The sequence below is a fragment of the Anastrepha ludens genome, chromosome 3 (genome assembly GCF_028408465.1).
Source record: "Anastrepha ludens isolate Willacy chromosome 3, idAnaLude1.1, whole genome shotgun sequence".
Taxonomy (NCBI): domain Eukaryota; kingdom Metazoa; phylum Arthropoda; class Insecta; order Diptera; family Tephritidae; genus Anastrepha; species Anastrepha ludens.
Genome location: NC_071499.1, coordinates 112653517 through 112797695, shown reverse-complemented (window position 1 = coordinate 112797695; position 144179 = coordinate 112653517). Strand labels below are relative to the sequence as shown.

At 37.1% G+C, this 144179-nt stretch overlaps 4 protein-coding genes across 7 annotated transcripts; 2 read left to right on the top strand and 2 right to left on the bottom strand.

Moving 5' to 3' along the window:
- The first annotated feature begins 4001 nt into the window (after positions 1–4001).
- LOC128858819 (solute carrier family 12 member 8) lies at positions 4002–11357 on the top strand. 2 transcript variants are annotated; one of them, XM_054095342.1, is made up of 8 exons: positions 4002–4190; positions 4337–4571; positions 4652–5199; positions 5259–5460; positions 5535–5769; positions 5853–6488; positions 6555–6733; positions 9799–11357. In XM_054095342.1, exons 2-8 carry the CDS (start codon positions 4339–4341, stop codon positions 9956–9958), a joined length of 2193 nt encoding a protein of 730 aa, XP_053951317.1. In that variant the 5' UTR covers positions 4002–4190; positions 4337–4338; the 3' UTR covers positions 9959–11357. The 2 variants fall into 2 exon arrangements, with proteins under 2 accessions (XP_053951317.1, XP_053951316.1); XM_054095341.1 differs by having other exon boundaries at positions 4002–4571.
- A 50185-nt stretch (positions 11358–61542) lies between these two features.
- LOC128858817 (mucin-5AC) lies at positions 61543–117200 on the top strand. Of its 2 annotated transcripts, none has more exons than XM_054095338.1 (5): positions 61543–61667; positions 66169–66380; positions 109395–109617; positions 109977–110127; positions 110196–117200. In XM_054095338.1, exons 3-5 carry the CDS (start codon positions 109400–109402, stop codon positions 114495–114497), a joined length of 4671 nt encoding a protein of 1556 aa, XP_053951313.1. In that variant the 5' UTR covers positions 61543–61667; positions 66169–66380; positions 109395–109399; the 3' UTR covers positions 114498–117200. The 2 variants fall into 2 exon arrangements, with proteins under 2 accessions (XP_053951313.1, XP_053951314.1); XM_054095339.1 differs by having other exon boundaries at positions 61543–61823.
- On the bottom strand, positions 91475–92703 carry LOC128858818 (uncharacterized). The gene has a single exon (XM_054095340.1). It carries the CDS (start codon positions 92579–92581, stop codon positions 91703–91705), a length of 879 nt encoding a protein of 292 aa, XP_053951315.1. The 5' UTR covers positions 92582–92703; the 3' UTR covers positions 91475–91702.
- A 1615-nt stretch (positions 117201–118815) lies between the features above and the next one.
- On the bottom strand, positions 118816–143939 carry LOC128858816 (uncharacterized). 2 transcript variants are annotated; one of them, XM_054095336.1, is made up of 7 exons: positions 143805–143939; positions 143339–143458; positions 128909–131071; positions 128456–128716; positions 126637–128395; positions 123545–123759; positions 118816–121204 (listed from the first exon to the last, which is right to left on the bottom strand). In XM_054095336.1, the coding sequence occupies exons 1-7, from the start codon at positions 143910–143912 to the stop codon at positions 118889–118891; spliced, it is 6942 nt and encodes a 2313-aa protein (XP_053951311.1). In that variant the 5' UTR covers positions 143913–143939; the 3' UTR covers positions 118816–118888. The 2 variants fall into 2 exon arrangements, with proteins under 2 accessions (XP_053951311.1, XP_053951312.1); XM_054095337.1 differs by lacking the exon at positions 143805–143939 and adding an exon at positions 143558–143798.
- Between the last annotated feature and the right edge of the window lie 240 nt (positions 143940–144179).

The window sequence follows — 144179 nt, the reverse complement described above, 5'->3', positions numbered from 1 at the left end:
ATTTACAGCGTCCTAATATCTTTTGAGGACACGTGTTGAATTTGTAAAATCTTTAGAAAAGAAATAATAATAAATTTTAAGCTCTCACAAAAGTGGTATCGAACAAGCCATCATTGGGTATTTTTATTTGAAAATTTAAATAAAAATCCAGAATAAACAGGATCGATATATATGTATATATCGATATATATTATATGTAATATATATATATATATATATTGTAGCGACTTCAGCAATCTTCCTGAACTACTGCGGGCGACTTCCAGTTTTTCACTCCAAGTTTTTCAGATCCTCGGTCGTACTGCTCTGGACATTGAATCATTCTCGACGTTTTATATAGATTTATTAAGGCCGGCGGGCCAATTAGATGTCCTAAATTCAGTAGTTTTCGCGAAGCGTTGTAGGATGAGAAAAAAAACAATTAGCCAAATGAAGTTTTGGGGATAGTTTAATATATATTTCAACTAAAAAAAAAAAATTTGTACAATCTCCATCAATATATTGTAAGCCGAGTTATCAATAGATTCCCAGAGCGCCTTGCCACTGAAGTATCCAACTTCTGTACAAGATACAACTTGCAATTTCCATCTGAAAACAAAAAAAAAAGATTATTAATTTTGATGTAATTATCTTCGATGTGAACTAAGAAACACGTAAAATTCGAATTTTTGGGGAAGGTAGAAAAAAAAGTGGGTTTTCAAGGAAAAAAAAAACTCTTCAACTGGGTAAAAAAGTCGCTTAAAAAAGTTTTTGGATGTTTTTTTTAATTCACATAGAAGATAATTACATCAAAATTAATAATCTTTTTTTTTTTTTGTTTTCAGATGAAAATTGCAAGTTGTATCTTGTACAGAAGTTGGATACAGGCGCTCTGGGAATCTATTGATAACTCGGCTTGCAATATATTGTTGGAGATTGTACAAATTTTTTTTTTTAGTTCAAATATATATTAAACTATCCCCAAAACTTCATTTGGCTAATTGTTTTTTTTCTCATCCTACAACGCTTCGCGAAAACTACTGAATTTAGGACATCTAATTGGCCCGCCGGCCTTAAGCAAAATTGATTTCTCAACAATTTTTGTTAAGACATTTTCCTTTAATTTATTATAGTATTTCCTTTACACTAATTAAAGAAACGCTTCTTTGTTAATTACTTATTATTAATAAAAACGGTTTATAGCATAAAAATGTATTACACATGAGCATTTTTCTATCAATTCAAGTCTCTTTCCGAAGGCACAAGAGCCTTACAGTAGTCTTATAAATAGTAGCCTATTGAATAGCCTTTGTGGTCAATGAATATTATGCGCTTATGGGGTTACATACGTCCAGCAGCGCCAAAAATAGCAATAGAAATAAAATTAAAAAAATGTATGCATTGCTTATTATTATGCTTAAACTTTATAAAAAACTTGTTTTTGAAGTGAAAACTTCTTTAGAATCGTTGGGACTGATTTGAGACTCGATGAAACGAAAAAGCGACACTAAAAAGAGACATATGTTGATATACGTATATGTGTGTGGCTGCGTACTGCTGAGCCACGCTAGTATAGTGACTATTCTAGTATGTATACTACACTGCCTATTACTTGCTTTGGTGTTTAGTTCAAGCGTCATACGTATGTATGTTTGTATGTATGCTAGTACGTATGTGTGCGCGCCTGCGTATTACGGAGCCACGGCGAGCGAGAAGGCATTATGTATACCTGTACTACACTACCTAATACTTGCTTAGACCAAGCGTCCTACGAATGTTTGTGTGTATGTTAGTACGTCTGTGTAATATACGCGTTACGATGCTCATAATAGCAACCGCGTGTGCTGTATTGCGTCCGTATTTTTATATTCGTAAATATTTTCATTTTTAAATATTTACCGCAATTATGCCGAAAAATAATGCAGAAAAGTGTCGTATCATTTGTGGAAATTGAAAACATTGAGGATGAATAAAAATAAAATGAAGAAAATAAAATATCAACTTTATAGCAATATTATAATGAACCTATAATTATCCCGCTCCTAATGCTGCTTTCGGCTCATTCTCTCTCAGTTTGTTTTACGGAAGGTTTCACTTCTATCGCGTCTAACCGTTAGACTGGTATTTATTTTTTTAATTTTTCTTTACAAAAATTCTTCTTCTTCTTAATTGGCGCGATAACCGCTTACGCGATTTTGGCCGAGTTTAATAAAGCGCACCAGTCGTTTCTTTCGGGTGCTATACGGCGCCAATTGGATACACCAAGTGAAGCCAAGTCCTTCTCCACCTGATCTTTCCAACGCAGAGGAGGCCTTCCTCTTCCTCTACTACCCCCAGCTGGTACCGCATCGAATACTTTCAGAGCCGGAGCGTTTCTATCCATTCGGACGACATTACCCAGCCAACGTAGCCGCTGGATATTTATTCGCTGCGCTATGTCTATGCCGTCGTAAAGCTCATACAGTTCATCGTTCCATCGCCTGCGATATTCGTCGTTGCCAACGTGCAAAGGTCCAAAAAAATCATGTGACCCAAACTACCATGAAAAAAAGTTGCTCCACGGTCTGCATCATTTTTCCTTGGAATGTTGATGGATCTGTAAAAAGTAAAAAATGCTTGTAAAATAAAGTTGTTGTTATAGTCTGTCGATCCACATTTTTGATTTCGAAAAATTTTGCACTTTACGGCATTTAAAAAAAAACCTCAAACTCTCGTCGGGCAGTTACATTTACTACCATAACTTTGTATCTATGAGAATTTTTTACAGTCGACTTCCACAGAAATACGCAAAAAACTATAAAGAATAATAGTCTATGAAATGTTTTTCCTTTGACTCCGAAATACTTCAATTTTTTCTTTAATTTAAAGATCCACTAAAATCAGTACATTCGTTAAAGAGCTCCTGGAGGTAGCTATCAGGATACGCGAAAGGCTGGGCATTAAATTTACACGCGAAATTATGTAGGAACGCGAAATTATGTAGGCAAAAAAGAGATGGCAAAGTAAAGAAAAAGGACAAATATTTCCGCTTGCTCGTCCGTACACCTGGTAGATCACAATGCAAAAGTATGCAATATATTAACAGCGAAGCTTCGGTACTGTCTGACCTAAGCAATTGGAAGACAAGGCTTACACGAAAATAATTAAAGGCCCAAGGAACTTCAACCATCGGTTTCATCCTCAAATATTTGTTTTCCTTTCCCAAATTTCTACATGTGGATTTGCTTTGCTATCCCATATCTTTGGGTGGTTCCGGTAATCTAGAATCGATTGCTGGGAGACAGATTTAATCTTAATCCTAAGGTAGGGTTTATATCTAAAATCGAATGAGATTTTGAGGACTGAGTTGCATTGATTCTATTGGTCCGAACCCTCCGAAACAGCTCATTTTTTTGGCTTACTATTAGATGGCAATTCATCGAAAACCTGATTAAGGCAAGGTTTGGTAAACTGCAACAACAACACCAATATATACATAAAACAAAATTAAATTCAAGACTTACATATATGCAAGTTCAAAATTGCTTATTAAATTTTTTTCCAACGGAGAATCTCTCTTGGCAACAAGTGCTGCCGTGAACTAAGTAGGCAATTGAGTAGTAAAGTCCTCTTTCGTCGAATAAAACTAACACTTTATAAGACTCGATTTTTTCTCTTTAATCAGAGCGAAATAACTTAAATTTGTTGATTTTGAAAAAATTTAAGCCGTCACATATCCTTAAATTTAAAGTTTATTACTATTTCTTCCGTTATATTTCACATTTTTTTTATTATTAGTATTTTCATTGCAACTAGTATAACGTTATATATATATACTAACGAGCAATTTTTATGGAGTTTTGTTACAACAAATAATTTATTTTATATTTCACATAAACTTGAAATCATAATATTTTTATCACCGCTTGTAATATCGCTCCACTTGTTCCACTGTGCAAAGCAACAGGAATTCCTCAATCCACTGAAATTTGTTCTCAAAGGCCACCTGCCGCCATCTGGTAGCGCTGAAGATGACATCAGTTTGACAACTGGCTGACACACACACACAACAAATAAATAAAAAAGTCGTAAATGCACTTCTTGGTAAAACCAACTTTTCTTGGCAACGAAAATCGGTACAAAACCACGCCTACGAAACGCTAACATATGGAATTATTGAATAAACAGCAATTCGTCCAAAGGCAAAGGCAGTAAACATTGAAAAAAGTGCGGTAAGCGATCAGCTGGCACGCAGGCTGTTTGTGGTATATTGAAGTCCAATTGCCTGCGTGGAGCACCAAAAATAGTGATAAACAAAAGCCAACAAATATAGAAAGTTAACTGGTTACATTCCGTTAATACGTATCATCAAAAATAGCGATGAGTAATAACGGCGGTGGTCGCGCTAATGGCGTTGGACGTCGCCAAGTTGATTGGAATCGCTTCGGACTGGATGATGATGGACCAGGCGATGTTGTAGTCGCTAACTTTCGACAACGGGGAAATTCTGGTGGTTTTGTGGATTTGGGTAATGAGTACACTTATGCAGCGGGTGGACATCAAGCGTCTGGACGTAATGAGATATTCGCTGACGAACAGGGCGATAAGCCATGGTAACCGGACAGCAATAAAACAAAACAAAAAAAAAGACGTAAAAATGATAACACGAATATTGCAAATTAATTTATTACAGGTGGCGTTCGAATTTCTTTATCTCACAACCAGTGCTTTTCGGTACTTGGGATGGCGTATTTACCTCCTGCCTTATTAATGTATTCGGTGTGATTGTCTTTTTGCGTTCTGGTTGGATTGTAGCGCAAGCGGGCATAATCAATGCAGTGCTAATTATTTTCTGCACTGTAGTGATTGCTTTAGTCTCAGTGCTTTCGGCCGTGGGCATTTGTGAGCGGTGTCGTGTGGAGAGTGGCGGTGTTTATTTCCTCATAGCTCATACATTGGGCTCACGCTTTGGCGGTTCATTGGGCTTGCTGTACTGTTTCGGACAGGCGGTTGGTTGCGCTTTAAATGTCATGGGTTTTGGCGAGAGTATGGCCGGCCTTGTCGGACTGGAGGACAACAAGTGGGCGATACGTGGATTTGCTACAGCAGCGGTGCTGCTGCTTGGCTGCATAAATGTGGCTGGTGTTAAATGGGTCATTAAGCTACAGTTCATATTGCTGATGATACTCTTGGTATCAGCTTTGGACTTTATGGTGGGCAGCTTCATAGGCGGTGATTCAGGTAAATTTTGTGGGGAAAATTACTGCATTGAATATAAAATGTTTTATGCTCACTTACAGATAACGGGTTTGATGGTTGGGACAGCAGCAATTTCTGGGACAATTTAATGCCAAAGTATGAGGATGGGTATTCCTGGTTTAGGGTGTTCGGCGTATTCTTTCCAACTGTCACCGGCGTGCTGTCTGGCATCAATATGAGCGGTGACTTGCGCGCGCCTTCCACCGATATACCTAATGGCACATTGGCGGCATTCGGCACGTCGTAAGTGCGGGGACTATTTTTTTTGTTTTGTAGGTCAACATGAAATTTACTTTGTGTGCGTTTTTTGGTTTCAGCACTTTCCTTTACATGGTATTCGTGCTATTTTTGGGGGCGACCTGTACGCGCCCTACGCTGCTTACCGATTTCATGATAGCTGTGAAGGTCTCGGCAGTGCCGTTTCTACTACTCGCTGGAATTTATGTGTCCAGCATGTCTTCGTGCTTGGGCGCTATGTACGGCACACCGCGCGTATTGCAAAGTATAGCCAATGAAAGCGTTATACCCGGCATAGATGTGCTAGGCAAGGGTGTAAGTGAAAAACATTGTTTAGTTTAATTGACGCCATTATTTACAAAAATGTCTTGTTTTTATTTTTAATTTCAAATTAATAGCGCGGCCCCAATAAAGTGCCACTATACGCTATGGGTGTTGTAGCTGTTGTTACCGTCACATTCATCATAGTGGGTGATATAAACTTCCTGGCGCCCATTGTGACCATGCCTTTCCTGCTAACATATGCCTGCATTGATTACTCCTACTTTGCTTTGGCACAAACTTTCGACATACAAGAGCAACGCGAAGAACGCTTCCGCATACAAGCGTCCAGCCCATCGTATGAGACGCGACGTTACGGTGCGACACAATCGCCTGGACAGGATAGCAACGATTTGGATTTACTATTTCCAGATCGTATACGTCATAAAAACTTACAACAAACACCACAAAATTCACCACATCATGTGCCTTCAAACACCACGTCATCTACTGCTGCTGCTCCTGCTGCTGCAGCGGCGGCGGCGAGCAATCATGAGACTGAAAGCAATCATATCCAACAGCAACAGTATGGCAACGATCCAAATGTTGTTGGTTTCCGTGACGGTTATAATAGCACAAACGCGCCGGATAGCGGATCTGCAGAGCAGACTGCTGAGGATGAGGAGCCTATAGCGCCCATACGTTTGCCCATTCACTCCAAGACGAAGAATTGGTATTCACCATTCTGCAATCGTTGGGCGTCGCTGATGGGCGTAAGTTAGCGGGCAATCGTGAAATGAACTATTTAAAGTGAAATGTATTAAAATATTTTATTACAGACATTTCTGAAGCTGCTCGTAATGATGCTCGTTAACTGGTATTATGCGCTCACTTGCTTTGTGGTTGTGTTCATTGTTTGGTTCTATGTGGGAACAGCTAATCCAGCTGTAAAGCCAGGCTTGACAGCGGAATTCAACTTCTTTGTGTGGCTTAAGAGCGTCATATTCAGATGCTTTGGGTGAGTGTGAACCGCATGAATTTCATTTAATTTACGCTAATTTCATTCAACCCGTATTGGGCCAAGGCAATAAATTTTAAAATAATTCTTGTTTTCGTTATATATGTATATAATATCAAAAAAGTAGCGCTTAAATTAGATAAAAATATGCGTTATATTTTTATTGAATTTTTCCAAAACTGAATTTCAAGACCTATTCCCACTGCCCTTTAAATGGGTCGTTCAATATAACCTTACAAAAGTCACATATAAAAATGAAATATCACCTTTTTCATAATATTACCCCATAATATAACTAATAATTCACTAAGATTATAAATAATGAATGTAAAAGTTCTTCTTCTGGAATTCATGTTAGTTGAAATTCATCACAAAACTCGAAGATTTATAAAAAAATTGCAAATGAGCAAATCACTGTCAACCACTGCTAGATTAACTGTAAGGACAGCACGTCTAGTAAAGGGTGATCAGATTGTAGGTTATTTTCCCAATAGGCTTTTTTTGACAGATCACGCGAGATTACTGTCAAATTAAATACATAATTTTTTCAGTATTCATTGAAATTTTATCATGGAAAGACTTACGCCTCAACAGCGTTTATAAATCGTACAATTGTATTACGTAAATCGACGCTCCGTGAAAAGTGTTCATCGCGCGCTAAGTCCAACTTATACATCATAAGTGATCACTGATCAGCGATCAGGTCCATTTTTGACTTAATGAATACGTCAATAAGCAAAATTGCCGTATTTGGGCTGAAGAGTAATCCGAAGCCATTCAAAGACAGCCTTTACATCCATTGAAAAAAACCATTTGGTGCAGTCTATGGGCTGGTGAAATCATCGGTTCATATTTCTTCAAAGACTAGGCTGGCGCCAATGTAGCAGTGAATGGTGAACGTTATAGCGCCATGATAAACGATTTTTCGATGCCGGAAATTGAGGTCAATGATCTTCTCAACATTTAGTTCCAAAAAGACGGCGCTACATGCCATACAGCCCGTGAAATAATGGATATACTGCGTCGCTGTTTCGGTGAGCAATTTATCTCTCGTCTCGGACCAGGGTATTGGCCACCAAATAGTTTGATACCGCACCTTTGGACTTTTATTTGTGAGGGTATGTAAATCTAAATACTTTGTGGATAAACCAGCTTCGATTCAGGCATTGAAAGCCACCATTATTAAAGTTATTCATGAGATACCAACCGAGGTTCTCCAGCGAGTCATTCAAAATTGGTGTTCACGGGACCCCGGCGCAGTTGTGGCCACCATTTGAAAGAGATTATCTTTAAAGAATAAATCCCATGAATGGTTCTACACAAAAATCATAAAGATTGCCCAGTCAATTTGAATTTAGGTTGCTTTATTTCAGTTTAAAATCCGATACCTCGAAATTGATCACCCTTTATTAGACAAAATTCTGGGATCTACTTGCACTTGTTAACATTTACTTTGTTACATAAACTGTAAGTGTCCCTTAAATAGGGCAGCCGGGAAATATGGGTTAAATTTTTTTTTTTTTTAATAAAATTTTTTTTAAATTGAATATTTTGTTTTTAATTTAAATTTTGTTTTTAATGTAAAATTGTTTTTTAAACTTACAAATACAGACTTTATATTTTTTAATTTTTTTTGTTTAATTGTTTGTTTTTGTTCTTTAAGGCTTAAATTTTTTCATATATGTATTTTTATTGTTTGACTTTTATTTTTGTTTAGCGACTTTTTAATGTTTTTATTTTATTTTTTTAGTATTTATTTATTTATTTTTACAAACTTGTTTTTTTTGGAATTTTTTAATTTTTAGTTTATTTATTGTTTTTTTTTGTTTCTTGAGAGTTTTTAATTTTATTATTTAGTTTTTTCGTTTTTTAAGGCTAAATAAAATTTATAATTTATTTGTTTTTTTGAGACTTACATTTTTTAATATATTTATTTTTATTGTTTTTGTTTTCAAACTTTTTATTTTCTTTATTTATTTATTTTTTTATTCATTTATTTTTACGAACAGGTTGTTATTAGAGACTTCAAATTTTTATTTATTTTTTGTGTTGTTACTGTTTAAGACTTTTTAATTAATTTATTTATTTTTTTGTTTTGGTGTTTTTGAGACTTTAATTATTTTATTTTATTTTTGTGTTTGCTTTTTGAGACTTTTTAAGTTTTTTATTTATCTATTTTTTTGTTTGTTTGTTTGAGACTTACATGGTTTAATTTATTGCTTTTTAGACTAATTTTTTTATTTATTTATTATTTTTTTTTTTTTTAACCTTTAATTTTTTTTATTAGTTTTTGTTTTTTTTGAGGCTTTTTAATTTTTTAATATATGTTTGTTTTTGTTTTAGGCACTTTAATTTTTTTATTTATTTATTTTTAGTTTTGGTTTTTGTGAAACTGTTTAATTTTTTAATAATTGTATTGTTTTTTGTTTTTTTTTATTTATGTTTTTTTTTGATTTTTAAATTTTTTAATCTATTTATTTTTTTTTGTTTAGGTTTTTTTTGAGACTTTTTAATTTTTAAATTTATTTTTGTTTTTTTTTTAGACTTTTAAATCTTTATTTCTTTGTTTCTTTTTTGAGACTTTATTTTTTTTTTTTTTGTTTTTTTTTTAACTTTTTAAATGTTTATTTATTATTTTGTTTTTGGTTTTTAACTTGTAATTTTTGTATTTATATTTTTTTTTGTTTCATTCGAGTCTTTTTAATTCTTTTATTTTTATTTTTATTTTTATTTTTTTTTTGAGACTTTATAAATACTTTATTGTTTTATTTTTTGAGACTTCAATTTTTTTTATTTATTTTTTTACTTTTTAATTTTGTTTTGTTTTTGTTTTAAACTTTTTAATTTTTCTATTCGAGTTTTTGAGGCTTTAATTTCATTTTTTTGTTTTTGGTTTTTGAGACTTAAATTTTTTTATTTTATTTTTTTTATTTTTTTTCAACTTGTTTTTTATTTATTTAATTGTTCGTTGTTGTGATTTTTTGAGACTTTAATATTTTTATTTTATTATTTTTTTTTGTTTTTTTTGTGAATTGTTGAATTAATTTTTTATTCATTATTTTCAGCAAGCGCATGCACCAGTACGAACAGGTTGTAGTGACACCCACCTGTCCAGGAGTCGATTTCTCGCCCACACAATTGAATGAAGAAAATGCCGATTTCTCGCAACGCAGTCGTTATCATCACTCTGCGGTGGTGGAGGGTCATCTTATTGATGACGTTTGAAGTGAATATTAAAAGCAATGGAGCGTACAATAATATTTATTATAAAAACACTAAGAAAAACAATAACACGCACTTATATACCCTCCAAAATGACAACAACAATTGGACTTAGAAACCGAAAATGTATTTTTGAAGCAATATTTTCCATACCACAAAAATCAAAAAAGGAAAAATGAATAATAATAATAAAATAATAAAAAGAAATTAAAGCGACAGTAGCAACATTCCTGCTGAACCAACTTTAAAATCTCACTATGCCTGCTCTCCTCCACGGCTATAATCAAACGGATTCAGTATGCAAACCAGAAAACTAAATCAACGCGCACTAACCCCACCATACCTGGAGGCTGAAGCCGGCTTATCGCATTTAAAAGCTATGCACAAATTTGCTAAACAAGCTCCACTGACACACTTGCACTGTAATAATAATTAGAAATAGAGACAAATTTGATTGATTTGTAATCAAGCCCTTTTTGTTTTAAAATGCCATCCTTTTGAGTGGACTGTGTTATTGCTAGTGTAGCGCTTTTATTTTGTTTACTTAAATTTCCAATTAATTTAATTTTTAAAATTCTTGGAATTTTTTGTTTTTTGGAATTCTTAGAAAAAATTAAATTTCTATATTTTTTCCTTCCAAGTTAAGTGCAAATAGCACAGCAGCTTTTTATCTTATTGTACATTAAATGGAAATTATTTAAATTTTATAAATAGCGTCTGTAAAAATTGTATTAATAAGTTATGTATGTGTGATTAGAAGTATGACGGTGGAAATTCATATGTATGTTTCCTTGCGTTGCATTTAGAAGCCTAAGCGAAACTTAATGCGTTCGAAGGGAAGCATATGTGATATTGAGATAATAAGTAAAGCAACAAAAAGTTAAACAAATGCAAAGTTAAAATAGAAAACTAAAAATTCAAAGAAAAAAAAAAACAATGTTGCGCAATGAATGTTAAAGGAAAAAGTTAAAAAGCTCAGTGTAAATCAAAAGCAGGAATTAAACTAAAAAAGTAAAGAATACGTAAAACAAAAAAAAAAAAAAATACTACCATGATTTAGAAAAGTGTTCTCTGTATTTTCCTATTTATTTATTTTAAGTACATTTTGCACTTATTTTCAAACACTTGACTTATAAATACAATATTTCATCGATATGTTAAAAAAAAACGTAGTTACTCATGTACCATTTTGCATTTTGGATATGTATGCGTAGTACATATAAGACATTGCAAAAAAAAAAAAACAACAACAAAAACACAAAAATACTTTCCAAATGCCTTAATAACTATATTTAGATATTATGTAACTTCTTTTATGTTCCAAAAAGAGAAAAAAAAAACTAAAACTTTGCTAGCTTAAACTTCTGCTGAAAGTATAACTCCACAAAAAAAAAAAATCTAATTTGTATGTTATGTGTATCTATTGAATTTTTATATATATACAACACATACAAAAAATACCAATATATACACATATACAATATTATAACATAATATACACGTTTACCAATGAGAAGAAAAATTGTGTATCAAAAACAAACAAAAAAAAAAAATTAAAAATTCTTAATTAATAAATCATTTAAGCGTAATGTAAAAATATACAAAAAATTCAAATGAAATTAAAAATGAAGCCTATAAGAAATTAATTTAACAAACTATTAGTAAATAATGTGCATATACTGTAAAGTGTAGTTAAACTAATTGTGAGGCATATAATGTAACTTGAATTTGTAATAAATAAAAAAAATATATATATATGTACATACTATTATCGAAGGGGGCTACTAATAAAGGGGCTAATTCTAAATAAAACTAATATTATGAAGTCGTTGTTGTTGTTGTAGCAGCAAAAACATTCCCCATACATCTACGGTGAATGCTGCTGGAGTGGCAGTCCTTGGCCGGATATCAAAATCCAGTTCGTTCCGGTAACGTAGAACCGACTGTCGTGGGAACGAATTAAACTATTGTATATCATGAAGTCATAGAGATCGATTAAGGTTCATTTTTTCAAACAAACCAAATATTATAAAAAAAATTACATTTTCGTGAAAAAATCACTTATCTACAAGTTGGCTGATTTTTTGTTATTGTTGCCATAATAAACTTTTGATCGGATATGTTATGCCGATAACTTAGAGACGAGCGTCGTGCAAATGGCAGTGGTGGTGGTTGTTGTAGCAGTATCTTCGCCCTGTCAGTGTAGTGTAATTACCGGTCGTCTTCGTCTAGCTCATCTAACGGTAGGCCCAGGAAACTGGCTGTTTCGACGGGTTGGGTCCAGAGGGAGAGAGGTGTCAGATGAGTGGGTTTGATGGGGCATGTGAAGAGGTGGTTAGTGTCGTGCGGGGTACCTTCACATGCTGGACATATATTTAGTATGTCGGGGTCGATTCTGGATAGGTAGGAGTTTAACCTGCTACAGTATCCAGAAAGTAATTGTGCCAAGATTACGCGGGACTCTCGGGGAAGCTGGAGCTCTTCGTCTGCGATAGGTGGTGGTTGGACTCCGATAACGCCATTTGGGGGTCGGGAGCATAAGAAGGTGGTAAGGGTCTCCCGATGAATGTCGTTAATGGCCTGTCTGTACACTGTCTGTTCCTGGAGTGGTCTGTCTGTTTTGTCCTGGATCTCGTCCACGTAGTTGAGGAAGTGTCTCCTGATGTGCCTGGGAGGTGGCTCAGGCTCGAGCAGGTGTCTGCATGGGTGAGGCCTACGATGACACCCAAGCAGAAACTGCTTGCCGAGCATTTTGTTGTGCTCCTTAACCGGGAGCATGTGCGCCTCGTCATGCAAATGTTGGATAGGGGACATCAGGAGACATCCTGTCGCGGTCCTGATGGCAGTATTCTGGCAGGTCTGGAGCTTCGTCCACTGCGTATCACTGGTTCCAGGCGACCAGACAGGCGCAGCATAGTTCAGAACCGGTCGGCCTATTGCTTTGAAAGTCGACAGCAACATTTCTTTGTCTTTGCCCCAAGTGCTGCTGGCGAGCGACTTGAGGACCTTGTTGCGATTCTGTACTCTCGTTGCAATAGCGGTTGTGTGCGCTGAAAAGGAGAGCAAGCTGTCAAAGGTGACTCCCAAAATTCTGGGGTTATTAACCGTCGGTATTGGGGTATCATCGACGTGCACCTGAAGTGGCAGCTTGACCTCCTTTGTCCAGGTGGTAAAAAGGGTCGCCGTGGATTTAGTGGGAGAAAGTTTTAAGTTTCTCGCAGTGAAGAAGCGAGAAAGGCGGGCGAGGTAGTAGTTTACTTTAGAGCATAGGCCATGAATGTCATTGCCCGACGCCATTATCGTGCAGTCGTCGGCATATGAGACCAGTGAGACTCCCCTCTGGTGGCTGGGGGAGTTTCGAAATATAGAAATTAAAAAGCAAGGATGAAAGGACACCACCCTGCGGTACTCCTTGCTTTATTTTTCTCTGTTTTGAGGTTTGGTCTCGAAATATTACCGACGAGTGACGACCACTCAGGTAGTTCGCGGTCCACCTCTTCAACCCTGGCGGGCGTGTCGACTGTAAAATGTCATCTAGTAGCGTGGCGTGGCTGACTGTATCGAAAGCCTTTTGTAGGTCCAACGCTACTAGGACAGTCCTCTCGCAGGGGCGGTTTTGGTTTAGTCCGCGGTTTACCTGGGTGTTTATGACGGTGAGTGCCGTGGTGGTACTGTGCACTCTACGGAAACCACGCTGGTGTGGGGCTGGAGTCAGGTGTTCGGTGAGGAGTGGGAGTAGAAGGACTTCAAGCGTCTTCACTACTGGGGAAAGGAGAGTTATCGGACAATAAGACTCCCCTTGGTTGGCGGGTTTCCCAGACTTCAGCAGTGGGACCACTCTCCCTAATTTCCACTTATCAGGAATGACGAGAGTGGCCATGGACAGGTTGAAGATCTTTGTGAGGTATTCTACTCCCAATGGACCCAGCTTTTTCAACATCAGCATGTTTAGTCCGTCGGGACCAATGGCTTTTGATGGTTTCATGTGCTGGATGGCCCCCTGAACCTCGTCGCTGGTGAAAGCAAGCGGTGCACTGTTGTTTGGCAGTTTGTGCAACCGTCTGATGGCACAACGTTTAGATCTGTCGACCGGAGGATGCAGTATAAATTGCCGGCTAAAATAGCTCGCGCATCTCTTCGGGTCCGACGAATTACGACCGTTGAAGGTGATATCCACCTTGTCGTTGTGCTTCGTCGAGTTCGACAGGGACCTTACGGTGGACCAGAGCTTGCTCCCACCAGAGGTGAAGTTACAGGACTTCAGATGCTCTACCCATTTGGTCCGCTTATGTTGGGTGACCAGTTGCCGGATCTCCGAATTGAGATCCTTTATACGAGGATCCCCGGGATCGGCCTGGCGTAGGCGGTCACGCTCGTTTGCCATAACGGCTGCTTCGGCTGGGAAATTGGGACGTAATTCCCGGATCCGTCCAGCAGTTATGAAGCGAGCCGCGGCGGCTGTAATCGCCTTGCGGAATACGCGTTCGCCTGCGCGCTCATCGGTGGGAGTGGGTAGGGCTGCGAAGATGTCCTCAGTAAATTCCGCGAATCTGGTCCAATCAGCTTTGTTGAAGTTGATGTATGACCGGTGATCCGCGGAAACAAAGTCGGCAGGTCTCTCGATCGAGATGATAATGGGCAAGTGGTCTGATGCAAGCGATATCATAGGTCGCCAGGTTATGCTATTTATCAGGCCAGCGCTAGCAATTGTTATATCAGGCGAGCTGCTATAATTGCCCACTACCCTAGGGGGGGCGTCGTCGTTTACAGTGCTGAACGTCGAATCGTCTATCTGCTCTGCCAATAGCTGTCCCCTATGATCATTTGGCAGGCTTGAATGCCAAAGATCCTGATGCGCGTTAAAGTCGCCTACTACCAATCGGTTTTCTCCCCTGATGAGCGCACCAATATCAGGGAGATATCCTGCCGGGCAGCAGGTGACAGGGGGTATGTAAATATTATATATTTCGAGCTCGGCATCGCCTGACCGGACAGCTATACCTTGACGTTCTAAGGTGCCTTCATCAATAAGACGATACTGCACTGAATGGTGTACTATGAACGCTAGGCCACCACCGTTGTCTCGCTCGCGGTCCTTTCGGTGCACATTGTAGCCGTCCCTGGTAATAAGGGGGGAGCTAGCGTGCAGTTTTGTCTCCTGGACCGCAGCTATCTTGATTCCGAACCGACTCATGAAGTCGACTATCTCGTCAATCTTGCTCGTGAGTCCGTTGCAGTTCAGTTGCAGAAGCTTGAATCTTCGCGGGAGTGTCGTCGTAATTCGGGGGGTGAGGGAGGCGTGATGTTGTCTGCGTTGGTCCTGCTGTGCGTTCCGCAAAATGGGTAATGGCCTGATGTTGTCTGATGGCCCCGCCACCGGGGGCGGTTGCGGGTGCAGAGCTCTGCAGCAGGGGGCAACGTAGTCGCGTGTCCACTCACGGGTGGTGTGCAGGCCGGAGCACCTCCGAAAATGACACCAGCCACTGCAAGAATTGCATTGAACAGTTGTCAAGTTCCGAGGAACTACGGTCTGACACACGGAGCAGACTGTGCGGGGGACCAAGAGCTGCTGGTTTGTCCCCGTACTGGGGTAGGAGCAGGAGGGTTGTGGGTTAGAGAGGGAGTTGTGTTGCTCTTGGGGGCTCCTGACCGTTGAGGTGTTGTTCGTGGCGGCAGTGTGATGTGCCGGCACTGAGGGCAGTGTAGCCGTGGAGGCGGAGGCCGCCTATGAGCGGGAGCAACACGTGGCCACATACCTTGTGGACCACTCCCTGTGTGTCTTAAGGCCTGAGCAGGTCTTAAGATGGCACCACCCGTTGCACTGGTTACACCTAACCGAGGTGGAGTTCGGGTGGAGCCGTTTGTGGCAAATGCAGCAGTAAAATACTTCAGGTCCGGGGTTGGGTTCGACGCCAGCCCGGAAGAGAAGTATTTGGAGCAAACTGACTGCAATGAGTTGCTCCTGTGACGAAAGATTTAGGGTAAAATACGGTACACTAGACAGGGCTAGTATAATGGGGCGGCAGCCCTTGGTCGGGAATAAAAACCCGAGTCATTCCGGTAACGTAGAACCGGCTGCCATGGGAATGGGCAGTGGTGGTCATTCATTCTTGTTGTTGTAACAGCATTTCTTCAACTGTGGTTTGGTGAAAACAGCTAAGTGCTATCATCTAGGTTAGTTAACGATTTTGATCTAGAATATTATATATGCTACTCAGGCAAGACTACCTAAGCTACCCAGAGATGATATCACTAAAGTCATCAAATTCGAAAAAAGTTCAGAATTGAACTGGACGATAAGTTAAACTGGAGTAGACCTGCATTTGAAAGGAAACTCCAGAAGGGTACTCTGCACTGATACGCAGATGAATTGAAGACGCCATAAGGCACAGGCGCTGGAATATATGGCCCTGTGCCGATGGATAATTTTAAAAGCATCTTCCAAGCGGAAATGTATGCCAGCTGTCTATGAGCAGAGGTACACTTAGACAGAAATTTCCGGAATGAACGAATTGCTATTCTGAGCGATGACCAGGCGGCACTCACGGCTCTATCATCCTGCGAGATTAAGTCCTCACTGGTCCTTAAGTGTATCGAGAATCTGAATCTGGACGCAAAATTACATCCGGTTAATTTCGGGTCCCAGGACATAGGGGTATAACTGGGAACGAATTAGCGGACGCATTGGTAAGAGAGGTTGCGGGCTCGCCATTATTAGGACCCGAGCTCTCCTTTACAATGGGAGAACACACCATCAAGGAGAATCTTAGGAGTGAACGGCTAGGACTAAGAGAGGCTTGATAGCATCAAACTATGGGGCTACGCCAGGCAAAATCCTTATTGGGAGGGTACAACCAAAATAGATTTGAAAGGGCACGGACATTCTCACAGACCACTGCAGACTGCGTATTCATCTGCACATGATCGGGATATGGTCCACTAGCTCATCGTTTCTGAGGCCAATCCCAGGAGACTCCAATGCCCCTTCTCCCTGAATGCAGCGCTATAGCGTAGAGAAAGGTGAGACATTTTGACCAACTGCAGCCAGATGAAAGGCACATCGTTCAATCCAACCCAGCTCTATTCAGAGTTTAATAAGGGAACTGGGTCTGGATGAGGTACTGTGAAAAGACCATGACGTCGAAGAGCAAACCTCGAAGTAATCTAGACAAGACTGGATCATAGAAGACCGGCTTTAGAAGCATTGGTTTAACTGGATTTACCAGTATCAGTCAAAATTACTGGTGCAAGTTTCTATATGATGAAAATGCATTGGGGCAGCTTCAAAATTAATAGTATTGAAAGATTTTTTCAGGACAAAATATATGAATGCGGGAAAACTATGATTCTGTGCAGGACTTTTGGCAGTCCTTTGTTTCAACTTTTTTTATAGTTATCACCAGGCTTTGAAAATGGCAAACGCTTCTGTGTATTTGGAAAACCTAATGGAAAACCTACCTATGGGATGTATTATTATTATTATTAATTGTTAATATCCATAAATCCATTTCTGTATTACAATGAATATTATCCTGCTTATTTTGTCACTTTAAAAATAAATAGAGGCTGGAAACCTCGTTAAGCACTGCATTTGATGACTATTTTGAATGTTGATATACTGATATACACCGGAGCTAACACATCGACAGCGCGGACTCACATCACCACTTTAAGGCTACAGGTGGAAAGCCGTAGTGACCTTACTTTCACCTCCCAGTGGGCCCCGTTGATTACCGGCCATGCCTTTTATATAAATAGTCCATTTAATATGGTGAACAGACACTGACCCACATATCGCCCAATATGGGAACCGACATATGCTAGATTTTGTCACCTAACTTTCTAGCGTCGTTGAGAGAGGGATATCTTGACTAGGATTCGCGGGACCGTCGCATCCGTCACCTCCTTTAGGAAAGTGTCCTTGCGGGTAGTTAAAGTCATAGGTCTTGTGATTGTGCAATTAGTAGCGGTAGTTGTTGTGGTAGTTGTAGCAGCATATATATTTCCTGTACGGGAAATGCTGCTGGAGTGACACCTCTTTATCGGGTGTAAGCTCGTGTTATGCTCATAGCCTAGAGACGACCGTCGCGGAAATCGCAGCGGTAGTTGTACAACGGTAGTTGTAACAGCATCTCAACTGTCAATTCGTTAAAACAGCCAAGTGTTGTCATCACGGTCATTTAACGATTTTGATCTGAATAAGATTTTGATCTTGACAAGAGGTGATTGTGACTCCCACGACAGTCGGTTGTACATTAACGGAACAAGTCAGATTTTTATGCAGATAAACACTGTCATTTGGAATGATGCATTCTCTGGAAACTCATAGTATAATCACTACATATTATAAAACAAAGCTTAAATCTTTAAAACTACGCAACGGATTTTGATCCGGTTTATTTAAAGATAGATTGATTGAAGAGGAAGGTTTATATCAATATAATGTGAAGAAATATATAAAGGGGCGTGGCAAAAAACATAATTTTTTTGTTTTCACGGCCATAAATCATAAATGAATCAACCAAATAAAATGAAACTTTCTTGAAGTTTAACTTTGAAATATTTACTTTCGTCCTGCATCAAAAAAATAATTGATTTATTTGTTATTTAACCAAAATTGTTTAAACAAAAGCAGCTCCTTTTCCAAAAAAAGCTGTTTGTGTGTTTGTTCGCTGTCAACCGAATGAAGCAACAGGCGTTAAGCGATAATCTCACCACACCTCATTAATGTTGAATTACATCGTATGGTGACGTATGTACGTATTTACGAATCGCTCGATTGTGATTCATCCCAACAACAGCGAATGCTTTTATCTGAGAATGTTACTTCATATTGTAAAAAGCCCGACATTCTTTGCTCACCTAAGCACTAGGGGTGGGACTATTCGAATAATTTTTATTCAGCTACATTATTCGAATAAAAATTATTCGAATAATAAAATCTTTTATTCGAGAGGTATTCGTAATTCGAATAATATTTATTCGAATTTTTTATTCGTTTATTCGAATAATGCTATTCGAATACCTCACTATTCGAATACCTTACTATTCGAATACCTTACTATTCGAATACCTTACTATTCGAATACCTTACTATTCGAATGCATCACTATTCGAATACTTCACTATTCGAATATTTTTGGTAAATATTTACTTAGATTAGCGGACTACTCTTGCTTGAGGCGTGAAATTATTTTCTTTTAGGTTTTTTGCTTTTGAAAAGTGCGATGCGGGCCACCCTAATATTAATATTAAGGCGTCTAAACACAGGAATTGTTACGAGGGAAAACCAAATATTTTTTTAGAAACGCTCTGATGTTTTTATGCACATTTAGTTATGCACATACATATAAGTATGTATACCTGTCGATGTTTTATCAAGAACAATACCAAAGAAATTTTATCATATTAGCTAATTGAAACATGAAGCGGTCAAATCAAAAAATCACAATGTTCAAAAATCGAGAAAAACTGATTAGCACCATGAGAAGGGCCAATGTAATTTTTATATTTTTAAAAGCATTTTCTCCCTGATATAAATGAATATATAGTGAGGTATTCGAATAGTAAGGTATTCGACTAGTGAGGTATTCGAATAGTAAAGTATTCGAATAGTGAGGTATTCGAATAGTAAGGTATTCGAATAATGAACTATTCGAATTATTTGAAACGAATAGTATTATTCGTTTTATTCGAATAATGTTTATTCGAATATTATTCGAAAATAATCCCACCCCTACTAAGCACTTTACAAGGTAATGTTTACAATACTTATCAAGCAGCATGCAAAGCTATGGGGCTCTTGGAAGGCGATTCTCACTGGGAAAATACATTGTCAGAAGCAGCTGTTTGTAGTTCAGCTACATTATTAAGATATTTATTTGCCGTCATAGTAGTGTTTTGTCAAGTAACTGATTCTGTTAGTCTATGGAATAAATTTCAAGAAAATATGGACAATGATATTCTGATTCGGCGACGGCAAGAGTTAAACTCTGATGATGTACAAAATGACCAAAACATATTTGACGAAGAATTATTTGAATTAAACAAAATAGTGCAATTACTTTCGGGTAAAACGATCAAGGATTTTGGGCTGCCGATGCCAGCTTATACTACTAACTCTGATTTAACTAACAGTGCCGAATACACAAGAGAAACATCATACGATCAAACGAGACTTTTACAAAATATAATATAGCTCAAGATGAGCCACGATTAAACATCGATCAGAAAAAAGCATTCACTGCATTACTATCAACAATTGATAACAATGAAGGGAAATTATTTTTCCTTGATGCCCCAGGAGGCACAGGAAAAACATTTTTAATCAATCTGCTTTTAAAAAAAGTGAGATCTACCGGAAAAATTGCGTTAGCTGTTGCATCATCCGGCATTGCCGCTACTCTTTTGGAAGGAGGCCGAACCGCACACTCTACATTCAAGCTACCGCTGAAAATTGCCACCGATGATGATAACAGCGCCTGTAGTGTTTCTAAACAAAGCAATACAAGAAAATTGATGCGTGACTGCTCATTAATAGTCTGGGACGAAGCTACCATGTCAAACAAGACGTCTGGGGAAGCACTGGATAGGACAATGCGCGATTTGCGCAACAAAAATTCACCTATGGGTGGATGTACAATTCTGTTCTCAGGAGATTTCCGTCAAATCCTACCAGTTGTGACTCGAGGAACACGTGCTGACGAAATAAATGCTTCGCTAAAAAGATCCCACCTTTGGTCGCATGTCAATAAATTAGAGCTAACAACTAATATGAGGGTTTCGTCATATTCACGTGAGAACAGGCTATTTCCAGAGAAGCTGCTAAAAGTTGGCAATGGAGAATTAACACAAAGTGAGGGAAGGATTAACCTAGAAAACCTTTGTGTTTTGATAGACAACATCCAAGAGTTAGTCAACAATGTCTATCCTGACATTGATAACATAAGTTATAAGACTATATCTTGGTTTAAAGAAAGAGCTATTCTGTCACCAACTAACGAACAAGTAGATAAAGTAAATAACTTGATTATTTCAAAGATTGATGCGCCGACGAAAATATACTACTCGGTCGATACTGTTCTCGATTTGGAAGAAGCTGTTCATTTTCCTACAGAATTCCTAAATTCTTTGAACCCGTCTGGACTCCCTCCTCACAAAATGGAGCTGAAAATAGGTTGTCCTGTTATTTTATTAAGAAACCTAAATCCACCTAAACTTTGCAATGGCACGCGTTTGCTGGTAAAATCACTGAAAACTTTCATAATAGAGTGCACAATACCCACAGAATGTGGTACCGGAGAAGATGTATTGATTCCCCGAATCCCTCTGATACCATCGGATCTACCATTCCAATTTAAACGCTTACAATTTCCGGTAAAGGCATCTTTTGCAATGACCATTAATAAATCTCAGGGTCAAACCTTCAACGTTGCAGGCTTAGATTTGAGCGTTGACTGTTTTTCACATGGCCAACTGTATGTCGCTCTTTCAAGAGTAACCTCTAGAGAAAACATGTTTGTATTGTCTAATGACAAGAAGGCTATGAACGTTGTATATAAAGACATTCTGTAATATAGTAATTGTTGTAAAAATAAAATAAATACATATGTAAAAATGCAAAAAGTTAATATGCAAAAATGTAGGGTATGAATTTAGATATCCCAAAGACAGCAGGAAATCTTCATGCTATAAAGAAAGGGGAATTGTTTTACTCCAAATTTAACGCGTGCGGGCCACGGGCAGTAATGAATGAGCCAAAACTACTGGATCGATTTTAATCATTTTTTCAGTGAGTGACATAGGGTATATTTTTTATACCCGCGCAAAGCCGGGCGGGTTGCTAGTTCAGTATATATTGAATAGGATATGGATAGCAGTATACGAGGGGTGCCTTTTATATGTCGGGATTAGAGAACAAAAACAAATTGTATTCATCGAAAATCACTTTATTGTTTTTCAAAATATTCTCCATGAAGATCTATACACTTTTGCATGCATTTGAACCAATTGTCGAAGCACTTTTGCCACTCTGAATGAGGTAACTCCAAAACATGCATTCTGAATGCCGCAACCGCTTCTTCAGGTGTCGAAAAACGTTGACCTCTCAGTTTGTTTTTTACGTACGGGAATAAAAAGAAGTCATTCGGTGCCAAGTCAGGACTATACGGCGGATGACCCATTAATTCGATGTTTTGGGTGCTCAAAAATGCAGTTGTTTGAGCCGATGTGTGAGAGCTCGCATTGTCCTGGTGAAGAGTGATCCGTCTTTGGCGATTGGTTTTCCTAATTTCTTGGAAGACAACTGGCAAACAAATGGTTGTGTACCACTCAGAATTTACTGTTCTGCGTTGTTCTAGTGGTACGGTTGCGACATGTCCAGTTTTTCCGAAAAAACAGGCGACCATTTGTTGGGAAGTGCTTCGCGCGTGAACAACTTTTGTTGGATTTGGCTCATCTTGAAACACCCATACAGTCGACTGCAGTTTACTTTCGGGTTCATACGCGTAAATCCATGATTCATCACCTGTCACGATGTCATAGACGTGTTTCGAAGCCCCGCGATCGTATTTTTTGAGCATTTCCTTCGACCAATCGACACGAGCCTTTTTTTGAGCGATTGACAAATTGTGTGGGATCCAACGCGAACAAATTTTTTTGACAGTCAAATGTTTATGCAATATTGAATGTATGCTGGCCCCACTAATGCCTAAGATTGTCTCAATCTCACGATAGGTCACATGACGATCTTGCAATATCAGTTCGCGCACAGCATCAATGGTTTTCGGAACAACAACTGATTTTGGATGACCTTTACGAAATTCGTCTTGGAGTGAACTACGACCACGATTGAATTCAAAATGAATTAAGTTCATCCATGCAATGTTGCTGAGTTAATCCACGTCGAAAGTTGTAAAAAATAATCGCACGAAAATGTTCACGATTTAATTCCATTTTTGGACCGAGATGAATCTTTTAAGTTACTCTAAACAACACAAATAGCGCTGGTATTTCAAAACGTTCTGAGTACGTAAAAGCCAAAAAATGTCAAACTTTGCGATACAGCTGTCAGTTGCCAGATTGCAACACCAGGGTTGCCAAATCCCGACATATAAAAGGCACCCCTCGTATTCTACTATAATATCCAATAAAATTATGCCAGCTTTCATGACAGAATTCGAGCTCTTTATCTGCAGTAGGCGATGATTGGTTTGAAAATTCTTAATGGATTCCGGTTTAATGTTGTACAAGGCCCTTTTGGTACTTCGTCAGTGAGCTCATAGGGGTGCTCGCCAATTATAGCCACGATAGCGGCCAGGTAGAAATTATTTGCAGAGCAAAGTGATTTTGCTTTTGTTAGGCTTTATGGAGTTGAGTACACAGATGAAATTGGGGGTTCCATTCATCGTTAAACGGCTGTATATAAATTACTGAGATATCCTTTAAAACAATATTTGTTCAGGCTTTGTTGTCGTTGCATATCAGCATTGTGTTCGGGTCGATGAAACTATAAAGTGTTGTCATCAAGGCCATCTAATGAGTGAACTCTCTTGACATAAGAGCCTACCAGCAGCATACCTCAAAAATCGAGGCCCTATTCTAGGAATGCTTTATGCTTTTACAGCAACAATAAAGTACCATGATGTTTCAAAGGCGCCAGATAAAAGGGAGAGGTACTTCGATGAGTTGGCTTGAGTTGGGTTGGGTCATGAGTGCTTTCTGCACAGAATATATATCTTCTTCTTCTTGATTGAGGCCATATATATCTATATATAATTTATATATAATTGGTACTTACACTCTTTATTAGGAGCTCCTCTTGCTGCTTGGACCTACAGTTTTAAGCCCACTCCGAACAGCAGATATTTTTTATGAGGAGCTTTTTCATGACACAAATACACTCGAAAGTTTGTCATGGCCTGCCGAGGGAGACCGTTATCAGAAAAAACTTTCTATTTCTAGCCTCAAAACTCGAACCCGGGCACTTCCGAATGGCAGTCACGCACCAAACTATTCGGCTACAGCGGCTATCCATGTGCATTTTTAAGCCTCATCAATGAACTCAGAGTTGATCTCTTTGTCATTTTCCATACTGAAATTGCTTGAAGAGAATTTAATTTTGTTGCCTAATAAAACTCATGTGTGGCTTTTTCTAATATCTTTTACTGGTGACATTAGGAGGTCTTCTAAGGTCCTTGCAATGAAAAAATGACAACGTTTGGCTTTTTACTTCTGAAATCGATGATTGTTGCTATCGAGTATTTATAAATATACTTCTATGATATCAAGGGAAATTCTACTGGTACAAGGTGGCGCAAAATTAATCATCTAATTTTGTTTTGTATAACTTTTTTACTAAATTAAATCTATTTACTAATGGAAATCATCATTTTAATCGTCATGCGCTTGCTTGTCTCTTTGTATTCAGTAACTGGCTACTTTACAAGTCTCAAATATGATTGGCGTAAAACGATATTTCAAAAAATTAGAAATTTTCCGATGGGATGATTAATTTTGAGCTACCTCGTGGCTGGGAGTATTACATCGCCCTGTGTCATCCTTTTATACAATAATTCTCCCAGAGTTTGAGTTTCGGAAATATGTCTTGCTGTTAGTTTTAGTTGCGTTATGCATTTCGACTTAATATTCGTCTTCACCCACGCTTCTCCATCGCATGTCGTTTTTAAGTATTTTTCCATGTTTTTGGTTTGTCTGCTTAGTCCTCTTTTTAGCTCTGCCATCTGCAACACTTGCTTCACTACGTGGTACTCTGGTCTTCTCATAATATGGCCGTACTAGCGAGAGGCGAGTCTCTTGAAGTTTTGTCCTATTTGAAGCTATTTTGCTGCTACCAAAAAAAAAAAAATTCTTCTGTATCTCGCTGAACAGTGCTATGTCGTTGGGCCACCTAAGCACTCGCATTTTTGCCACGTGTAGGGTATCGGTTTGGGCTCAGTCTGTTCTTATTTTCGGGGTATAGCCCAGCGTTCGGAAACGTATACCAATGTTGATCATGCTTTTGTTAACTTCGTGCGCTTTACTTAAGGAGATACAATAAATTTACGGAAAAGTGCATTTATCCCATGAGAACTCAAAGCATTGTCGGCGCTGGTTAACAATAAATAAGAAAGTATTAATGGGTTAGGAGTGGTCTAAATTTTAAAAAAATTGGATTTTTGTTTTGCATTTTCTTAGAGTAACATCTTAAAAATATTGTCTGAAAATTTGAAGTGAATCCGACAGATACTTTTCGAGTTATTCAATAATTAACAAAGGGCGCTCGGGTGCTCCGGAGCCGATAGCAAAACTTTAAATGCGTTTTTTTCAAAACTATGTTTTTTGAACTGATGATCTTCTTCTTCTTAATTGGCGCGATAACCGCTTACGCGATTTTGGCTGAGTTTAACAAAGCGCGCCAGTCGTTTCTTTCTCATGCTAACCGGTGCCAATTGGACACACCAAATGAAGCCAAGTTCTTCTCCACCTCATCTTTCCAACGCAGAGGAGGCCTTCCTCTTCCTCTACTACCACCAGCTGGTACCGCATCGAATACTTTCAGAGCCGGAGCGTTTGTATACATGCGTACGACATGACCCAGCCAACGTAGCCGCTGGTATAAAAATCTTACGCAGAATCTTTCTCTCGAACACTTCAAGCGTCGCTTCATCGGATGTTGTCATCGTCCAAGCTTCTGCGCCATACGTTAGGACGGGCATGATGAGAGTCTTGTAGAGTGTTAGTTTTGTTCGTCGGGAGAGGACTTTACTGCTCAGTTGCCTACTTAGTCCAAAGTAGAACTTGTTGGCAAGAGAGATTCTACGTTGGATTTCAAGGCTGACATTGTTATCGGTGTTAATGCTGGTTCCTACAGTCTTTTACAACTTCGAAATTATAACTGTCAACAGTGACGTGGGTGCCGTTAAGCGAGTGCGCCGACTGTTTGTTTGATGACAGGAGGTACTTCGTTCACCACCAGACCTATTCGCTTTGCCTCTTTATCCAGTTTGGAGAAGGCAGAACTAACAGCGCGGTTGTTAAGGCCGATGATGTCAATATCATCGGCATACGTCAGCAATTGTACGCTCTTATAAAATATTGTGCCTAAGCGATTAAGTCCTGCGGCTCGTACGATCCTCTCCAACATAAGGTTAAAGAAGTCACACGGCAGCGAGTCACCCTGTCTGAAACCTCGTTTGGCATCAAACGGCTCTTAGAAGTCCTTCCCAATTGTGACAGCGCTGCTGGTGTTGAGCAACGCCATCTTACATAGCCGTATTAGTTTTGTGGGAATACCAAATTCAGACATCGCGGCATACAAGTAACTCCTTTCCGTACTGTCGAATGCAGCTTTGATGTCGACGAAAAGATGGTGTGTGTCGATTCTACTTTTCCAAGATTTGGCGTATTGTGAATATTTGGTCGATGGTAGACTTTCCAGGTCTAAAGCCACACTGATAAGGTCCAATCAGCTGGTTGACGGTGGGATTCAGCCTTTCACACAATACGCTCGCTAAAAACTCATAGGCGATATTTAGAAGACTAATCCCGCGGTAATTGGCACAAATTGCAGGATCGCCGTTATTATGGATTGGGCAGAGCACACTTAAATTCCAACCGGCAGGCATGTTTTCATTCGACCATACTTTGCATAGGAGCTGATGCATGCACCTTATCAGCTCCTCGCCGCCATGTTTGAATAGCTCAGCCGGCAGTCCGTTGGCGCCCGCGGATTTATTGTTCTTTAGCCGCGTTATCGCTATTCTCACCTCGTCACGGTCGTCAACGTCAATTCCGTCGTCAACGATTGGGGTATCGGGATCTTCACATTCTCTGTGACATGCGCAGCTATCACTTAAACTTTAAAACCGCTTGGTAGATTCCAATAAAATTTATACTGCTCTTGGAAAACATAAAAAACTCGTGCCTTATGGAAGGACTTTTTTTTCAAAAATTTCAATTTATTTTAATTATTTCCTGGGGCTGCCACATTGTTAATTTTGAAAAACTGGCTTCAATCAGGCACAAGATTATTTGCTATTAATCTAATTTCTCTTGTCCGATTGATTTTGGATGAATCTTCAAGGACTTGTGATGATCACCGCAAGGTACTTTTGGAGAAAAGGGCTCCACAAAAACAGCGATAACTTTTACAATTATAAATTTTTATTTGTTGAAATTTTGCTAAAGTCAAGTCGAAACATGATATTTTAATGCTATGTTTTTATTTTTTTTCAAATGAAGCAATTGACTAGCAAACAAAATGATTGAAAACCATAATTTTTTCGGGCCTCTAACTACCCCTAACCCTTCAGAAAATAGGCGTATATTTTTTTGGCCATGTGAAACATTTAGGGACCAGCATTGTTTTTTTTTTTTTGAAGCCATATTAAGATACAACCTCTCTATTCAATCAGCCATTTCAAAAGAATTCTAGAAGAAGAAGAATCTAAAATGCGCATCTTTAAAGAAAAAAAATCGTAAAATTGAAATTTACTTCCATGTTGTTGCAAATTTTGTTTAGCCTAAATCAAAAATTAATACGCGCTGAGCTCGCATATCGTTAAATCTTCCAATTATCACCTCCGAATGCCAAGTCTTGTCATTGAAAATATATTTTAGCACTTCTATCATATTAAAACAAAAAAACAAAAAACAGTTAGCATCTTGATTTATTTACAAAGATAGTTTGATATGTGTTTGAGGAAATTTAAATTAGAATTAAAATGCTTAATATAATCTAACGGTCTCAAACAATCAAAAGTTGGTTCCACACACACGCACCCAACAGCCTTAGCACAGTTAATGAAGCCAACAAAGAGTGCTCAAAGCATTGCTGAGACATATTTAATTTTTATAGTTGAAATGTGCTGAGAAAAACAAAAAACAAAAATAAAATAAAAAAGATATATAAAAAATAAGCTACGCATAACAAAAAACAAAAAACTACACCAATTTGCTACCCGCCAACCAGTTGACCAGTTGACTGCTGTTAGGCCGCTTGGCGGCTATCGGCGAATGCTTTCAAGTGTGTGGAGGCTGTGCTGGGAAAAGTTGAGCGGCTGTGGCACGCAATAGATGTTGGCACTAAATCACTGCACTTTACAATTCAATGGGTGTTCGATGCGGAAGTCATATGCGCGTATAAAATTACTAATTGTTGCAACAACAACACGAGTATCAGCTGGAGGGATTCCAATAAGAAACAACACAATGGAATGAACTGAGAAGCTAATGACTAAAAAATTAATCGTTCAGTTTAATTAGAAAAAATATATAAAATATTTATATGTACAAAGAAGCCAATATCTATACACTACTGGAACAGTTACCTACACTTATGCAACAGCAGTTGCCCCAGCAGCGGAATGCTGAGTTTGTGAAACAAATTTCTGGTTCAGTGCTGGTATTAAATTTGCTGTTTATGCCTGCGAACCTATACTTGCATGAAAAAGCTCCTCATAAAAAGTAACTGCTGTTCGGAGTCGGATTAAAACTATAGGGCCTTCCATTTATGGAAAAATATCAAGACGCATACCCAAAAAAGAGTGTAAGCATCAAGCGGTTGCTTGGAAGAAGATGGAGTCTACAACCTAAGTATATGCGACCAATTTTATCGTATGGATCGGCAATTGGGTGGAAAGCTCTAGGGAGAGTTTACAATACCAGACTACTCGGCAGAGTACAAAGATCAGCCTATGCAATAAGGCTCGGTGCAATCAGATCATGTCCTCCCTAGGACTTAATACACTGACTGACGTTATTCCGATAGCTCCGCATATCAAGAAGATGTCAACCATGAGTGTATGAGTATTTAAATTAAATGAAGCGGGTCGCTGGAAGGAAAAAACTTATGGTCATGCCAGTCTATTGCGACAAACTTAGTACACCGGAGAGGACTGATTACATCTTCTCGACGGTAACATTCAATAGAAATTTTGCCACTCTCTTTCCATCTCACGAGGAATAGAGAAGCGAGCCTCACTAAATAATTTCGATACTACAGTCTATACAGATGGCTCTAAAATGGATTGTGGTGTCGGAGCGGGAGCATAAGAAAATCATGGACTTAGAGTTGAAAAATCTGTACGTCCCCTCAATATTTGCAGTGTCTTGGAGAAATTGGGGATGCAGAATGAGCCGTGGGATCACGAATTGAGCGTTGGAATTAGCAAATTTTTGGCCCAGCGGCTTTGTCAACAAGCAAAATTGTCATTATCGTTCGGCCGAGCATCAATGCGTCCACAAAAACTTACAGTTTGGCGCGATTTATGGCATGGGGCATCATTGAGCGTTATTTCTGTCGAAATGTGGAAGGGGACACAATTACCGTCAGTGGTGCTCGGTGTAGAACGATGTTAGCCAGCAAGCTAGCAAACATTGATATATGCGAGCTGGGAGTCCAAAAAAAGCCATTCTAGTGATGCAATGATCGAAGGTGTAATAAGCAATTTTACGGCTGGACCATCCCACGGCGAGCGTTCATAAATTGGCCGCCGCATTCTTGGGAATTGGTACCCTTCTGTTATTTTCTCTTATGCAACGACAAGTTCTTAGTCTAAGCGCAGAAGCAAATCATTTTTGACGTGCTCGAGACGATAACATCCGGGATAATGCCAAACATATTCGAACAAGTCATCAGAAATTGGATCATCTGATTGAAGCATTCCCAGCGAAGCGAAGACGAGCATTTGGTGATGTGTAATTCCATATATTATGGCATGAATGTGGATGCAAAATGCGGTCAGAATCAATTTTAACTGTTGGTAAAAAAACACCCACAGATCTTGCCCGTACTGTGATATAAAATAAAATATAATAATATAAAATTATAGAAAACTATGTATTAGTAAAATTGTAACTAAATACCACCAAAGACAATAATGTTCTCTTTCAAAGGGAAGGGACATTTTAATTCCAAACCCTAACACCAATTACTTATTGTTAATATTAACAGATCGTAATTTATAATGGAAATAAACAAAAAAAAAAAAAAAAATAAAAAAAAAAACTGTTGGTAGCAAAGGAAGAGAAAAGCCTCCTCTGCGTTGGAAAGATCAGGTGGAAAAGGACTAGGCTTCACTTGGTGTGTTCAACTGGCGCCGGTTAGCACGAGAACGAAATGACTGGCGCGCTTTGTTAAACTCAGCCAAAATCGCGTAAACGGTTATCGCGCCAATTAAGAAGAGAAGAAGACTATCAAAAATTCATCTATTCGTCTCTATAAAAAATATTTAAAAAAGTTTTTTTTTAATAAAGCATTTGTGAGCAGAAATTAAAAGCGCAGTTTAAATAATATCGATCTGATCTGTGAACATTTGCTAGCAAATTTACGGAAAACTGCATTTTTCCCACAAGAATTAGATGGTATTTTGCAATGCGTTGGCGGCACGGGTTAATATAATATTAAATAAAAAATAGAATAGATTTAAGGGCGTAGCATCAAGAAAAAATTTTATTTTTTTTTTTCGGCCACCTTTAACTAGACGAACACTTTTCCTCTAGATTTACAATTCTGCGATAACTTGAAGGGTCTTTGGCACATTGAAACTAGGATCTTCCGAAGTTTCTATTCGACTCAAATTTGGTTCGAGGGAGATTGTTTGCTTAGAGCACATATTTTTCCCATCTACTGCAGATTGAAAACCGGAATGAACGCGTACTAGTCAAGGTTCTAAATTCACCAAAGGTGCACCGGTTCGGTACGAGTAAGTCTAAAATATTCACAGAGTAAGTATGAAATACCTTTTATATAACATAAGCTCACACATACACACATATATACTTGCACATATACATATATAACCTCTCATCTATATGCAAATGCATATTTCAACGTTTCTTTTGTAATCTGCTCCCGCGGCAAAGATTTTGACTGATTGCATTTTGCAAAAAAAAAAAATGATTTATGGCAGGCGATGACTTGAACAGGACACTCGTTTCGCTTTCAAATAAAACTGGTCATCTATGCAAAGCGAAGCTATCGGTTAAATGTGTGAAATAACTAAATTTGTACCAGTTCCAGGTTGTCGTGAATATATATATATGTATACGTGTGTGTATGCGTTGCTGATGATCTTGTTTGCAGTCGTCGTAAACGCCTTTCACTTGCACTTTGCTTTGGAAAAATATGAAAAATATCAAAACGCCTGCAGAGCCGGGAGCACTCGAGTGTGCAAGCGATGGAAGTGGGATAAAAAGTGACGAAGGAAGTGATTTAACTTTTATCACTCAAGCTGAAAAAGCATTCAATAGTTCATGAACTTGTAAACAGAAATTAAGAAGCTGTAGATTGGTTGCTTACTTCAGTAATCACTGTAAGGAAGGTACAATAAATATATGTAATATTATATCTACTCTGACAGCCAGGCGGCAATCAGGGGTCTGGGCTCGTTTTTTGTGCTTTCGAAATTAGTCGGGGAACGCTTGATTTCTCTCTCGATTGCAACCGAATATTTAGATATTAGGCTCATTTTTATTCTTGGTGACAGTAGCTTAGCTGAAAACAGCTAGACTGATGAGCTGGCTAGACAGCGTACCCTCGAGACGGTTTCACCGCGAGGATTGCAAAGGCAGAGACGGATTTGTATATTTTGTGCCAGGTCTGTTCTAGGTGGCTAGGGTGGCCCAAAACCAAAAAGAAAAGGGAGAAAAAATTCTTGCTACATCTATTCAGCGTCTCTATAAAAAATATTTTAAATATTTGTTTTAATAAAACATTTGTGAACAAGAATTAAAAACGAAGCTTAAATTATTTCGATCTGTGAAGGGCTTTGCGGGCAAAATCGCGGGATCCTTCTGACCTGACTCGAGGGACTTCTAAGGCTAATAAAGCCGCAGCTCTCGAATTCAGTGGGCATTCTTACCGGGAATCATCCATTAAGTATCCATGTTCTGAGTTTTGAGATTGCTTCAAGTCATTTCTGCAGAAGACGCCTGGAGGATAAGGAATCATCTCAGCACCTTTTCATGCTCGTGGAGCTAAGATTCAGACATCTGGGTTTTCATTTTTTTGCTGCAATGCGAATATAGCAGGCTTAAATATCATACACTTGGTGAATTTCAGCAGCAGCTTGAAGCAATAAAAAAATATAATTAGCCACAGTTTGTTCGATATGCTCCATTCCGAAGCACTTTCTTCCTTTTACTGCCTGTTTGGTTCTTCTTCCTCTGATTTTTCTCCGCATAGCTTTACAATATACGAATTTGATTCGTTGCCCAAGTGGGCCTTTCGTTTGGGCAGCCATTTATTCTAACGTAACCTAAACAGCAATTTGGGTCGGGTCTTCGCCTGCTGTAAGAGTGACTTCCAAAATGTTCTAACTGGAGATTGGAACGTCCTTGTTCTTAAGCTAAGAGCTTTAGCAACCTTCTTGCCTTCGCCAATCCGCCGCGGTTTCGATTCCTGGGTATTAACACAGGGCCGTAGTTGAACCTTACATTTACAAACTCAAAAATTCTCCTAAGAATTTTTCTGTCGAAAATAAGGAAATATCTAGTAGCAGCTAACCTACCTTGCTTCGCGATCAAATTATTATAATAATCCGAAATTCGGATAGAAATTTTTCCCAGCTATCGGTTTATAGACCAAATGGTCTACTATCAGCACTTCTAATCGACTATCGCTATATATAATTGGCGCGTACACCCTTTTTGTGTGTTTGGCCGAAGCTCCTCCTCCTATTTGTGGTGTGCGTCTTGATGTTGTTCCACAAATGGATGGGCCTACAGTCTCAAGCCGACTCCGAACGGCAGATATTTTTTTATGAGGAGCCTTTTCATCTGCAGAAATACACTCGGAGGTTTGCCATTGCCTGACGAGGGGTGACCGTTATTAGAAAACACTTTTTATTCCTTTTGGTGTTTCACCGAGATTCGAACCTATGTTCTCTCTGAATTCCGAATGGTAGTCATGCACCAAACCAAACAGTTTCTTTCATCAAAAACAGCAGTTGAATATGAATTTTTTCCGAGGCTCACATCGGTGGAACTTTTGAAATCGGAGCGAGTAGCTCAAAAAGCTCCAGATGAGGTACTCACAACGGCCATCCGCCTGCGTTTATCACGAGTTGCAGCTGCAAACAGTTCTTGCTTTAGTCCAGAAGTTCAGGAGAGTGGGTAAAGGTTTGCTAGCAATTATTTTCAATTCGCTTAAAATAGCTTAAGAAATCTTGATTAAGAAGGATAAGATACGTCACAAAATAATTCCAAGCAAAGTAGGTAAAAGTCTTAAATGATGACCGCTCTAAACCATGACGAGGTCTGCAAGTAATACAGGAGTCTCGATTTACGCAAACTCCTCTAAAATGGGTCAGTAGTTACCTTGAAAATATAAAGCCGGAATTACTACGCAGATATTGGTGTGTACGAAATGCGGATTGAGTTCGCTGCATATGACTTCTTTTAGTGCTGGAGCCGGAAAGCGCACAAGTTTAGCGTAGGATTCATCGTTGTGAGGAGATACCGACATCGTATCTTCAGTGCCATTTGAAAAGCCAAATATATTATAAATGGGGTTTCAATAAGGGTGGATCGATATTAAAATGGGAAGATCAATGCAAATGCCATTATGTGTGGAGTAGGTTGTCGTTCAATCGGTCGCCGTAGCTGCGCATGGTTTCACAGTTTCGAGAATTTTAGTTCTCAAAGATTTTGTTGCATTTTAAGGGCATCAACCGATTAAAGCTTATTGATACAGACCTACGATGAAAGAAAACCCAATAAGAAAAAAACTATTGTGGGTTATATTGTAGTCTTGTTGGTACCCCATGCCCCAAATTCACATTGTTCAACTTTGCTCAAAAATAAATTGGTGACCAACGACTGTAGCGCTCGTCTCTCACGTTGATGGTCTCTCTAAAATCGTTTACGAACAAATAAATGTGATTTTTTGGCTAAAATTTCGAAAAGCTCATACAGCTCATCGTTCCATCGCCTGCGATATCCGCCGTTGCCAACGTGCAAAGATCCAAAAATCTTGCGCAGAATCTTTCTCTCAAATACGCCAAGCGTCGCTTCATCGGATGTTGTCATCCTCCACGCTTCTGCGCCATACGTTAGCATGGCCATGATGAGAGCCTTGTAGAGTATTAGTTTTGTTGGTGGAGAGAGGACTTTACTACTCAATTACCTACTTAGCCCAAAGTAGCAGCTCTGAGGCCTAGTCACCGAAAAACTGATGTTCTGTATGATCGGCAACTTTGAATTCCTGGTGCATTCGGATTTTGGACGGGCGTAGGCTAAATCATCGACACAGTTCTCAATTGACTTATAAAATGCCTTAATAAACAGTATTTGAACCGCGTACTGAGTGCTTGCTTTGATCTCTGAAATTCTTATCAGACTTAAAATAGAAATATGGGTAGCCGTAATTTTCTAAGCACACAGACGATCGCTCTTAAGGTCTAGAGAAAATATTTAATGGGTAGGAAAATGTAGGAACTAGGATAGGGAACCCATTGCTGCTTTGCAAAATCCAAGAATATTGGATGAATCTTAGCAGTTTGTCGAGTGACATAAAAGATAGCTCGTCCAATCTCAATATATCCAACCCAAAAATGTACTTTATATGTAAGTTTGGCGAAAGTCAGACAGTGGGAGTGAAAAGGTACACAGTACATAGATCGATGATCCTATGGTGACCATATGCCATCCCATGGGTTGACATTATTTTTCAGGAAACGTTTGGGTATTTTGTACTGCACCTAAAGCTCTCATGAGACTTATTACTGAGAGCCTTGATGAACCCGACTGTTCTCGGTATACTTGGTCCTAAAATTTGCTCTGATCCAGATCGACACTATAAAGAACCACAGTTTGCGTACTTATCAGCCAGTTCGTTGCCTTGAACGCACTCATATAAGTTCAAGCTCATTACGCCTTGCATCAGAGTTGAGCCTTAACCTACATTTCTGAATAGTTTTTAAAGATGTGCGTGCGGCTTCTAAGACTTTAGAGCACCACGGCTGTGGCTATATACCTTAGGTTTCTGATCAGATTTATGGCTAACTTGATGTGCGCTTACCCATATGGGCTCGTTCACCTCCGAAGTCGATATAAATGAAGACAAGGGTAAGCAAAAATAAACCTGTAATTACTTAATACTCATACCACTTAATTCCCGATTTGTTTTCTTTTTCTATAGCCGAACCCCCTCACTCTATTTCAGTTAAACAAACACTGCATATCGGAAGAGGAGTTTCTTGCCGACGTCACTATCAACATTGATTACTTTGATTCATTTACACTGCTGATATGCAGCTATGCAACGGAAAATCAGCGGAAGGCTCTTGCTATCGTTGCTGTTGGCGTTCAAGCAGGTATACAAACATGTGTGTGTGTGCAATCACGACACTATCACTTTTGAGCTGACAGCATCATAATAAACTTGTTTCTAAAAAAGATGCAGGTTACTTTGTGTTGGCTCATCACACTTTCGTTTAAAACTTTCATATTTTTATAAAGGGAAGTGAAAGATGAAAACTAAATTTAAAATGATTTTTGCTACGGCGACCTCATTGCTATTTTTACTAGCAAAAACTGAAAAACTTTAATCTCTAAAATTATTAACGTTGCCAATTTCTAGGAAACGCCTTTGTATATCCAGCAATTCTTTCACCCAATTACAGGTTGCAGAGTTTTGCAAGCATTTAGAGTTGATTTCTTTTCTTGCCTTTTATTTGCAATTTCCGCAGGGAGTTTTGCATTTTTTAAACATTCATTATAGGTATTATTATCGGCAACAGAGTTTATGGCATTAAAATGGGTTTATAAGTTTTTAGTGGAGCAGCTGCGGGCAGTTATACAAAATGCAGATGATTTCTTCGAAAGAACATCACCAAAAGTCACCTATAAAGTGTACCTGTAAACATTCCTTTAAAAGAGTGTTGCCACCTGTATGTAATTGAAAAAATGTCAGGAAAAACATTTTTTTGGTTAGCGTTACTACACAGTTTTTATTACAAATATAGAAACGTGTGACACAATCGAATTAAATATTAACCGAAGGTATAAAAAAACAATTCTTGGAGTAGCATTAAGTTAAATTACAAATTTTTATGAAAGCGTTGATACGTAATTTCTACTGGGGATAAAGAAACTTGTGGCTCAGTCGAATATATAAACTTATAACACTACCTTACAATTAAGATAAAGTTAAAGAAAGCTTTAATTAAAAAATAATTTTGTATGGTGTTGCCACTTAATTGTTTTTTTGGGAATATAGAAATTTATAGCACTGCCTAACAATTTAAATATAGGAAAGCTGATTGAATTCAAAAAATTATTTTACGATGCGTTGCCACCTTATTTTTAATCGAAAAACATGCATTAAATATAAAGGTGAATTAAGTATTAAAGCATGTGCTTCAATTAAAAACTGTTTAAGAAAGTTTTCATTAAAAAATATTTTTGGGTTACGTTGCCACCTTATTTTGCTCTTATCTTAATCTTCACTAATTATTCGCACAAAACTGAATTAAATATTTAAATATGTGAATGAAATGAATCATTCTTAAGGAAGCTTTAATTAAAAACTATTTTTGTATGGCGTTGCCACTTAATTTTTAGTATGAATATAGAAGCTTGTGGCACAGTCGAACGCTTAAGAAAGTTTAAAAAGAAATGAAATAAATTCTTATGGAAGCTTTGAGGAAACAAATTTTTTAATGGCGTTGCCACATAATTTTCATTGCGAATATAGAAACTTATAGCACAGTCGAATGCTTAAGGAAGTTTAAATGTTTGAGAAAGCTTTCATTGAAAAATATTTTTATATGGCGTTGCCACCTAATTTTTATCGGGTATACAGAAACTTATTACGCTGCCTAACAATTAAAACATAGGAATTACTGGAAAGTCATTTAAGAAACTTAAGTGAATCAAATTTTATCGGGTTGCGTTGCCACCTTATTCCTAATCGAAAAACATGCATTAATTTTAGAAGTACATTAGGTTAGGTTAGGTTAGTCTTAAAATATTTGTATAAAATGAAAAATGCGTAAAAAAACTTTCGTCAACAAATATTTTGGAGTTGCGCTGCCACTTTTTCTCAATTGAGAAAAACATATTAATTACAAAACTGAATTAAATTAAACTGAATAGAATATGGATATGAAAAAACCTCCATTCAGGAATATTTTTATATAGCGTTGCCACTTAAATTTTATTGGGAATATAGAAACTTACCAGTCTACTGTTTAAATAAGTTCAAAAGTTTAAAAAAGCTTTGATTGATAATTTTTATTTTGAGCATTTTTTTGTATGGCGTAACCGTTTAGTTTTTTCGTATGGCGTTGCCACATACTTTTTTTAATAAAAATTATCCGTAAATAGCTTTTAAAAGTCTTCTACTCGCCGTTGAAAGTTCCATCACAATCGGTTCAGCCGTTTCAGGGGCTTAGCTCGTACAAACAGAATTTGACTCAAAAATTCAATTTTAAGCAAAAAATTAAGACAAGTTTGTAATTTAAAGAATATAAATCAAAATATATTGAAAAATACATACAAAGTCGTTTGGTTTTTATATTTTATTATAATAACATCAAATAAGCGCAAGAGATTAAAAAACCTGCTTCTTTCAATTCCCAGTCATAAACTTCAATTTTATTGACATGCATTCACTTAGGAAAAAAATTATGTTTGGTTCATCCTTTATGCAAAAGCTATAGGCCACTATTTCTAGGCGACTTCATTTATTCAGTAGTGGCTCACTACTTTGTTCATATTCACGAGTACTTATACATACTTACACATATGTATATATGTTCATATCTGTACCACACCCTCCCTAATCCCTCAGTCAGTGGCTGAAATTATTTTGTTTCAAATCATTCAACTCATTCCACTTCATTGTTGCTGCCTTTTGTTGGCTCTGCATTGTTTGTACTCAAATATTTTACCTTGCACTTGAATTGTGCCAGTTGTTTAGCGCAGGCAGCACATAAACATAAAACAACATAAAAGCCATTATTGCTTACAAACTAACACCATTTCCGCCATTATTGCTTGTATTTGTCATTATCATTTTCTTAATGAGTTATTTTTATCGTTGGGCGCCTTTTGTGTTAGCCATCGATTTAATTGAGCTGTGAATTGATGCCCTTTACTTTTACGTCTTTAACTTTATTTTTTGGCAAGGTCTTCTTTTTACAACATTTCTCCATTTTTTCGTTTTTAATTAATTGATACTCATTTATGTGATTTCTAGTTTTATTTGAGGCATGCTTTCGGTCATCTAAGTCTCCGAACGTCTAAGAAATATTAGAAGTTATTTCAACACTAAAAAACGATGACTGAGTTACTGCAGAAATGCTCAAAACTTGTCCCACAACAACAGTTAGCATGCTGCACCAATATTTCAGAGAATCTGAGAGGAGGAAAAGTTACCGGATGATTGGCTTCAAGGCGTTTTAGTTGTGGCGCCGAAGCCATCGAAAATTTTAACAAAAATATTTCTAAACCGTATTAACAAAGACTTGACATGACATGACTTTCCCCAGGCAACAAGATGGGCTCAGCTCACACCGCTCCTGCATTGATCAAATTATTACACTTAGAATTATCGTGAAATAAACAGTAGAATGAAGAGCGGCACTACGTCTTATGTTCGTCGATTATAGCACCAAAACAATCTCGAACGCAGATCTTTAGGATCGGGGGAAGCTACTACCTGTCCTGTCTGACATAAAACTTAGAAAGCGGAAATGGATCGGGCGTAACTTACGAATTGACCGAACTGAATTTTACAGACAGAATTGCAGTTAGAATTAAATCCGCAAGATAGCAGACGGCAAGGTCGGCCTAGGTGCACATGGAAGAGACCGCTTGAGAAAGAGAGCTTAAGGTAGATTAAATGCAAAAAAGATAGCTTAAATGCTACCGGAAAGTCATGTAAGAAAATTAAAGTCATTGCGAAGTACTTTACGCGATGGAAACGTTTTGGACCTATGTTCCATTTGGGACAAAATGAATTGATGATAATGATTTGTGGCGTAACTTAATGGGTTTCCTTGAGTATGAATGTATTTGCATGCAGAGATATGCGAGTAATCTCATTTCTCTCTTTCGAGAGTCGATCATTTAGCACTTTTGTATGTGTTAAGGCAGGTTGAATTGTTGGTAGAAGAGTTACCATTACATTTCTTAAGAAATTCAGTTCGTTAGCCAGCGTCTTTTTCTAAGCACCACAGTATCCAAGAACACCCTTAAGTTCTGGCTTATTACATGCCCGCCTTTTATCAGAGACGCATGCATTTTCTAATGCCTTTAAATGCTCTTGGCTATCTGAAATTGGGTAAAAACTTACGCTGTAACAAGCCCAAGATGTTCGGAGGGCTTATGTGAGTGAGCTCCTTACCAAAGTATGTCAAGTAGGGTGCATCACTCTCCACAGAAATGAAACTAAAACAAAACGCTATTGGTTTTCCATGGGAGATATACAATTTATTCTATTCTAAGACCTCTGTCCCGATTTGAAAGCACCTACAAAAATCAAATAATATTATTTTGAATTATTTTCATACATTTTTCAAACACTTTTATGCAGAACTTCTAAAATTAAACTCTTTTAAAATTTGAGGTAATTTTTTGGAAAACATATTTTTAACAACTAATTTTATTTATGCAAAACTTGGTTATATATATTTTCAAAGCAGTTCAGATCAGGTAAACTTAATATTTTTCTGAAATATTTTGGCGGAAGCCTTCAAAGAAACAGCAACTTTGGTGGAGCAGCCTAATACCAAGAATAGTCAAGTGTGCAGAAAATGGCTCCTGCTTTTATATAAGAAAATTACCCCGCTGTCTTATAGCAAAAGAAAGAAAAAGACTTCGAATTGTTGCCATCTCTAAGAAAAATAGTTATTAAGATTCGGGTATTGGTAATGTTTTAGCAAATTTTTCAGTATTTACGCGTTTTTTATTTTTGTTTTACGAGTATATAGAAGTACTTACGAGTACTGGTGGGTTAAAAATTATAATACTCCTGAAATATAAATATGGAAAATTCTTTAAAAAATGCTTTAATATATTTGGACAAACATTTAAAGACTGATTTTTACTAAAAAAAAAAACAATAATAATAATAGTAAATCAATAAAATAAAATAAAATAAAATAAATTAAAAAAAGTGCAAATCACACTCAATTCGGTAATCCACAAATAAGTGAAAGCGACAACCTGGCATCATGGCACTAACAAATTACCATGGCAACGCAACCAGAAAGTTTATATATTTGCCACCATAATTTACAAATGTCATGATGCCAGGCTAATTGCACTTAGGTCTCAATTATGTTTTTCTCTTTTTTATTTAATTTTTTTCTCTGAAAATAAATGGGATAAAATTTGTAGCACTTCGTTCATTTGGTTTGCGAACTAATATTCAAAAACTCATAACTCTGCTGATATTAGAGCAACAAAAGTAGCTTCTAATTTTAAAGCTAAAAGAATGGAAATTTTAATAATTTTTTTTAGTAAAATCTTTATTATTTTTTTTAGTAAATTCCTATTGTTATAAAAAATTTAATATTTATGACGATTTTTTTAAATTTCCTTCCCAAATTTAGAGAGCTTTTTAGTGTAGCTATTGAGTGCCTTGCATAATCTTCTAATAAAAACTTATTTTAAACAAATAATGGAAACAATTTTATTTACTTAGTTACGAAATACCTGCAAATACCCGGCATATGCTGCTCTGTCTTTAAAGCAAAAGAGCAGCAAAAACCGAAAGAGTGAAGAGCAACGCAATAACAAATAAGTAGATATAGTAATCAGAGAGCTTACATTATTTAGGTTAGTTTTGCTTGCCTGTTCCCACTTATCCCGCGTGGCGGAATTCGGCACCCAGCGAAAGCAGTAATTTTGGGCAAAATCTTCCATTTGTTTTTAAAATTTTAATAGGAAAAGGAAATAATTGGTAAATTAGCTCAATGCAGAGTGATAGTAAACACTTCAAGGTTTTCTAGTAAGAACACAGCGCTCAAATCGGCTGAGTCATTTTAAATTTTTTCCAGTTTGAAAATTAATTTTATGATTTTTTAACAAATGTTTGCTTATATATACGTCTCTTTTGCAAGCTTGTGTAATTTTAATGAAAAAGACCTTCCAGGAATGACTATGGAACTTTATTTGACGCGCTCCATTGCTTTCTGCTTCTATACTGCAGCTGTCTAGTTTAAAAAAGTCAAATATAATTGATATACGACGCTAATCGTGCCAATAGCGCCACTCTGTGCTATTAGAAAACAAATTTAATTAATTTTTTTAAATTTGTATTTTATTTACAAAAAAAGTTTGTCCACGCAATTTCGTTTGTTTAAATAATATCATTTATTAGGAAATGAGGCTTTATAGAATATTAAGCAGAATTACGAATTTTGGAAAATTACTCAGCAAGGCAAATATGCGAATTTCTAAAAATTTTGAGGCCCTGTTTTCCACAAAAAAAATCCACTATAAGAATTTTACCTCCAATAGAAGAGCCAGCAAGGAAAATATCAGCGAATTTACAAAATTTTGAAGTCTTTTTTGTGCAAAAAAAAAGACCAATATAACGAACCTTTTAAAATTTTAGGTCCTATTTTTTACAAAAAAGAAAAAACAAAACAAAAAAAATTAACTCCAATAGAATCAGAATTAAAGTTGTTAAAAAAATGAGTCAACAAGGCAAATATCACGATATTCTCAAAATCTTTAAAACTAATTTTCCAAAACAAAAAAAAACTTTATAATGAAATTAAAAAAAAAACGCTAAAAAAAAATTCCTTTAATAAAATTTAACTCGAATAAAGCTACGAGTTTTTGAAAATTATCCTGTAAGACCAATATAACAAACTTCTCAAAATTTTAGGTCCTATTTGGAAAAAAGTTAAAGATATTGAAAATGAAGCAGTAAGATAAATATCACGAAATTTGGAAAACCTGTAGATCCTAAAAAGTGTTCAGATGGAGTGGGAGCGGGTATTTACTGCTCAAAACTAGGGATAAGGCAGCCTATCAAGCTGCCAGACCACAGCGGTATATCCAAGGTAGGCCATAGAAAAGCTAGCCGCAAACAGTAGGCTGCATATCTATTGGGTGCCTGGTCACAAAGGCATTATGGGGAACGAAATAGTAGATGAGATAGCAAAAAGTGCTGCTAGACTACCTTTTGAACAAGAGAACGACATACCAAAACCGCTAAATACAATATACAATGAAATGGACGACTACATGAAAAGGCGAATAGAAGCTAGGTGTACTAATCTAACCACATGCAAAACAGCAAAAGCCATGTGTAGAACTAACGACAAAAAACTGACTCAATTCGTACTTACGCTCTCGCGAAAGGAATGCAGAGCTATCATAGGTATGCTAACGGCTCATAATCTATTGGCTGCACATGCGTACAAGATAGGGATTGCTAACACGGTCAAATACAGGAAATACAGAGAGGATATTGAGGAAGCTTTAGAAACACTTCTGTGCGTTTGTCCGGCATTATCAAAAACGCGTGTAAAATGTCTGGGAGCCCCATTGTTTGAGGGTCTGGAGGACGTCTCAAAACCGGATCTCTCAGCGCTGCTTAGATTCGCCAAAAGCGCTGACGTCCTACATGATGTCTACTTTAGGTATTCATAGAGGTCGGTCTCCATCTGGTCCTACATTTTTAGGTCCTACAAAATAAAAAACGAAATATCTGTAAAAAAGTTAATTCCAATAAAATGTTAAAGTTGTTGAAAATGAGTCAACAAGACAAATATCAAGAAATTCTCTACATTTTTAAGTCTAACTTTAAAAAAAAAACACAATTCTCTATAAAAAAAATTAGCTCCAAATGAAGTTGCTTAAAATGAGTCAGCAAGTTTGCGAAACTTTGAGAATTTTTAAGTCCAACTTACCTAAAGAAAAAGAAATAATTCTTTGTAAAAAAATTAACTGCAATAGAATCAGAGTTATTCAAAAAAGCCGGCAAAAATCACGAAATTTTAAAAATTTTTAATTAAAAAAAAAAAACACAGAAAAACGCGACCGATATCCAATTTTTCCATATAAAGCCCAACCTGTGAAAAAATTTTCAGTAAAAAAAAAGTTGTGTCGTTCAGAAAAACGTGCGGTTTTTAAAAGAGACAAAACTAATATTTCTCTTACTTTTGTGAGATAATAAAAAGGCGAGAAAAGTTTATCAATTTCATAAGCCACACTGCATTTACTAACTTCAATTACTAATTACTTAATTCCTTTAAAAATAAGTTGTTTTTTGGCGACTTAAAATTACGTACTTTTGTTTTCAACATGCGACTGTGACAAGCGCTCTTATATAATACCCACTTAACATATGGTAATAGTTATCAAACGAATTTTTGTTTACACAAATGAATGAATCAAATGATTATATTAATTTCAAGCTTTTGGTTTTATTTCTACAATAAAAGTTTGGCGCATGCAAATCGAGAAAGGAGAAAGAGTAGTTTTAAGTTGCTAAAAGTAATCAAGCGAAAACTGACGCAAATGCCAGTTAAAGAAAAGAAAAAAAGTAACAGACATACATACCAAAAAGTATCGTAACAATAAACAACTCTTAATATGTTTGTATGCATGCATATAAGTGTTTTCAGCAGTAGTCGAGGCAGCTTGCCGCTCGACGCATCGTCAACAAGAGAAAGTAGAAATGGTGCAAATTTTTGGTTTGCTTTATTTACTTTTTTCCTTTTTGTGTTTTTTTTTTATTTTACTTTATTTTTTGTTAATTCAATTTTATTTATTTTGCTGCTTCGTTTCGCCAGTTCGATTGGCTTCGATTGTACGCCGCTTTTACTGCTATTACTTTAAGTGGCGCGCACGCAGCAGAGCAACTGAACAACCACAACAGCCGCTGGACATACCCAACCATAAAAAGTCAAGTTAATGACTGGCAATAAAATGAATAGAGACTGAGCCAATTGAGGAAACATTTTGTACGCTTGTAGCTAATAAACCAATAAAATCTACACTCCACATATTTTGAGTAGCAAAAAATTAAATACAAATTTTGGAAATTATGCAAGGGAAGATGTGCACACCTGAAAAAGAGCATTTAAGATACCTTATCAGCGGGTTTACTAGCGCAAAAATCTTATGCAATAATTTTTAATAATTATAATATTTGTTTTTTCTTCTAACAACTGTCATCTCGAAATGTTTTGCGCATACACGCATGACAATTTGTTGTATCTTTAGCTCTTCGCAATGCTTTTTAATATTAAGTGCGCGTAAGTTTTTATCTTTTCATACGTAGAAATGCAGTGAAGTGCCTGATTTGGATTTTGTTCATTTTACATATCCACTCACACACAGATGTGCGCTGTTGAGTGCACTGGGTCTTTGTGTCATCAGACGAGTTCGTTGCTTAAGTCTTTTGTTAGGTGGCTGCTGCTGTAGTTGAAGGTCGTTTGGGGTAAGTGAATGTGTACACAGAGATAAATTTGTGCACTAAAATGGAAAAGTTTAACTTCAAGCCAAGTTTCTAGACCAAGTAGTGGAGCAGAAGGTAAGATATGGAGCCATAAAATATTTTTTTTCATATTAAATGTAACAAAAAGTGGAGATTTTGAGGCACATGGACTTCGATTTCGCTCGAATTTTGCACAGGGGCTAAATTCATGTCGAAAATTATGAAAATGGGTTTAAAAACATTTTGATAATTTTTCACAAAAGTTGTGGAATTGGAAAAAATCAAAAACAGGTCTCTAACCAGGGGTGCTAAAATCTTATATTATATAAGTAAAAATTTGATTTGATTTGCATAAATGAGGTATCTTTAAGTCTAACCAACCGTAGTCCAACCGCATTTCAGTTTAATTATCTTCATGATTTTCTCCACAAAATAATTTTTTAAGAGACTCTTCTTGTTAGTTTTCAAAATTTCTTCCATAATCCTAAAACTTTTTCGATTAAGTAATCAATAAAAATATTGAAATATTACCTTCTAAGAAAGATATTTTCCGAGATGTAGTATCTAAAACTCCAGAAGTTTTAACTGTTTGAAAATACATTATTAAACCAAAAAAAAAATATTTTGGATTAAAATTAATTGCTTCTAAATTTCACATGAAGGTTTGGAAAGGATTGTGAAATATTTTAGTATAAACTAATTTCAATTTGAATCATTTTATTTTTGCCACCTGCATAATTTCTATAGGAAAAATGTCAAATCTTTAAGTCCATTTCTGTCAATTTGCAAAAAGTGAAGTCGAAGGCCATTTTGCAGAAGTGTTTTACGTTTATTTTCAAATGGCTGTATGTGAAAATTCTTTTTAATTTTATATAAAAGTATTTCATATAAAAGTATGTATATAACTTTTTCTTTATTATTGTGGAATGCTTTATTTTTGAAATTCCCTAACAAGTCTTCTGGTTTTTGTGACAAACTATTAACAAAAATCTTATAAAAACTGTGGGAGACTGTCCGAAAGCTCTATGGGATAGAATAATAAATTTTTGTTTTGCATCAACGCTATTTCATGACATACTTAAAGGATTAAGAAGGGAACTAAGGGGTGTAAATACTTCTATTTTGAAGTTTGACGCAGCTTTTCTCAGTTTGGCTGGTGCGGCGCATATTGGAATGTTAAATTAAATTACAAATTTTTGTTTTTGCTTTTGCTCCGATGCAGATTGTACTGAAATCGGAAACGCGTTTTCCCTATATTATATTTTATATACACTAAATATTTTTTTGAGTTTTGAACGTTTTTTTTTTTTTTTTTTTTTTTTTTGTTATAACTTACTTTATTTGCAATCTATCTACTATAAGACATTCAGCAAATTAGATCTTATAAGATAATGGCAGCGGTAGTTTTGCTTTTGTGCAAATCTACATAGAAATTACAACAGCTTATTAACTTGTACAGTTCGTTCTTAAATTATTAAAATTCATTAGTACTTCAAGATTGCTTAAATTCATTGTTTGTTAATATTATCACTTAAGATTAACTTACTTAATTTTTGAACGTTAAAAAAAATTTTGTAATATCATAGAATATCTTTAAATTTTATAAAATTAACATTTTTTTTTGGCAGTCTGATACGCACCGTACTGAAATTATATTTATTGTATTTTGTATACACAGCATTTTTTTTTTTAATTTTCAGAGAATTTTTTTTTTCAATTTTTAACGTTATGAAACAATTTCTATGATTTTATAAAATTTAATTTTTTTATTTTATAATATTATATTTAATTTTTTTGATTTTTTAATTTTATAAACTTTAATGTTTTCAAGTTCGATGCGCATTGTATTGAAATTTTAAATATATTTTTTTCGAAGTTATATTTTATATACACAATTTTTTTCCATTTTCGGGTACTATTTATTTTTAATTTTATAAACTTTTTGTTTTTTTTAGTATTGCTATAATATTTCTTTTTAATTTTATAAAATTAAAAAAAAGTGTTGTCAGTTGGATACGCACCGTACTGAAATTTTAACAGCATTTTCCAGAAAATATATTTTATATATCTTTCAGGTCTTAATTTAAATTTGAAATACTTTTTTTTTAATTTTTAACGTTTGGAAACAATTTTATAAAATTAAAAATACAAAAAAAAATAATTAAAAATAAAATTAAAAATGTGTTTTTTGATCCGACACGCACCGTGCTGAAATTTTGAACGCGTTTTTTTCGAAATTATTGTATATTTTGTATAACCTTCACGTTTTTTTTAATTTTTGTAAAACTAATTTTTTTTAACTTTATAAACTTTTCATTTTCAGTCCGAATGCACTCTAATAAAATTTTAAATGCGTTTTCTTTCAAAAATATACTTTATATACACTCCATATTTTTTTTAATTTTCAGATAATATTTGTTTTTTCAATTTTAACCATTTAGAAAAAAAAATTCTAATTTTAATAGATTAAAAAAAAAGTCAGTCCGATATGCACCGTCTGAAAATTTAGGCGGGTCTTCTTCGATATTATATTTTATTTATATTATTTACTCCACATATTTTTTTCAATTTTCAGATAATATTTTTTTTTTTCAATTTGGAACGTTTAAAAAAATTTCTTTAATTTTATAAAATTTATTGTAATTTTGAAAAATTTTTTATGTCATAACATTTAATTTTTTTAACTTTTTAATTTTATAAAATTTAAGTTCGATAAGTATTGTACTGAAAGTTAAAAAATATTTTTCTTGAAATTATTTTTTATAAACTCCACTTTTTGTTTTAATTTTCGGATAATATTTTAGTTTAATTTTGAACATTTCAAAATATTTTAATTTTTAAAATTTTGAAAAGCTGATTTTAATAACTTCCCATTTTTGCAAAAATTAAGGGTTCGTTTATTTATAGCTTACACCAAATTAAAAATTGTAGTCCACCTGTCTTTAACAAAAGGCTTCATCGGTGAAGTTCTGTACCGCAGCCATTTTCTTATTTTTTTTATTACTTTGAAGAAACGAATGTATACTTTTCATGACATATTAATACCGCAGATTTTTCAGAATTTTGATTTATTTACTCTTCCCCATACAGAATCTCCAAAATATGTTTATTTTTTCCACCGCTACGATGGCGTAGTACGATTTTGATCTGAATTCAAAATATACTGTAACCTCAAGCTTAGCTCATCACTTAGGTGATAGTAGACTTAAGGAAAAACTTAGTTATATGTATATGTAAGTAACGATACTCTGCTAATAAAACTCAATATTTACGTTAAATATCTACCTTCCTTATAAAAAGTTATTGATAAAAGCGTATTAGGTTAACGTGACAGCTTCTCTCTTAGATGCAAGCAAAAAAGAAAAGGAACACGATTTCGGACGATTGCTGCTTTTAGAGATAATTTAGTTTAAAAAGAACTCATTAAATGATGGAAGAATCGAAATTAGCCAAAAAATAGTATTTACAGCCTAATTAGAAAATGAAAGGAATCCCACGAATACAACTGAAGAACTAGGCGGAGAAAGAGTGCATTCAATTACAGACAGATTTAATTTGGGAAGTTTTTTGATGATGGCGCAAGTTGAAAATTGGTTGTGGTGTCAAATAAAACGAATGTAAGGATCTTTTATCAACTTAAATTAAGGTTTTAAGGTCTAAGCTTTATTTATTTATTGCGTCAAAAACACAAGAATAAGAGCTAATTAAACTTACTCGAATTAATTAATAAATTAGCTAATAATACGTTCAAATATGCATTAATCACCTATAAATTCACCAAATTAATCTACCCGTTTAAATATGGTAGATTACCTGCAAAATTGACAATCAGCTGTCGATACTGCCTTGAGAGGTTTTTCCTCATTGTAATTATTTTGGTGGAATATTCAGTGTTTTTGGTTTGTTTAATTATTATTAACGATATAAAGAATATACAAGGAGAAGGAGTTGCTAATTGCTAATGGCGCAATTGGCTGCTAATAATAAAGAGTTGGAGGAAATCCGTATGCGACGTTTACTGGGGATGCGCATGGGATATTCTATATCACATTTTATAATAAGAGCTGTGATAGTCATGCAAAATAAAAGGCCAAAATATGCATGCAAAAATGCATGAAAAACTCTGGAATATGCACGAAAATATGTATGAAAACATGGAAAAAAGCCCAAAATAATATTCGAAAATCTTTCAAAAAATACCGAAAATGCAAAGAAGGTAGTTTTTTCTCCTGGGCTAGTAAACATTTTTATTTTAGTTAGCCAAATATTTATAGTAATTCATTGTTGCAAGTCAAAACAAGATGTTGTTTCAGACTATCGAACGAGAAACACCGCCGTTTTTCAGTTAAAATTGACTTGTAGGTTGAGAAGGAACGTTCTACATCCACCGATGTAGCAACAGCAAATTTAAAAAATTTTATTTCACATGGTGTCAAGGCTGTTATACATATATTCATTTGAAGCGCTAGCTCGAAATATCATTAATTTCAAGCAAAGAACTATATCCAATATTCCGAGATAACACTTCTTCGAACTTCTTAAAAAAACGGTCGTCGGTCATTGTGCCTAAGATAGAATGAACTTCTTCATACAGCTCTATACACTTTTTCAATTCAAGTCCTTTCGATTCTAATATTTTGATCTTGTCTGCGATGAACATGAAGTTAGCTTTTATGAATGCCAAATCTTGTTGAGTATTGGACGCTCTAAACGTTTTTTTTTTGCTTCTCGAATACATTCCGAATCTGCATCATTCAAATAATCAACAACTGATTTTACAGCGTCAAACTTGTCAGCATAGTAATCACATGCTTGTAGCCAAGTTCCTCATCTAGTGACAATTCGTTCGGGTGGCAGTGGAATGTTCGGATTTGCTTGCTTAAACAGCTGTCGTCGAGCTGCTGACTGTGAAGGAATTTAATGGTTTTTTCAATATAAGAATTTGAACTAAAGATAAAAATAGCAAGGTAGCCTAAACTTTAACGAAGGTAGCCTAAACTTTTGATATCAACAAATTTACTTCATGGAACTTTGACCGAATAAATTCTACCAATCGATGCAATCCATGGGCAAAACATGTAACGTGTAGCATTTTTGGGAATAAAACTTGAAGAGACTTCATTGCCGAAATTATATATGCAACAGCATCGGTAGTAACGAGTATAACATTGTAATATTGAATTCCTCCAATACAAAAGAAACGCAAAGAAAAAATTAAAAATTGAGTCGTTTTTCGAGTGTTTCGGTAAAGACTTACCTTTAGGCCATAAAAGTAATAATGATTCAGTAAAAAATTTTGCGACCGTGTTAGCGTTGCATTTGTCTAATTCTTTAACGTTCAACAAATAAGATTTTCCGCGCTCGTTTTCATCGTCCAATATACCAAAAACCAAATTCGGAACTGATCTTTTTTCGATATCCGTTGTTTCATCCAGAGTAACCCAAATATGTTTTCCATCAGCTTTTAAACGCAATTTTTCAATCGATTTTTCATACAAATGTGGCACATAATTACGGCGAAGGGTACTTTGATCTGGAACTGATTCTGAAGTGTATTTTTCTATGAATTGTACTACACTCGGATGATTCACATTATTTAATGGAATGTTGGCTTCGACTAAAGTTTTACATAAATCCATAATGAATTCCGAAAGATTTGGCCCATGTTTCTGTTGATGATTTGATATTAACAATTGGCTCACTTCACATTCAGAATTCTGTTTTTTTCCTTGTTGAGCATACTTGTGTTTCACTGAATCAATGTGCTGTTTGATTTTAAATATTTTTTTCGCAGAAACCAAACAATTGCAATATGAGCAAAATAAAACTGATTTGTCCGACCGAAAAACATTGGGAAATTGGTTTTTAATACGCACAATAAGATCACCCGGCGTTTCTTTTTTATCTTTTGGCATCTTAAACCAATTTTCAATCAACCGATTACTTCAAATACTATGCAATAACTGAGAAGAATGTGATGTAACTTACTGCGTTTACTATGCATTTCATACTAACACAAGTGACGCATAGCACTTGTCGTTGTGCTTTCTTCACAAATTATAGTAACCAATAATTGCGCCAAACTCATTTCGTGGAAATTTTCGAGTCTCATTTTTATAAAGAAATTTGTCACCTCATTGGAGAAAGCAAATAAAAAAATTTTGACATAGATGGGGCATAAAATGTTATAGATCTGTTCTTTAAACGAAAGTTTATCTTCGAATTGTTTTTATTTATGTTTTGGTTAGAAGAATGATTTAAATTTCTTAAAATTACTCAAAAAATATGCAAACATATATTTTAAATCGAAATATGCTTTTATGGACGAAACATGCAAAATATGCATGCAACATGCATTTGCATGACTATCACAGCTCTAATAATAAGTAATAAGAGAACATAATTAATAATATTTAGCAAACATTTTATTATAATTATGTTTACAGACATATTTTCTTTGCCGGCATCCATTTCATTTTATTTTGATGTTTCTCCTTACATTCGTAATAATAATTATCGATAACACAGAAATCACAGAGTTGTGTGTCAAAACCTATCGTAATTATTATTATATAATCTCAGTTTTTGGGAGAGAACTTTTGTATGGGATATCGCGCTTTTTAATTACGTATTTTGAGTTAAACGCGAAAAAGTAGAACATTTACTTATATATGAACGTATTATTAGACTAAAATAAAGCTTGTTGAATAAATTCAAAAACGTATTGGAGACTAAAAGGATGCATTCAACACTTATTTCCGACATTTTCTACCTAATACGTAAGCACAAAATTATGCTAGTTGACGAAATGCTTTTACGGTTTGTTTCATCATCTTGATTTCATGCGCTTATCTTCGGTAACAGGCAACATAAAAACACGTAATCTTAAGATCCAATTACGGACGAATATGTTAAAATACATTGTGTATCGTATTTATGTTGTGCTGCATATCGCATGAAAGCAAGATTCACTTATTTACTTCTTTGTTCAGATTTTAATGCGGCATTTATGGTTGTACATTCACTTTAAGTAAATACATTAAATACTTTGTTTAGCTATAATTTGATTAGCGCTGCCATTATTCATATGTGCATGTGTGAAAGTGAATATTATGTAAACAACATCAATTCATCTATTTTTTTTTTTATCAATTCACTTCAAGAAAACCCATTCCTTCAAAGGATGATCTGATAAGTGGCTTCATTCGTCAGAGATAATATCATTGCATGTAAAAATTAATCTCTCTTATGCAACTAAGCCGCCTTGTATGATGAGGTAGATGCTGGTTGAAATTTATTCAAAGCAAAACTAAAATAATGTGAATTTATAGATGAAATTAGTTCATTGAAGTGAAAACTTCCTTAGGCATTTAAAATTGTAGCATGGAGTAAAGTGAAGTGTTCGTTGAAAGTACATATGTTGTTTTTCTTAACAGAGAATGTAGCAGTAACAGTTGTAGTAGCAGTAGATGCTCTGTTCGGCAACAACAAATATAACGAACAGAACCGACAAGTGTAGTGCGTTTCTATTCAGAGAACTTTTAAAACTGTATTTGTTGGTTGGTTAACCAAAGAGTGAGTGCTTGGGAGAGCCAAATATGTAAACAGCGCATGTAGACAACGCGACTGCATTTAGTTTTTGTAGGAAGATAAGTAAGCAACATGTTTCATGTGATGAGATAGTTTTCTTCATAAATTTGTTTGATTACTAAAAATATTTTATTTTTTGCCGATAGCCTCAGTGTTATGATAATGATGATATGTGAATTAATTTATAATAAATACAAATTAATAATAAAATAATTTCATTTTCGTAAGCTCATATACGTACATACATACTTATCCTCTGCTAATTGTCAGGCCCGTGCACGTGTTGTGTTAAATACATACCTAGTGTTTAGTTAATAGAATTAAAACTGTTAAGTGTACATATATTGTTAAATGTAACGCTAAAATAAGTATAAAAGTGAGGACATAGAAAACAAGAAATATGTTTGTATGGTTTATATGTTTATTATGTTAGAAATAAAGTTAATTCTTGAAGTAACATAACAAGATGTATGTTTCAATTTTGATATGTAAATATATGAGAAGGTTTAGAGAAAGTAGTCTAGTCAAATACTCATAGATTATTTTTAAGATTTTTTCTTAAGAAAATAAAATGCGATCGTTTTGATGTTATAGTATGTTATTAGAGTCTTAAAAAAGGTTAGGTGGCTTGTCAACAGGATTTTGGCACTTCAGTACATCTGAAACGAACAAGTTTAACTGAATTTGTAGGCTTGTCATTGGCGGACTTTTGAAAGAAAGGAATGTTTTTCATGTGGAAATCAGACGGTAGTATGAAAAGTTAGGGCTGAAAAGAAACGAAAGTAGCACCTGCCAGAACTACTGATGTGCGAAATAACTGATGAACATTTCAGATCAATCGGTTAAATAGTATTCGCTGTAGGTCCTTCTCAGATCAGAAAAATGTTGTTTTGAGAAAAAAACGTTTACAGTTTTCGCAGTGATGTCGGCATATTTTACTTTTAAAATATGTAAAAAAATAAATATTTTTTTCAATTTTTAACCAGAAATTTAATTTGACAAAAATAGCTGTTCAAGAAAATTGCACATTTTTAAACTACGATTTTCACTCTATTAAAAAATTATTTTATATTTTAGAACACATTTCTTATTAAAAGTAATAGTTGTCTCATAAAAATTAGAATGCATGAAATTTTTTATTCTTCTTATTTTATCTGTTTTTCTTTTTACAGCTGTAAAAATACTGTAATCATTAAGTAGTTAGAAAACGATTTTAACGTTTAATATTATGTTTTATAATAAGCGCCATTTTAACTCTGTAATATTCAACTTAAAATAGATTTTTATAAGAAAATAGTGTTTTACCTTCAAAATGAGGAGCTCGTGATTTTAACTCGTGAACTAAAAAACTCGTTCATATTTCTTTACATTGGCGAGTAAGTTTTTCCTTTTCATATTTACTCGTATGAAAAGCTCTGTTCTCCCTCATTTTAGCTAGAAACTAAATTTTACATATCTCTGATTGACCAACTTTTTAAAAACCGATTTTAAGTTTGAATTTGGTTTTACTGAAAATATGTTTTAATGTTGGACTATAACTACGAACCTTTAAATATAAAAGTTTCTAAGTTTTCTAAGACATTTAACTTAATATTACAATATATATCACTGCTATTTGGTAGCTCCCATTTTTATTTCAGTCACAAGTTCATATAACAGTATACTTTTTTCTTTATATATGTTCTCTCAAATTACATAGGTACACTTACTCCAATGACACTCCAATATACATATGTATACCATCTTTGTAACAATATTACGGAGGATCTGCAGAGTACTGTTCATAAAATTTTAATTTTTCTCAGACATTTAATTTGATATATCACTGCATTTGATAGTTCATATTTTTACTTCGGTCACCAGTTCATATAACAGGACAATTTTTTCTTTATATATAATCTCTAAATTTATATACATACTTATTCCAATGCCACTCCAACACACTTATACTATCTCTGTAATCATTTGACAGCGGCTCTGCAGAGTACTGTTCATAAAATTTTAATTTATCCGTTTCATATAACATCCTACTTTTTTCCAATATTATCACTCTCAATTTATATGCCCTTACTCCAATGATACTAGAACTACACTAATACCATAGCTGTAATGATTTCACAGAAGCTCTGCAGAGCACTGTTCATAACATTTTTTTGCTAAGACAATTAATTTGATAAATCATTGCTATTTGGTAGTTCAAATTTTTATTTCAGTAACCATTTCATATGCAAGCCCTTTTTTAAATTTAATCCCTCCCAATTTCCATACACTTACTCTAATGATGCTCCAATACGCTTATACCATCTCTGTAATGGTTTTACAGAAGCTCTGCAGCATGCTGTTCCGCTCCATCGTTGCACAGTTGGAAATTAGGTAGCAGTTTTCTTAGGTGCTTTCATTATTTTTTACGAAGTTTTGCTGTTGATAAATCTTTTAAAATAAAAAATTTTATGATCGTGCATTCATTCTCGTTTAGACTCGTACGGTTCATTTATTGAGAAAATTTTTTGTGTGCTCAAATGAACGATTAAATATTAATATGACGTATAAATTTGTATTCCTCTGCTGGTTAATGGGTGTCGCTTTAAATACTTTTTAACTAACCTGTAATTGTCGCTTTAAATACTTTTTAACTAACCTGTAATTAGGTGGCATGATAGCTTCAGTTGTCACTGCATTTTTTTCAAAAATTTAGTACTTTGGAGCTTTAAAGTATGCAGCTTTACTCTATGTATATACAATTTATAGTTTTATTAGCATATGACATTTTTCCTGGATAGCCAAATAAGTTTGTTTTCGTCGCATCGTGTAATGCATCATGTAATCAATCATGTGTTACGAAGAAAATTGAATTTCTGTCAAAAAGGCAACATTTTTAGTTGCAATATTCATCTGATTCACTTGATTTGGCACTCTGCGACTATTATTTATTTCCGAAATTGTATTTGGCGATTGAAGTTATTCAGGCTGTCGCTACCATTGTAAACAATATTACTAAAAAGGACATACTTAGATGGCTGGTTTGATAAGTGGAAGGTGAATATGTTAGTTTGCCTAGTAAAAAATATTTGTCACATAGTTGAAAGTTTGGTTTTATTGGAAAAAGCGTAAGGTTATACAATTGCTACACTTTACTCTAAGTGTGTGTTTCCGCAGTGCCATTCAAAGGTTGAAAAATGCATAAGTTTAAATCATTCCTATTAGATCTGTTACAAAATTTTCAAAACGGGTGGATTTTACATTTAAAGTTAATTTGTTGTGCAAGAATCTTTAATACTAAAATAAATCCAGTTCAAAAAATTCTTAAATTGAACAATTTTTTAATAAATCAAATGACGAAGTCTATGCAAGAATATCGCAAGAAGCGAAAACTCCTGCATAAAGGGTTCGGAGAGCTCACTGTACAGTATATGGCCTGGATTGATGGCGAGTGTCCTTTAAAGAATAAAATAGTAAAAAAAAAACTGGAGCAAAAGCGTACCAAGAAGATGGCTTGAATGGCGCGATGAAAATGTAAAAGGCAGGATAGATAACTTCTAGATAACTAATACATTAATTGTTACTCGCTAATGGCGACCCTGTTGAGTGCTAATAATTCTCATTTCTAAGTTGAATTGAAATACTTGTATTAATGAGCCGCCGGCATTGATAAGTTGCCCTCCCAGGTGGCTGCTCTTGTAAGCGCATTGCCCTTATGTTTTCGCGTTTTTTTGTATTTAATCTTTTTTCAAACCTTTTCTTAATTTCTTTTAATGAATGCACAATATTTTAAGAATGTTATGTGATAAAAGCGGTTTATGGCCACCAAGTGCTATGAAAAATCTATAAAATGCTCTCAGGCGTACCCCCAGAGAAATACCATATCTCCTTTATTTTTATTTTTTTTGTTTCAGATGATTCTATTGCGATCATCACTCGTGCAGCAAAATACAACTGTTTTTCGAGATAACTCTGGAGACTCATTATCACTTATTCTATTTGCAAAATTATGCAATGAAAATTATGAAAATGTTTGCGAGGGAGCCAAATCTGGACAATATGAGGGTTGTGAAACTAGTTGCAAACTTATTTTTATAAATTTTTCGACAACAACTGCTGAGGTGAGGGCTGGTGCGTTGTCGTTATGAAAAAGGAAAATCACTCAACTTCCTCGATTCAAACGAATACCACACACAAAGAAATATACCGACTACGCTGAAACTTGGCGTGCGCTCTTCCAAGAGACGCTACTAACTAAAGATAACTCGATGCCTGCCAGTAGTGCCATATTTCTGACTTTGCACGGACTTTTCAAACGACCCTCGCATTAAAAAAAAACATATTTCAAAGAAATTTAAAAATTCCTTAAATTTTTACACTACTTTGAAGTTGTAGTTTATTGTTGTGCCACTTGTTATTACGAATCAATTTATTGAATTCCATTTTATTTACAATTTCTTTGTTTGCTCCACATAACAATGCTTCAATTAAATTTTACTTTCTTTACATCTTTTTTTCAATGCCATTTATATCACTTTCCAATGAGTTTTCCATTTTCAGTTGCATCAAAGTTGCCATTTCATTATTGAAATACAACTGAGCCGTAACTCGTATGAAACTTGAAATAAAATTCAGTAAATAGGTCAGCAGTAAAATTGTTAGTCGAATGCACACACATTGAAGTTCGTGCCTTAAGTCTTTCGGTTCGTTTGACTCTCACTATCGAATACATAGTAACCAAACTGAGTTTGCGTTTGCAAAAAAACAAAAACAAAACCGCACGAAAAATAATGCAACAATAAGTAGAAACACTCAGCCGACTGAGATAAGTTAGCAACTTTGCTGCGTTGATAGGGTAATTAAAAAGGGGATAGCTGCGAAGCAAAGATTTAGAAACAACAAACAAGGAAATGCAGTTTGATGAACAAAGGAAGAAGTCAGACATTAAGTATTTTATTTGAGTGTATAGACAAAACACACACATGCGCAAAGTGCGTACGAAATGCAATCAGTGGCATTAATGCGCATTACTTAACGCGAAGTAATGCTTTTTAGGCGTTTTAGTTAAATGTTATGTAAACGGCGCTGCTGATACGACCAAGTGATTTTTCAAATGTGAGAAACCATAAAATAAATACATATTAAAAAGACAAGCAAACCATACGGTATAGCAATAAATAAATTTAATTTTTTATTTCAGTCAAATGCTGTTAAAAGCTAAGCGAAGTGCTGGGAAACAAACGAAAGGCTGTGTGCCCATCTAATATTTAGACGCCAGTATTTTCGAAGTAAATACAAAGAAAGTGTTGCAAACTGAATTTGTTTGTAAACAAACGAGGAGATATAAATCAGAAATGTAACACTAACAAAAAAAAAAAAAACGCAAAAATCCCAACATTAGTAATTCACGTCTTTAATATCTGCCTGCTCATATTTAATATAATTCAGCCCAGCAGGTGTCTGTCTGCCTATGACTTCCAACCATTGATTGATTTGTCTGCGCATGCGTTGCCGCTCGTAAATTATTTATGCCGAAATTGAGTGCAAGCGGCTGCGAAGTACTTTCTCTCATACGCATGTGCTTCCACTCTCTCTCTCTCTCTCTCTCTCTTCTAGATAACTAATACATTAATTGTTACTCGCTAATGGTGACTCCGTTGAGTGCTAATAATTCTCATTTCTGAGTTGAATTGAACTACTTGTACTATTGAGCCGCCGGCATTGATCAGCCGCCCTCCCAGGTGGCTGCTCTTGTAAGTGCATTGCACTTATGCTTTCGCGTTTTTTTGTATGGTAAATAGAGAGATTGTATGTTGGAGGGTGCGGCAGACAGGTGCGATGTTTGTCAAGTATGTGGCCAAGGTGAGTTGCTATACCGATTTAGCATAGAATTGTTGTAAAAAAGTGATGAACAAATTAATTTAAATAAAAATAAAGTTATCGATTTAAATGTAAAAAAATATGTACTTGCTTGCACATAAAGTATATGCAAAAGCATAATAATCACTTTTGTTTACGGCGCAATCGGTGTACGGCATATCAGCTCAGTAGGTCCAAAGGTTTCTCGATATCAACTGTTTGGACTTGAAATATTAAATATGGCACAAAAAGCTCTTTCGTATGCGGGCCAGGAGCAACTCGCCACTAATAATATTGAAATAATAATATATTTTTTTACAAAAAAAGTTTTAGGAATTTTGGTAAGGTTTTTCGTACTAGAAACTTTGATAGAAATCGAAGTAGAAAATTCCATTGGCAGCGAGAATTTAAAAAAGTGGAAATTTGTTCTTTTATCCACATTTAAAGGCTTTGGGCCTATCTTAAGTGACTGTACTCGTATTAAGTGCTTGAAAAAATTATGTAGACTAATAGATTGAAATCTGATAGAACACATTTTTTATTATGCTGGTCATTATTAACGGTAGCAACTTTGAAAGAAGTATTTTTGGGTTTTGACCAAAAAGCTTTAATTGAATTTTTTCCAAAGAGTTTTTTGCACTTAAATGTTGACACGAATCGGAACATAAAATTTTGCTTCGGGTAATCACTACCAAAATTTCATTTTTTTCTTGCTTTCATGGTTAACCACGCCTTAACGCTTTGGGATCAGTGCTGAGCGATTATGCTAAGTTACGTACAAAATATCGAGGAAGCGTAGACTTGAATTATTTTTTAAACATCAAAAATACATTTTCAAACGAAAAACAGAGTATGGACCGCTTTTTCCAACTAAAAGCATTTTTCTCCGTCAAGCGTTTATTAATTTTTTTTTGCTAGATTCAAATAAGTTGCTCGTGTGTTAACGTAGTTTTGTAGTTAATTTTCGTTTGACAGTTTGGTGAGAAAAAGAAAAAAAAATCAAAGGTCACTTTAAAGTGAGTAACAATTTAATGGCCCCGGTTATTAAAATTTCATAAGTTCTCTCCAAGTTATGGGTAGCATGTTTTGTAGTAAGTTGCGTAATCGTAGGTACTAAAAATAAGTTTGCCCCTCAAAGGGTTCATATTTGCACGATATTGAATTTTTTATTTTATAGTATTATATATATATTTTTTTTAATTACATTATATTTTATATTAATGTGTTTATATGTATATACCGCATATAGGCCTATATATGATATTGTAATTTTGATTCAATTATATTTCCGAATTAAGTATTATAAAATAGTAATAGTAAAGTAGTAAAAAAGTAATATAAAATAGTTTTTATTTAATCCAACAAATATATATTTAGCCATAACACAACGCCAAAAAAATTGGCTATGATTTTATCACATTCCGAAATAACCTCACTTTTTGCAGATAGGAAAAAAGCAGAATTGAAGTTCGAGTGATTCATTTTCAAAAAACGTTTACAGGGTAAAACGTAAGTACTTTTTGACAAAAAACCAACACATTTTCATGGAGTCGATATACTTACCTTTCTCGCCGAATAATACTTTCTCCAATTTTCAACTGTTTTCTATACTAGTTATCTAGTGTTTATATATGATTCCGTAAGAAAAAAAGCAAAATATAATAAAACTTTTTCTTTTTTTTCATTTTTTTCTTTTGATATTTCTTATTGATAATTAAATAAAGGTATTTCCAGAGTGAAATTTTTTTTTTTCAACGCTGTATTAATACATACAGTAAAGGGTTAAAACACTAACTAAGTATTTACTACCACTATTTACATTAAGAATTGATTGGCAACCCTATAACACATATATTTTTTTAAGGTTGCCAGGAGCATTTAATCTCTTTTTTTACCAATATTGTACAATTTGAGACATATATATTGTTTTAATTACTTTGATTTAAAATAGGTGGCAACTCTGTTCAAAACTATATTGCATTCTGTTAGACCTAATTTTTAAGTTGTTCATATTAATATTAAAAAAAAAGTTAATAAATATATTCATTTTTTATATGCAAGTAAAGTAACAATGTTTATAAAAAATATTTTTCTGAACTAAAATAATAAACTTTAAAGTATCTAATGTGAACTGGAAATTTACTTACGATGAAACCTTTCTTAAACTTTTTATATGTATGCATTAGACCGGGTCGATTTGTGGGGAGACAAAAAAATCGCCCATTGCTCTGTGAAAATCATATTCTAGTGATCAAAATAAGAAACTTTGCCGAAGGAACCATACCTCGAAAACGAACTCTGATGTCCATGACCAATGTGATCGGCAAGATGCTTGAACGCGAGGATAACTGGAATGCGGTTAAAAGATACGTTGAAGGCGTATTAAGGAGAAAAACGATAGATCTCGATGCAATACAAGAAAGCGAACCATCACAGACAGAGACATAAGAAGACGAGCCTATAGTAGCATGAAGCTAGCTATAAACAGGGTTCACCCAGACATGGGTGAATAGAATTGGTCTATTTTATGGACGTCGTTCTGGGCCCTCCAGAAGTAATGCAGAAAGTAGTCTCGTGAAGGGAGTTTTCCCAGAAGAGGAAGAGGGATTGTTTTAGTGGCCACACCACTCGACGCAGTAAACGACGGTTGCTGCAAGTGCGAAGTCATTTGAAACCCCTTCCTCACACACCAAAAATAAAAAACCTATGAAACCTGATTTTCTATTTTTTTTCAGTATTTGTTTGTTTTCATTGAAAAAGTTGCAAGACCCACAAATTGAATAATTCTCCCAGTTACAATCCCACAAATTGTATAATTCTCTAATGGAGCAATAAGGTTTCTTACAATTTTGTTACCTTTAAATAAACTTAAACATATTTTTTATTTCGTTTTTTTTACTATTGAATGAAAAGAAAATTTTGTAGTACATATATTTTTACTTATATTTATTATACCTATGTAACCGGAATTCTAATTTTGTCAAATTTTATTGAGGGTGGATTATCTGTTCGCGGATGTCGCCACCTTCTATATTCTCACCACCGCGCCAAAAACTTCAGTAGGGACCATTAATCAAGCCCAGGAAAATATTCGTATAAAGAGAATGAGCCCTCAGAATTTATTTGGCCGTTTACAAGTCTCTTCGGCGTACCTTGGGTGTACTAATCCCTACGAAAAACTTCCCGATTATTGCCAGCGCGCCCAGTATATGAAGGAGTATGTCTGAGCAGCTAAATATATAATAAGATTTCTTTGTGATTTATAGTGCCAATTTCCCGTGAAGTTATCAGCAGACGCACTTTTTGTTTTAAGTCCGTCAAATTCGCGTAAACGGTTAAATCACGAAGCAAAAGAAGATTTCGTGACCGTTTATAGTTAGTTTTCTGACTCTATTTGAAATAATCGAATAAGAAAAATTAATTTAGAAACGGCCTTGTTCTGTATAAGGAGTTGAAAAAAAACTTCGTCACTTAATCCATATATTTTTCTATTCATCAACTTATGAGTCAGAACGCAGATGTGCTTTTGATTGCATTTTAATAATGGATACGCCATTTAATTATTGGTTGCATTGGTTGCAAAGTATTTTTAGTGTTTGTTACATAAAGTAACTCAAACTCCTTTTTAAAATCCATGCTGCTTTCCACTCAAGTCAGCGCCACTCAATGCAGCTCAAGAATTCAAAACCAACTCGTTTTCAGCCCAGCAAAGCGCTTTGCTACACCAACAGAAAACAGTTGAGCATTTGACGGCAACGTGAACGGTTTAAACGAAAACGAATAGCGGTTAAACGTTCGGCTACGCATCGAAATAAAGCAGCCAGTGGAGTAATATTGCTTTAGCCAAGTGCTGATGTATTGGTGAAGTGAGACAAAGTAAGACGGCCAAGACCCAGAAAGTGCACGAAAGCGAGTCAATAAAGTCAATAGTGCTTGCGATAGTAACAACAGTTATAAGTTGCAGCAACAGCAAGAAGCAATCGAGTTTCAATAAAATGAGCATTGCACAAAAGCAATAAAACCGTTAATAAAGTGCGTATGGGCTTGTGTGTGTGTTCATTTGTTAGTGTGCGTGCGAACGTCCGTTAAATTGACATTAGAAAATGAAATGGCTAATATATTTTTTTTATTACTTTGAGCAAATTGTGCCTGATCTATAGTACGCGCATATGCCAATCGGAGCGATGTAATGAAAGCGGCCTTTACAAATATTTTATGTAGTGATTGCTTAAGTTGTTTCTGTTTTTGTAGTCGTTTTTTTTTTGTGCTTTTGTTTTTGATCTACTAAAAAGGCATAACTGAATTGGTTGAGTGATGATGGCTGGCGGTGCGGCTTGTCGATTCAATTGATGGTCGATTGCACTGTTCGCAACGGTTGAATTGTTAGGTCTCGAATCGGCCTGAAATGCTTGACTTGGCCAACAGTTCAGTGGGTAAATGAAATAAATGAATAACAATTAATATAACAGTGGCGGCAGACGAGTGCAAAAAAGAGGCAAAAAAAAAACAAAAATGCAAGGAGAAAAACTATTAGCATGAAATCAACATTTTTAGCGATGAATTCGATGCGATGTTGTTTTTAAAGAAATAGCAATTTGAAATAAAATACCGTTAAATGAATTTAGGGGACTTAATTTTTATTAGCTGCTTAATTCGCTAAAAGTGAAAGCCCATGACTAAGACATGCGAGATATTCCACTTTAGAAATCACTTACAAATATAAAATTAAAAGAACAAAATAAAAGCAAATGTAAAAAAATAAATAAAAAATAACAAAAAGAAAATAAATTGAAATAAAATCAGTCTAATTAAAATAAAACAAAATTAAATAATTACGTTTCAATTAAATGTATTTCTTACTATAAGTATTGATAATATTTTATAATGTTTTTTGCGGATGAGGATGTTTCAAATGCCTGACGCATCATTAAAATTGTCGTCGCATCAATGGTATATCCGGAGACTAAAAAAATTGCTGTGCTCCGAAAGCATTTGGGTTGCGTAAATATTGATTTCACAAAAGTTCCATTAGTACCATTGAGTGACTTTTCCTATTAGCCTTATCTTTTCGTCCTTTATTTCGCGCGCTGCAAGTTTGCTAACTCCTTCTTCCATCCTCTCGTTCTTTAATGCCCACAACTTTTTCCTCTGAAGCTAGCCCTTCAGAATCTTCAAATCTTCTTCAAATCTATCGACACTGAACCACTTATCACTAACAGCTGGCTCAGCTGCCGTTGGTTGTACCGATACTAGGAGGTTGCACCGGTGATTTGCCTTTAGCACATTTGCACACAGTTCCGCTTTGTATAAGAGAATGGAAAGCGTGTTAGCCATCATTATCTCCCGTTTACTTTGGGTTGGCCCCCCTATATTTGCCATCAGTCTACTGAGTAGGGATGCCATCTTGAATCCAGAAAGTCGTGTGCCTAGGTAGTTTACGATATTTTTTTCTTGGTTAGAAGTATTAGCTCCTTTTTCTCTGTGGCTTATTTGAGGATCTGTGAATTTAGCCACGTTTGTGCTCATATCACGACTTGGTTAAGTTTCCTGCGAGGTTCTTCAAAGTTTCGTGCTGTGATAACTGCGGCGATATCGATAACGATATCGATATCCACAAGCTGGGGTCAAGAATTGATCCTTGTACCGCTCCAGATGTGACGTTTATACAACCATGCGTTGGAATATTGCAGAAATTTTGAACTTTTGCTCTAAGGCGGCTAATATATGCACTAGGCCGGGTCGATTTGTGGGGAGGCAAAAAAATCGCCCATTGCTCTGTGAAAATCATATTCTAGGGATCAGAATAAGAAACTTTACCGAAGGAACCATACCTCGAAAGCGAATTCTGATGTCCCCCAATTTGGATCGAACTTTTTAGTTTCTTTTCTATAACTCACTTAAATTAATTTTTTCGTTTACATATGTTCTGACTAAATAAATTTCTTAAGAGAAAAAATAGATATTATTATAAATATTTTTATAAATAAATAAAAATAAAGAAAAAACTTAGCCATTTAGCTGATTTTTTCATGTAAAGGCCAAAAATGGTGATGTTTTGAAATTGGGAGACATCAGAATTCGTTTTCGAGGTATGGTTCCTTCGGCAAAGTTTCTTATTTTGATCCCTAGAATACGATTTTCACAGAGCAAGGAGCGATTTTTAAATCGACCCGCCCTAATGTGCACCCATCTCGTGCTTAAGGTGGCAAGGAGACTATGCTTTTGGATTGAATACTGCTCTGTTGCGCTGCTCCTACGCTGTTTATGACAGTTTCGATTGCCTCTATTGTAGACCTTTCGCATCTTAAGCTGTCTTGCTGATAGTCCTCCGGCATTATCTGTGGCTGCGGCCAGTCAAGGCTTGATCAGTCTCTCAACAAGCTTCCATGCTATCTCGAGCAAACATAATGGCCGATATGCTGATGGAAGTTTCGGGTTGCCTTTCCCTTTGCTTAATGGCACGATCTGCTGCTATTTTCAGATTTCTGGGAAAATTCCATCTATTCGACAGCTTTGTACATGTCTGGTAAGATTTGTGGTCACATTCTTGCAATCTCCTTGAGAGCTTCTGCGGGAACTCCATCTGGCTTAGGTGACTTGTTGTTTTCGAGGTTGCTCGCAGCTGACTGGAGCTCCTCACTGGTGAATAGTGGATACTCTGTTGTCACATTTACTTGGCACTCAATGCGTTCTCTGAGTTTATGACTTGGAAAGAGTTCTTTTACGGTGTAATCCATCGTGCTTGAGTTCAGTTCTGGTAGAGGTAATCCCAGGCGCTCCCAGTTTCTTCATCACAATCTTGGGCACAAGTCCCCAAGGGGCCCTATTTAGATTTGCCCGAAGTTCCTCCAATTTTACTTTCTTGCTTCTGGAATAGCGGCCCTAGCTGCCTTTTATCATTCCTATGCCTCTGCGCCCCAGTCGCGCAAGTACAAATAAAATACAATAAAATAAAATAAAATTAATTAAAAATAAACAATGAAATAAAACAAAAAGAATTTATAAAAAATAATCAAATAAAATTAAAAAAAAAAAAAATAAAGTGAAGCAAAATAAAACAATCTAAGAATATTTACATTAAAAAAAGTTAAATAAGTTTTGAAACAAAATGAAGTCCAACAAAATTAAATAACTAAATAAAAAGAGTAATACTAAAAAAACTATTTAAAATAATTATATTGAAAAATTAATTAACAAAAACTAATAAAAACCAATCAAACTCCGATGCTTAACTCTGGAGTAAAAGGAAAAAAATGCATATGTATATATTATATTCAAATAAAATACGCAACAGAAAAATATGAAATTAACGCATTTAACGTATACAAAAACTGCCAAGAATCGACTGTTTAACGAGCGTGCCCCAAATTCAGCCGAAATAACCTCTCGCGCATTAGCGCCAAATTACTCATACGCCACCGGTTATACAACGTCATTTGGCAATATTAAAGTTTGTTGGTTAAACCGCGAAAAATTGAAAGGCCAGGCAAAATTTCATATGCAAAGCTATAGGCAAAAAAGCGATAAAAAAAATTATAAAATTAAATAGAAAATTCGAAAGGAGTGTTGGGTCCAGTCACTAGCACCAAACACAAATGGCCATTACAAAATAACAATAACAGTTCGGCTGCAGTTGCGGTTGCGATTGCGATTGGAACCCAAAGTGACAGTGTAAGCGCTATAAACAAGTGAAAAATAAAAGCAAAGCTTTGCAAACTTTGTAGTGCAAGCGTTTATTGTTTTGTGCAACTTTGCAACCGTATGAGGTACTAGTGACTAATGCAAAGCAACAATTGCAGTTAGAGGTGTAGTTAGTAGCAATAAAATCTGTTTAGCTTTTCAACTATCATATGGAGTTTGTAGCTGCTGCCGCCGGTCGACCAATGCAGACTTAGTTGCAACGAATAGCAACAGTGTTTATATATACATACATGTGTGTGTATGTGTGTGTGAGTGTTGAGTCGCTTTGCTCACAGCAGGAATTTCTAGTGGTTTACGCACGTTTAGCTACTACTTGCATATTGACGACTGTGAATTTATACAACAAATACAAATATGCAAACATACACATATGCGTATGAGTATATGTGTGTGTGCTTTGATCTCATATGTGTGCAATTTAATTATCTCTCGTAACTTTTTTCTACCCATAAATACTCGCATATATTTATCAATTTGTTTTCTGGTTCGTTCGCGCTCGATAAGGAAATCCGCATGTTCGCCATAAATTGACTAACTACGCGGGACAAGTATTACGAGATTGCCAACATTTCCAACTTTTGCGGCAGCAACAAGCGAAAAAAGCCGCATTGTTGCAGAGTTGTTGTGCAGTTAGTGGTTTGCTTGTTTGTTTGATCGGTTTTCTTATTTTCCACAGCATCCCATAGTTTGGTGGTGTTGTAGTAGATTTATAATTGCAAAAGTGACAGCAAACCACAAGAAATCGATACGATAGCAGCTAACAAATACCGTTAATTATAATCTATGCATTTGAGTTTAATGCAGCAAGTAACGTAAGACGACGCCAACAACAACGTACATACATACAACGAAGGCAATAAAAGGAAACTGGGCTAATTTTCCCAAGCGGTAAGTTGCTAGTTATCAGCAGCAGTTGCTCTTAAATGCTTACATTTATATTCCAGTATAGCTTACGCCAATAAGGAAGGCAATATATTTGAAATGCTTGAATGTGTAAAAAATAAATGGCATACAAAGTTACAAGAAAATATTAAATCAAACACAAATCTTAGTCTACAAATTTCATGCGAATGACGCTGTAATGAAATGCATGAAATTACGTATAAATGAGAGTATAATAAGAGAAATGGGAATGAATTGGAGTGGCTAATAAATATGCATACAAAAAATAAAACAAACTGAGTCGTGCCTCAAACCGATGCTTATGTAATAATTGTGGGCATGGACTAGGTTGCGGTAAAAAATTAAGGAGGCGGAGAGGTGGAAAGGCATGTGTTAAACTGTCTAGCGTGGCACTATGCATTTTTAAATGTTTACGATTACGGGATTTTCGCGATCCCGTTATTACAACATTAATCTCGGTTTTTCGCCTGATTTAGATATTCATTATTTTGCGTAGAGATGTAAAAAAAAGAAAATTTTGATTCCGGGATTATTGGGATCTCGTTATTACAAGACTAATCCCGGAAATCTTATGATGAAGATACGAGTATTTTTTGTCTGGCATAGGGATGTAAATTTAAAATTTCGGGATCTCGTTATTGCAATCCCGGAGTTTCGGGATTCGGGACTTAGATATTCATTATTTTAGAAGAGCTTAATTTTAAAAAATTGCATCAGTATTGTTTGAGAGGTTCCCTTATTCTATAAAAAAAAATTAAAAAAATGGACTATGAACACCTTCTGGCTGGTTGCAAAACGGGGAGACTTAATGTGCTGTAGAAGCTATAATATTGGTTAGGTTGGTTAGGTTAGGTAGTGATGGTTACCCAGAGAGTGGGCTCACTTGGACGAAAGAGTTTGGCTCATCCTTTGTGTTAACATTGCAAGAGGGGGAAAAGAGGTGAAGGAAAAGGACGATAGGACGAAGGGAAAGGGTTGGGGAGGGTTGAGTGTTTGTGGACTATGAACGGTGACTGGTCTGCGGTTGTGTTAACCTCTCTATGCTGCTGATGAAGTTCATCAGTTTTTTGTTATCAAGACCCGCTATATCAGCAGGCGCAGAAAAGAACTGAGAACCGAGATGCTTGAATTTTAGTGCCGCGAGAGCTGGCAGCTGAGGAGCAGGTGGTGAGATGATTCTACCTCATCCTCCATACAGCTGGCGCAAAAAGGGCTCGAAGTGATTCCGAGTCTCACGGCATGTGTACCCCGCGGGCGGTGACCCGTGAGGATGACCACGAAATTTCAGACATGAGATTTCGTCATCGTCAGAATATCCCTCGAACGCCTCCTATCCAAACGTGGCCAGAAGGACTTCGCGAACCTACACGTTCGTGTACTTACCCAGCGCTCGCTGAGTTGGTGCAGAGCCCATCCTTCCAGAAGTAGAGTGCAGGTTGTCAAGGGGATCCCGATCCTCTCCTTTCGCGGACACACCGCCTCACAGGTCCCTTGTCTGGCCAGCTCGTCGGCTTCGCAGTTTCCAGCAATGTCACTATGGCCAGGTACCCAAACTATCTTTATATCGAAGAACTCTGATGCCATCGAGAGAGAGAGACTAGGCATTCTCTGACCAGTTTCGAGTGCACCATAATAGAGCCTAGGGCCCTAATTTCCGCTTGGCTATCGAAGTAAATATTTACCTTCTTAATAGTTATTCCGCTAGTAAGTAGCCAGTCAGCTGCTTCTTTAATTGCGGCCACCTCTACTTGGAACACATCGCAGTGATCCGATAGCCTGAATTTTTTGTTTGGTGGGGAGCTCTTTACAGAAAACTCCTCCTCCAACTCTGACGTCCAACTTCGAGCCATCCGTGAACAGGTTAACCAGGCCCTGTCCCCAAGTGCTGCCCCCGGTCCACTCCTCCCTTGATGGAATATGGGTGGAGAAAGTTCCGCTTGGACTAAGCGAAGGCACGCACTGATCCGTCGACGAGGGGGTGAACTTAAAGTTTCTGAGGATGATTGAGTGCCCATATGTGAGATTGAGCTTATAGCCCAAGTCCTTCAGTCTAATTGCGGTACGTGCAGCGGCAATTCTGCCTGCGATGTCTATAGGTACCACATTTACATTACATTAAGCGCTAGAGTGGGAGTAGTTCGAAGCGCCCCACTGATTCCAATGAGTGCAGACCTTTGAACTCTCTCTAGCTTTTTAACTGATGTCGTCCTCTCTAGTGAATTCCACCAGACAACGACTCCATGTAATAAGATTGGCTTTATTATGGTATTCTAGAGCCAAAATACAACTCTAGGCGAGAGTCCCCATCTTTTGCCAATTGCATCCTTGCATCTATACAAGACGATTGTTGCCTTCCTTACTCTTTCGTCAATAATATTGGGAATTTCCGCATGAAAATTTCACAGTACATTCTTTAGAAAAAGATATTCATAAAAGGAGTTTTTTCAGAGCTTAAAGAATAACCGTTAAAAGATAATAAAGGGTTTTTAATAAGAGGTGTTATTTTGATATTCACAGAAAAATGCTATTTTTTAATATAAATGATAGGATGTTCATTTGATTATAAAGAGGAAGGTATGCCATAATCAAATTGCAAATTGGCTGCCCTATGACCTCGATAGCCTCACAAATTCCATCTTTGAGGTCTTGAATCGACCTTGGGCTGTTGGCGTAGACCTTCTCTTTCACGTGGAATCAAAGAAAAAAGTTTCAAGGTGTTTAATCATAAGATCTCGGTGGCCAATTGTGAGAGATAACACGGTCCGGAAACTTTTCCCGTAAAATATCAATGATTTCGTTGCTTGTGTGGCACGTAGCGCCGTCTTGTTGAAAATAAACGTTGTCCAGATCAATACCATCCAATTCCGGCCATAAAAAATCGTTAATCATCTCATCGATAGGGCAATCCATTCACAAATAACACCTGTTATTGGAAAAACCTTTATAAAAAAGAAATATTGTTGGAATACACATTTTTTTATTATAATCTGGTAGATAATTTCATGGAATATATTTTTTGAATTTGTTATACGGGATATGTTCGCCGCGGATACGAGTTACATGGTCCATTCGATCAGTCAAATTTTTGACTACTTTTCTCAATAAATCTAAGTAATAAATCGAAATGAGACGATAGCCAACGAGTAGGATAGCCATTTGGCTTTAATTCTTGCACGAGCTCTTTTCAACTCCTTTCAAATCCCCCCTTTTCTCATGACTTAGCACCTTCGGTTCCCTTGGACTACTTTTTGTTCCCCAATTAGGAGAAATGGCTGGCGGAAAAAATATTTTACTTAAACGAAGAGGTGACTGACTTGCACTAATCCTATTATTCGGAAGGGATCATCAGACTAGGACAGCGTTTGACCAAGTGTATAAGCTTACAAAGAGCTATTTTTGCACGGACTTTTCAAAAGATCCTCGAATATTTCAATCAGGAACCATAGTTATGCCTGAGTCTAAACGGCAACGCGATTACAGAAATTTTATTATATCTAAATTTTGTGAATTTCAAATCAGTTGGCGCGAAAGTTATTAAGTCGAAAGTCTACCGAAATTCTTTTTGGTGTAGACATGGCGTACTGTAATACTTCCCATAGTAATGAACACGTGAGTAATGCCAAGAGTCACTTAGCCTATGTTTCATGATGGAAAGGCCAGCACTATTTTGAGCCAGTAGAAGGATTTATGGTTTTTCCAAAGGCGTATAGAAGCCACAGTTGAACAAAAGAAGAAGTGAAGGCAATATTTCCTTTCGTCATTGCCCAGTAATTTACAAAACTAAATAAAAATATATTAGAGAAAAGTTTCTGAAAAATTGCATCACAGATAACAAGTGATTCAAATAGGTTTACGTGTACCCTAGTATTTTAGTGTAGCAACTTAAAAAAGTGTCGCAGTATGCACTTACTTATCTACAGTCCTATTTAGCTACTTATTTGCTAACTTACCTTCCTACAAATTTGTACATCAGATTTCCAGATTGGCCTACAAATAAAATAATAAAAATGGTATAGAGGATTGTTTTCGCATATAAAATATTCTACATTCTGCCCAATAAATGGCAATCTTCTAGGAATTTGGTGAGAAAACTGCAACATCTAAACCCTACCTTTTAGTACTAAAAAATTATTACTTCTTATTCTACTGTTTGTTATACCATATTTAAATAGTTGAAACTATGTCTAGTTCTTCGAATAAGTCAGAAAATAATTTGTAGTTTTTCCATTCAGTATTAAATACCTGAATTGTTTATTTATAAATTTTCTTTGGTTTCCATACAATTTTAGCATTCACAGCGCATAACAAAGGTTGAGCGCCATCTTCATTGTCTGATCGAGTGTTCTACGTAAAGAGAGTTCCAATTTTTTGGCATAACAGATTACGAAAAGAATAGTACTAAGTGAAATGTAAAATCAGGTCTTGCATCAATAAGCTCCCGCATATCTCTTTACCCCAACAAAGGAATAATAAATCAACTGCATGCAGCGTAAACAGGGCCGTGGAGAGAGTATTCGGACCCCGGGGGAAACTTGAGATGCGGGCCCCTTCAAATTTTTTTTATTTATCAAAATGCATGTTATGTTATAGTGAAATAACATTTAAACATTGAAAAACTCATTGATAAAATTTTTGATAGAATTAATTATGAAATATTGATTAAAATTAACTTTAGAAAACTCTTCAGCAGATCTGAAATAAAAAACGCAGCTGAAAAAAGTTTAAATTTTTTATTCATTTTGTGAGCCTTACAAATATTTGAAAATGGCTGCCACTATGCTTAGAATTTTCCTTTTCTTGCTTTAGCTGAGGCAAAAGCTTTTATAATATCATCGAAGTCGAGTTTCCTTGCTAACTCAGATTCCAAATACAAAGTTGCCAATCCTGTTACTCGACTCTGAGTTGAACAAGAACGATGGTAGTCTTTGATCCTTGATAAAGCGCTGAACGATCTTTCGGTGCCGGCAACCGATACTGGCAGGGTGCAGAATATTCGCAAAGCAATGCAGATGTTCGGGAACAGAGTATCTAAGTTTTTAGCTGTGATGGCATTCAACAAGTCGAACGGAGGCATACAACATTCCGAATTTCCAGTAAAATTCGCCTTGTACACACTCTTCAAGTGACACATCTCATCACTGAGATTTCTTCCGACACATCAGAAGAATATTTTTTAGCAAAATTTAGAGCTGCTGTCTTAAGTTCTGCTTTTTCAATTTTAGGAAATAGCCACAGGAATGAGAAAATGTTGTTTATGTTTTTAATTGCACTAAACCGATTTTCAAATCTTGAAATCAATTTCTTCGGCTGTCATATTTTCCGCTGAATTCTCAGGTTCTTCATCATTACGTTTTTTCTCTCGGCTTGCTGGTAATGTTGACGAAGAGTTTGGCAAACCTTTTGCAACAGTTTGACATTCTTTTAAAATCGATCCCCATTGGCTGCGTAACAATTGTAGATCTGCTACTAGGCATTCGAGATTCTTTACCTCAACGTCAATCGTTGCTTCTTTTCTTTGTAAAATCAAACTGACGTAGTTTATTGCTGTGCGAATCTTGAACCATATGGAAGACATTAAGACACATTCAAATTTACTTATGTACTTAATAATTCCATGTACACTGGATTGTCATAAATATTCAAAATAACTTGTTTTATGAAGTATCTAAAATGCGAAAAGTGTTCACTGGTTCAGAACGTATATGTTTTAAACTCAAAATAATTGACAAGATTACCAGAATGTAACGTTATTTCACATAGCAAACTTTTCTTGAAAGGGGCCACGCATTAGTTGCCGAAACATAAAAAAATAAAATAGAAGTGTGAAATTGACTGGGGAAACGAATTTAAAAAATTATTTATATAATAACATACCCAGTGAAAAATCAAAAATTTCTAGTCTATAAAAAGTATTATTGCTATCTCTACATTTAATTTTTTATCAACGTAAGGACAAATTGCTTTAAAGAATAACTACGTTTCAAAATTGGTCTTCATTTAAAATACAACTATCTAAATTTAATCTAATCATCACTATAATTATTAATTACCTTATAAATCAGTAGCATAAAATGTACCATTTTAATAAGAGCTCAATAATATACACTTTTGTATCACCATATTATATTAATTCTTTGTAATCGTGATCATAACATTCGATATGGTGACACCAAAAAAAGTCTGTTACGGAACTCTGGTAGAAGTATTATTTACTACAATATATTTTTAAAGCAGGAAATTTCTTGGAATTACCCTCGAGTCCGGGCCCCTCTGAAAACTTGGGGCCCGGGGGAAAAAGTACCCGATCCCCCCCCCTCTCGTCGGGCCTGAGCGTAAAGATTCTGCTTTCCTGAATCCATATTGAACCGCAAGCTTATTTATGCCGGAACTCACACATTTGCCATTTTAACTATGCGATAAACTCATTTGTGATTTTAGCCAATCATAATGGCTATGACTTTTGAAATTATGAAACAATTAAATCTTGATTTCACAATTTGCTTCAGTAAATGCAAAAAAATCCTTTGAATATATATCGAAATTGACATTTCCTCTATTTTATATCTTCCATTTTCCATTTATCGTTTCTTATATATTACATTTTCCGCACGGATTTTAATAACATCCGCGCAAAAACCACAGCATAGCTATTGAATATGAAAAATCAGGTATGTTGCTTGAGTCTTTTGTTTTCAAGACACGTTTTTTCTCGTTTTGGCAATATGTTGCCTTTTTTGCTTAAAAATATTGCTGTTACTTATAACCAACATATCCATTTCCTTTAAGTAAATGTAATAAGCTGAAAAATGAATAAGTACTTGTTATGGTTACCACATTTTCACAGTTTTTTAGTAGTTTAGAGTAATAATAGAAATTATGAATATTAATTTACTGAAGGAAGTAGGTAATTTGTGGTAATATTTTAGAGTGTGTAAGAAAAGGAGTTAATAGGATCGGTAATAAAAAAAAACTGATTAAACGTAGGAATTATTTAATTATAATTTTATTGTATTTGGGAGCATAACCAGGTTCTACGCCTCCATATATGCAAGTAAATAAAACGATAGCAGTTTTCATTGTTAGTAGATGGTTCAATTCATGGTTTATTTGTTTAATAATCTAAAAATGCTGTATTTCTTAGAGACTACGAAAAACAGATTATTGCTAAGCTATTAGACTTATAATTTAGTTACTTATTTAATTTTAATGAAGAAAATGGGAGAGGTACTAAATTCTGCTTTTCAAAATTCTTTTGGATGAAAATTCTGTAAAAATAAAAAAAATAAAAATTCTGTCCAGCCTAAATTCTTTTGGTTCAATATTCTGTATATTATTTAAAATTCTGTATGATCAAAATGATGGAGAACTGAAATTCTGTATATTAAAATTCTGGAATCAAAATTATTTTCGATCAAAATGCTGTAAAAATATAACCAAATGAGCAGATAACCTGATAAGCACATTTATTTTATGAATAATGGAATTCTGATTTTATAGAAACAATGGTATATATATTGTACATACGTCAATTAAAGAAAAATTCAAAAATTCATTCAAAACAAAAGTTATTACACTATAATGGCGAAACAATTATTATATTATTAAATTTTTAGCAATTCGCTTTAGAAAAGAAACATGCCTAAATATAAGCCTTTTTTTTTGTTATTCTTTTAATTCTGTTGTTTGCTTTTACAACCGTCTTCGTTTGACTAATTTTGTGACCATTTTGAATTTTAGCTAGTTGTGCTTTCGCACAAATCAGCTCGCCTTTTAGATCATTAATTAGTTTGTACAACCCTGAGTTTCGCTTCCCAACAATAACTTTTAACCGACGATGCCAAGCCTCAATACTGTTTTGCGTTCTGGGGAAAGCGATATTGGACTCATCGTGCACTGACCAAAATTTTGGTGGTATTTTGGCTGGGAGTTGTCTCGAGCTATGTAATTTCTTTCAAACCAAGAGCAAAACTGTTTTGTATCTTCGTCTTCAAGAGTACTATAAAGTTGATTATAGTACTCAGAGACTTCGTCGTGAGACAAAAAAAGCCAGAGCTTTTAACATTCTAATATGTAAGGAAAAATATGAATCATTTCGATATTTCCGAACCAATCTGCAAACAAAAAAAATTAAATATTCAGTACTTTATGGTAGTTGGGATGGAATTGTTCAGTATATCAATGTATTACACAATATACCTTTCTTTTTCTATTTTACGCCAAATTATTTGACTAAAATGAAAGAAGCATCCTTGCAATCTCGTATCGGGAAAATATTTTTTGGCAGCCGATATAATACCTATCTCAAAGTCACTAAGAACTCGTTTTGTATTTAATTGTATGCCATATCCTCGAGTAAATTCAATGAGCTCAATGAAAAACGTCTCATAGCTGGTAAGTGATTTCCTGCTCATAATGCAGAATACGAGAGGTATTATTTGCCCTTCAACCGGACCATGTATGGAAAAGAGTTGTCGCATAAAGATAGGCACCACATCGAAAGTGCCATCCATGATCCAACAGTCGCTTTCATCAAGCAATTGCAATGATGATTTAGTACCACATATAATCATACATTCATTGTGGAAATATTTTTCTGACAAAATAAAAAGTTCATTTTCCAAAACATACAAACTTAATGGAATATCTATTTCTTCTATCGAATTTGGTTCACGAAGTCCTACTTTCGCTCTTTTTATCCTGTTAATTTTTTGCTTTTGAACACTTTTCGTGGGTAAATAGTCACGGCTGACGGAAATGGTCTCAACAACAGATTTCTGGATTATTTGGCTAGTAGCCAGCAAGCTTGATTTCGCCAACTTTTTCACCAAATTATTAGCTTTTACGACATTGACCTCATCTGGAAACGGTTCATGGGAGTGATCCTTTGAATACTTTGTAATCGTATGCACATTTTCAATAAGTGTTGTAACACGACGCGAACGACATTTCTTTTGTATTCTTTTAGAACAGGCCCAATTATATGTTTTTTTTGTAGATTGCGCCAAATAAAAAAAATATCCGTCAACACAGAGCATATCTTTACTTTTATTAGACTTAACAAGAGAGAATTTCACCATATTAAACACAGTCAATATTTATTTATACAAAAACTTTTATTATTTCTTTAAATTTGTAATTTTCCCAAACTTGATTCATGCACGTTGGCCAGCCACTATCAATAGAACTAATCGAAACTCTCTTTGTAAACTTATTTGACCTGCTGTAAACGAGAAGCAAAAACAAGACCGCTGGGTTTGATTCTGTCGTTGTCGTATTGTGTTTCTATAAATTTTACAACAAAAAAACGTACAATGAAAGAATGGGAATTGATTAAAACAGTTAGGTATTTGAACGAAGTATACAGAAAATATTGCAATTATTCTACAATACTTTTCAGCACGGTTGCTCGAATTTCATTCACATTGTTTCTGAAGCTATAAATACATACAAACATATGTACATTTGCTTTATGTAAATCTGTTTTGATAATATAGGAAACCATGGGTCAAGACAAGTCATGTATTGACAGTATTTAGTTTTGCAAAACTCTATATTGAAAAATCGGAAGAGCATATGGAAAAATAAAAAAAACGCGCACTTTTTTCATTGACTACTTATTTTTATTTTTGTCTAAAAATAGCCATTACTGTCTGTAGGGCACAAAAAACATGAGGTCGAAGTGTAAACCTCTTATAAAAATATATTGTTCGTAATTTTCGGTTTTCACTGAAAAAAAATTATATTTTTAAAAGGAAAAATTTTAACAATTCAAAGAAAAAAAATAAATTTCCAATACCGTTGTCTCGAAAACTTAAGCCAGTTTAGCAAACAGAAGGCCCCGGTTTATTCAATGAACTATCAACACCTTTGTTCAAATTTTGAGTTTGTAGAGTGTTATCAGTGCATTATCACAAAAAAGAAACATTTCCAGAGGATTTGAAGAGGACCAAAGCAAAATTTTCCACTCCGTTATGTTCCCTACTTTTGCTTTTACTTGCTGCCACGTCAGGGTTTTGTTCACAGATTTTATTTCACTTTCGATGCAACGGCAGACGGGCTCATGGTCTAGGGCTACCAGAGATAGCAGCAAAGGGGGTAGATGAAATACCAGCAATTGTTAAATCAATGAAGACTCTATGAGAAACTTTGTCGAAGGCTTTCGAAAAGTCAATGTAAATATGATCGACTTGGACACCAGTCGAGAAAGAATCAATGCTGTATTCACTAAAAGCAGCCAGATTAGATAGACCAATGTTGATTTGGGCAAATTAAAGAGTTAGCCGCAACGCTCAGTTTTCCATTGATTGGGTGCTAAAAAATTTGGAAATAGTCGATAGCTTTGAAATAGGCCTGTAAATGTCTATTGTAATTAAATTTGTATTGCTACTCTTAAAGGAGGACGTAATCGATGAGAGCTTCCAGGCGTCAATGAAACTCCCGACGATAAATATTTTTTTCTTATTTTTTGCCGATGAGGAGGTTTAAATGGCCTAACGAATCATCGAAGTTACCGACGCGGCGATGGTATGTCCACAGACTAAAAAATTTCCCCTCATTAGAAACTGTCGCCCACACTGGAACCGCTTTCGCATTACTTCAAATAGGCGTTCCATCTTTCTCATTACAAAGTCTATGCTTTTTTGCACTCAGGTCCCGCTTTTTCATGTGATAAATATTTGTTGAATATGATTTATGTTCCAATACTTCAAAATTATCAAATGTTCGGGCTAAATAGAAGAAAAGTAAGAGTCGTAAGTTGCAAAGAAGCAGCAACGCACCATTAAGGGTTAACAACACTTTTAAAAATATGGGCCCGCGTAGTAGGCATGATATGACGCCAACCGCATGATAGTCACGCACCATAATCATCTGTCACTTTTCGTGTCAAACATTTAAAAACAACATAAATGCATGGCAGCAAACAAACACAATAATAAATAAGAGTAAGAAAATTGTAATAAAACCGCTGAATCTATAAAATATAAATATTACGGAAAATACAACTTTGCCGGGTACAAAAATTTAATAAAACAATTAACGGCCAATTTACGCGCTGTGTGGAAAAGCCATGAATGGATATATGAAAGTGAATTTGTGTGTGTGCGTGGATTGCGTGTTTGCGTTAAGTGCACTTACGTGACGTCAGATATTTATTGTTGTACAATTAAATTACGTCGCCACTTTACATAATCACAATAAAAACCAATTTGAAGCAAAAATGGAAAAAAATGAAAAAAAGTAATTAAAAAATAAAAATAAAAATGCAATATCACAGCCAAACTAACAATACTAAATAGTTAAAATATATATCTACATGCACACATATGCACACACACGCATACATATAAAGCAACAAAGAAATAAACGCTCGTCAACATTTTAATTTCCATTAAAATGGGCGTACCAAACACTTACAAGCATACACACACACATACATACATACATACATATGCACACATAACATTTATTAGTATGTGAAAGAGTGCTTTCCAGCTGAATTCACACATGCAAAGCAGAAAGTCTTAAACCCAAAAAAAAGTAGCATGAAAGCGCAACAACAAAGGCACATAAAGCGGTGGAAAAAGTGTGTTGCTATATACTCGTACAAATAAATATATGCATGTGTGTAGGCGAATGAAAATAAAAGTGACAACTGCGAAAGTCAACATTGCTTTAGAAAAAGTGTACGCATGCGCCGGCATCGCTCCCAGTCACTTGTCTGCCCTCAGCCAACTCCTTCTACCAATGCTTTTTCCACTTGCCACTGCCCGCCTAAGCAATTCAAATTTCATACATTTTATTTGTTTTACAATTATGTGAGTTGTGGTAATGTTTTTTATTTTATTTTACTTTTTTTTTAAGACACCTGTTTATTTACTCTCTTATTACTCACTCCCCTTTTTCGCTGCTGTCTTGCTTTTGTTATTGTTTCAACGATCGTTATAACATTTAGCCTGAAAAAATTTATGGCATGTCAAGCTGCTCTCGTCTTCCCTTCGATTTACCAGTCAAGTGTTAAGTGGACGTGAGCGCTTTTTCATTCAGCTGTTAATCGCCGAGCGGTGTATTTTATTTGGAATTATTAATTTTTTTTTTGGCTTTACCTTTTATCGTCGTTGGTAAAATTTTATGACAGAAAGCGAAATTCTTAAAACTTTCGCTTTCGTTTTTAATGGAATGCGTTATGAGGTTGTTAATTTTAGTGCTGAGTTAGCTACAAGTGGTTGGAAGATTGAATGCCTGCTCAAAAGTACCAGAAATCTCTCATCTAAGAGACATAGTTATTATTTTGGGACACTTTTGAAAAAACGAGTTTTTTTGTTGGATTTTTCGTTAGTTCAGGTTCAAAAATTTATAATAAAGGAATAAAGGTCGCCCCTTAAATTGACTGAAAAAATGTCATCTTATTTTTTATGATAATAAAATAACTATATATATAAAAGAAAGTCATGTTAGTTACACTATTAATAGCTCGAGAACGGCTGAACCGATTTGGCTGAAAATTGGTGGAGAGGTAGCCTAGAACCAGGAGACGGACACAGCATACTTTTTATCCCATTCGAACGCGTTTCCGTGAAGTCACTATAAAATGTGGCATAATAAAAACGCATCTGATATGGAATAACAAAACGCAAATGACAGCTAAACGTAGTTTGTCTATGGTTAAGTAGAAAATTTGATAATATAAATTTTGTCAGAAATAAATAATCACAGTAATTTGTATTCTATTTGAATCATCATTATCAATGCCGCGACCAAGACAAAATAGACAAATCTTTCCCAACAAAGCCGTAATGCAAGAAGGATACGAAACATTGCGAATGAAACGACTGGAGAAGCACAAGGAATTGCCCGTGAAGAGCGCCGCGTTAGTATGGCTCGACTTCGTGCTTCTCAATCACAAGAGCAAAGCGAGGCAGCCCGTGAAACGGCTCGGTTGGCAATGCGAAATCGTCGAGCGAATAACAGAGATCAACAAGTAGATAATTTTCGACGCACAAGCAGAGAATTATCAAGTGCTGATTTGAATCGAGCAGCGTTTCGATATGATTGCAACACTGATTACTGCTTGCATCTTAGCGTTTGCCAATGAACCTTATTTGCGAATATTGTGGTGCATTGAAGTTTTCCGGAGAAACGCCCGAATCGTGCTGCCTTAGTGGAAGAGTGAAATTGCCATTATTGACTCCGCCACCTGAGACATTGCATTCATTGCTTTGTGGCGAAACACCAGAATTACGTCATTTTCTTGCAAACACTCAAAAATACAATGGTTGTTTCCAAATTACTTCATTTGGGGCGGACATTATCGAAGAACGAGAGTTATTTCGACATTCAAGGTATTTATTGATTTGTTTTTGAACTTACTATAATTATTCATACGTATTATGTTTGCGGAGTATAAAAAAAGTGTTTATAAATAAAAAATACTGACTTTGATTTTTATATATTAGATTCAAGGACAGATTCACTATCGAATTGGATAATTGCAACCTTTTGAAGATGCACAGCATAAATTTTTACAAAAATACTTCATGGGCAACATGGAAGAACAACTTGATCGACGTTAAGGGATCAATGCAGCAATGAAAATTGCAATTCTGCAGCAACTAATTCATGAACATCATGCGTTGTTCAGCCTGTTCAAGAGTGCTTTGGGACGCATGCCAAATGATGACTACAAAGTCGTAATCAGAGCAGACCATCTGGAACACACGAACACACATTTAACGCTCCAACAATAGATGAAGTTGCCATCCTGATTGTTGGTGAAAACTTGGAAAAACGCGATATCGGGCTTACACGTCGTCATACTGGGCAAATGCAACAAATATCTGAAACACATCGTTCATATGACACGTTGCATGTTCACGGGTCGGAAAACCATCTGCGTTGTTTGTTCTTGCACCTGATAATAAAACAAAAAATGTCGTGTATCACAAGGTGCTTAACTAAAGAGTGCAATCTATTAAAGCTTCATTGAAATACTTGATTAATAAAAAAATTAACTTAATAAAATCAAAAATCTGCTTTTTTATTGCCTCTAGGGCGGATCAAAGTCAGCCGGGCCAGCTAGTTTATATATAAAGAGCGACAAATTTAGAGGTATAGGATTTTAAATTGAAATAAAATAACGAAAATTCGAATTTATTTTTGTGTAGAATCTTCTTCTTAGCTTCATAGTCCTTGGTGAACCATTGCTTCCTTCACAGCTTCTTGCCATCGATCTCGATTTACAGCCACTTCCATCCAACATTGCACGCACATTTTCCTAAGATCAGCTTCCACATCTTCTAGCCACCTTTTCCTCGGGCGTCCCCTTTTTTTCCTCCAATTCAGCAAAGATCTAGTGCCTTTCTCATTGATCGCTCTCTTGGCTTTCTAGCCACATGTCCAAGTCATCTAAGTGGTTGAGACTTAATAAATCTTATAGTTTCTTTTTTAACTATGTCTTCCGGTACGGCATTGTGCCTAATGCGATAAGTGCCATCTGCCAGTTTAAGGGGACCATAGATCTTTCGGAGCTTTCTCCTTACAAAGCACATTAGCTGTTTTGTCTCGTTAGCTCTCAACGTCCATAGTTCACAGCCATATGTAAGCACATGTCGAATCAGTGCTTTATACATTCTTAATTTTTGCTCACACGATAATATTTTAGATCTGAGCAATTTCAGATTAACATTATATGATTTGTTGGCTGCTCTTATTCTGTCATTGATTGCTACCGACATGCCTTGGTTGGCTGATAATGTAAAGCCCAGGTAGGTGAATTCATTTACATATGGGAATGTGTATGCCTCACACTCCAGATCATAGGATACAATGTTTGGTCTTGATTGGACCATATAACACTGTGGGCAAAAAGTAAAGTGAATTTGGTTGTAAAATGAAAAATCTTTATTTATTCTTTTAAATCAATTTCATCCCCTTCAAAATAATCCCCTCTCGATGAAATACACTCATGCAAAAATTTTTCCAATCCCCGAAACATGCCAAATAGTCCATTTCCGGTATAGCCATCAGCACCTTCTTCGATTCAGCTTTTTTCTCCTCAATCGACTCGAAACGCGTTCCCCGGAGTGGTCTCTTGAGTTTTGGGAATAGCCAGAAGTCACATGGACCCAAATCAGGCGAATACGGTGGTTGCCGAGCGATATGCGTGGAATTTTTGGAGAAATGGTCACGAAGAACGAGTGCAGTGTGAGACGGTGCATTATCGTGATGCAAAAACCAAGAGTTGTTGGCCCATAATTCTGGTCTTTTTAGACGAATTGCTTCACGTAAACGACGCATAACGCTCAAATAATACTCCTTATTAACAGTTTGGCCAGGTGGAAGGAATTCATAGTGCACCACACCACGAAAATCGAAAAAAACTGTCATCATGACCTTTATTTTTGAACGACTTTGACGTGCTCTTTTCGGTCTGGCCTCGTCTTTAGCACGATATTCGCTTGATTGGTCGGTTGTTTCAGGGTCGTAAGCATAAATCCAAGCCTCATCTCCCGTAATGATGCATTTGAGCTTGTCCTGATAGTCTGAAAGCATTGTTTCACACACAACAACGCGACAACTTTTTTCCAAGAAATTGAGAGTTTTCGGTACCAAACGAGATTTGACTTTTCGTAGGCCCAAATGGTCTTTCAAAATGGTTTTCACAGATCCTTCTGATATTCCGATCATATCAGTAAGGTCTTTAACAGTCAACCGACGATTTTTGAGCACTAAATCCTTCACTTTATTGACGTGTTGGTCATCTGTTGACGTCGATGGTCGTCCGGAGCGCTCCAAGTCATCAACACGTTCTCGACCCTCTTTGAAGTCTTTGAACCACTTATAAACATTTTTCTGTATCTCTTATCGTGTGCCAGACTTGTTCAACTTCTGTTTCACCATGCGTACTACTGGTGAGCCTATTATACATTGCTCTAATTCGAGTCTCTTCATTTTCAATTATTTTTGCTACATTCCACTTATGCATTTTGGTATTGCTATTGTTATTGTTTGTTAAGGTGATTCTTTGTCGTCATTTGCCTATGACTAGATAATGGTTAGAGTCACAGCATGCTCCCCTTTGTGGTCTTACGCCTATAAGCTAGGTGGCGTGTCTCTTGTCCACTAAAATATGGTCAATTTGGTTTGCTCTTCTTTGGCCGGGGATTTTCCATATCTGTTGGTGTATTCTCTCATGGTCAAATGCTGTTCTTCCTATCCACATATTATTCGACGCTGCAAAGCTGCACAGTCGTACACCGTTGTCGTTTGATATTTCATAGATAGAGAATTTTCCTGCAACACATTCTGTTTTTTTTGGTGTAAAAACAGAGCGTCGTAATAAAATTGAACGATTTCTAAACGTTGTTTTGGTGCAAGTCTTTCCATCATAACATTTTAATGAATACTGAAAAAAAGTATGTATCTAGTTTGACAACAGCTACGCGTAATCTGCCAAATAAACCTTATTGGAAAATATATCTTCAATCTGATTACCCTTTATATAGCAGAAAACGGTGTGATCACATCTCTCTGTGGGCTCTCAAGATAGCATCGATATCACTCGGTGATATATTGAAATTCAAGTGCCTTGTAATACTTCACAAAATCGACGCCTCTCAAGAGCATCCGCATCTCAAAAATCGTCTTCAAATTAGGCAATCGTCACGATTACAACAGCTTTTGCACTTAAAATTCACTTCTGTAATATCTGAACGTCAGTTTTTCGCCTGTACTGTCCGCCTATGGAACAGACTGCCCCTTAAGCTCAGGGCAACTAAAGATGCATTGCACTTTAAGTGGCTAGGGGTAGTCAGAGGCCCGAAAAATTATGATTTTTAAAATTGCTGCTTTAGAGGCTTCAAAAATCGATTTTTTCGTGGATTTTTTTTGGGAAGGAAAGAAATATTCGATTGAAACGAAACTTTCAGGTTTTATTGCTATATATTTCAACAGTCTTCTCAAATTTTTTCATTAAAATATATGTCATATTATGCCTGGTAAAAGCATTTTGCCGAGGCGCCTCGAGTGTGCATGTGTCGTGCGGCGGGAAAGATGCAGGTCGCAGTTTTCTTCTGAAATCAAAAACCCAAAATAATTTTTATTTAGGTATAGTGTAGCTTCTAGTTAAACCAAGAAAATTAAACAAAAAGTGAGAAATTCAACAATTTTTCGCAAATTAAAAAAAAAATTTTTTTGAAAAAACAGATCCACTTCAGACTGTTTAAAAAGTGGGTAAATCATAACTTCCTTAAGGTTTTTAGGTTCAACTAGAAGAGAATTTAGTTCCGAATACAATCAATGTTATCTCGTTTCGATTGGACGTTTAACTTCTTCCCTATCTTTCCTGCCAATTAGAAAAAATCGTAAAAATAAAAAACCGAGAAATTGCACTTTGAGCGATCCGGCCGCTCGTATGCCTGCTCGATGCTTGCTCACAATTTCTTCTGTAACTCCGAAAATATTTTGAATTTGCTTCTGAAATTTTGAGGACACATTCTTGGATAGTTTGGGAAGACATTTATGCAAAAAAAAACTCGATTTTTTGAAGCCTCTAAAGCAGGCTCCCCCCTTAATTGCTTTATTTTACAATCATGTTTCGACTTGACTTTAGATGCTTTCCATTTCAATTCAACCGGGCTATTCGGGTCATGTTCATCGATTTCGATGTAACTCAAATATGTTGCTCTCTAGTCAAAATAATGAGACACGTATTTTTTTGTTCGCCCGAAAAAAAATTTTTTCAAGAGTTATCGGCAATTTTGTTGTTCGGCTCAAAATCGATTTTTTTCAATATATAAGAATTTTTTTTTTTTAAATGCCCATAACTTAGTCAAAAATGAACCGATTTTAATAATTCTGGGTTCAAAATGATCGTCATTATAGGAGCGACTTAATGTAGAAACAATTGCAAAAAAGTAGTTGAAAATTTTTTATTTAGCAAAAAAGAAAAAAATTGAGATTTTTTCGAAACTCAATATTTCAAAAAGCGTATTTTTGTTTTTTTTTATAACTTTTTCCAAATCAAGAGGACACCTCAAACTTCAATTGAGCTGAATGCCCAGTAGCTAAAACGAGTTATTTTTGAGTAATGAATTTTTGAGTAAAAACCCTGTTTCGCACTTTTTGTTTTTTGGAAAATAAAAAATGTTCAACTACTTTTTTGCAATTGTTTCTACATGAAGTCATTCGTGTAAGTAATGACGATTATTTTGAAGCCAGAATCATTCAAATCGGTTCATTTTTGACTAAGTTTGGGTGGAGCCCATTTCTCCAAAAGTCCCATGCGGTGATGCTCACAAGCCCTTGGGGATTCATCTAAATCAATCAATCGGGCAAGAGAAATTAGTTTTATTAAAATAGCATTACTTAAATACTATGCACAGTAAGGGATAATTTGTACTATTTCATTATTAGTATCTACTCTACTTCGCTAAATGCTTGTATTACTCTCCCTTTTTCTTCAAATCTTACCCCTCATGAATAATATAATTTAGTTTTAGTTTAATACATTTTAGATGTTAAGTTCAAATTGTATCAATTTTTAACTTTTTATGCATTATTTTGCATTACCATTAGTGTCTTATACTGAAATATAACCTATGGTTGTTGGGTTAGACCAACTAAATAAATAAATAAATAAGTAAATATTTGCTTTTCTATCCATCATATTTACCCTACGGCCAACCTTATGTAAGTTTGTACTAAATAGTGCGACTTACGTAATCCCGTAGAAAGTATAAATATGAATAATAACTTATTGCACTTGCCAGTACATGCGCATAAAAAAATTCCAAATTAGGTGCGACATCGCAAAGCATGCATATGTAGGTATGTAGCCATATGTACTACAGCAAGTTTGTCGCTTAAGTCTTTAGTGTAGTGCATGGCCGAGACCTCGGTGATAATTGTAGTTGACTTTTGAACATTTTATTATATGTATTTAAATACATGCGTACATATACCTGAATATGAGTAGGTATTTTTTCGAATGCTGGATATGTGCGTTTGTGTGTGTGATCTTACATACTCACTTAAATAAGTGAGGGGAGATTCACATTAATTTTTTTTGTCGCTACTCATATGCTCCCAAATAATTGCGTGTGTGCGCACAAAAATTCGCTTATAACTTTTATGCAATTGTCGCAAAGCACGCAGTCGTAAACACTTCAGCGCAATTTAAGTTATTTAATACAGTTTTGAAGTGCACAAAAAGCAAAAAAGGCAAAAATGCGCACCGGCAGCAGTAGCATAACTAAGAAAAAAATTCAAATGAAAATTAAATAATTTTCGAAAATTACATCAACAAACGAGCGCAAGTAGCAGAGGTACAAAAACAACAATAGCAATAACAACAAGAAAAACATCCACAAATCAGCCAACAACACCACGGCTGCTGTTGCGTTGATTCCTGGCGAGGCATTCAAACGTTGCTGCAAGCATTAAATGAGGCACAATGCATACGTGCATGCACACACACACACCCATAGAAATGACTACTATGTAAAATGCATGAATAAAAGCGATAAATGTTAGTTTGTATTCATCGCTGCTTGTTGCATGTGCGAATGCTTACACTTTGTATGAATTTTCGTTATGCCAGTGCGCTGTTTCCCAAGCTCGGCGCACGTTTTATTGCCTGCAACTGAATTTTTGCCTTTTTCTTGTTGTGGTTAACGGTGTTGCAGCTTTGCCACTACTTGGACGTGCATTGTGCAGCATTGCCACGTGTAGGTAGTCACGAATAGCCTCTATGCAATGGCACGTGCCTTGCGCCTTTAAAGTTTTTGCAGACCTACTATATCAGCTCGGCATCTATGCGATGCAGTATTTGAATGCCTGACTCTTGTTTTTTGTATATTTTTTCTGTCTTCTTTTTGTCTGCCCTCATAATAGTAGTACCATAGTTTTTGGTCAAGTTGCATGACATGTGAGCAGCCATTTGTGTGTTTTCTTCAGCAGTTAATTTTATTGCTTCTTTGAAGGCTTTCAGTAAAGAGTTTTACTTCAATTTTTTTTTAATCAATTGACTTTTATGTAGTAAGGTTAGGTTGGCTTGGGTTAAAATGGGCTAGGTTAAGTTATATTATATGAGGTTAGTTTAGTTCAGATTAGTTTAGTATAGAAATGTAATACCGGATCCTAGTACTCCCGGACCGTCCACTGATTGCGCTTTAAATCACATTTTATTGTCACATTGTCAACTCTTTCGCCTTCAAAATCGAGGTAAAAACCATGTTAAGGGATAATAAATAAAAATTATAAAATACTTTCTTACAGACTTATAAGTTTTGCAGGCTTGGGTTAGGTTAGGTAGTGCTGGTTTATCTGTAAAAAGATCTCACTTAGACCCCTAGTGTCCATTATGTTGCAAGCATACACCAATTTTGTGTTGTCCCTGAAGATCTGGGCTTAGATATGAAAACCTAAGTTTTCATAGCCTGAAGAATTTACAAGGCTTGCTTGCTAGGGAGTTACAGTCCTTAGCCGGATATTAAGCAGGGTCGTTCCGGTAGCGCAAATGGTAATGGTGGGAACGTTTTAAAATGTTGGAAACTAGTATTTCTATGTGATATAGCTCCCTTGTATCTTCTTTTTTCCTCTTTCCCTCTCTTTTTTTCTTTAATTGTATCAATATGAACGCATTCTCAATTACCCGTCCAAGTGATTCTACTTTTTTGAGGGCAACTATATAAGCCTATGCCTCAATACTCTTGGCATTGGACACCTTGACGTGTTTCAAGATAAATTTTATATGCATACATACACACATATCTAACTAATTATCCAATTAGTCCCACCTCTCGCTCGCTCCTCTCTTGAGCGCATTTTCTGACCAAAATTGCCAGTTGTTTTACCAATTTCGTCCACTGGCATTGAATGCATTCTCATTTGGCACTCATTTCTGATATTTGCTTGTTTTTCTATATTTTTTCCAAACAGTTGTTTTACTTCAGTGGCTAGCATTTCATTTTGATTTAGCTACTGTTAAAGGTCAACGAAATACTTAGCAAACTAAACTGATTCGAAAAACGGCTGATTGTTTTGTTAGCGTCACAAAAACCCGCATGACAACAATTTAAGTGCAAACAGAGTGTTTTGTTAGTATTTGTTGCTATTGTTTTTAGCTACATTTTTCTTAGTTATAAATTTTTAATTACATTTATGCAGATATTTTTCGATTTTGCATGAATTTTTAATCAGTTTTTTCGCATCCGTCGCTTTTTTTTGATGCAAGGCGCTATAAACAAAAAATAATTAATATTTTGAAATACGAAATGTAAGCAATTCCGCAATTTTCTGCAATAAATTAATATTAAATATTGTTGTTGCTTGTGTTTTTTTTCAAATGACGAAATATTTAAAATGTTTATTTTGTGCTTGAAATTTCTTTTCCTTACCCTAGTCACATATCGATTGCAAAGCCCATACAAGGTGCCGTAGTATAGGAGTAGCCAGCAAAGTATTGTGGAGATTCAATGGATATCACTTGCATAGAAAGTTTCAGAAGCACTGTATTCATACACTGCGTTAAATAACTGAGACTAACGAGGACTTATTGACAATTCGCGACAATTTATTATTTTTCATTTTTTTAATAACTCTTTTATGATAATATAGTTCATTGTGGTCGCCGTAGCCGAATGCGTTGGTGCGTGACTATCATTCAATAGGGTGCGAAAGTTAGTAGGAGCATGAAACACCAAATAAAAGAAATGGTCATTTTTAACAACGGTCGCTCCCCGGCAGGCAATGACAAACCTCCGGTTGTATTTTTGCTATAAAACAGCCCCTCATAAAAACATTTGCCGTTCCGAGTTAGCATAAAACTGTAGGCTCCCAAGGCGCAAGACGCAAATCATAAATTGGAGGGTATAACTAGCCGAAACCATTATTTTTCTTTTCGCTCTTTTTCATATTAGACACGGAGGACTACAACTTAACTCAAGAAATAAAAAGACATGCAGTCATCGTCGTTATATGTCAAACCCACACAAATTTAGAAATCTCTAATTTTCTTAAGTGCGCCCTTTCATAAGGTTCGCTGTGAATTGGAAATCATCAGGCGGCGATGCAGAGCCTCTTTCAAAACGCAAAACATATTCTGCCACTGACAGATCTGCAGGACTTATTCAACAAGTGCAAGCGATCATTGACGAGGACCCTTCGAAATCAATGAGGGACTTTGCGAGAGAGCTTAATGCTTCTAGGGGTCTTATCAGTTGAGTTGTCATGGAAGATCTTCTACGTTATGCGCAGAATATAGTTCATGTCGGAGCGAGAACAGTGAGTTATCCGATCAAACCACCTTCTAAACAAAATTAAACACTCTAAACCGCCTGAGAAGTTATGATTTTTTTCTGAGGAAAAAATTTTGACGACGACTAAAACCCACCGCAGAAATTACCAGAATGATAGATAACTACATATGTTCCAATCTTACAAAGGCTCCTGTTGTCATGCACACTAAGTTTCCAGCCACTGTTATGATTTTAGGTGATTTTACCAACAAAGGACATGCCATGCCACCAACCTTCTTTACTCAAGGATGAACCGAGTGCTGCTACACATATCGAGGTTCTAAAGGCAGTAACCCTGGATTGATAGTGTACACGGTGGCAGTCCACAAATCTATTAGGAAGCCTCTGCTCCTTAACTCAAAGCGATGGCGACACAAGATTGGATGGCTGAAAGTTTCCATGACCTGATAACACCGAACTGATAGCCGCCAAGTGGGGGTCCCAGATGAGCGTGAAACCAGTAAGCATCCTTATAACATCATTTCTTCTCTGAAGGTTACAATTAATTCTGTTATGATCAATATGAATAAGGAGCATTTGATACGTGAATGCAATTGTTTTCGGGCACGGATCGTGAAGGCTATTGCAGCTACTGGAAGTTTTATTGTATAATTTTATAGATATAAAATGTGTTAATGTTGTGTAATAAACTCGTGAATCCACGCGATTTTTGAGCGACTTAAGATTACACTTTATTATAAAAAATTACAAATGACTATAGAACCATGAACGTGAACAATCGAATAAGCGGTCACTATTTGTATAGGCGCATATTTGGACTTTTTTTAATTTTTCCTCACGAAAATTGGCTTTCTGAGAGTCGAGACCTTGAGGTTATTTAGTGTAAAGTTTTCAATTAATATAGTCCCACCGGAAGAAGTCCAGAACTGCCAAATCAGGCGAGCGAGGAGGTCAGTCGAAATCGCTGTTTTTGGAAATGGATCGCCGAAGGATCATTGCCTTGAGAAAATTCATAATCAGTCGCACCGTGTGGCATGTTGTGTCATTGTGCTGGCACTAATAATACTACAACTGATTTTCCTCCGTGAATTGCTACAAAGAGTCGGTGATTAAAACCGATATCGGTGATCATAAACCGATATCAGTCACTATTGACAGTTATTGCACGGCACCTCGTTACCGGATAATGGTCAGAAAATGTTCATAGTGGACACCCCACTCCTAAATGTATATTAAAATTCGTGGACTAGATGTAAGGCTATAGTTGTAAAACATTTTGAGTTTCCTACTCTACCGTATTTACGGGTAAAGAGGATGGGGGGTTTAAAATAAGTGCTCAAAAATTTCTATGGGAAAAATACAGCAGATGGCTTTCAGCTCTAATCGCAAAGGCAGAAGAATAGGGGCAGGAAGATATGATAAGGTTTAGGAAAAGGCCAATCTCTCAATATCCATCTGAAGTAAGTCCTACTGTTCTGGAAGCTTAGAAGGAGGTTTACGTCTGACGTGCTTAGAGGTGGTGCATCACTTCATCTCCACTAATTAAGTTGAGAGCTTACCTAGTAATATGGACTTGTCCGCGGAAAAATTGCTATGATTAGGGCTCTGTAAGGTATAGCCTCCATTTTGTTGATATCTATATGATCAGTAGCATGGAAGCGATATATCACAGACCACTGATCTCAATTATATTTTTAGTACACTTTGCTTTAATGTTTGGGTATAGCGCCCATGATTTTAGCTGCCTAAATGAAAGAGTTATGTTGCAAAACCTTGTAAATGAGAAACTATGTAATTTTCTTTTGCAAATTTCTGGGGCTCAAAACTCGAATCGGATTTTGAGATGGCGTTTTTTTGGTGTCCTTGTCTAGCCACATGGCAAGCTTATTTTAAAAATTGGAAATAATGAACACAAATACAATTTTTGTTTTGTATTTTTTGCTTTGTGCGAAAGAGTAACCACCCTCTGACTGGCTTCACAGTCGCGCATCCTCTTAACCCAGTTTTCTTGGACCTTGGTTATGGTTTCTCACATTATTATTCGTAAGATAATTTGCTCGATATTCGCCTTAAGAGCCTAAATCGTTAATGAATTATTCGCACCTCGCAAGAAAGCGTCTAACGGCGTCAAATCGAAGCTCCAAGGGGGTAAATTGACATCGCCGAGCTGGCTGATAACACGGTTACCGAACTTTGCGCGCAAAAGATCGATTGTGGCGTGGGCTGTATGGATTGACAAACCATTCCTTTGAAAGTAAAGATCGTCCGAATCCATGTTTTCAACTTTCGGGCACAAAACATTGTTTATAATTCGTCTTTAGCCCTCACTTCCCAGCAGAATTTTTAAAGAAAAATGGGCCAATGACGCTACTGCTCCAAAATCCGCAAGAAACTATTCACCTTCTATTGGATTGACATGATAACTGCTTAAACGATTTTGGCCGATTTTCATAAATCGTGCCAGTCGTTTCTTTCTCGTGATAACCGGCGCACAAACTGTTACTTCCTGATGATACATTGGCTTCTCAACGAGCATTTGTGGGTTTCCGATCCCTAAATGTGACAGTTCTGCTTGTTGTGAAGAAAATTTCTCCACGTTGCTCAAGCGTAAGGCGGTTCACTTCCTTCCACGAAAATGAGATATTGACCTTTTGTCGAGGCTTCCAGCGGAAAAGGTTATCGCTGTCAAAATAACATATAATTAAATCAATATACTATATGGACCACCATGTCCAAACAATTCCGCAAAATAGTACTGTCTTAAATATATTATAAATATATTCAATTATAAGTTCAGCTTAAAAATATCTAAAATAATTTACGATGAATTTAGTTTAGAAATATCTAAACTAGAATCATAAGTTTAATATCGGAAAAGTGGCAACATTTCGTTTTTGTCCATAGATACGGTTTATCGTTTATTTATACGCCTTGTTTACAATTCTATACTTTGGAAATTTGTTAAGGAAATTTTCAAAAATGACACTTTATTTTCACAGATTTTCTTTCCTCTATCGATCAGCTGTGTGGGCCCAAAACGACATTACGAATTTACTTTACTGCTAGGTTAGTAGCAGACTGCCTTTTGTTATCCATGTCCAGTCTTTTACTACTGGTATCCGCCTCCTCTTCTATCTCTGAACGTTTCTCGTGCTTCAGCCGATCCTCTTCGTCGTATACATGCGGTGGCGGCAAGCGGTAGAAGGGCGTTATCGGCTCTATTTCACGCTCGTACAACACCATATACATTTCGTCAATATCGCGCAACGACTGAAATGCGCGCACACCCTGATTCTCCAACAGCGAATATATGAGGTGAGAGAGCGCATGAAAACCGGCTGCCTCCGCTTGTAGCTGCTCCTCCAATGTAGTGCCAACAAAGGTGACATGCGGCATCAACAAATGGCGTGCCACTTCAAAAATGGCATTGAAAAATTTCCGCATGAAGACAGCATCCGCTTTTAGCTCGGATCGCATATAATACTCGAATAGATGCAGGCTATTGCAATCGCGATCTGGATGTTCCTCATAGAACTTGAGCAAGTGCATGCGGCGCAGCAGCATAAATTCGCTGAAGAGTGTGGACGTGTCGAGCACCTGCAGCCATATGGTCCAGGAACGCCATTCTTTCGTCATCAATTTGACGAGCGCCACGCCGAATATCTCGTTGGTCTTTTCGTCGATCACCATAATGCTGCATTCATCGCGCAGCACATGCATCACGTAACGCCGATAATACTCCTCCACATTGGGTAGTTCGTGAAGTTTTAGCTGTGCATAGAGACGGTTGGGCTTAAAGGAATGCTCCACCATATAATCACAAATGCGTGACAATGACTTTTGCGGTATATCACGAATTAAAACATTGCGTTGCTCATCGTCGAGCGTCACGTCTTTGTGTCTGTCCCAATAGATTTGCAGAGACATCATTTTGAAAAAGGAATTTAGATATTGTGAGCGGCTTGATTTTGTAGTTCAAATATTTGCAATTTTTACTTGAATTTTCCGATATGAAAATTATAAATAACGAAAGAGTACAAATTGTCAAATTTTAAAAGCGAGTTGCTTGTCAGAAAAAGTCAAATAAAATTATCTGGAATTTTTTTGAAACAAAATCAAAATAAAGATAACTTGTCAGTTGTGCAATGAGTTCCTAATTCCTAAAACACATTGGAAAATGGACAAATAAAAATCATACTGAATTCCATAGAAGCCGTAGAAACTTTCTTAAAACATATCTCTTCCTAGCAGGGGTGTAATATTTAGAACCATTCTCGAGGAAATCTATTCGTAGATGGCTACATATATGAGGGAAAAAATAATTTAAGTTATATTTTATAATAGGTGGCCCCCGTAGCCGGATGGGTTAATAGGGGACACCATTCGGAATTCTGAGAGAACGTAGGTTCGAATCTCGTTGAAAAACCAAAATGAAGAAACAGTTTTTCCTAATAGCGGTCCCTCCTCGGCAGTCGATGACAAACCTCCGAATGTTTTTCTGCCTTGAAAAAACTCCTCATAAAAAAAATCTGCCGATCGGATTCGGCTTGAAACTGCAGGTCCTTCCATTTGTGGAACAACATCAAGACGCACACCACAAATAGAAGGAGGAGCTCGGCCAAACACCCAAAAAGGGTGTATGGGCCCATTTTATATATAATATATACAAATAACAACAACACTTTTATTTTTTTTGGAAAAGTCTGCTGATTTCTTGTTAGCAAGGAATTTTTTTAGCGCCGGTTAGCACGAGAAAGAAACGACTGGCGTGTTTTGTTAACCTCGGCCAAAATCGCGTAAGCGGTTATCGCGCCAAACAAGAAGAAGAAGAAGGAAACTTTTTGTGGCGTCAATAAAGGAGTTACTTGTTTTTCAACATCACTAAGATTAGAGGGAAACTATAAAATAGTATCTTAATTAATATTTAGATCTACAATCTATGACTCAATTTTTGGCACGGTCCACACCAAATGGTATAATTTAATTTTTCTTTGAACCAACTAAACCTCTCAATAATGGACAACGTCCGAGTGAAATTCTGTCAAGGAAAATTTACTTATAAAACAATTTTTTATGCAAGATACAAACCTAGAAGCCTCCCTTGTAGAACAAAAATAGAGAATAAAAGCTTGACTTAAGATAGAGGAGAAGTTCCGCTAAGCACATTGCAAAGCGTGTACAGTCAGCGTTAAAAGAAAATGTATCGATAAGTTTTGACTTTATATTTGCTAATTTTGCACGATATAAATCAAAGTTGCAAACTTTGTGTAAAATCAAAATTAAAAATTCGAAATTTAAAATTTTTTCCTAAGAAGAAAGAAAAATTCCGGATATGCAATTTTATATATACATATATATATAATTGGCGCGTACACTTCTGTTAGGTGTTTGGCCGAGCTCCTCCTCCTATTTGTGGTGTGCGTCTTGATGTTGTTCCACAAATGGAGGGACCTACAGTTTCAAGCCGACTCCGAACGGCAGATATTTTTATGAGGAGTTTTTTCAAGGCAGAAATACACTCGGACGTTTGCCATTACCTGCCGCGGGGCGACCGCTATTAGAAAAATGTTTTTCTTAATTTTGGTGTTTCACCGAGACTCGAACCAATGTTCTCTCTGTGAATTCCGAATGGTAGTCACGCACCAACCCATTCGGCTACGGCGGCTGCATTGCAATTTTATAGATCATTTTATTTTTGCATAATAATGTAAAAGTTTCAAGTAAGTAAAAACTCACATTGATTTTTGACAATTATTTCTTCGGACGGTGTTGGATGTTTTCATCCATATAGAAAAATGTGGAGTAGGCGTTAAATGTAGGAGATGAAAAAGACGGCCACAGACAAGATTTTTAAAAATCAGTATGATTGTTGACTTAATTGAAACTTGCTTTTTACTATACCAAAATTTAATGGGCTATTAAATTGCATATTTGAAATTTTTTGAGAAATTCTAAGTAAAAAGTTAGAAATTTTATGAAAATTTACCGCATTCTTACAAATTTGGTACAAAGTTTGAAGGTTTGATTTATATATTGTAGTTTTTATAGTATAAACCGTGCTTTTATAAAAAATAATTGACACTAAAAAGTAAATAAATAAATAATGAAAACTTGTCAATGTATGGTGTACACTTTCCTTTGACGTTCGCTGTATTTTCGCGCCAGTTATATCTTTATGAGCCATATTCTCTAACCCTAATGCAGACATTTAGGTTTGCGTCTCTCAAAAAAAGACCGTCACAATAGACGCTAAAGTCGAAGTGCAAACCTCGATTTTATTCTAGTCCTCCTGAACTATTTAATTTAGAATTTTTTTGAGTTACGCGCATGACATCATTATTCACATGTAGAGATTAGCAGATACCAGTAAATACATACAATAAGTTTTCGATGCGGTACGAGGTGGTGGTAGCAGAGGAAAGTCTCTTCTGCGTTGCAAAGATCAGGTGGAGAAGAAATTGGCTTCACTTGGTGTGTCCAACTGGCGCCGGTTAGCACGAGAAAAAACGACTGGCGTGCTTTGTTAAACTGGGTCAAAATCACGTAAGCGGTTATCGCGACAATCAAGAAAAAGGAGATGGAAATGTATAGTATAGTATGTAGGAGACTGCTATGCGCCACTTCATTTCTTGGATCAATCTTTCACTGCCACTGATTATCTTTTAGAAAAACATTTCATAGATTATCCAATACGCTGGTTCATTCCGTATTGTTGAGGTCGAAAGATCAAGAGGTTTCGGTCAAGTACCCAGTAGTCGCCCTTTCCTTTGTCGTGCTGTGAAGATTCTCTATTTCATGTCTCTCTAATTTAAGCTAATGTCAAACAAAATAACTGGAAGAATTTGGAGTAGTTATTCTGGACTTGCTATTGGACTGAGGATAACTGGAAAATTCTCACAAAGACTTTTTGGTCACAGTAATATACTGGATATAAACGTACAATTTCTTTGCAGATGGATCCAATATCGGGGAAGGGTAAGGGTGGCTGTCTTCTGCTCGCAGTTTGATAAGCAAAAGTCTTTGGGGCTTCCTAATTTCTGTGGCATATTTCAAGCTGAGATCTATGCTGTAACCAAAGCAGCTGAGTTAGCGTTGGAATTTACTCCCCTCGACACTCGTTTAAACATCTTAATCGGTAGTCAAGCTACTAAAGCGTTTTTCTGTAAGAGCGCTTCAACTTTTGAACTGGTTTGAATAAAATACAAACGGTTTGACTTTTTTAACTAATTTTTTTTTTTATTATTGAGTTTGAACATATACATTTAAGTTTGAAATTCGATTTCTTTTGCATGACCACCGCGTACACGTTTTACGAAGTCCAATCGTTGAATGCAATTTTCGACCACTCTTTTGCATAAATCGGCCGAAATTCCAGCAATTTCGCGATTTGCAATCGTTGCTCAAGTATGTAGCGTTCCATGATGAAATGAATACTAATGAAGTTTACAAATGACAAGCGAAAAATAAAAAATATTGCGTCGTTCGTCCTCCCTATCGGGAAAAAGTTGAAGCGCACCTATTGAAAAACGCCTTATTAAAGCAATAATCGCTGTAATGACTAATATAGCTCGGAATGTGTGCAACACTCTAAGTCCAAAATGTATGAGCTCTGCACTGCAAATCTATGCTTGGCAAAAAATTGGGACTCAAGCCACAGGTCGTTCTTTGGATGTACAACGCAATGATTCGGCCAATTTTAACACCTAGTTTGGTGGGAAGCTCTTGGGGAGGGTGCAAAGGGCTGCTGTATTAGCATCACCGGAGTATGTAAAACTTGTTCCAGTGTTGCCTTTAATGTCGTTTTGCACATACTTCCCATTGACTTTTACATTAATTCCATCGCTGATCAAAGTGCAATGAAGTTAAAGGAGGTTGGCATCTGGAGGCAATCTTTGAAGCGTCTTGGTAGAATTTTTAGGCAGTTAAGACGGCATTTCTCTGAACTTCGTTCAGACCTCTGTATCCGCAAATTTGAGTTTCATGATAATGCCAGCGCAATCTTACGAAGTAGGCAGAATTGGAGGGGAAAATCTGTACCGATGCTGGTATCTCTGTTTTCACTGACGGCTCCAGATTGAATCGCTTCGCCAATTTATTTACTTCCTTAAAACTGCCGAATACTGTTTTTCAGGCACAATTCTGTACGATCCTGCAGGCACACAAAATGCTTAGGGAATGTGGGAGCGAGTTAGATATTAATATTTTTTCCGATAGTCAAGCCGCAGTCATGGTTCTGATGACGCCATGGTGCAGCTGCAAACTGGTCGACTCCTATAAAGAGGAGATCAAATCTGTTGGGTGTGCAGGTAACATTTCTCTGATCTGTGTTCTACGACATAGGAACATGAAAACCGAAATGAAATTGCTGATGAGCTTGCCAGGAAGGGATCGACTGAATTGGTTTCAGAGGCCTCCTATTTGGTCATCGGCATTCCATTGACTGTTGTGAAAGTGGAATTGCACAACTTATTTCTCAGGAAAGCGCGGAAGAGGTAGAGCTCCATTTCATCATGGAGATTACTGGGTGCTCCTTTCTTCGACAGCCTCAGTCAGTGCTCCAATGGAATGAAAAAGAGTACATAAAATTTTTAAAATATAAGATTTTAGAACCTCTTAGAACTGAAGTATATTTTAAAAACCATAAATATAGAATGTAAGCGAGCCCATGAATATCTCACCCACTTACTAGGCCCGTCCACAGTAGGCTCTTCCTTTCAAACTCAATCTAACTACCTTTGTTAGGCTATTGGAAGCATGCAAAGTTAACGTAAGCTGAGTGTTCACACAAAAACCAAAGCGAAAATTCTTTAAAGCAATCTGACACGCTTGGCAGCATGCGCAAATGGTTAGGTTGTTGCGCATGCGCAAGCGCGCCGTCAACTCTTATCGTAGATAATGGCACGTATAACAAATACCCAACAACAATTGTACGCATAATATCAAATAATACATATTCAAATGCAAGTAAGTTGCACAGAAAAGTAGTTACATGTGTCGCCTATGTGGTTTTCAGTTGTTTATTTATTTTGCATTTCATACAAGTACTTATGTAAATATATGAATATGTAACTGTGCAATAGTTGTTGTTTACTTTTAATTGTAAAACCTATTAACTATTTCCTCTCATATATGTTTGTAAGCATTTTTCTTAAAAGGCCACAATTAGGGTGTGGATTTACAAAACTTTGTTTTTCAACGCCTCGATGAGTTTTAACCTTTTTGTTTATTTCTCGTTTCACACTTTATTGTTGCTGTGTCCCATATGTAATATTTTATCTTTTCTGCGATCTATGGTTTGTTTTTATTTAGTACTCAGAAAAAAAGTTAAATAATTTTAGGTAATCAAATGCATTTTGTTCGACATTTAAGAGGCGCAATTTGTTTTTAGAAAATAGTGTCTTAGTACAGGGTGTTACAAATACCCGTTTAATAAAAAAAAATTTAGCAAAATTCAATTCCGTTGGATATGTTATGGTATTAAGAGCAGAGGCGTAGCGAGGGCGAGGCGAGTGAGGCGGCCGCCTCAGGCGCCAGACCAAGAGGGCGCCGAAATCGTACGGATATAATATAGAACTTTTTTTTCGTGGTGCGGATCAAATCCACTTATGGTCATCATGGCCCATCCTGATAATGAGTGGCTGGTGAATATCGGGTTAATACACGCAATTGGTTTATACTCAAAACCACATCGACGCCCATATTTGGTGCTAGTTACTTAAAGACACTTTTCTATCGATTATAGTAAAATTAAAAAAGAAATAATTGATTTAAAGAATTTTTCCTGCACGTACAGGTTGACGTGTCTCTTTTTCAGTCACTGGCACAAAATGCAGGCGCCAGTGTGGTTTTTAGTATGCACTTATTGCGTGTATTCGCCCGATATTTCACAGTACCTGCTACTCAATATCTTGAAATGCCATAGGTGAATTTTGTTTTGCACTACGAATGAAAACAGGAGAGTTATATTATATCAATCTAATTTTGGCGCCCTCCTGGTCTGTTCAATTTTTTAATAGTCGCTAGTAATTGAACAAAAACAAAAAATAATAATAAAACAAATTCATAGATGCACATAAAAAACATATGGGTGACCCGGCAAATATTTAAGTACAAAAATCCAAATCAATGACGCTGTCAAATATCAAGTCTGCTATATGTTTACTTGATTAATGAATCCAAATTAATCGATCCGTACAGCAATAATAATGTATACAATTAAATGTAAAAAACTTGAGTATCACGGACCACAATTAAAAAAATCCTGCAACTTCACACCAATGCACAGTGGTCCGGCGGCCGGACAAAATTCAATTTTTCAACATTTTTGAAATAAAAATTTGATAATGCAGATGTTTTCTTAAATATTCAAGGCAGATTTCCTGAAAATATTATTTAATTTAAAAAATTGTTCATTGTAGTTTTTTGACTTTAAACATGAAATTGTATGCAAATCGTACTTCATACAAGAGTTTCATTTTCATGTCTGCAAATAAATATTACCATTTGATTGTTAACCAAATATTGAACAAAGAAAAGATAATTGAATATTTTAACGGAAACAGTAATAATTCTCTTAAGTTGTGGTACAAAATCCAATTTTTTTTTTTGAAATTTCAAAATTTTTCGAAAATTTTTTTTTTAAAGATCATTTTTTCGAGTGGTCCACACCGGTCCACTTGGAATCAACCTGAGTGATGTAGCCACATATTTCAGCTATGATCTCAAACTGAAACCTGTTGCGCAAAGTTGCGCAAATTAAAAATAATGTAGCTTTTGTGCATTTACTCACAGGCAAAACGTTACATATGGCTTATGCAATTTTGTGTAAAAGACAGAAAAAGACATCACAGACCCCATCAGCATTAAGAGACAACTAAAAAAAAATTATTAAAAAAACAAAATTTTTTTTTAATATTATTACAATATTAATACGATATATGTAGAATATTAACGAACATCTGACAACAACTAAATATCCAAAAAAAAAAATTAAAAGCCAAAACAAAAATTTAAAAATTAAAAATAAAAAAAAAATTAAAAAAAAAAAATAAAAAAATAAAAAAAAAATAAAAAAAAATCTAAAAACAAAAAAAAAATGAGGAGAGAATAACCTTACCGTAAACCTCCACGTGGTACTCTCTGGGGTCGTGAAAAATGTAAAAATGAACTCACCAGCTAATTACGGAAGTAAAAATGTATTTATAGTATTCAATGAATTTAAAATTTGCTAAAACTAAGGTCAGATTCGTCATCACTGATCCTTAAAGCCCCTAAATATATATTTTCAGCTTAATTAAATGAGTTTTTGAATTTTGTCCGCCAACGCCTTCTGGTCGGACCACTGTGCAATGGTAAAGAGTTGTAAGTGACCGGTGTTGATTTTCGGTGTGATTTCGTATAAGAGAGTGCAATTCGCACTGAAACGGGGCGACACTCGCACCGGTTCGGTGTAAATCTGTGCTGCACATGCGCAAAGTCACATACTACTCGCACCAAATAGCTGTTAGCATCACACTCGATCGGTGTGGCTTACAAAAATCGCACCGATTTAATGTGATAGTCCGTAATATTTTTGTCAAGAAAGTCAATTATTTCATATTTTGAAAGTTATTTTAAGCGTCATATTATTCTGCGCAAAAAATAACCTACCACTGCGAGGTTCAAGTACCTCATCACCAACTAAGCAATGCAGTGAAGCAGGAATATTTCTTAACCTTATCGAGCTTATTAGTCAATATGACATCATCATAAAACAACATACTACTGTGGGCAAAAAGTAAGGTGAATTTGGTTGTAAAATGAAAAATCTTTATATATTTTTGTAAATCAATTTCATCCCCTTCAAAATAATCCCTTCTCGATGAAATACACTTATGCCAACGATTTTTCCAATCCCCGAAAAATGTCAAATAGTCCATTTCCGGTATAGCCAGCAGCACCTTCTTCGATTCAGCTTTTATCTCCTCAATCGACTTGAATCGCGCTCCCAGAAGTGGTCTTTTGAGTTTTGGGAATAGCCAGAAGTCACACGGAGCCAAATCAGGCGAATACGGTGGTTGCGGAACAATATGCGTGGAACTTTTGGCGAAATGGTCACGAAGACCGAGTGCAGTGTGAGACGGTGTATTATCGTGATGCAAAAACCAAGAGTTGTGGGCCCATAATTCTGGTCGTTTTAGACGAATTGCTTCACGTAAACGAAGCATAACGCTCAAATAATATTCCTTATTAACAATTTGGCCAGGTGGAAGGAATTCATAGTGCACCACACCACGAAAATCGATTAAAACTGTCATCATGACCTTTATTTTTGAACGACTTTGACGTGCTCTTTTCGGTCTGACCTCGCCTTTAGCACGATATTCGCTTGATTGGTCGGTTGTTTCAGGGTCGTACGTATAAATCCAAGTCTCATCTCCCGTAATGATGCATTTGAGCTTGTCCTGATAGTCTGAAAGCATTGTTTCACACACAACAACGCGACAACTTTTTCCAAGAAATTGAGAGTTTTCGGTACCAAACGAGATTTGACTTTTCGTAGGCCCAAATGGTCTTTCAAAATGGTTTTCACAGATCCTTCTGATATTCCGATCATATCAGTAAGGTCTTTAACAGTCAACCGACGATTTTTGAGCACTAACTCCTTCACTTTATTGACGTGTTGGTCATCTGTTGACGTCGATGGTCGTCCGGAGCGCTCCAAGTCATCAACACGTTCTCGACCCTCTTTGAAGTCTTTGAACCACTTATAAACATTTTTCTGTGACATGGTCGAATCACCAAATGCCTTCTGCAACATGCTAAACGTTTCCGCAGCCGAAATTTCATTCCGCAAACAAAATTTGATGGCACTTCTCTGCTCAATCAAATCAGACATCGAAAATCGAAAAATGCACTCTTGGTCGTTTGGTAAACACAAGCGTAAATATATTACTGATAATGACATTCACATGAAAGTTGGCCCAAATGTTATTAACAGTGCTGCCAACTCATGAAAAAAATAACAAGAGCGAAATTTTAATCCCGCGAACTTTGACAAATAAATTCACCTTACTTTTTGCCCACAGTAGTATATTCGATCACAAAAAGAAGCTGTCCATTATCTTTCACCTAGTACGCAAAATAAGTTCATTAACTTACTAGGGTAAAAAATTCGAAAGGAAATTTTTTCAAGAATCAAAAAGTCTAAATACTATGCTTTCATGTTTGATTGTACACCTGACGTATCTCATCATGAACAGATGGCTCAAATTATTCGTTATATGAATATTGAAAACGGGAAAGTGAGTATTGAAGAGAGCTTTATAGATTTTATAAGTACTGAGGAAAAAACTGGAGCAGGTATAGCTGATGAAATACTTGCGAAGTTAAAAGTAGACGGAATCGATATTAAAAATGCGAGAGGGCAATCTTACGACAATGGCGCCAATATGGCTGGGGAATACAATGGTGTTCAGGCTCGGATTTTAAACAGGAATGAGCAAGCCTTTTTTATTCCATGCGCAGCGCATTGCTTAAACCTAGCTGGGTACCATGCTGCTTCTACCAATTCTGTAATGTCAAAATTTTTCGGTACAGTACAGAAAATTTATAACTTTTTCGTACACTCTACTACAAGATGGTCACTATTGATGAAGACTCTTAAAGTTTCACTTAAGGCGCATTCAGATACGAGGTGGGCTTCTAAAGCCAAAGCTGTAAATGCCTTGAACTCACAAATTAAAGGTGTTCAAAAAGTATTAAATGAGATCAGTTCTTCATCACTTAACTCTGAGACAAAAACAAATGCTAAGACTTTGCTCGCTTGTATTGATTACGAGTTTTTATGTTTTTGGAGGTTTGGGATCAGATTTTAAGTAAAATCAATCGAGTTAATCAAGCACTGCAATCGAAAACTTTGTCATTAGAGAAAGCGACTAAACTCATTGATGGGCTGATCAATTCGATCAATGAACTTCGTGACTCTGATTTGGAAGATGCTTTCGATTATACCAGAGAGATGGCTGTAAAAATGGGTATCCCTGGGAACGTGAAAGAATCAAGAACAAGAAAGAAAAGACGATTAGAACTCGACGAGGCCGAAGATGATGGTCCAAATTTAACAAAGATTCAAAAACTTCGAACACCGATTTTCGAATCTATTGATGTCCTTCTCTCACAACTCACTTGGCGATACAAAGAATTTAGGCGCATTTCTGACGATTTCGGATTTCTCTCTGGTGATCGTCTTAGTACCATGGAACCTGAAGATCTGAAAAAAATGCTGCATATTTAGCTCTCAAATATAAAGACGATCTCAATACTCTTGAACTCTGCAGTGAAATAGTCGATTTTAAACAAACTGCATTGGAAACTGTAGAAGATCTAGAAAATGCATCTCTGCTGGATTTACTTCAAATGATTTATGATTTCGAACTTCAAGAATCATATCCTAATTTAGCTATAGCTATTCGTATATAGCTATAGCTATTCTACCAGTTTGAATTGCTTCATGTCAGCGAAGTTTTAGCAAACTGAAACTCATCAAAAACTACCTTCACTCGACGATGAGTCAAGAACGATTATCTATTATGGCGACTCTTTCCATCGAAAAAGGACTTACAAGCATGTTAAATTTTGACGATGTTATTGACGAATTTGCCGCTATCAAAGCAAGAAAAATAACTTTTTGAGATTATAATCTATGCAATATATCATTTCATTTTATGTATCTATGTATTGAGTATTGAGGATTTCATGTATTTTGTAATTTTCCGAGAGTAGTGTGTGAATAATGTCCTTTTGTGGGAATATAAATACACATGAAATCTTTACTATGTGCTTAAACTCAACATCTTGGTACTGTTCATGATAAAAAACAAGTTATCGATATTATTCTATTTTTCAAAAAATAATGTAATAAAATACCATGAAAAATTCGATTTTTATGAAATGCAGAGATTTTTTATTCACCTAATACTACGTCATATATTGAGCCCTACTAGGGGTTTACGCTACTTGAGATATACAAAAGGCGCTAAATTGTCACCTTGCCTCAGGCGCTGAAAAAGCTCGCTACGCCTCTGATTAAGAGTACTTCTTCTTTTTCTTGATTGGCGCGATAACCGCTTGAGTGATTTGGCCGAGTTTAGCAAAGCGCCACAGTCGTTTCTTTCTCGTGTTAACCGGCGCCAGTTGAAAACTCCAAGTGAAGCCACCTGATCTTTGCAACGCAGAGAAGGCCTTCCTCTTACTCTTCTACCACCTGGTACCGCATCGAATATTTTCAGAGCTGGAGCGTTTCTATCCATTCGGACGACATGACCCAGCCAACGTAGCCGCTGGATCTTTATTCGCTGCGTTATGTCTATGTCGTAGTAAAGCTCATACAGCTCATCGATCCATCGTCTGCGATATTCGCAGTTACCAACGTGCAAAGGTCTAAAAATCTTACGCAGAATCTTTCTCTCAAACACTCCAAGCGTCGCTTCATCGTATTTTGTCATCATCTAAGCTTCTGCGCAATACGATAGAACGGGCATGATGAGAGCTTTGTAGAGTATTAGTTTTGTTCGTCGAGAGATGACTTTACTACTTCATGACCTACTTATTCCAAAGAAATGCTTTGTTAAACTTGGCAAAAATCGCTTAAGCGGTTATTGCGTCAATTAAGTAGAAGAGGTCTGTCTATCGAGGCGATACTGGGCAAATGGTCTTATTCAGGGCATGGAGGTCGCCAAGTTATGCTAATAATCATACCAGTCCCCGCAGCTGTTAGGTTAGGCCAGATACTTCAGATGCCCACTATCTTGGAGAGGGCGTCATCATTTACGGTGCTGAATGGCGAATCGTCCATCTAAACTCCCAAAAGTTGTACCTTACAATCATTTGCCGGTGTGAACGACAAAGATCCTATTGCCCATTAAAATTACCAACTAGCAATCGAGTTTCATTGTTAATAAGCGCACCCATCTCAAAGTGATATCCTATCGGGCAGCTGGTGATAAGGGATATATAGAAGTTAAATATTTCGAGTTCGACATCGGAAAGCTAGACCTTGACATTCTAACGTATTGTCCCTACCAGCGATGTCTTCTTTGATAAGACGATATTTCAAAGTATGATGAACTCAAACCACCACCACTGTCTCGCTTCCAACCTTTGCCGGGCACATTGTAGCCCGTATTGATAATCAGTGAGGTACAGTTTCATATTTTGGACTGCAGTTACCAATATTCTGTATGGTATCATGAAATCAGCTATCTCGACAATTACCTCGGGAGTCTGTTGCAGTTAAATATTAAGAGTGTGCGGGTGTGAAGGACGCATGAAGTTGTTTGCGTTGGTCCGGCTGTGTATGCCGCTGTTATTGATGCGACCTGATGGTGGGCCGCGCCAAACATGGTGATTGCGGGTGCAGAGCTCTACAGTAGGAGGGCAACGTGGTCACTTGTCCAATCTCTAGCGGTGCGCAGGCCAAAACATTTTCGAAGATGACACCAGCCACTGCAAGAATTGCATTTGACTGCTGTCAGGTTTCGAGGTATTTTAGTCTGACACACGAAATTGACGGTACAGAATATCTCTGAAGGTGAACTACGAAAAGCCTTAGGGGTTCCGATTGGGGTGCTTAGTTGAGGCACAGGCGTATTGTGAGAAGTAGAAGGCATAGAGGTTAGAGGTGGCTGATGCTGAGAGCAACATGTGGCTACAAACTTTGTGGTCCACGCAGAATCGTAGAGGCTGAGTTTAAGATGGCACCATCCGATGCATTGATTACATCTAACGGAAGCTTAGTTCGAATGGAGCCATCTTTGGTAAAATCAGTAGAAATATACTTCTGGACCAGAGTTAGGCTTAATGCCAGACCTAAGAAGAAGTATTTGGGGCAGCCGAGCTGCATCAAGTTGCCCCAGTGGCACTCAAAGATGGGTGAGATTCAGCGCACTAGTCAGGGCCAGCATTCTGGGTTGACAGCCCTGGGTAGAGAAAAACCCGAGTTCTCGCTATGTAGAACTAGCTGTCATGTGAATGACTTTTCTGGTCCCACTGTTTGGTTTATCTCTTTGGATACACAATTAGCTCTATAGATTAGCGGCTATGGATTACAACTGGCGCCAACAGTTCCACTAGGCGAACTTTATTAATGCTTGTTACTAGAACAACAACAACTTTAACACAAACTTATAAGTAAATCTTAACATAAATCCTCATATCTGCTTCACCGAATGCTATCAGAAACATAGAAGCGGCTTTAGATATTATTGCTTGGGGCTATAATGGAAACTGTTTTGGCAAAGCGATTAACTTTAATTCAAAGTGCAATTATCTAACAATTAATTTAAAAGCTTACTGAAATCTCAAACTATTGTAAATCATACTTTGCCTCTCTGCTAAAGCGGCTAAAGTGAATTTGTGCCTTGATTACTAAAAAACAAAACTTCACACCAAGTCCAAATGACGTTGAATAAAGTCCAATAGTTGGTTCTGCCTACAAGCATAAAACATAAATACATAAATAAAGGCGTCCACATACATATGCCTATGTCTAAACTATGATTTGCGCAAACTATAATTAAATGTCGTTAAAGGTGATTAAGAATTGCGGGCTGAGTTTTTGACTGCTTATGAAATACCAACGTGAATGTGACTGTAGTTGTTTGGAGTAACGTGAGGAGTTGTGAGTGAATTATTTCTTGTTGAAAGCATAAGCAAAGAGTGGTACAGTGATGCCGCGTTAATTGAAATTTTATTCATTTGAAGTGATTGAAAATTGTGGAGAAAAAAAGAGTGCCCAGTTTTTCAGTGTTTTAACTATCCACTTATTGATTAATGCAATGATAGTGCACTATGCCCAGCCCTGTTTCAAATATATTAGGTTGGAGAAAAGGTTCGTACCGTTTTACCGAAGACTTTTATTTAAACTGAATCAAATACTTTTATAAATAAGTTAATCAATTATCTTTTCGCCGTTTGCTGTTTACAACGTCTTCCCACCTCTCGACCAATTTATTGATGCCGTTCCGCCAAAAATCGCGTGGTCTGGTGTCAAAGGAGTTGTTGAGCTAATTTTTAAGGACCTCTTTGTCATCGAAGGTAACGCCTTTCATATGGTTTGACAGGGAACAGAAAAGTGAATACGGCGGAAGCTAAAGGACCACCCATTCGAGCTTTTGAATTGTGGCTTTGACGACTTGTGCAACATGGGGCCTGGCGTTGCCGTGAAGGAGTATGGTTTGACCCTGTCGATCAGGTATTTTCAGTCGAATAGCGTCATTCACGCGATGTAGCTGGGCAAGGTAGAGCTCCTTGTTGGCCGTGGTATTCTTTTCAAGAATTTTCCAGTGCACCATGCCCTCGCAGTTCCACCAAACACATATCAATCTTCTTTGGATGAAGATCCGACTGGACTCTCTTGGATGAAGATCCGGCTTTGACGAATCTCCTGAAGCCGCCATCTCCTTTCTTTGCTTCATACTGATGTATAGGCATCATTTCTCATCTTCCGTGACGATTCGGTACAAAAAGCAATGATTACAACCGCGTGCTGCTCAATGGTGCGCAAGATGCTGAGAAGCAATTTGAAGGCGACTTTCTTGGTGTTTTTAGTTGAGCCTGGGATGCTTTCGGAAAACCCCATTGAATGAAGGTTATCATTTTATGATCACAGTTAATTTTTTTCGCTTATCTTGCTTCGTTGCTGTCTCAACAACGACTGATTGGATAAGAGACAACTGATTGACAGCCGAAGTTGCTCACACAAGTTTGGTTTTTCACCATAGCAGATTCGCCAAACCTGGTAATCTGTCATCCTAGATATTTTGAAAGATTTCGAGCGAGAACCAACAAAAATCCACCGCTGATTCACCATGAGTCTCTGCACTGTTCGAAGTGAATTTTGGCTCAGCGGTATCATGAGCCCTTATTTAATCTCTTAGTGTGCTTATATTGGAGCAGTACTGTGGACGATGACTAACGTTGAGAGTGAAGAAAATCCAGGATTGAGTTGAGAAAATCGAGGATTGAGTTTTCTTCGCTGTAGTTGCTCTGGTCGACATGAACACTGAAGCCTTTATCTCTTAATTCTCTTGATGGGACATAGGGCCTCTACGAAACGCTGCAAACAGTCACGATTCTTCGCATTGACTTTGACTTCTTTGAAAGCTTTCCCTGCAGCCTTAAGTTCTTTTTCGAGAATTCTTTTCCAAGTGCACCTTTTTTTCTACTGCGTTGCGGGTTCCAATCGAGTGCTTGCTTGCATATTTCTTTGCGGTCCTTTCGCAGAGTATGGCCAATCCACCTCCACCTCCTCTGCTTTATTTCAGTCTGGACGGGTAACTACATACAATTCGCCATCTCTCTGTTGTTGATTCTTCTAGGCCACAAAATCTACAATAAACAACTTAAACATTTTTTGACAAAAACGTGCAGCTTATTTTCGAGCAAGTCTGTCAGAAGCCAGACCTCATAGCTATACAAATGGATTTATTTTACATTTGAGTTGAAAATACGCAGCTTCGTATGTGTCGAAATCGATATAGAATTCCATATCTTGTTCGGCTAAGCAAACGCGCTACGAGCTTTTCCGATTCGGGTGAGGTCTTTATAAGCGACATTCCTATGTAAGGAATCTATTAAAAATCGACAATATTTTCTTCTGTTACATTTTTTTCAATTTATTCCACCTTGAAACTAAAATAGTACTATATCTCAGCTTTTATAACAGCTCCAGCATCAACAACACACAGACGTACGACGTACCGTTGCTCGGCTATTTTGCATAGTGCACGCGAAATCTCTGGTCTATGCTCGCAAATCATAAATGATTACTGCTCCAAAGGGTAACATAACTCGCGATCTTCATGATGCAAAGACTTCATTCAAAGGTTGTCTGCTACCAGGATGTGGTATCTAAATCGAAGCCGCGGCAGCCGTTTGGCCGAAATTATATTCACACAGAATGCCGCTGAATGCTCATGGAAAGAAAAGAGCTCCTGTGACGATAGCAAACACTGTTTATCTTATTTTATTTCAAAGTTTGACCGCTCTTAATGAAATACCCTTCACATAGGCACACTTTTGAAGTGTATTCGAGGGTTTTCCAAATGTTATTAATTATGCTGAAATTCATCTTATACCTTCTAAAAATTATGAAAAGTTCTAGTGCACAAAATACATCGGCACTAAGTGTTCGAAAATTCAGAAAAATCGGAAAAAGAATTGTCAAAAGAGACCTTTAAGCTCAGTGCTTTTTTATGCCATTAGTTTCCAGCCAACCAAGGCTTCCCCTCCTCTTGTTATTAGAACCTTTTATAATAATAGTAATAATAATATTGTATTAATTCTCGTTTACGCCCTTTGTTGGGTACTTCGTCGAGCTCCTAATTCTCTTTGTGGTGCGCGTCTTGATGCTTTTCCACACATGGAGGGAAGTCCCTCTTTTAAGCCGCCTCCAAAACCTGATATTGATATTTAAACATATTGTTAATAGAGGCTTCTAAATTTAAGTCTTAACCGCAGTGCTCTCTCTTACCTAATTGAATTACACAAATTTCCATCCCTTAAAAAAAAATGAAGTCTGCAACATTTTATCAAAATTTAAATAGAGTTCTTTAAATGAGGTTTTGACCCAAAGAAAGAAAAATTAATTATCAGTTATTATAAGCACAAATTGCTTCCCAATTTTCCTCTGGTATATAAAAAATGCTCTTTTTTTAATAAAAACACGCCCTAATCTTTGATCCTTTATCTTCTCTTTTTCCAGCCACAATGTACCATCGACCAAAAATATTTCTATTCTGCTTGATTCTGCTCCAAATCCGACCTTTCTGCACCTATCCCACTATCGATAAACCATTTCCCGATTCACGAAACTATTTGAGCCGAAATGAGAAGCAATCACTTTTCAAGCCACCCGAATTGGAGGAAACCATCGAGGAAGTGCAAAGAATTTTGGCACAGGATCCCTCTTTGCCCCGCTTGACAAGGTAAGTTGAGAGTGAGAGTAAGTAAGATTAGGCGAGGCGGGCTGCTCTTTTAGTTAGAGTCGGCTGAGACCTGTCCTTACATCCTTCTAAAATGTGTCTCAACTTGTGAGAGCACGAATTTTAGAGGAACACCACCGCACTGCGGAACAATGTGCCGACAATAACTGTGTGCTCTCAAAGATATTGTTGTGATCTTCGACAATCTCTAACGAATATCGAGTAAGTCGTTGCCGGTCCTTAGATCGCAGCGTAGTAGCGTAAAACACGGATGACATCTCACCTCGGGATGTACTTTCTTTTCATAGACCATTTTCATGTATCTCAATTACTAGAAACCTTTTTAATTTTCCTTTTTTCAGAGGTGAAATCGAGGAACTCTATGAGAAGGTGACTCGCGAAGAGTACCAAAAAAGCATTGCAGCTGGCGATATGGGGCGCGCAGATAGCATGCGTGCACTCATGTTGGTGTTACCCTTCAATACGGACAATAATACGGAGGAAAACATACAGGTAAAGACAGTACCGCTCTCTATTTTGCTAAACCTCTTAGTAATATATCACTTTATCTTTACATTTAGGAGCTCTACACACGTCCGCCTGTCACGAAAGTTATTGGCGCCTACACATCACACCCACCCATCAAATTCCTTACGCCCGATCCAAGCGCGCCAGTGAAAATAGAAACTGCGCCCATTGGCAATTTTGCAGCAACCACTTACAAACCTTTTTATTCACTGAAAACACAAAAGGCGTTTGCACCCAGCCCAACCACATATCACCCACCACCGCCAGCGCCAGTCATATTTAAGATGACTTCGCCCACCCAGCACGCACCGATGGGTTTTCAGCCCGTCACTAATAGCGCGGCCTACGAAACGCACGTAGAGCGCAATCCAACCTCGAAACCAGTGCACCGTTATAGCAGTCATTACAGCGCTAAGAACGCAGATTTTCTCAAGCAGCGTAAGCCAATGCCCCAAACAACAACGGTGCGCCCTGTCGCGGATGTTTTGGAAAGTTTGGGTATAGTTGGACAAACACAATCACGCAATCGTTTTACGATCGATGATTACTATGCGGCGGAGAGTGCGCCGCAGCCAGTAATATCCACTTATGTGCCACAAACTGTAAGCATTTCCAATCTTAAGGAATTGCAAGGTTATAGTCTCTCCCCAAAGATCAGGCCCGACGCCTATGCGAGCTTTAAGCCGCTAAATATTGGCGAAGAGATACGCGTAAAGCCGGAGGTGGAGGGTTATCTCACACGTTTTGGCATAGTGGGTGGCCGAAAACGGAAGGACTTGAAGAAGGGCAATAATTTAAAGGGACACGTTGAGCTTGCGGCTGGTGGAAGTGAGATATCGACAGCTAAGTTGCCAAGACTCGGCACAGTAGCTGGTTCGAATAAAGCAGCCAGCAGTGAACTAGAGAAGTTACTCCAGAATTTGCAAGAACTTGAGCGTTTAAATGTCAATCCAAAAGTATTAGCTCCTACCACAACTATTCGACCGACAACCAGTACCACCACCACCACCACCACGACAACTACGCCAGCACCCACAACTCCGAATTTGATAACGAACGGGGAGCCTCTGCTAATTGAACCGAAGAAGCCGCGAAGACGCATTGATCCGAATATTGATATTAATTTCGGCAGTTTGGGTAATCACCAGACAGAGGCGCCAAATACTGACCAACTGAGTAAGCTGCTCGAGAATCTGCAAGAGCTGGAAAAATTGCGCAAAAATCCTAGTAATGTGCAGAAAACTATTCCACCGACGACTACGGCTGCCAGTGCCGCACGTGCGGGAGTATTTCAATTCGCCGCGCCAACGCCCCCACCACGTACGCCAAGTTTAGTGAATCGTTTCAACGAACTCGCGCTACAGTCCACACCGGCTACGCGTAGTTCGGCACAAGCGGATGCTGCACAACTGCAACAGGTGTTGCGCCAACTGCAGACGTTGGAGCAGGCCAATGCGCGTACTACGAAGAAACCACAGACTCAGCCTGTGCGGGCTGGAGGAGGTTTTTTGGCTGGGCTTGGTGGGCTTGGTGGCCTCGGTGGTGTTGGTGGATTGGGTGGTGCACTGGCACCCACAGATGTTTTCAATTTGCAAAAACTGCTTACCGACGATCGAGAGCTTGAGCGTTTGTACGAGCAAGCGCGCGCTAAGCAAACTGGCAGAAAGCTCGCGACGACTACAACACCAAAGCCAACAACTACGACTACGCAACGCACTTTAATATTGGGCGATTTGGATGATGCTGACTTGCAGCGTCTTTTTGAGCAGGCACGGGCGCGCACTAGTACAACGGTTGCTCCTACAACAACAACCACTACAACAACACCACGAACACCGGCGCCGAGTTATCGTGAATTGGCACAGTTGCAGAAATACTTTGCGGAGTTGGACCGCCCACGCACCAGCACCACAACGTCTACGACTACCACAACAACACCTGCACCTACTACTACGATGAGCACTAACCCACCAACAACTACTACTTCGACCACCACAAGCACGTTTACAACAACCACGCCAACACCCGCTCTAAGTTCAACCGATTTGGCACATCGCATCACTAACAGTCTTAGTGGACTGAAGCCCAAAAAATCGGATGCTGATAACGATCAGTTGCAGGAACTCATCAGCCGCGTGCAACAGCTGGAACGTTTGAACTCAGCCAAGATCGAAAATAGTATACGCGCAACGACAACGGATACGCCAATTCCGTTTGTAGGTTTCACCACACGAAAGGTGAATGCGCCCAACTCCAAGTACGACGACAACCGTGCGCTTTCCAATGATTTCGCGCATTTACAGGAACTCTATCAGCAGGTGGCAAGTGCAGAACAAGGCGCCTTCGGACGCATTGAAATCTCCACAGCTGCCACTGCTGCGAAACCATCCGCCAAGCGCACGCAGAACTTTGCACAGAAGATCATTGACATCACAAACGATACCGGCTCTGGTAGCAGTCTACAAGAGGTCGATCCAAGTGACTTTGTACAGCTACAGAAGCTGTTAAGCAAAGTACAGGAGCTGGAACGTGTAAAGATCCATGGCGTGCAGGGTGTTTTAGAACCGGCCGCGCCCACACCAACTGTTAGTAGTTACACACGTGACTTTTCTTCCTTGTCTAATCTGGTAACTTCCGCATCCGTGCACACCCCCACCGTTCATAATTCTAATGGCGCACAAATCATTTACCCCGAAAAGGCAGATAAGGCACTTGAGTACAAACCATTCGAGAATATACTTAAGACAGACTCTCAGCAACCGAACACCGCTACTACGGCAAGGTCGCATGTTGCGAAAAAAGGCAATGCTGTGGAAGAACCCACATCCAGCGAGGAGTTGCGTGAGTTGGCCATGGCGGCACCAGCGAACCCAACGAGCTCGACATATGACAAGGATTTCGAACATTACCAAGAGTTCTTCAAGAAGCTTGAGGATGATGAGCGGAATTCGTACAAGAATATGAAGCCACCAATGATATATAAGACGGTGACAAAGGAACCGCCACGATTCATCGAAACACACAAACCGCATGAGGTGTCCAAGCAAAAGAGTAGTAATGTGCAGCAAAAAGCCGATCTCGAGGAACTCCAGAAGCTTTTGAGCAATGCGCAGCAACTAGAAAAATTAGGCGTCACCTTGCCCACAGAGTTATCGCAACAAATTGAATCCAAACTAATTAAACCAACCCCCAACGGACAACTAGAGAACCAGTTGGAAACATCCACATCGAAATCAGTGCATATAGTCATGGCAGCACATCCAAAATCAGATAGAGAATTTAACGATCTAATGAGTAATTCAGGGTTACTCCAAAACGACGTCGAACATAAGTCTACAAGCACTACGTTCCCGACAATTAAGCAGGATGTAACAATTGCCGAGGATGTTGTGGAAGAATCTAGCGAAAAAGAAGCGTTCTTTTCACTAACCACGCCAAAATCGCTCACACCAAGAGAACCCAAGCCCACCACTTCGAGTGCTTTGGATCTGCCTATTTTCAGTGCAACAAAAATTATTGAGGCCGCCATCAAACGTGCAGCCAATAAAATAGGTGTATCCACAGAACAGCCACTGGGTTTCCAAAGGCGTAGTGATACGGATGTTTATGCCGACATGGACCCAGGCAGTATGGACGATCTGATGGGTGAGTTCAGCGAGATGAATTATCAATTGGCTTCGCCGGATGTAACCGTAAGTACGCCACAAAGCGATCCAACAGCAGCAAATTCGGAAACTGAAGCCAGCCAACAAACTGCAGCTGCGGACGAATCGGTAGATATAACGAAGGATCTACTAGAACTGCAGCGCTTGATCGGCAACTTGCAAGAACTGCAAAGTCTAAACCTCACCGTCAATTCAGCTTTGCTGCGTCAAGCAGACGCTAAGTATCTGGAAACGTTGAAGAAACAGCAAACAATGGCAGATGATACTATAAAAAGTCGTCGACAAAGTGTAACTCCCGTTGTACTGGCGACAAGTGAAAGCTCAACGGCGAGCATAGATACAAACACCGACGATTCGGATATTTCACCAGATCCAGTAGATACTAAGACTGCGGCAAGCGGTTCAAGTGACACCAACAGCGCACCAGAAGACACTACAACTAGCAGTAGCAGCAGCACGTCGACTACGGAGGAGTCGCGCAATGGTTCACTTGCTGATCTGGAAGACTCTTTTGGTGGCACCGATACGAATAAGGAAGAACCAAAGCCGCCAAAACGTAAGAATGGTTTCTACTTTCTGGCCGATTGGAACTCTTTCCTAGAAGTGGGTGATGGCGATGATCAAGTGATAGTACGTCTGAGTCCGAAAATAGGCGATCCACGATTATTTATACCAGTCAAAGTACCATAAAGAGGATTCAAGGGGCTGCTGTAGAGTTTAAGTGAAAGTGCAAAAAAGACAACTTTTGTAAATATTTATTATAATTAATTTTATTCTTAAGAGTTTCTCAAAAGGTGGCTGCAAACTGATTGGAGTCGAGTACAACTAGAAGTGGTGGGTAGGAGAAGACGTGAATGAGAGAAAAATACTAGCATTTTAAGACAGAAAAAAATTAGCATTTTAAGTTGTGGCCTGAGGATTGGCTTTTTTAAGATTAAGAAAATTGCGATAATGCGCCTGAGTTCTCGGTGCATCAAAAAAAAAAATTGAGCTTTGATAAGCGAGACAATTTAAAGCAGTGGGCGTTTTGAGTCATGCATTAATTTGAGTCAAACATTTTTAGCTTTCCACTAGAGATAACACTCTGTTGATCGAGGCGAAGTACTCAAAATCTTACAAGATACAACATGAGCAACAAATTTGCTTATGGTGAATGGCGCACCCAGGCGGAGTTTGGTTTTTCAGTTCAATTCGTTCACACTAAATAATCTTCAACGGAATGAAATGCGAAGACATGTCTTCATTTTAGTAAGATTTTTAGCTGAACAATTTCCGTTAGAAAGAAATTATTGTATAAGTCCCATAGAGGAAATTTTAGAATAATGAATCCACAATTCAATAGCCAGCATACAAAAGTTGGCTGGCAAGGGCAGCTATTTCAATTACTTTCCAACGATTAGAGGGCTTCGTTTGATAAGCCTGGAGCAGAGGTACCTTGATTTTTACTCATTTAGCGTGGACCCTCCAAGTCTTCGGAGGACTTTGACCAACATTTTGTAAAAGCTTAACTTAGTAGAATTTAGAAAGTGAGTTTTAAAAAGTTGTCAAGCTGCAACAGAAATAGAGTCGATTCAGCTCCTTTTAGATCGATGACCTGGAACGCAGTCGAAGCAACACATCTAATTGGTTTCGTAACTAACCGGGTAGAGATAATGGTGGCGATAGTGATAGTAGGCGAGATATCTCTAAACGGGGAGATATTTTGATAAATTACAGGCTCTTTGATACAGGCTCTTTGGATAGTTTGAAGCACGGCCTCTTGGCGTGCACGTAAGGCACTTTGGATATTATTGCAACTGAGATTGGGAATGGGTTTCTTAAAGACTCCCTTTTAACATTTGCTAACCTAAGTCAGCGAGCGGATGTGAGCTGAAAATAGCCTGAGCAAATCAGATGTTCGAGATATTGTGGCTTAAAATTGCAAAGAAATTTGTTTGTGCTATAATCGAGGTCATGTCATTATCATCATTGTTTCCTTGAATTCCTAGCGACATATAGGGCACCAAAAACCCCTATGCGCCATCTCCACCGATTACTGGACAAGGCCTGCATTTCTTTTCAGCTTAACCCGAGTTGAGCTGTCTCGCGATCCACAGTTCTTTTATAAGTTTCTCTTGTTCTACAAGGCGGTCTGCCTCTCGCTGTGAGTTCAATTCCATAGCCTTCTTCGCTATGTTACCGTCTTTTTTGCGTGAAGTGTGACCAGTCTACTTCCATTTCTGCCTTCTAATCCAAAGGCCTAACGGCTCCATGTTTACTTTTTCGAGTAATTACTTATTTGGTATTATTTTTGGCCATAAAACTCAGGATATAAAATTTAGATAGCGGTTGACAACAACTTGTAAGCGACTGGTTATAATGGTGGTAATTTTCCAGGTAGAGCTATTATAAAGCAGTACCGACAGCCTTTGACTTCATGAGTCTAACCTTTAAACTAGAACTCAGGTTGTTGTTTCGCCATACAGGGTACAACATCCCGAATGTCCCTCTGGTTTTTTCCATTCGGGAACGTACAGCCGTGCCATTGCTCGTGGCATTGTTTCGATAGGGTTACCTGCAATATCCACACACCCACCCATCTTATTTGGCAGACTCATCATCTTCATCTTGTCAAAATTGATTTTAAGGCCAGCAACCTAGTTTCTCTACGAAGCGCGGAACCCATTTCGTTAAGCCCGGTTAGGCGATGTGCTAGGAGGCATATGTCGTCAGCGTAAGCTGTGTGTTGTAGCGTGTCGTCCATTTTAGACCGCAGTTTTGAAGAGAGCTAAAGGCTGCTGCGAAGACGTCTCCTATTACTAAGAGGAATAACACGAGCGATAGAGTACATCCCTTGTGAACTCCGTTTCGAACTTCGAATGGCTCCGACAGCTTACCCTTGTATCGCACACGGCATCTAGCGCCATCATAATTGAGGTTATGTAATATGAAATATTTTCCTTTGAGGTCAAAGTACAACCATTTCCCTTTTAAACCTATTTCGATGAGTAAAAAAGGTTTTTATTTAAATCTGGGACATTTTCTATTAATCTTACAGGGATTTGTAAAATTCGTCGATAAGCGGATAAAGAGAAGAATACAAAACTGGCATGAGCTACTCTAAGGCCAACTGGCACGCTTTCATTTAAGCATACTTAAAAAAAATTTAAAAAGGTTGAAATTCAAAAACAAAAAAAAATACTAAACATTTTAATTGAAAAAAAATTTTTAAATATATAAAATGGTCGAAATTTAAAAAAAAATTTATAATTTTAATTCAAAAAAAAATTTATAAAAATCAAAAAAACTCTAAAAAGTTTATAAAATAGTCGAAATTTAAAAAAAAAATTTAAAAAATTTTAATTGAAAAAAAAAAGTTTAATTGAAAAAAAATTATTAAAAATATTATTATAATAGCGCATATACAAATCTAATAAATATAGGTATATGTAAAGTGGTCGAAATTTAAAAAAAAACTAAAAATCTAAATTTTCTTCAAATTAAAATTTTTTTTTCTTCCCATTAAACAATTAAAACCAAAATTTTTTTTTCAGTTAAAATTTTCAATTTTGTTTTACATTTCGACCTTTTTATATAATATATATTTTTTTAAATTTCTAACCAAACAATGGTTCTATTTTTTTCGAAAAAAAACTAAAAACATCCAATATAAAACAAACTAATATATATAAAATGGTCGGAATTAAAAAAAAAGAAAAAAATTTTAAATATTTTTTTTATAAATATGTTTTTTAAATTTTTTTTTTTCAATTAAAAAAAATATATATATAAAAATTTTAATTGAGCAAAAAAAGATCTAAAAGATATATAGAATGGTCGAAATTTAATATAAAAAAAATTTAAAAATTTTATTTGGAAAACAATCTAAAAAATCGAAATTTTTGTTTTTCAATACAAATTTTAAAATCTTTTTTAATTTCGATTTTTTTATATATTGCATATTTTTGTAACTTTCTAATCTAAAAATGGTTATAGTTTTTTTTTTCGAAAGAAAACTAAAAAAATCCAATATAAAACATATCTTTTTTTTCCTAGCCCGACCATAATTTTACTTACAATTTAAAGAAAACAAAACTTGCTCAAAAAAATTAAAAATCGTGCACCTCTTTCAACCCTTTTCTTGCCAACCTGTCAATATTTCCGCCTCGACATTTCTTCGGAGTTTGATACGAATCGAAGCTACGATGTTTGTTGACTTTGAAATTAGTTGATGAAATACCAGCTAGTAGCAGTAGAGAAAGCGCAAAGCCTCCTCTGCGTTGGAAAGATCAGGTGGAGAAGGACTTGATTTCATTTGGCGTCGGTTGGCACGAGAAAAACCGGCTGGCGCACTTTGATAAACTCATCCAAAATCGCGTAAGTGGTTATCGCGCTCAACAAGAAGAATACGATTTTTGTGCGCGGATACATTTTAAATGTTTTGCTCTACATGGTTCAGAAATAGTTTTGCCGTTACAAAGAGATTCGACAACTGTTTCTCATCTCGGTATAGCTGCGGCTATTCGCGGCTATGCCAACCAAAGCTCCAACCGCTCAGCTTGTTCGTAGCGGTACTGAAGAATGCATCGAAATTTCTCTTTTTTTGCCTCCAACAGAATGATCAGACATCTTTATTGCATCTAATGTTAATCTTTGCAAGCTAAACTCGTTAGAGAGTACCAACAAGTGATACTTACAATGCTTATACAATATGCTCTTCATTAGAAACTTGCCTGGGAAAGACTCCATTCTACTTCTGCATATATTTTTTATCTACCCACAAGACCCCAACACTATGCCATCTCTATCAATTAGCGGCTGTCTCTGCCCTCAGCCTGCATATCAACCCTATGGCTTGCATAATTTATTTTTAAACTTCGCAGGAAAAGGTATCCAATTATTGCTGTATACCCTTAGGCTTATCTCAGACACTACTTAATATATATTTTAGCTCTATTAGCGTGTAAGTTAAGTCAAATTTTTATGAGTCTTAATATTTAAGTGAACGATAAGTGAATAAAATAGCCGATTTTTAACAAGATATCGATATACCGGTATAACAACTTTTATTTACATGCATTTACATAATTTCTATAAACTAATTAATTACAAAGAAGATTCGCAGGTTTGCGCAGTAACGAGCCCACGCCTACGAAGCGATAGAATAACACACCTTTGGCATGCGCGACGCCCAAGTGCGGTTTCTGAATCAGCCCATCACTACCATACAGCTTAGCAGCGAATATTTTTAATACGCTCACGTCACTTTCAAAGCTCGCGAACTCTATGAAACCCTGCACGCCACGATAGACGAACACGCGTATCGTACAACAGTCTTCGACGAAAGCAATCAAGGTTTCGGCGGCTATTCGAAAGGTGATCAGCGAACGTGGTCTGTGAGCGCTTATAGTTTGGAAGCGTATGCCGTTTAGCACATCCAAATACAAAACTACTTCAGCTTGTTGAGCACCCACCAGTTGTGGTGCATTCACAGTGACAGCCAAAAGTTCTAGCGGTGTTTCAAGCGCACCCACTGAGATGGGTAAAATTTCACCATTGCCTTCAGTAGGCAAATTTTTATTGTGAAATTTCAGCCAGGTGGCATTGCCTATGGTAAGTGTGTTGAAGTTGATGAGCGTCTCCTGCACTTTGGAATGCACTTCTTCAATGCTAGCAGACATTTCCAAGTCCTCATAAACTGTTTTCAATGATTCCTTAGCTTCTCTGAGCGTTTGCGCTTTGAGTAGCTGCACTGTTTTTTTCAAGTAGCTTTGCAGACTGCGTATGCACTGAATCACTGCGTTCAATTCCCACTCATGCGCTGCCACTTTGTGGTCATTTATCGCTTTGCTATTGGCCAATATGAGCACATCACGCACAGTTGTGCCCAAGCGGTCCATTATGGCCGTAACTGCCGCAATATCTGCTGCATCACTGCTCCGCAAGTAACCTTGTATTTCTTTCATATCAACTATGCTCCGCCATAAGATCTGCACGGTATGTGCCGCCAAGATTTGTGCTGGATTTTCAAGTAACTGCGAAACGTGCCATTCGATGTTCTCAAAGGTTGTATTCGGATAGATTTGCTGTTTTCTAAGCTCTTCCATTATAGCTGTAAAGTCCTTCACCAAATGCTCATCATACAGATCCGTCTCTGGTATGCTGAGTTGTGTGATATTCACCTCGAGACGCAGGCGATAATTCAAGTCATCGAGTATGTGTCCAATGACGACGCGGAAGTCCGCGAACCGGAATTTGTGTGCCTCTGACGCAGCTGGTTTGAGCAGCGATTCAGTGAGATTGTATGTTGATTGTTGGGGACTAATCACACGGTCGTAGAAAAGTGGCAGACTGTAGCTTGGCGGGGAGGTGCGTTTGTCGCGCATACTGTACTCATCATCGTTGAAGAGCAGTATCAGCTCACCATTGGTGAACATCAGCGCTTGTGAGTGGTGTGGCACAAAGCGATAGCTGTCATTGCCCAGCCAGTTGGGCAGAAACCAGGTATTCGATTGGGTGAGTTGGCTCAAATTGTAGGCATATACAGTGTCATCGTATACAGCGTACAACTTGCTAGGCATTATCTGTGAATACATGAACTCGGAGGCGGTTTTGTTGAAGGCCTTCAACATTGTAAGACTAGAGTTCTCTAGCCGCCAGTAATTGAGAGCGCCTTCGACGCGCGCGTTGTTGGTAACAAAATCAATGGTATTGGACATTTGCTCAAACTCCACCGCGATTAATTGATCGATGTGCCCAGATTTGAACGTTCTGACTTTTTCATAGCTTCCATTCTCTGTACTCCATTTCATTATATGCGTTTGATTACCGGTATTTATGAAAATAAAACTCTTGCCTTCTTTTTCCAAAACGAAAACCGCGCGTATAGTCGCATTTTTATCGTCATCCACCTTAAGCACTTCATTCAACTCCAACTGAAATCCCCGTTCCAAGTATTTCAAGTGATAACCACGTCTCTGTTGTTTCTTCGCTAAAGCTCGCAATTTCTCACACAAATCCTCATAATCCATGCCTTCCCGCACGTTACGTATCAGTGCACCAAATGTCATAGGCCTTAGTTGTACGTTGTTCATATAGCTGGGCAATGTTGGTCCCGACTTGACGTTCAATGTGCGTGCACTCCAGTTGCCGGTGATAATCTGTAGATTGCCCTGCGTGCGCAGCGCAAGCTGGAACCATTGATTCATGTCTATACCAGACACGAGGTAGTTGGTTTTTAATTCCGTTGTTATCACATCTTCGAAATAGAGCGGCGATTCAATATGCTGTGCGCCATGAAGCGTTGCCACTTCTCTTAAGTCTTTATCATTATTTATCGGCGCCGTGGTGTTCAGATTTCCTCGTACTAAAGCCGAGTTAAGCGTGAGTGGTGTAATAACATGTTGGTTACCATGAGTCTACAAATAAGTATCAGAAAACATGAGGTAAGTAAGCGAAAGGGAATGTGTAGAAAGTGTAAAGAGGGTTTTGGCATGCATCTATGGTAAAATATTACTACGCTACGCAAAGATTTTACACTGAGGTTGTGCCTAAGAACTAACAAATAATAGATAATTGGCGCGTACACTTCTGTTAGGTGTTTGACTGAGCTCCTCCTCCTATTTTAGGCGTGCGCCTTAATGTTGTTCCACAAATGGAGGGACCTACAGTGTTAAGCCGACTCCGAACGACAACGAAGTTTGCTATTGCCTGTCAAGAGACAACCGCTATTAGACACACTTCTATCATTTTCGGAGATTCGAACTATGCACTCCCGGAATGGTAGTCACGCACCACCCAACTACGGCGCTATAAGAAATTAGCTATGAGAATTTCAAAAATTGCACCTCGATCGTTGTCTAAAGAACTCCGTGAGTTGAAGCGCATGTATGTACCCCATTCGAATCACAGCACAGTGAAATCTGTATTGTGGTTTTAAAAAATTAAAAACCAGAGGAATGTGCGAAGCGATGCTTTGTGATAGGATTTGGTGAACCGAGTTCAAGCATTCGTGCCTCACTGGGTTTCCTGATTACGCAAGCCGAGAAGGCAGGACTTCTAATTATAATATTTGAATTGCAGCAGGGTAAAGCCTTTACTTTGACCAACAATCGATGATCGAAGAACACTGAATTCAAAGAGCCTCTGAGGAAGGAATTCACGGCTTATTACAGAAATACTAACAGATCACTGAAATACTGGTCTTATGGGCGTTTAGCCGCAAAGTCTGTAGCTAATTAACGGTTTCTGTAGGAGCTGAAGAGATGAATAAGAGGCAGACTCTGTCTCTGCGAATATCGCCATTCGTCAGTGAATGCATTCCAGTTATTTTAGGAACAATTAATGAAGAGTCTGTGACAATCTCAAAAAGATATGAATAGTTTAAGAGTATGCAAAGGCAAGGCTTAGAAAATACTTTCTGGACACCACAACAAGCTTTTGGAGCCACCGAGGGAACTTTTTTTAAGATAATTCCGCCACATCTAACCCAACCTACATCAGTAAATAAACCACTATGTCTTATTCAAAAGGTTTCCGACGAATTTTTGTATTACTAGACTGTAAGAATCCAACGTAGAATCTCTCTTGCCAACAATTGCTACTTTGGACTAAGTCTCTCGACGAACAAAACTAACACTCTACCTGAGAGTCTCATCATGCCCGTCCTAACGTATGGCGCAGAAGCGTGACGATGACAACATCCGATGAAGCGACGCTTGGAGTGTTTAAGAGAAAGATTCTACGTAAGATTTTTGCACCTTTGCACGTTGGTAACGACGAATATCGCAGGCGATGGAACGATGAGCTGTATGAGCTTTACAACGACATAGACATAGCGCAGCGAATAAAGGTCCAGAGGCTACGTTGGCTGGGTCATGTCGTCCGAATGAATACAAACGCTCCGCCTCTGAAAGTATTCGATGCGGTACCAGCTGGTGGTAGTAGAGGAAGAGGAAGGCCTCCTCTGCGTTGGAAAGATCAGGTGGAGAAGGACTTGGCTTCACTTGGAGTGTCCAATTGACGCCAGTTAGCACGCGAAAGAAACGACTGGCGCGCTTTGTTGAACTCGGCCAAAATCGCGTAAACGGTTATCGCGCCAATTAAGAAGAAGCAGAAGACTGTAAGAACCAATCTCTGTAGGCTGAATTAATAAATAACAAGATAAACTAACCAAAGTTTTCGTTCAACAACTTTTCGCTCATTCAAACCTCTGCGCTGCTCACTAATCTAACTGCTCCGGTTTAACTTTAGAAGCCGGGAGGGAGTGGGTTCCAAATCCAGTGGAAGCATGAGACACCAAATGGTCTTTTCTAATAGAAGTCGCCTTCGGAAGCCAATGGTAAGTCAGAAATATACTCGGAAGCTTACACCTGCCGTACGGGGGCGGCATAAAACTGTACGCTCCTCCATTTGTGAAAAAACACCAAGAGGTACACCACAAACAGGAGGAGAAGCTTCGCCAAATACTCAACAAAGCGTGCAAGCATCAATTATATACTTTATATAATAGCTTTACAAAGCTTTTAGTCAATACCAAGTTTGCAAGTCTGTTCATTTCAGCCACTAAAGAGTTAAGGTATTCCAGTGTTTCGCATTCTTAACTTTCTAACTTTTGCATTGGCATTTTCCTTCGTTTTAAAGCTAGAAACATTATGAGAACTTTCCATTTTGAAAAGAAATTTAGATCATCTCTCCAGTAACGTACAGCTTCCCGCAATTTTTTTCAATAAATGTTTAACCTTCTATAATTCACTTACCATTAAAGTATTTGCATACTCATTCAGCAAATCGACATTGTTAACCAGGCCCTGTACTTGAATTTGTCCATTCAAATGGAGTTCGGAGAATGTAATGTTACCCGAGAGATTTTGTGCTGTATGTAAGGTAACAATTTTCGATAGGTCAATCTCGTTCAAATAACTGGCGTAGAAACTGTTGCCGTTTAAGCTGCCCGGTGCGAACATGAGATACTCTGTAATGATAAAGAATATTGTTTGAAAGGTAAAACAGTGCAAAGTGATATGAAGGAATCACTGTGAAATTCGTTAAAAAAAGTTTTAACAAATTTTATGAATCAGCAAGATCTCAATGCGTGCTCTCGTTTAGGAATTGTCTTCAGCCCACTCTTGTTACTGTCTTATCACTGTCCACTAAATAAGTTTGTGAGCGGTGAGCAAGATCAATCGGAATTCTTCATGTGTGGCCATCTGATGCACCGTAGCTTTTCCGACTACTTCAGTCCCGGCATAAGATACTCTGATTGGTTTACCACCACTTGATGCTTTCATCCAAGGAGAGGCCTTGAAGGCCATCTGCAGACTGAAACACAATGGGAACTGGTACGGCCCCTGTCCGGCATTAGAACACAGAGAAGGCATGGACGTCGATCCAACGATTCTCTCCATGCCCCTTGACTCCATGCCATCAAGAGTCGTACTTGAAGAGAGATACAGTTTAGTACTACCAGAGGCTCAGCTGTGGGAAGACTCAGGAAATGAGCCCGGCAAACACTGTTTTCGCATTTTTACGGATGGCTCCAGGACCGAGCATGGCTCCGGCTCTGGGATCTACGTGGAATCCAGCGGGACAAAACTGCACTTTGCTCTTAGAATGCATGCATCTGTGTTTCAAGCGGAGGTGTATGCGGTTCAAGAAGCGATGAACTTTGTTGTGGAAAAACGATGGAGAAGCAGATCTATTTGTGTCTGCAGTGACAGCCAAGCTGCGCTTACGGCCAACTTCTTTGGCCCAGAGCCCGTTTTGCCACTCCCTTCTGCGGCCATCACAGCCACGGTTAACTACGGTTAACATGGGTAACTACCACCCACAAGCGAGCTTGGCAGGCTGAGAGAGGCTGCAGATGGACTAAACTGATGTTACCTGTCATGTCCGATCGACTGTCGCAAACCCTTCTGTCATTAAGCAGAGGGGAGTGCAGACGGCTGGTTGGACTGATGACGGGCCACTTTCTGTGGGCAAAGCACATGGAAAGGTTGGGCATCTCAGACAGTGTACTCTGCCCAGCCTGTGAAGAGGAGGATGAGACGGCGGACCACTTCCTTTGTGTCTGCCCCGCCTTCGCTCGAATCAGGTTTGAGGTCTTTAGCACTGATGTGTTAAGTAGCGACCATCTTGGCTCCTTGGCTCCACAAGATCTACTCAGATTTCTTCGGAGATCGGGTAGATTTAAAGAAAATTAAAAGGGAATCCAAGTGTAGTACAATGGACTTAATTAATGTCTGAGTGCTGCTCTTGCTAGTTGTCCCGACAAAAAAAAAATAAAAAATTCATGTGTTTGATTTTTAGCTGAGTTTTCCTGTAATTCGGGGTGCACTTTTTATCTTTCCCTCATAAATGACTTCAGTAGGCTTTGAAACTAGAACTAACCGAAAGGGTAGTCCAACACAAATCAAATTTCATTTCAGGCCACACTCACTTTAAAAAATATTCTAAATAGCATGTGAGCTACTTTGTGCTCTCCTTTTTTTTGTCGGGATACACTAGAAAGTACAACACTCAGACAAAATTAAGTCCATCATATTGTTCTCGGGTTCCCTTTTTAATTTTCTTTAAATCTACCCGAACCCCGAAGAAATCTGAGAAGATCTTGTGGTGCCAAGAAGCCAAGGTGGTCGCTTCTTAGCACATCTGTGCCAAAGACCTCAAGCCTGATTCAAGCGAAAGCCAGGCAGACGCACAGAAAGGGGTCCGCCGACACATCATTCGAGTCCTTAATTTCCATTCTGTTGATATTCTTCTGTGTTTCTCATCAGGCTTCAGTAATCAATAGTTTATCCGGTAAGTGCATAAAACAACTATGGGCTTCTCTCTGAGTGCTGCTCGATAGTTCCTATGATCTACAGCCCCGCAGCGATGGTAGTCCAGGTGAGTATCAGAGACTCTAATAGTCCTCGGACAGTAGAATAACTGCTCTCACACAGTTTTAAATATATTTCTAAGTCCCAATGCTCAATGAGTAAGAAAAAATTATATTCAGTGGACCCATGCATTTCTCCTTTAATTGATAGGTAGGTAGATTAAATGCCTAAAGTTCCAGTCAGGCACTCCCCAAGTAGCACAAATACCATTATGAGACCTCCCATAGGCAGATATATACAGCCATCTCGAGCTGTTTATGTAACGCCTAGCTGCCGAACCGGACATTTACAGCGAAAGTGTTTAACAGTCTCCTTCTCTACAAGTCCCCTACAGCTTCTGTAACGAGGATTAAAGGGTTCACTAACGCCTCCACTCACTTTTGTAAATGAAGTTATCTGGTCTCATCCCTAAGTTTTGCCTACAAGTTCGCGTTAGTTACAACTCGACGTAGGTGATTATCTAGATTGTTTTTGTTGTTGTTATAGTAGCGTGAAAATTGTCCAAAAATGTCTTGAGAATACTGTTAAAAAGACCGCTTTTCGCCAAATATAAACCCGGATCGTTCCGGTAGAGCCTAATGACGTCCACTCACTATTAGAAAAACTTTCCCCTATCAATTGAAACTTCCTTGCTAATGTGGGTACCGAACCCGAGGACCCTGAACAGCAGTCATGCACAAGCCCATTCGGCTACGTCGGCCGCCGGAGTATTATTGAGTTTAATAATCTCTTGCGCTGCAAGGGCACCATACTTGAGCTCAAATTACCACATTTTGGAACATTTGAACTGAATAAATACCTCAATATGCATCTACCATATCAACATCTCACTTCCACGTTCTCTAAACTAAACACAATCTGAGCAAAAACTAGCAATTGAGAAGCACTTCTATAGAAAAATACTTGTCAGCCTCTTTGCCATTAAAGGAGCCATATAATTTGTATCAATATTCTCTTGCTGTAATACTCACTGTCTATCTCCTGTGGTCGATCTAGCCGCAAAGTGTCTGTGAACCACTCCTGCAATGGATACCCGTTCACATGAGTTGTCTCAAGCGAATCTTTCACCAACAAATTTTGCGCGCGCACCGCACCCTTGAATGTTATGGGTGACCTTATCAGCACAGGTGCGGGTTCGTTGATTTGGACGATGTTTTCAAATAGCGCCAATAGATTGTAGCCATTCAAATTGCGTATATAAGCGCCCTTACCAATAGAAACGCGTCCCGTGAAGGTGTTATTTCCTCTTAAGATACAAATTTTATCTTTGTAAACCAGTTCGTCGAAGAAGCCCGCCATGTTAGGCATTTCATTAAGTTGTCCCAAAACAGTGAGATCTTGTAAGTGCAACTGATGAGTGTTGAAGTTTACCACGCCTTGCACTACAAAATCATGCACTGCATGATCGTAACGTATGGAGCTGCTGAAGACAGACATTGGATAACCATTAAGAGCGCCAGTGAGCTCTAGATCGTCTACGATGAGATTACCATAGAGTTGTACCGAGCCACGGAAGTTGGAAATTGTTTTCTTGGTGGCGATATCGCTGAACGGTATGCTATTCAAGGCCTGCACATAAGTGTCGCCCAAGACTTGCACGCTTTGCGTGAAACTTTTGGGAGCCAACACTTGAGCTGTGGTGGTGTCATTGATGGGCGCGCGAAAGACTATATCAGCAATAAGCTCTGGCAGATTTTTGCCATTGTAGCTGCCTTCAATTTGCAGATTGCCATCTACGATTAAAGGCTCGTTAAATGTTAGGTTGGTGCTTAGATAGTTGGGGCGATTCAACCAAACGATAGTCAATTGCAAGTCCTCATCGAAGCGCTGCTGATTCAATTTATCCACAAGCACGTCACCTGTGACTATGGCGTGGTCCACCAAAATTTTACCATCTAAAATCATATCAGCCAAATCGTCGATCTCATCGAGAAAACTCCAAATCAAAGAGGCATTAATGCCTTGTATTTCATCAACAACCAGTCCGTGCGCAAGTTTAAGCTCATCTATGTAAATGTTGCCGGTTTGCGTGCCGTTGAGACTCTCTACCTGTACAAACGGCTCAGGCTGATTACCATGCCATGTTGCATTGGCGCATTCAATATCACCATTTATGTTGGCCATTTTAGCCTGGAGTAGCTCGAAGTGCGCCACTGGTATATCCAGATCTTCATATATGCTTTGATAGTCCTCGGTTATGGAAGCGCCATTCAGACTAGTTGTGACTTCGACTCTATCGCCTTGCAAAATATTTGTGAAATTTAAGTCTGTGTCCAATGCGATTTGCGGCTGATCGATTTTGATTGCATTCTGCATAAGCTCCTCAATATCCACGCCGTCGTAGCGACCGCTAAGCGTGAGATTGGAAAAATAAGCATACGCGTGCAAAGCTGATATCTCCAAATTCTGTTTGGTTTGCGCAGTTACGAACTGTTCCACTGGTATGCCATTCAGTTTGCCATCCAGCACTTTAAAGTTCGGTGGCATTTCCACAGTGCTAAAGCGCTTTCTAGCGCCTACGGTGATAACAGTTTCCGGCTTAACGGGACGCTGCACCACATCGAGTAGCAGAGGCGCTAGCGGTTGATTGTCATAGTGACCCTTCAGATAAATGTTACCAAGCACTTGTAACTGCTTAAAGTTGCATATGGCCTCCACTTCGTTTACCTCCTTCAGCGTCGGATTGTTTGGTATATTGCCAATGTCCCGGCCGCGTGTTGTACCATTGAGCTGTTCGGAAAAGGTCAATTTATGTACACAGGCAAGGGCTAGGCATTAACGATTACTCACTTGAAAGATCTCTGTAACTTTGAGATCAGCAAAAGTAGGCAGTCCACGCCATTCTTGTGCAGCACTCAATGTAATGGCATCTGAAACGTTTAAGCCATTCAGCAAACCTGCGGTGTCCACGGTATTTGCACTCAGCGTGCCTGTAAAAGTTTTCTCTGCCTGCACAATGCTAACTGAGGAGTCATTAGTCCAGAGAAAGTCATCTGGAAAGCTGAATGAGTTTAATGTATTCAGCGACAACAGGTTCTCGAGTGTCACTTGCTGAAAAAGGTGAAGACACATAATTGGAAAGTATTATCCTTAAAGTCTCGATTTCAAAAAGCCGAGCAAGCGTATAACTTCTGGTTGCAGAACCCCAAAAAGCTGGTTCTGCGAGGCAGTTGAATTGCAAAGAGCAATTAGTTAATTAAAGCTTTAGTTTGCTTCTCGTTCACATTCAGTCTTCATACTCACCCCAGTCACTTCCAGCTGCCCCAAGTTAAGCGGACCACTCTTTAACACCATATTATCCGTTATTTCCTGCCAGCGCACACCATTAATATACTCGAACTCCATATTACCATCGACCAACAATGTCTCGCTTTCCGTTTCTTCATCCGCATCCTCATCCTCATCTTCTGCTTTGCGCGTCTCAACTGCATCGAAACGTTCCAAGACTTCTAAGTCGTGCGTATTCAAGATACCATCGAAATTAAGCACTCCATCTTGCACGTAAAAATCTGCATCATTTACTTGCTTCACCAACAGTTCTTCGACTTCCAAGTTATCGAATTCCAAATGCTCAAAATTCAACTCATCAGTAGTGGCATTACGCCTCTGCCTTGGGCCGGTCACCTCCGCCGTCAATTGTTCTATAGCTGTTATCACTTTATCAAGATCAATTTGTGTATCCTCATCCGTCCAGCGGTAATCATTTACATAGATTTCGCCTACATCACCTGCGTCGAAAATCAATTCTGGTGTTTCTAGTCTTTCTAGTTTTGAAAGATCAGGTTGTGCGAGTGCCGCGTCGCTATCAGGCCTTTGGAGGAATGCTTCCGCTTGTGCCACCAAGTCATCTTGCTCTTTTACCCAACCTTGTAGAAAGGCGAAAATTTCCTGTAAATCGAAATATTCCGAATTTTTTGGCAGCAGCTCTGTGTGCAACCTAAACAGACCAGACTCGGCTTTGTGACGCGGCACAATGAGCGATACTTCATCGCCGCGCCGAAAGTAGGCCGCACCTTTCAAGCCAGCGTCGCGTTGCATGTCCAACATGCAACTGACGCCGTAAACTGTGTGATCACCAAGCCTGCAGGGTACCGGTATGCTGGTCTCAAAAGCCTCCCCATCCCATATCAGAGTCTCGAGTACTGTAATACTGTGTGTGCTGAAATCGACGCGGTGTTGCACGAGCAGTATCAGATCATCGCGATAGGTACGTACCGGCACAGGAAAGAACAACTCTACCAGGCCAAAATTGTGCGCAAGTATCGTTTTGGGCACCAGCTCACCCTGCTGATAAAGTAAAATCTGCGGCTGCTGACCACCGATTGCGATATAGCTGCGTCCACCCATTTGGAAACCAGCCACGGATTCAATACCTTCGGATTCAATGTGTTGCTTAAGTTGAAACCGCAAGTAATCTTTGTTGTCCGCATGCAGGTTAAACGAGTATATGGCAGCTGTGTGATTTTGTGGCACGGCAAGTATTAGATCACGGCCCGTATTGAGCAAAGTGGTTTCGACGCAAGGATATTCTAATTGCATACGTTGAGCAATCCAAAATTCTCGCGAAGAGAGCTCAAATTGGTAAATATTCAGCGTATAAAAGCCAGTTTGGGAGGACTGATTTGTCGACACAATTACATAATCTTTTCTATTAACTGTAAAGTAAGTGAGCCCAGTAACGGTATTGCCCACCACCCATTGCCAGTACAATTCAATATTTTCAGTCACATTATTAACCCTATACCAAAGTACGCGATCTTGTGTAGCCACAAGTATAATACCTTCCATCTGTGACTGCGCATCATTCCAAAAAGAGTAAGTGAGTAGGTACGTTACGAGATTTCCCACCTCCAAAACTGTACCCGCCTGGTATGTGGCGCTTGCTTTACGTACAATTACCAGATTATGCTCACGGCGTCCAACAAAGTATTCCGTACCGTTGTGCAGTATATGCGCCCATTGTTGCACATCATCGCCCAAATTGAATGTGAAGTCTTCCTCCACAGATTTGAGTATCAAAGTTTCGCGCATTCGCCGCTTCGACAGCTCCAGACGCTTCAGTTTACGCATATCAAATTCATGTACACCCTGGGTGTTGGCTTCCACCAAGTTCGGTTTACCATCTGAGTTGCTCTGCTCAGTGGCGCCCAGAAGCTCTTCGCCGTTATTGTCTTGTGCCGAGCCAACGGCTTTCTCAAGCGCTGTTCGACCCGCTTGATGCCCATCAAATTCCTTTACCAGCTGCTTGACAAAGTCGTCATTTTGCTGAGTGGTGCCTTTGCTTATTTCGGCGCGTAGCGCATTCACCTCGTCGATGCGCCGTTGAGTTACCTCGACTTTAGCTTTAACTTTAGTTTCTGGTTTTTGATCATTATGAACCGTCCAGGTGGGCTGGACTATGACGCCCTGCAAAATCGGAATAGAATAAGTTCTTAAAAAAAAATAATTGGAAAAAGTAAAATGCAAGAGTGAGGAGAGTTAAGGATAAGACGAGGGAAGGGAAATAAGTTGAAAGGAATAAGGGGAGGGAAGATTTGCTAAGCTGAAAAACATAAAGCAAGAATAATACGGATATGTTAATAAAGAAGGTAGATAGAAATATGGAAATCTATGAAGAACAGGAGAAAAATTAAAGAAAAGAGAGGACAGTACGTTCTACTTTACTGGAAGAAGCAAAACCGGTCGCCTCTATTGTTACAACAAAAAAAAAATTGAAAACAAGAAAGTAGAGAAATGGAAAAGGAAAGAACAGCAAATGGATTGAATGGAATGGGAAGGAAAAGAAGGAAAAAGGTTAACAAGAAAAGGGAAAGAAATACAAAAAAGTTAAATAAAATAAAAGGAATAAAATCAATTAAAGTTTAATTAAATCAAATACAAAATGAAATTAAATTAAGAAATAAAGTAAAATAAAATGAAATAAAAAAATTAATATTAAATTAAATTAAGAAAGTAAATATATAAAAAGTAATATAAAACAAAGAGAATAAAATAGGGTTAAGTCAAAAAATATTAAAAAAAAAATAAATAAAAATAAAATAAAATAAAATAAAATGAAATAAAATAGAATGAACAAAAAAAATTGAATTATTTTTTTTAATTAAATAAAACAAGATAAAAAATTATTTAAAAATAACATTTAAGTAAAGTAAAATAAACTAAAATAAAGAAAAATAAATTAAATCAAATAAAATAAAATAAAATTAAAAACCTAAAGTAAAGGAAAGAAATTTACATGAGATCAAAAAAAAACTAAATTAAAAAACAATATAAAATTAGAAATCAATATAAAATAAAAAGTAAAAAAGTTATAATAAAATAAAATATAATAAGATTAACTATACATAATAAAAAAAATGTAATAAAGTAAAATCGTATAAAGCAGACGAAATGACATAAAATAATAGAAAATAAATACTATCTAAAATTAAAAAAAAAAAGAATTAAAAAATTTAATTAAATAAAGGGAGATAAAGAATATATATTATAATTAAATACAACAAAGAAAATTGAATTAAAACAAAAGGAATAAAATCAAATAAATTTGAACTAAAAGATAAATTAAATTAATTAAAAAATAAAAGAGAATGAAATAAAAGGAAATGAAATAAATTATTAAAACCAAGAAATAAAACTCAATTTTTTTAAGTGAAATGAGATAAAATAAAAAAATGTAAATAAAATAATTTGAACAAAAATATTGTAATAATTTAAGAAGTGAAATACTGTAAAGTAGAATAAGTAATATAATTAAAATCAAATGAAATAAAAATTTTTGTATTTGTGTAAATTATATAAAATTAAATTGAAAAAAACTTGTTGAATTCTAAATACAACTCTGCAAACCAATCCTTACATGGAACTTCTGTACTCTGTAAAAACAATTATCTATACTAATATTATAAATTTTTGCCCTTGGCATGTCGGTCTCCTTGCCGCGGGGATGAGGCTTAAGTGGCGAGTTAACCCCATTCTATGGAGATTAACTTACCACGAACTAAGAGGGCAGCTTCATATAGGAATTGGGTATCCACTCATCCGCGGAACGGCGGAATTGGTGGCCACCCAAGTACTATGTGGAGAGTACCGTACCGACAACCTGGCAGGAGGGATAAAATGCATTTCTTTTCTTATGTGGAGGCTAAATAAAGATATTTCTGCACGAGGTAACCCACTTTTGGGAAATCCTCCCGTCGAGCAATCGACGGCTCGGGCATCGGATGTGCAGGCCCGAACCCCACATTCCCCTATGACCGGAACTGACACCCATGGTTCCGGAGGAAGCGCATTACTAGTGGTGAAACATGGCACATTGGCTATGCCAATGGAGAGCCGAGTGAGTGTGAGTGATACACCGCCGTCGAAACGATCTGAAGCAACTGAACAAGTTGTGGAGGATGTGGAGATGGCGGACAATCTCTCAGTAGACTCAGACGGATCTCTGGTACCGAGTAAGTCTTTGACAACGGTTAAACCTGGTGTGAATCAGGTAAGTACCGGTAAAAAGACCGAAGTTATTGGAGAGTCGAACGCAGGTGTTGGTCTAACCGCAAGGCAGATCAAACGAAGAAGACAGAAGGCGAGGCAAGCCGAAGCACTAGCTAAGGCAAGGACTCAAGCTCCGTCAACTTCGACACCTGTAAAGGAAACGGGAAAGCGTGGCAGAACAGAGGATTCCTCTGTAGCGCTGCGCTCTTCCGGAAACGAAACGGGGTCTGTGCCAACGACCGGGAAGAGGAGGAAGGCAAAGAAGAGGAAAGTTGAAAAACGCAATTCGGAAATGCCTGCATCCTCGACCCCATCCAAGGCAGACAAACCTTTGCCTGACAAGGCAGAGGCTAAGGGACCTCAAATGTCGAATGACACTCTTCCGTCAACGTCTGGCGAATCATTCGCGAGAATGGCAGCAAAGGCAATGACGGTGGAGATACATACTGCCAAACAAGATGGTCTACTGTCCAAAGGGCAACAAGACTATCTTGACAGCTATCTGTGGAAAGCTATCGGTGAGTCGAAAGACGCGCCGACTTTCGAGGGGAAAAGCGTGGTGGACGGCATCGTAAAGGTGCACTGTTCCAATGCTTTTTCCCGAGAATGGCTAGAAAAAGCGATAGCAAAAATCCCAGCCTGCGAAAACAGCAAGTTTATTCTTGTTGAGAGTAGCAAAGAAAGGCTGGTACGAGCGAGTGTCTGGATTCCGGGTCCTTCCTGTAATTCAGCAGAACTCCTCAAACGCATCCGTGTTCAGAATAAGGATCTTGACACGACTCTCTGGAGAGTATACTCGTGCACCAGGCAGAAATCCGCTACCACTTCGGAGGCGGGTTCCCATCTGGTACTGGGTATCGATCTTGGGTCCCTCAAGGTTCTTAAGTCGAAGTACGGGTGCCGTCCCCACCTACATCTGGGGCGGATCCAGTTCCGCGTCCAGGATAAGGTGGAGGACAAAGCGTAAATATACTCAGTCTCATGACTGAAGTAATATTTACACAGATAAATCTGCAGCATAGCAAAGCGTCTACGGCTCTCTTGTGCCGTAGGCATGCAAAACTGCAAACAAACCCACACATAATACTTATACAAGAACCATGGGTATGTCACAAGCGTATCTGTGGTCTAAGTGCTATGTCGTGGGGACAAATACTTCATTGTGAAGGGAATGTGAGACCGCGAGCATGTATTATCATGCCGAGGTTGATCGAACACACGATGTTAAAAGAGCTATGCTCCGGAGATATCGTTGCTGCAAAAATAAAGTACTTGAAAAGTGGGAACAGTGTCGAAGCTATTATAGTTTCGGCCTACCTACCCTACGACTCTTTACAGCCACCTCCTTCGAGGGAGCTAAGAGAAGTGGTCAAGTACGCAGAATCCAATAATCTGGGGCTAATAGTGGGCTGTGACGCAAATTCACAGAACATTGTGTGGGGAAGCAGCAAATGCAACCCCAGAGGTCTCAAGCTACTGGATTTTATCCTGTCATCCGATTTGGTCATTCAAAACACTGGTAACAAACCAACTTTTGTGACCAGAAGGAGACAATAGGTGATTGATTTAACACTTACCAATAGGTCAGTTGGAAATCAAATCAACCGATGGCGAGTTTTGGAGGAGGACTCTCTTTCTGATCATCGTCTTATCGAATTCCGACTGGGAATTGACACAATATCAATACCTTCCGGTAGGAATCCTCGAAATGTGGACTGGGACAGGTATGGTGAGCTTGTAACAGAGCGATTACCAAACCTGAAAAAACTCAAATCAGCAGAAATGATTGAAGATGCGACTAAGAAATTAGAAGGTACTTTAATCAATTGCTTTGAGGAACTGTGTCCACTCAGGCAAAGCAGACAGGGGAAAGCGGTTCCTTGGTGGAACCCTGAACTGTCGAAGCTTCGTGTACGGTCCAGGAAACTTCTTAATAAGGCCTTGAAGACCAAAACAGAAGAGGACTGGGCCAATCATCGACTTACACAGAGAGAATATAAGAAAAAAGTACGGCAAGCCAAACTTGAATCCTATAGAAATTTCTGCAGTAACGTCGAAGAAATGAGGGAAACAGCGAGACTTTGTAAGGTCCTTCATTTAGACCGCTCAGTAAGGCTGGATTCCATTCGAAAACCTGATGGTTCATACACCATTTCCAAATCGGAAACGTTTAATGCTCTACTCGAAACTCACTTTCCGGGTAGTAGAACTATCTCTGAAGTTGAGAGTGGCATGAACAACAACGGTGGCAACGGTGGAACCTCTAGGTACAGCTGGTATATTGCTAGTCGGATAGTGACAAGGGAATCGATAAGGTTTTCCTTATCTTCCTTTGAGAACTTTAAGTCCCCTGGACCTGACGGAATATATCCAGCAATGCTTAAAAAAGGAGGAGACAGGCTGATTGAGGCCCTGAAAAGGATCTTCACAGCCTGTCTTGCATTTGGTTATATACCATCCCAATGGCGACGCGTAAGAGTAGTATTTATTCCGAAACCAGGAAAAGATGACTATTCCCTAGCAAAAAGTTTCAGACCAATCAGTTTGACATCGTTCATGTTGAAAAGTCTGGAACGAGTGGTGGAGAAACATATTCGAGTGGGGGTATTGCCGAGAAGTCCACTTAGTAGAAATCAACACGCTTACCAGAGTGGAAAATCATGTGAATCAGCCTTACACGATCTTGTTAGCAAGATTGAAGCTGGGCTGGAAGCTGACGAATACACAATGGGCGTGTTCGTGGACATTGAGGGGGCTTTTGATAATGCCACTTTCGACTCGATATGTTCTTCTGCCGAACGACACGGAGTTAATCAAGCCATTATAAAATGGATATACTCCATGCTCTCTGAGAGGCTGTTAACCGCTGGTGGGAGCGATGACGAGCAAATCACAGTCAGGGCCAAGCAAGGATGTCCCCAAGGGGGTGTTCTTTCTCCGCTGCTGTGGTGCTTCGTCGTAGACTCCCTATTAGTGGAGATGCAGGAACTCGGCTTTCACGTCCAAGCATATGCGGACGACGTCTGTGCGCTAACATCGGATAAATCCTTAAGGAGGCTTTGCACGAAAGTGCAGAGGATTCTTGACAAAATCGATGATTGGTGCATGAGACAAGGTCTTTCCGTTAATCCGAACAAAACAACTATAGTCTTGTTTACGAGAAAACGGAAATTGGATGGACTCAGTCTTCCAACACTGAAAGGTGTGACACTTGGTCTTTCCAACGAAGTTAAATATCTAGGAGTAATCTTGGATAAGAAGCTGACTTGGGAGACACACGTTTCACTGAAGGTGAATCGTGCATTGAAGATTTTTCAGCAATGCCGTAGAGCCTTTGGCAAAACTTGGGGTCTGAAACCTGCTGTGGTCCTATGGATATACACGGCACTTATCAGACCAATCATCACTTACGCTTCTGTGGTCTGGTGGCGACGGAGCATGGTTAAGTCCACAATCCGGGAACTATACACGCTGCAAAGAAGTGTATGTTTATGCATCACGGGTGCCATGAGTACAACCTCTGGAGATGCCCTAAATGCTATGCTTGATTTGCTCCCCCTGGATCTTAAGATACAACAGGAAGCAATAAAAGCTATGTGTAGACTCCATAAATATGGTTTCTGGCACGAAGATGGAGCTTCGGGACACAGAGAAATCTTTAAGTTGCTGTCGGAGCAGTATCCACTGTTTTTGGCACCTAAAGATGACCTGATACCCACAGTTTCATTCGGAAGGAAATTTGATGTCAGATTTCCATTGCGTGAGCAATGGAGCAATCCAGGAGGCATGCAGGGAGGTTTGACGGATATTTTCTTTACCGATGGGTCCAAGACTGAAATAGGGTCTGGAGCCGGATGGGTCTTAAACGATAGTAATAAGTATCACTACGCTATGGGGGGAATGGCAACTGTCTTCCAAACAGAAGTTTTTGCCATCCTAAAAGTAGCCGAATGGATAATCGAGAGGAGATGGAGCGGGAAACAGATTGGAGTCTTCAGTGACAGTCAGGCTGCATTGAAGGCCCTGGAGAACGCGAAGCAAAACTCAAAGATTGTTCAAGAATGTAAGAAGAAGCTTAATTCTGTCGCAAAACAGAACAGGCTTGTACTTATATGGGTTCCAGGACACTCCGGTGTTCAAGGAAACGAAATTGCCGACGAATTGGCCAACCGTGGATCAGCGGTGCCTCCACAGGGGCCAGAGCCAATAATCGGAATCAGTCCCGCAGGAATCAAGAACTGGATCAACGATTATGTAGGCAATCTACATAAAGAGCGATGGTCCGGTCTAGAACGCTGCAGAACTGCAAAGTGTTTTGTGACGAGTCCGAACAGAAAACTGTCAAACTTTCTACTAAAACTTAGAAGGAAAGACATTCGGTTGATGGTCGGCATCATTACAGGACACAACCCATGGGGTCAGCATATGGCCACCATTGGAATCATCGAGGACCCGGTATGCCTGTCGTGCTTGGAGGAGGCGGATAGCACTGAGCACTTTCTCTGTGAGTGTCCTGCCTTTGCTAGAGCGCGACTACGAGTATTGGGTTCCGATGTCATGAGAATGAGTATTATTCGTTCTCTAAAACTGGAGGATATTTACAAATTTGTCAAAGAATCTGGAAAATTCTCACAGGACTAACTATCTCTATCTCTGTCTCTATTCTTTCCTATCTCTTTCTATGATACTTTTCTCCCTCCCTCCTTGACTATCTACCCCCTTTCCAGAGCTTTAAATACAATGGGCTTTTTTAGCCTGAGTGTTTTAGGAGCCACCAAATCTCCTGGTGCTCCTTGGCTCGACCTTTTCAAATTCAATTCATTCATTCAATATTATAAAGAGGAAAACTTTGTTTGTTTGTTTGGTTGTAATGAATAAGCTCAAAAACTACTGGACCGATTTTAAAAATTCTTTCACCATTCGAAAGCTACATCATCCACGAGTAACATGGATTATATTTTATTTTGAAAATAGGGCTCGAGATATAGGTCAAAACGTGGACCCGGGTAACCTTCGGATGTGTATGTACAATATGGGTATCAAATGGAAGCTGTTGGTGAATGCTTCAGTCCAGAGTATTCTTCATGCCGCTCCGTGACTAGGGTATCGAGATAGAGACCAAAACGTGGACCCTAGAATGTGTTTGTACAATATGGATATCAAATTGAAGCTGTTGGTGAATGCTTTAGTACAGAGTATTTTTCATGCCGCTCCGTGACTGGGGTCTCGAGATATAGGTCAAAACGTGGACCCGGGTAACCTTTGGTTGTGTATGTACAATATGGGTATCAAATGAAAGCTGTTGATAAGTGCTTTAATATGGGGTAATTTTCATACCTATTGATGACTAGGGTCTCGAAATATATGCCAAAACGTGGACCCGCCGTGTCTTTGGACCGAATTAAACCAAACTTACACACATTGTTAAGGAGGTATTGAAGATGGTTTCCGTATAGTTTGGATACCTATTGGTAGATAGGGTCTCGAGATATAGGTCAAAACGTGGACCCGGGTAACCTTCGGATGTGTATGTACAATATGGGTATCAAATGGAAGCTGTTGGTGAATGCTTTAGTTCTGAGTATTTCCATCCGCTCCGTGACTAGGGTCTCGAGATAGAGACCAAAACGTGGACCCTAGAATGTGTTTGTGCAATATGGATATCAAATGAAAGCTGTTGATAAGTGCTTTAATACGGGGTAATTTTCATACCTATTGATGACTAGGGTCTGGAAATATATGCCAAAACGTGGACTCGCCGTGTCTTTGCACCGAATTAAACCAAACTTACACACGCTGTTAAGTACGTATTGAAGATGATTTCCGTATAGTTTGAATACCTATTGGTAGATAGGGTCTCCAGATATAGGTCAAAACGTGGACCCGGGTAACCTTCGGACGTGTATGTACAATATGGGTATCAAATGAAAGCTGTTGATAAGTGCTTTAATACGGGGTAATTTTCATACCTATTGATGACTAGGGTCTCGAAATATATGCCAAAACGTGGACCCGCCGCGTCTTTGCACCGAATTAAACCAAACTTACGCACATTGTTAAGTAAGTATTGAAAATGGGTTTCGTAAAGTTTGGTTGTAATTCGAAGCACTGGCAACGGGTACAGCGTTATTTTGAACCAGCCATAATGTCGCTTACTTTTTTAACGCTTGGGGCGGAACTGAACTGTCAAATTGACAGTGTGAGTTACAATGTGTCAATATTTCTTTCTGATTGGATGCCATAAGGAAAAAACGTAAGTGCAACATGTATAAATTGTTTGTGAATTTTTTTGGAGTGGATTTTGGAACAGTGAATAATTTCTTACGAAATTTGAGAATTTAATGTGAAATCCGAATGAAATTATGTGTTCGTGGAAAAAAATTTTTTTCGTTTTTTTTTCGAAAAATATAAATGGATAATGGTTAAAAAAGCTCCAATGCTTAATAAAACTTATAAATTGAAACGAAAAATTCATGGATGATCGGGGAAAAAGACGATTGTTTATTCATATGCGTTGATTTGAAATTTAAAAACAATCTTCTTTTTTCCTGATTTTCAATTTATATTTTATATTTACTCAAAAACAAATAGAAAAACAAAAAATATTGTTTATGCCAAAGCGCTTGAATAAAGAATAAAAAAATAAACAATATGAAAATCATATATTTTCTGTTCTAAACCATATCTATTCTATTTTAGTGTGCCCAGCGAAGGGGGCCGGATTTGCTAGTACAGGCGATTCCAAAAATGTAAAACGGCACTTATAATAAAAGCGTGAATTACATAGACACGATTTGTTTTTCTCTGCGCCGAAATACTGTTTCAAAACTTAATCAAAAAAAGGTAAATTGAAAAAAAAAATATTTAAAAAATAAAATGATATGGTAAAATAAAATAAAATAAAAAATTAAATAAAGTTGTAAGTTTTATAAAGTTGAAATAAAACAATTTAAAACAAAATTTAATTAAAAACAAAATAAAATAAAAAAATGTATTTTAGGTAAAATGTAAACAAATAATATAGAATTAAACTAACTTAAAATAAAAAACAAAATAAAAGTAATACGTTAAATAAATAAAAGGAGATAAAATAAAACAACGAAAATTAAGCACATAGGAAAAACATCAAATAAATTTGAATTAAAATATAAATAAAATGAATTGAAAAATAAAGTAAAATAAAATAAATGTTTAAACAAAGAAATAAAATTAAGATTTTTAAAATAAAATAAATAAAATAAATTAACCAAAAATAACAATTAAAACAATAAAAAAATATATAGCAAAAAATAAAAATAAAAAAATATATAGTAGAATAAAATAAGAAATTGAATAAATTAACAAGATGTAAAATAACATAAAAAAACAAATAAAGTCCGAAAATCGAAATAAGATAATATAAAAAAATAATACTAAATTCCAAAAAGGAATGGGATAAGGGGCTCATTGTTAAAATAAATGACTTAAACATCTACACAGATGGCTCAAAACTGGACAACAAAGTTGGTGGAGGGGCCTACTCCGACAAACTCGGAGTATGCCAATCATTTCGCTTACCTGATCATTGCAGTGTATTTCAGGCGGAAGTCACTGCCATAAAAGAGGGACTTAAAGAAATAAAAACGAGAGTATTATCCACAAATGAAGTCTTCATTTACTCGGACAGTCAAGCAGCAATAAAAGCGCTTGAATCAAAAACGCTTTCGTCAAAAACAGTTCTAGAATGTTTTAAACTACTAGATGACGTATCTAAGTGCTACAAGGTTCACCTTATCTGGGTACCAGGCCACAGGAACATTGCAGGAAACTGTAAGGCGGATGAACTTGCACGAACCGGTACAACGCTCGATCTCGTACCGGATAAGGCGCTGATACCCATGCCCATAGCCACTTGTAAACTACTTATAGACAGGGAAACCATCAAAAAGGTAAATACAAGCTAGAAGGTTAGGACTCCCGTATTTCGATTTCTGTAGAAGCTGTCTTAATACAGAAGAAGAGGAAAAAGTCAGACACCTTTTATGTGAATGTGAAAGCCTAGCTATGAGAAGGCTGCGCACTCTTGATACAGCATTTCTAACCGATGTAGCGGATATAGCCCATCTAAAACTAACGAAGCTCTGCTCGTTTATTAAAGCAACCGGATGGTTTGAAGAGGAACACGTAGAGTAAGGATAAGCTCCAATGGTATCGCAATGGACCTGCGGAAGGTCTAAGTGTGTCTTACGACAACCACCCTACCTACCTACCTAAAACTGAAGCAAAACCAATAACATCATATAAATTTAGATTAAAAAATAAATTCAAATAATTAAAAAATAAAGCAGAATAAAATGAATGACAAAAAAAAAAGATAAAAGTAAAATTATTCAAGCAAACTGATATAAAATGAAAAAATAAAATAAATTATAGAAAAATACAAATTTTAAATTTATAATAATATTAAGAACAATGAAATAAAAAATTTAGTAAAATGAAATGAAATAATAAAATAAAATGAAAATAAATTTAAAATTTGTGTACTTATGTAAATTATATAAATTAAATGAAAAAAAAACAAAAAATAAAAATTTAACTAAATTAAAACCAAATAAAGTTAATTAAATAAAAACTAAAAAGAATGAAATCAGAAAATATGTTAACTAAAAACAACATATAAAATGAATTGAAAAATAAAGCAGAATAAAAAAACGAATAAATTGTAGTAAAATGAAAAAAAAAAAAATTTTCAAAAATTTTAAATAAAAAAAGATTAAATAAACAAAACTAAAAAAGTAAGATAAAATAATGAAAAAATAATAGCTTAAGAAATAAAAGAAAAAATAATGAATTTAAGTGAAATTAAATTAAATTAAATTAAAAAACTAAAAAATAGGAATAAATAAAAAAATTGAAAAAAGTAAGATAAAATTAAGCAAATTAAAAAATTTAATACTAATTTAAGAAATAAAATAAAGAGTAATGAAGTTAAGTTAAATTAAATGAAATGAAATTAAATTAAAGAGTAATGAAATTAAGTGAAATTAAATAAAAAAAGATGAAAAATTTTAATAAGATAAAATGCACAAAATAATGTAAAATAAAAAAAAACACAATATTCAAACGTTTTAAATTAAATAACATAAATACAGCAAATTTAAAAAAAAATAATAGTAGTTTAAGAAATAAAATAAAAGGTAATGAAAATAAATTTAAAAAAATTAAGAATTTTAATAAGTTGAAATGAAACAAAATAATTCAAATTAAAATAAAAAAACATTCAAACATTTAAATAAAATAAGATAAAATAAAAAATTTAAAATGAAAGTGAGATAAAATAAAAAATAATAAAATTAAGTGATATTAAATTAAATTAAATAAAAAATGTAAAGAATTTTAATAAGATGAAATGAAACAAAATAATTAAAATAAAATAAAAAAACATTCAAACATTTAAATAAAATAATATAAAATAAACAATTTTAAATGAAAGTGAGATAAAATAAAAAAAAATTAAAACTTAATAATAATTTATGAAATAAAATAAAAAATGTAAAGAATTTTAATAAGATGAAATGAAACAAAATAATTAAAATAAAATAAAAAATATAAATAATTCCATAAATATAAAATAGTATAGTATAAATATATCATAAAATATGTAAAATAAAATGAAATATAACCAAATAAAATTATGTAAAAAACTCAATAAAATGACAGAAATTTAAATAAAATAATACAAAACAAATTGAAATGAAATAAAGTAAATAAACGAAAAGAAGAATTTATGCCTGGGTACTAAAGAGGAGAAAAAAAATATTCCACCGAAGTTAGCTAAGTAATATTCTGTTCAGACCAAAACTTAAACCCGTTATTATCGTTGTGAAACGGATTATCTGGTAAATCTGCTTGATTTAACAAGATTTCGCTACACAAAAATGTGACTTCATTACCTCGTCAGCGAGCAGACTAAAACTTAAGCTACATGAAATTCCGCTGTAAAATGAACTGAAGCCAGTGCGAGAAGTAGAGAAAAAAAGGTACAGCTGTACTAAGTAGAAAAAAATTACAGTCTACAAAAAATCTCAGTCTAACAGGCTTTCAATTTTCACAACAACAAATCAGTTTTGAATTCACGCTAATCACACACCGTCGAAAGTACCACCTAAAAGGCCGCAAATGAAAGAAAACACCATGCCTTCTCACCTGCGCATTTTTATCCTCCTGTTCAAAAGCACCACTCAGTTCGCTACGTATCCTTTCAATCTCCTTCAGTCGGGCATCTGACAAACCAGTGGTTTTAGCAGCCGAGCTGAGAAATTGTTGCTGAAAGGAAAATTAATCATATTTTAAGTTTTTTCTTAATAATTTCAAATTTAATTTGATTATTTCACTGCTTAAATTCATCAACTCTTGGCCTCTCACCTGACCAATTACGGTTAGAATGAGTAAAAGCACAATTACAATTACTCTTATGCGCATCGGATTGCTATGCGACATTTTGAATCAAGTTTTTACATTCAATTTTAGAATGCTAGACAAAACACTACACACAACAAAGCATGCTTCTTTAATATTATATATGTATTATTTTTTAACTTTAATTTTTATTTTAACTTTTTTTAATTACTAAAAACTCCTGCAGCTTTCCAAAAGTTCAAACTACGCTTACATAGAAATAGAAACACACTGCAAAAACGCCAGCAAGGAATATCACATCGACCAAGATCATATGGTACATAGTGCGGGCATTATAATAACTGTTCATTTCTAGACACATGGCTTGTAGACTTTAGTAGTAGAATATTTGTTGTGATATGTTTTCAACTGCTCACCTGAAACTGACTGCAAATACAGAGAAGACGTGCGAGCAAGCAGCCTGCAGATGGAAAAAAAAAAAAATTAAAAAATATAAAAAATATGTGTTATATTGAAGAAAATTATTGAACATATTTATATTGTAATATGTTTATTTTTTTTTTTTTATGAAATTAATTAATTTTATTGCACTTAACTTTATTTTATATTATTTGATTTCATTTCATAT

Coding starts and splice junctions, on each gene's coding strand:
- LOC128858816 (XM_054095336.1), bottom strand. CDS start 143,912: ATGTGTCTAGAAATGAACAGTTATTATAATGCCCGCACTATGTACCAT. Junction 128,396..128,455: donor AAGTTACAGAGATCTTTCAA/GTGAGTAATCGT, acceptor TTTTCCGAACAG/CTCAATGGTACAACACGCGG. Junction 123,760..126,636: donor TCGACCACAGGAGATAGACA/GTGAGTATTACA, acceptor TTATCATTACAG/AGTATCTCATGTTCGCACCG.
- LOC128858819 (XM_054095342.1), top strand. CDS start 4,339: ATGAGTAATAACGGCGGTGGTCGCGCTAATGGCGTTGGACGTCGCCAA. Junction 5,200..5,258: donor CTTCATAGGCGGTGATTCAG/GTAAATTTTGTG, acceptor GCTCACTTACAG/ATAACGGGTTTGATGGTTGG. Junction 5,461..5,534: donor TTGGCGGCATTCGGCACGTC/GTAAGTGCGGGG, acceptor TTTTGGTTTCAG/CACTTTCCTTTACATGGTAT.
- LOC128858818 (XM_054095340.1), bottom strand. CDS start 92,581: ATGATGTCTCTGCAAATCTATTGGGACAGACACAAAGACGTGACGCTC.
- LOC128858817 (XM_054095338.1), top strand. CDS start 109,400: ATGTACCATCGACCAAAAATATTTCTATTCTGCTTGATTCTGCTCCAA. Junction 109,618..109,976: donor TCTTTGCCCCGCTTGACAAG/GTAAGTTGAGAG, acceptor TCCTTTTTTCAG/AGGTGAAATCGAGGAACTCT. Junction 110,128..110,195: donor ATACGGAGGAAAACATACAG/GTAAAGACAGTA, acceptor CTTTACATTTAG/GAGCTCTACACACGTCCGCC.